Below are 144,179 nucleotides of genomic sequence, written 5' to 3' on the forward strand. Positions count from 1 at the left end.
TTTATTCAGCAACAATACGGATCACAGTAGAGCCGCAGAAGACATCTTCAAAGGCTAAGAAGAAGCCTTAATAATGGATTTCTTTAAATTAAGGCTTTGAAAGCCCATATTATCCCTGAAAATTAGAAAAAGACTGAGGATTTTGACTCATACTCCTTGTCCTCTCTTACAGCTGTGTGAAAGTAGCGAGGGATTTGACGCGTGCTGTCCTCGTTTTCAGCAAATGATGCAGCTGCGTACACAAAGGATGAAGTTGAAATGATCAATGCAAAGTAACAGGAGACAATGGTGCTTGCATATCATTCAGAACACAATTGAAGCACATGTGCACCCACATGGACACTATATGTATACGTCTGCAGGCGCATAAACAGGAGATGACACTCTTAAGCGGTTTCTCGTTTAGCCCAGGTTGTCCACTAAATAAGACCACGTGTTAGTACTTTGTAGCACATGATTAGAATTGAACGATGCTGCAACTCATGTCCTAATGTATTGCCAATGGTAGACTGTTCATATAAACAGACAAAATAATACGCTGTTAATATACACACATGTGTTCACAGGTGAGTCAGACGTGCATTATGTGTGTGGTTTTCACAAGAGTAGAGTGAAAAACCTGGATGAAAGGACCACTCTAAACTCTTTTGCTAATGCTAATAGCCTGCTCCCTTTGTTACCTCTCTCATCTGCAAGAATGTCAAGGCTAATCTGTGTAATTCCTAATGATGGCAGCGTGATGATAAACACTGTGTGCTGTGTTCTCCCTTTAGTGTGTGGAGATGGCAGTGGAGGCAGCTGCGCTACAGTGGGTGCTTATCAGATATCTGGCTGGTGCAGACTCTGAAAACAGGGCAGCAATTTTTTTCTCTCTAACTAATTTTCTCCTATATTGCACAAGTGCTTCATAGTATCTGTTTTTTCAGCATTTAAAATAAGTCCACGCCAACATTATCCCATTTCCTGTGCCTTTGTTAAAGGCGACATAGAATGCTTGTATCACACATATATGTTAGTTATGGAGGTCTACTTACATATATTAACTTGTTTTCATGGTTAAAAACCTCCTAATCGCTGCAAACGAGCCGATCAAAATATCTCCTCACTGACGCTCTCGTCAGCCGCGCTGTTTCAGACCAAAACCACACCCCCAGAATGTGGACTGTGTTGTGATTGGCCAGCCAACGAGAGCTTTCCCACTGTCCTGTGATTGGCCAGGTACCTGGAAGTAACGTAATAGATAGTCCAGCTCTCAGATACACAGCTCCCCCTCTGGCACGGTGGATGCGCTGCATCTCAGCAGCTACAACGAGAGTCGTTCTTCTTCTTCTGCGGTTGAATGTACGCAACCGGATGTGCCCGGACTAGTGCCTGCACCGGGAGGCGCTACGGTGGTGAGAGGAGCGGTGAGGATTTCTGATGACGACATCAAATTAAGGAAGTGCCGATCCGCTTCGCAGAGCCCAGGAAAACAATACAACACTATTTTCTCAGCAGTGGCTGAACTGTTTGTTCTGAAACTTTAGGGTTTCATAAACGAGGTAATGACGCAGATACACACACAAACACAGCGTTAATTGGAGCTTCCGGTCTATGTGGGCTTTAATATTGTATTTGTCATGCAGTAAAGAGTATAGTGGTGTACCTACATTGTAGCCTGAAACTTGTCAAATCAAGTCCAAATAGTTTGGGGTTTTTTTCACCCAAAAAAAAAAAAACAACCATGTTAACAGGGTAACCTAGTGCCTTCTAAAGGGAAGGGGGGTTTCAGAAAACTGGATTTTCTCAGCTTGATAATCATTAATAATTACAGTTAGAGTTACACAGGAGTCAAGTGCTGCTAATCAACAGCCTGTTTTGATCCTAAGTTCATTTAGTTTGTCACGCTAATTCAGTTAATTATAACTGATTCAAGTGGTGTCATTGCTAGTTTCCAACTGGCGCAGTTGTCATTTCATGCCCCATGTCGCGTAGGTAGCAAATTGCACTTGCGCTCATCAGTGCGCCCATGGGTGTGTTCATCTTATAATGAGGTGTGGTCAAGCGCAGCGGGGCGGCAGAAAGCTGCCATTGACCAACAAGTGTTTTTTCATGTGTATTTAAGCAGCACATTGGATGCACCAACATCGGTGGGTTTCACGATCCACATACGCTGTGCTTGTGTCACACACGGGAACATGCTTCGGCGCTCCTCCTCTTCCTCATCCGTTTAATGCATTTTGAAAGTTAGTGCATTTCTTTATCCCTTTTATGTGCTGTCTAATGGAGTTGTTGATGGGACAGAGGATCCGTAAACAGTGGAGGCAGTGGGTCCACTGGCCAAGGACCACATACTCATCAGTATGGGGTGTGCTGGCTGCTCGGACTGTAAACCCCTCCTGTGAGTTAAAAGCACACAGAAAGAAAGAGGCACATCCTTCACAGGACTCTTACTAGTGAACTCGGCTAGTGGTCGGCTTAATTGACGGTCAACCCAAAACTGGAGTTGGACACGCCCTAATGTACTTCCGCCACACACTTTAGACCGTTGCACTTTGGATCGTCTAAATAGGGCCCATAGAGATTGCCTTGCTGTTTACTGCATATGGTCATAAAAACACACTCTGAATGATACCAGTGGGCTGTCAAGCACCACAGCAAAGCTTTTCCAAGTAGCCAACCTCCTCCACAGTGGCATCCCATTGCTCGGTGATGCAACAGTGGCAAAAGTGAATGCCACATGATGGACTTGCACTCTGAAACAAGCGAAGGCCTGTTTGCATTTATACATGTTGAAAGTATCCACTCTGTTGGAAGTAGAAAGGCACCAAAAGCGTCATCTTATCCTGTGAGAGTATGCTCAAAATATTTTCCAAATCCCTGGCAACTAACCAGCATAACTCAGGCATGACTCATCTTGTAAAAGCTCCTTAAGCAATATTTTTTATTTACTTCATCTTGTAACCTTTTTAGATTAGAAAAAACACTGGCTAGCACTGTTGCCTCACAGCATGAGGGTTGCCGATTTGAATTCCTGGTTTGACCGAGGGCCTTTCTGTGTGGGGTTTGCATGTTCTCCTCATGTTTGCACACTTGTCCCTCCACGTTGACATAATACCGCTCATCCTCCCTCACCTGCACTCACGCATTTTATAGGGACAAGGTGGAGCTAAGGTGGAGCTCTCGAAGTAAAGTTACTGGTGGGGTGGCAACATTCGCGGTGAAATGCGCATGCTGCCGTCATAATGCGCAGGGAATTCAACATTGCGTGTTTTATCGCCTATACTTACACTAAGGGGGACCACGAAAAAAAGGACTGAGTATTCTTTTTCCACACTTTGGCGACTGGTAGGGCCTCCAGAGTCCCAAATATAAGTATTAAAATGATTAAAAAGTTGATTTTGCATAATATGTCCCCTTTAAGTTTCTACATTTTAAGGCATGAACTGCAACCAATGGGTTCCAGACATTCACCATTTACATAAATGCAATGGGGGATTGTCTTGCTCATACATGTTATCATGTATCATGAATCTCCAGAGGGTCAAGGCTAGGGGTGGCACAAAGAGGCAAGACAGTCACCCTTGGATTGGCTCACTTGGATATTATCCAGTAATTTTACTTGGGAGCTGATGGGCGATGATCGAGATCGTTTCCTGAGTGACTTTTGTAGACATTTTGCATTCTCATATAAATGCAAGAGCAGAAGAGTCAGTTCTCGGGTCTAGAAGTTCCTTTCTACAAATGAATGTCTCATATGTGAAGTGACGTGTGACATGTCTGGCCTCTCTCATGGACTGTTGGTATATTAGGCTGCAGAGGCCATGAAGTCAATGCCCCCTATCAAGACCTTATTACAGACTCAACCATGCTTGCTGCAGCAGATGAGGACTAATCCAGTTATACCAACTGCCTGTGAGTAGAGGCAATCTGCATGGCCGGACAGGCTTAAAAGGAGCAGGTAGCATTTAATACCCAGGCCACACAAACATTACAAACATGCCTGCTTTTTATGGCTACACTATGCTGCCACATTAAGATCCAAGGACTGGCCATTTACAGCCCCAGCGGACTGAGCTGTTGGAAGAATGGGACAATGTAGGTTTTGCTTGGTAAATGGCAATCATGACTCAGCATTGGCAGTGTGTGTGTGTGTGTACTTGTCAACCTATCCAGCCTAACAGTTGACCTTGGCATCGCTACACATCACCAACAGGGGACCTCCATAACAACAGTGGATATTTTTCAGGTCCCCTGTTGGTCATGGTTTAAATCATGCTAAAATGATGTCTCAGGCTCTTTGGTGATGTATTATTATTATTATTATTATTATAACTATTAACATTATTATTATTATTATTATTATCATTATTGCCAAGAGGTGTGTGTGTGTGTGGCCCACCATCACCTTGGTTGGCTTGAGTGCCAACGAAAACACAGCAAGCGTACATTTTTACACACCAAAATCCAAGGTTATCAAAGATGTTGGGGACAATATGGTTACTCATGCTCGACTGAAAGGGACCCATGGTGACTCTCATTTCTAGTGTTCATCTCCTTATGTGTAATTGTTAAAAGGACAAGCTATTGCTAAAGTCACACAAGCTGGGCCTGTATTAGCCTGACAGTGTTACCACGATGCAAATTGATACCCACTATTGCAGATGATATGTGCTTGTGGGAAGGCGAAGTATCCTGGAGGAATACATAGAGTGGGGTGGTGGCTGCAGGGAGAAGTCGGAACAAAAAAAAAAAATGAAAATGGCCTCACGTCATGCCCTCCTTTTAGTGTGACAGATGGACATGCAGTCGATGAGGTGCAGGGATAGAAACGATGATAACTGGGAGATGTGACTGCTCTGTGCATGTTTTAGATACATGTGCTCATTAGCGTGCGCGCACACACACAAACGTGTCTGCACGCATACATAAACAAGTTCATCTGAGCACCGATATTAGGGGCTGTGAACGTGTAATGAAAGAATATTGATTTAAGAATTTACTCTGCTGAAATTGTTGCATCTACCAACCTGCCCATTAATATCATTATTTCTGATGAGCTGCGTGGCGGAATGCTGTTAGCCTTAATCTCTGGGGAATTCACCTGCCCGATCATTATTCATTAGATATGATCCAGTAATATTGTATATGCTACTATTCCTTCAGTGGGGGTGTTGATTGTGACCATTGTTCTATAGACAGGCTCAGGTTAAAGCCTTTAGAGAACACTCACAGACAAAGTTGACAACAAAGAACACATTAAGTAAGTCTCAACTTCTTTCTTTAAATAGGTGAGACCTTTTAAAGTGCAAACAGTGTCAAATGTGAAACAGCAATTCCTTTGAAAATCCATTCACGTACAGCCAACAGTTTCATTAATACATGCCTTATTTTCACAGTAACACAAAACAACAGAATACTGCTCACAGGACAAGAGGCCATTTTACTTGAGGGACTTTCCAGTATGAGAAAATGCCATCCTTGCTTATAATTTTGCTACAACAATAAAAATCAGTTATTTGCTGGTCTAAGTCATCCCTTGCCATTGCCAGTAGCTACAGCACAGTTGCTGTTTTGGAGCAATAAAGAAGAACTGATTCTCATGAAAGTAATAAATGGTTGACCAACTTACCATGGCCTGATTAAGCATTTTTTATTAGTATCAGAGGTTGGTTTCTGACGATCTATTTATTTTTTACAAATTTGGATTGAGTCGTTAAGAGTGCTGCATTGGTTGTGAATTACCTCTATTTCTAATTAAGCTCTCTGGGCCCTCTGTAGCCTTTCACTGATAGGAACAACTCCATATTTCATTCTGCAAATCCACCAAAGTAGAATTGTATGATTGACAGTTTCTAGGGAAAAAAAGTCCTTTACGGGAACTCCACATGCCCCTGATGGTTGTGTGGGGAATGTCCCAGCATGCCAACTAAAGTGGAGAACCCATTTTTGTTTGTTTAGAAGATGTCAGAATGTTCTTGCTGTGTGTGTGCGTTTGGAAAAGAAACATTATTAGACATTATGACTTGAAAGCCGATGGAAAGAGGCTGTCTTTTATCACACAGGGATCACTTTTACATATGTTAACAACATCACCCTTTTGAGGTAAGAAAAAGCATAGTAGGGCCCCTTATTATTAACATTTCTATACAGAAACTGTCAAATTCTGCAAGGCACTGTTTTAACTAAAACCTCCTCCTCTTCCTTTATTTCACTCAAGTGAGAAGATATAAAAAAAATTAAAAAAAATTGTATCCAGGGCAGATATTTCTGAAACACCTCCAGGGGAGCATCATCATCAGTGAATCATCTCCTCGGGTTTATTTAGCTGTAATGGCGTGAAGTGAAATTCAATTTAGTGATGTACCAACTCTCCCTTAGCTTGTCTTGAAGGGATTTTCTGGTAACAGATAGAATCAGTTACAAGATGGGACTGGAAAAAGTATTCCCACCAGAGCCTAAATCTGTCTTAATTACACATTTAAGTAGTGAAGAATAAGGATGAAGACAAACTAGTCCTCTTGCCTTCAGTCTTATGTGTTCAATTTATTAACATGTTAATCTGTATATAATTAAAATATATTTACCAGATTTGGTTATTTTTTTTATAAATTTAACCAGGCAAACTACAAAAATGAACATGTGAAACACGGAAATGACAGAGATAAAGTCTTAAGACTGAATAGAAAACAAATAGAACATGGCATGTAAACAAATCAACGTGTTTTCTATGGATGAAATACGTTTTAAAGCTGTCTGATTACAGGAGAAAAAAAAAGAAAGATTAAGCTGACACCCTCTGGTTTTGCTATATTCAGATTATCATTAGTTAAATGGTCATAGCGCTCAATCACATGTCTGTCAGATGTGCGATTATAATTACTTTGATAAGAAAAAGAAATCGCCCTAATAATGTCTGACTTGTGAGACACGGCAGACAGGATAGTACTTTCAACCCCAAACCCTGTCTTTATTCACAGGAGCAAGGAGGTGAACATAATCATGACTTGAACCACCTCTGGTCTGTGGTGTAACAGCTGTAAGGGCTTTCTACAGTCACGATTCACAGAAGCAAGGAGCCATATTACCTTGTGTGCCATTGCACTGTGCATGTGTGTGTCTGTGCCTGCAACCAAAGGGAAAAATATCACAAAATGTATAAAAAAAAAACTCAGATATATCTCCGTACCTGAAGATTCTCTTTACCTTGTGGATTAAAACAGTCAAACACGTGCGCTTGTAGATACACATCTTTAATTCATCATGGTGAAGATCTGATTTCATCCCTCTCATCCCTTCGAGATGGAAAAAATAATCACTAAAGGTCTTTGTACTTTTAATTAAGAAGATTCCTGGCAGAGATGTGCATGAAGTGTAGGATCGACATGGAAATAAATAAGTCTGTTATCTCCAGTGCCTGAAATGAAACAAACACAACACAGAGAAGTATATCTAACAATGACAGATTACGATAGGTGTAAGTGCAGTCAGATATTCTTTGCACCTTCTATTCTCTCTACATCTTCTAAACATTGTTGTGTGACCTCATATCATTTTCCAATCAGAAAAGGATTTTAAAAAATGATTATTATTATAAACTGCAGCCCATGTCCTGTTCCTTTGGACTAGAGAACCCAGGGGAAACCCACACACACACACACAAGGAGAACATGCATACTCCATACAGAAAGGCCCTTGTTCCAACTGGGGCTCAAACCCTTGTCCTCTTGCTGCAAAGGCAAGAGTGCTGTGTTGATGGGATGTTGTGGCTCATCAGGGTTAAATGAAAGATAATTCACAACACAAGACAGAGGTAATCCCTTCATCTTGTGCAGCCATTTTATAATCTGCCCAAACTCTTCTTGGTGGATCAAAGTGAGGATCTAACATCATCATTCCTGAAAGAATAAGCAAACAGAGACTCATTGAAACTGACGGGGACGCTCGTAGCCTGTTGAGAGACTTTCAGTATAAAAATGTTGCAGTGCTGTAGAAAAATTGGGATTCCTGTTTTTCACCTGTAGTGTTAAGGGTTTTTTTTTTTAACCCATAAAAATACATGGCATTTCCCATTAATTGGAATTTAAAATACACACAACATTATTACATGCTTAACTGGTTTTAACCCTTAGTGCTCACACAGCATGCCACAGGTGCGCCCGTGGGAATAACACACAACTCCTTATATGGACGTCCTGGCAGTGTGTGTTTTCTGATAGCCTCTCTATCTACTGTACGTTTTAACATAGTTATGGAAAAAGCAGCTGAAATGCTCTGTGTTCTAAGGGTTTATGTTGGTTTTCGTATATGATTTTTTTTTTTTTCAGCTTGAAGGAGTCAGGAGTTGCAGAGGCTTATTGTGCACATATTCTGAAATATTTGTGTCTTGTGTTCCTTACTCTTATTTCAAAATCAACTTGGCAGATTGCTTTCCTCAACGCTGCTCCACTCCATTATATGCAGCAAAAGTGTCAAAAATGAAGAGCTAATGGTGCAGAATAAAGATCACTCATCATCATGTTTATCTTGGCCCATGTAAAGTCCTTGTGGTTCCTGTAATGTCATATGTGATCGGTTGTCCGTCATCAAAATCATCTAAATGTGCTTTAATACAGCCTTGCACTGGATGTGAAAAACAAAAAAAAAGATTTTAACTCAGCAGAACTTAATGAATAACCAAATGATTTTCAATCATTTTGTTAGTTTCATAATATGATATTGTCATTGAATCATACTGTCTAACATAGAATTCAATAAAATTGAATTTGTAGGGATGTCTTGCTGTTTCAAGATGTGCAGGACCACAGAGACAACGTGAGTCTGGGAGAAAATGTAGTGAGGGCATGGAGGCGCTGCAGTTTGTGATGATGCGCTCGCTTGGCCTTGCTCCAGTGTTTATCAAAATCAAAAAGCAGTAGAAGCCTGAAGACTTGCAAGTGGGAAACGGTCACATATGATTTGATTTTATTACTTTTTTTTTTTCTTTTTTTTGCAGATTTCCAACATGAAGATGCAAAATTCACCTTCAGCAAACAGCATGTCACCGTTGATGATTGGGTCAAGGGCTTCAGAAACAGAATTGTTGTTGTCAAGTGGAGTCAACACCTCTCACATATACGTTCCTCCAATATTTCTTAGAATTCTCCAGTCTGCTTTCATCACCATCCCCCTCCGTATGCTCTATCTGTCATCAGTGGCTCTGTCTTTGTTTTCATTTAGGTCTAACCACTATATTATAATTATAATTATTCTATATAATTACCATGTGTCACCCTGCAGACAGAGATGTTTTGCACATCTTTTACTCTGTATATATTAATGCGGCACACGTGTTAACGCGTGAAAGGGTCACGCGTTGATTTTCACTCACGGCAACAGGTAGAAACGATCCACTCTGTTTCAAATAAAAATAAACAGAAACGCGTTTGCACACAGTTGTGCTCCCGTCTGCACTCTGCTTAGATTCAGGCAGTTTAAAATCAATTCAACTGCATCAGGATTGAAACTGACAGTATTGATTTAAATCACTGAATCATTACACCACTAAAAAGGTGCCAACTACAATAAAAAAGCTACTTGACTGAAGGAATAGCCCGTGGTTTCTGCTTTAAGAGAATAATGTTTAAGCTGTCAAACAAAGAGGTTCTCCAACCTGCGATAAATTGCAATGAGAGGTGTTCCTCATATTTTCTCCCCGTGTAATTTTCTTTAATGCATCACATTACTGCGCCTCCACTGAGTTCTTCTTCTTCTTCTCTTACACGAGTGAAATTTTAATTTTTTTTTTTTGCACCACCTTCCAACATCAAACCCTGCAAATTCAGTTCAGTTTTATGTGTATATTACGGCCGACTTTCAACCTCAAGCAGCCAGTCTGTTTGGCCTACACGAGTGTTTTTCTCCATTTTAAATCATTAAACTTGACATTTGTTTACTCTGCCGCTTTCGGCAATTTATACGATTCCAGCATTGCTACAAAATGACCCTAACCCATCTAAAGTGAAGACTTTAAGTTCGCTGCCCTTTAGCATGCCACACAGTCAACAAACCGAGCCTTTTTTCAAAATCAGCGGCTCCTCGGAGTTGCGCCGCATTTATCTGGCATTAAAACTGAGCGATTCCACAACAAAAGGTGCTTTGTTAACACTTGACTTTTGGACGAGAACGCCGTGCTGTCAGAAGCATTAAGATGTACACGCACAGCGATCCTCTCCCACTGCAATCGTGAAATACTTTTGGCAAGAGTGCAGAAACACAGGCGGAGGCGAAAAGGCACGGCTCACTGGCGTATGATGATGCTTGTACGTTCGCTATGAAATCAGAACCATAAATTAAGAATCCTTTTAAGTCAGTATGCAGCAGCAGCTTATTTTTTTATTTTTTTTAGGTTGCTCTTTCTTCTAAATTGCTCTCAGATCCTCAACCAGTACGTCATTTTTCTCCCCAGCGAATAAGAAACACATTTCTCTCCCCCCCCCGACTGCCTTTATCTGCCTTCTCTGTGTCTTCCTCCCCCTCTTTCGCACCTTGATCTAAAAGTTTAAGTGGATGGTGTGTGTGTGCGTGTGTCCTCGTGCATGGATGTGTGTTACAACCTCTCCCCCACTGTGACAAAGTGGTGTGACAGGCCGAGTCACATGGTGGACACGAGGTGGATGGGAGCTCGTCGACACAAGATAGAGCCTGTCAATCTCCGGGGCTTCGCGGCGTTCCTTCCCATCTGCTGCTTGATGTGTGGCCTGCAAACAAGGCGGCGAGCACATACACGCGGAAAAAAAAATCTGCCTCAACCCCGCATCACCTCCGACTTGTTTTTCTTAGCCCTCAGGCCTCCTTGTGCAAGAATTGGAGGTCTGAGTCGGCTGTCGCCCCAGACACACACACACACACAGCCGACACTGTCTGTGCAGCGTGTACTTCTTCACCCTGTTTTCCTTCACCTAAGTGATCATTCTAACCTGACAACAAGCAACAAACAAGCCCTCTGGACAGAAACGGACCATCTGGGGGGGGGGGGTTCCGTGGTATCAAATTGTGGGAGCCGAGTAAGTTAAGGCAGTGGAGAAAAAAAAGGAAAATCAAAAATGCTCAGCGTTTGAGATCATTCAGCAGCAGCATTATGTGAATAATAACCTGAGGATTGCACACTGGGGTCAGATCTAATATACAATTTACTGCATGCATAACATCATATTATATCACTGTAAGTCCCTACTTTTTGAAATTAATTTCAACCCGCTACCAAGAAGAATCATAAAGGTTCTAACCCAGCCAAAGAAACTGCCTGAAGTTATATTTTATTTCTTCTCTTTATTTTTCATTCTCTTCATATTCCCTGATCAGAGACACATGTTGATCATATTCTTTAGCAAGCATTACAAATGTGTACACGCAGCACGCTCTTTAGGGCAAGAAAAAATAAACACAGAAGTATGTGTGTCAAAGATGGCAAAGAAAAAAAGACGAGGAAAAAATTGTTCTGAAATCTATGAAGCACTGTTGGCTTACTGCAACAACACCCAGATTCATCAGGTCCAACTGACGGCCTTTCTTTATGGAGTTTGACTGCTGGGAGTGGCTCTCGGGAAACCCCGCGACCCTCATGTGAAGGGTAAAGCGGTAGACAATGAATGACTGAGTGCAGTCTATGAATCTGATGTAAATAACATCTTCACAACTATCTTTCCACTGATCAACCCTGAATGAACATACTCACACAAATAAACACGTTTTCAGGCTAGAGAATATTTCACCCTCACATACAGTCGCTACATGCAGGTGTTGTCATTGACGGGGGGGGGCGGGGTTTGCGTATGAGCCGCAATTCTCGTAAAGTCTAGTCTCGTGAGACTCCACTTTGAGGAAGATGGACCGAAAGCATTTTGCGTTTCCATGGTTTTGGAATGGCGATCTCGATTGTCGCTCCCGCTGAGGCAGCGGGTGAACTGAAGTCATCTGACATCTTAAGTGAACTGGTCATGTGACCCCCATACGGTGATGGGAAAATGGGAAAAAAGTGTTTCCATTACACTTTTGAGATAAACTTTTAGAGTGTAAAAATGTTTTAGCGATATTTGAGAGGTTTTCCATGTTATTCCTGTTAAACTTTGGTTTTTGCACATTTCTAGGGGTAATGGAAACCCAGCTATAGATAAACAGCTGAACACACGTTCACATAGTCTCTTGATATATTATGTGGGAAACCTCTAGAGCCATGGTTCCCAACCTGGGGTCCAAGCCCCCAGAGATCACATGGGGGGGGCCCATAGCTTTGACTGCTCTGAGTTTGTGAGGTTAAAATAATTATATTTGTGCATCACAATCAGACACTCTACTGAAGTCAGTGTCACCCAAATAAAAAAAAAAAAACACAAGGAAGGGGGGCTTCAAGGAAAAATGTGCTGTAGAGGGCACATCAGCGATATGAGATAAGAAAAACTGAGATGAGATTTGCATGTCGTAACAAGTAAACATGGTGATGATGACGCTTGATTTGTTTTCATCGTCTGCGATATCTCATACTTATTTCCACTTCTTTGAGCAGGTGTGTTTGTCGTTGCACGGCGGCAATGATCAATAAATCTGGTTTAAGCATCTGAAATGTAATAAAATGTAAATGTAATAATAATCAATATTTTTCCACATTACCTGACATCAATTGAGAAAATAATCCTTAGCTGAAGCCCCATCAAGGATAAGGATAAATGTCATAAAAATAAATCTGACTGAGCCACCTTCTTTCAAATTTCATTCAGTCGCTTGCAAAACGTTCCAAAGCTGAGAGTTAATCTCAGTAAGTGATGATTTGACTGTGCGTGTTCAAAAGGAAAAGTTTCAAATGTACCTTCCATTACTCACCATTTTATTCTGCACCTTTTATGTGGTCAACCCTTTTTTCACAGCTGCTTGTACAAAGTCTCTGACTGAAACGTTCAAACTTATCTTCCGCTGAACTGTGGCTTGTGGACCTGTGCTCATAGTGTCAACTGTTGGAGTTCTCTTCTTTCTATAATACTATCTGCCTTATATCTGCCTAACCATGTGGAGCGACTTGATTTTATTTGAATCTTCTGATCAACTGTTGTTTAATGTGATGCTGAAAGTGAAACCAAGGGTTTTTGAAGTGCAGGTTAACTCGCTAAGAAGAGGCGATTGACTTGCCAGCTGGAGTTCATCTTTCTCAACAGTCACGTTTGATGCCAAACACAAAAAAATGTGTTTTGTCTTTCCCACACGAAAGACAAGAATAATGCTGCTTCAGTGTTTCACTTTTTCACTGCCTATTTTCGGGTTCACCGTTGTCCTGACTCATCGTTGTCTTTGTTTGCTTGCGTGAATCCAAATTGTCCTCTGGTTGGTCCCGTTTTGACGGATGTGGATGCCTCATCCATGGACCATTTAGATTAGATGACTGTTTGTGCAACTCAGCACGTTAAAATCAGTGGAGAGAAGTTCAAGAGGGAACATCAAATGTAGGCGATTGATGATGGTACGCGATGAGCGAATAAATACATCTTCTGCCGCTTTATCCACCACATGAGGCTCGCTGATGCCAATCCCAGCTGACATAGGGCAAAAGGCAGGGTGCCCCTTGGATAGGTTGCTAGTCCATCGCATGGCCACACATAGAGACGAACAACCATCCACTCTCACACTCACACCTACGATCAATTGAGAGTGTCCAATTTGCCCAATCCCCAAATCTGCATGTTTTTGGAGAGCGGGAGGAAACCAGAGAAGTGCAGTCGTAGGAATAGTACTGAACTTAAGTCGTGGAACAGGAAATTAGAATCTTTTATACCTTTAGAAGTTTTCAAATTGCTGCCATTGCCAGTGAAAGTCGAAGTCGATTTGTCAACAAGGAGAGTCTCTTGAACTCGGATGATTGCGTCATCACCATTATGGGCAAACATCAGATGTAAGTGGGAGTTAATGGAGTTTTCTTAACCAGAAAAGGTGAAACTTTTTTAAATTTGTGAAACAAATGAATACACCTGCCTACCACGGCAATGCCATAATAGTAATAAGATGCCAGTTTATTATGGGTATAGGTCCCAGGGTCAAAATGTGAGTTTAAAGAGGAAAGTCTGTCTTCTCTGCATAATTAAAAGGTCAAAAACTACAGCCAGTGACATTTAAGTCAACACAGTTAATGATGCAGTCGCTTTGTAAGTTTCATTTTGATTAAGATCAAGATGTGACCACACACACACACACACACACACACACACACAAACAGTTGAAATAAGAGTCTAAATAAGCAGGCTTGTTAAAAGCATCTGTGGCGTGTTTTCAAAGTGCTTCACTCAGGTGCAAACTGCTCTCCTTCAGTGAGTCTTTACAACTGCGGGAACAGGGAGGTGGGACGTCAGAGCGCAGTTTATGTCGACACTTAGTCTTCATTCATTAAGTCTGTGAGCGTACTGTGAATGTCGGTCACTTTGCTTTAATTGTCTGTGTAATTGGGACAAATAAGGCAATCGTGAGTTGCGAGACTCACGAGTATGAGCACACCATTACAAGGCCATTTAATATTCACGGTGAAAAAACAAAAAAAAAAAAAAAAACAGACAAGGACAATAAGAGGTGAAAGAAAGGAAAGAAAAGGAATGAGAGAAACATTAAACCTGAAGGGAGGCAGAATCAGGAATAAAAGCTTCTCCTGGCAATTGACAATAGAAGAATTTGAAGACTGAAAGTGTTTCTTGGGTGTGAGTGTACCTGCTGACACCAAACACACAGACTCTCCTTCATACCAATCAACAGAGACACCCACCCACACAGAACAACCCTCCTGTCCTCACCCTCCATCTCATCACCCCCCCCCCCCCCCCCCCTCCACCATCACTCTCTTTAGACTGTCTCCTTAGAACTGGAAAATGGAGGAATCATTCTCCCGAACAGTCACATTGCACACCCACTGTCAAATGGGAGCCGCTGCCTAAAGTAGGTTAAAATTGCATCTGAAAAAATCATGATCTTCAATTAAGGAAAGGTATCGACACTGTCTTTGTGATACCGCTGGTGTAAGATGTGAATCCATGGTTTTGTTTTTATGACGTAAGGTTTGTAAGCCCTCAACTTTACAACATCTCATCAGTTTAGCCGTGACAGAGGAAGAGCACTGATTTTTAATAACACAATTACGTACATATCACGTCTCACATCTCCATTTCCTCCAGTGTTACACAGAACAATATTGAAATACTTCTCAGAATACTACTATTAGTTGTAAAACTAGGTTGAAAAATGAAATCTTTTTTTATTTTATTTCACATAATGTTTAAATATACCAGACTTTTAGGATGTTTTGGCTTATCAGGGGTTAAACCAGCAAACCAGGCTTCAAGGCGCAGAAAGAAATGTGATTCAAGATTTCAAACTGTGCAGGGTGGCATTGAACCTCTCAGTGTACAGCCTGCATGCCGCAATTTATTAGAAGAAGAAGAAGAAGAAGAAGGGGAATTGGTGACATAACCGAGAGTTGTCCAGGCTTGACCGTCTCATTTCTCACAGTGCCTGACTTCAGTCTCTCTCTCTCTCTGTCTCTCTCTCTCTCTGTCTCTCTCTCTCTCTGTCTCCCTCTCTCTCTGTCTCCCTCTCTCTCTCTCTCTCTCCCTCTCTCTCTCAGGTACTGTGTCCAATCAGATCACTTTGCCACAGGTGCGCCCAATCAAGTCCCAGACACCTGTCAAGGATCGTTAAGGCAAGCAGGTGCACCTGGGCAAAGGGTTTGAACACTATAGTATTCAAGTTTAAAATCACACCGTCACACAAACACGAAAACACACTGTTTTATGGGTCAAATTGATATGAAATTTGGATGAAACCTACAACATAATAGAGGAAAACAGTCTGAATTGTTTCTAGTGTGTGCTTTTAAACTATATTTTTTGTGTTAGTCTGAATAAGATTGGACTTTTAAAATACATGTTAATTTAATAAATCAGACTAACACAGGCAGATAACGAGGTTGGGAGTTGACTTACTATTGTCTGTTTTGCGTTACTCAGTTATTTATAGAATTAAAATATATTTATTTCCTTCAAACACAGCAAGGTGTTGACAAGTGTCAACACAATCTTTCTGGGAAAAAAAGATCTTACCAACATGCCATTAATGTTCCTAACTGACCCTTCAAATCTGGGTTTTGTATGGGGTTAGCTTTGCCAAATGCATCAACTGTCACTGGATAAATAGCTGTGAGTGCTTGATTTGATTTAAATTGCATGTTTTATGCTGGATTTTGAGTTTGCTTTTCACTGCTTCATCTTTTTTAGCAGATTCACAGTCACAGTCAACTGCACATTTCCCCTGAAAGTGTCCAGTTCCCTCTCCTGCAGGTTCAGGTTGGCTCTTACCATTTTCCCCCCAATAATCTTTGACTCCCTTAAATTTTCTGTCTGTGCCCTCATCTCCTCCACCCTGTGTTCCTCTCCAGAGGGCTGGTGACAGCTGTAAAACCTTGTATCAAGGCGCTGACCTACAGTGTGCTTCCCTATCCTCCCCCGCCTCTTCCCAGTCATTCATCCCACCATGATTCTCCTCTTCAATACTTTGCTGAAGTGTGAACCCCCAGCCCCCCCACCCTCGGCCCCACAGGCCTGCTTTGCTCCTGCAACATAGCTATCTGCTGCTGATGTTGTAGAGCTGATAACAGTCTCTTTTATCTATCGCTTAGCAGCACAAAGGCACCTGGGCATTGATCAAATGCCAGCAGACTGATGGCTGCTCAACAGGCTGCTTTTTACATCCACGACACTATCTAGGGGACAGAGGGAGGGAGGGAGGGATGGGAGGGAGGGATGAGGAGGATTCAACTCGAGCTGAAAATACAATGTCCAAACTGACAGCCTGCTTCAATGGTAATAGAGAGAAAATAGCCCCAAAATCTTGCAGCTTTTGAGAGCTCTCTGCAGTATAAGCAGGGTATGACAAGGGATTGGCTGACTTATATGGTAACAACTGCTGCCAGTAACACCTATGGCAGTAGAAAGCTGTCAATTTTCGGGCTATATATCGAGAGTGCGGCTTTAAAAAAGACAAAATGATAGATGAGTTGCAAAAAAAACAAGCAACGCATTACTGTCCTCCATTATTCTTTGATTTTCTACTCAGTCGTACATTGTTCAAATGAATTCATGACTCCCAGAGGATGAAATTATAAGCTGTCATTTTGATTTTTAAGTGAAATGCACAAACAACTCTTGGAGATGAAGGAGGGTCCTGGTAACTGATTCCCTTCACTTTTGACTCAAACACATGAGATCAATTAAAAAAAAGGCTGTTATATGGTAGGCAAATACTCAGACAGTAGTAATAGCTGGGGCAATAAGGGACTCTAGGGAGAGTGGTTGTCCGGGGTGCATCATGGTGAGACTGAGTCCATAGAGATCTGAAGTGCAACATGCAGGAGGTTCTTTGTCCTTGAGGAGCTTCGAGGGTGCAACCGCACCAGCCTCCAGAAGGGGTGGCAGGCGAAGGCGGACTTTGCGTCACAAGAGTTTGAGCGAGGCAGATTCCAGGCACAAGAGAAAATCAGGGTCAGAGCAATATCCAAGATAATCACGCAACAAGCCGAGGAGAAAAAAAAAAAAGGAGTCAGCTGTCGTCGTACCGCTGTGAGATCAACAACAATCTAGCAAAGACTGAGGAGACAGATTGGGCTTTTGAACAGCAGGGAAAGGCAGTGGCAATCAGTGGTGATCAGGAACAGGTGAGTAGGTGAGTTGGAGGCAACACCAAAAGTGGAATGCACATGCGCACACACACACACACACATGCATGAACACACACATTCTAAACTGGTAACAACCTGGTTTATGATGAAATACCTGCAACATGAGTTTTGTGTGCATCTGAACCTTATGATTAGTCCTAGCAGATGTTACCATGTTATAGGTGGTACACATTCTACTAACATCATCATCTGTAAGCACATACTGCTGTTGATATGTTCAAGCTCACTAAGATCTCCATTACAGCGATTAAAAACCGAGATACAGTTAAAAGTTCATGAAATTTACCGTACGCCCATCTGTCAAAGGGAAAATGAACCTTTTATAGATCATTCATAAAAAGAAGAATGAACAAAACACACAATCATATAGTAAGTTGTACAGGTACAACAGTAAAAAACACTTCTTATCTTACTATTTTAAATGTTTCACCAAACTATCAAACACATCCATATATTGTCATCTCTAAACCAAAAGAGAAAATACATATATTTGTGTCACCCCATGGAGAAACAAACAAAAGCTTGTGGCAGAGCAGCAGAGAGCAGTTCTACCTGCTCCCCCAATAACCTTTGAAAGAAACTGATTGCATGACATTTTAAAGAAAGACTTTCATTAGTGGCTGACCTACAAAGCCTCTACTAATTATGCTAAGTGCTGATTCTGAGAACTGCACAAACCATTATGAAAACATATATACTGTAGGGTTCGTATTCAACAGGATTTGTTTGTTTGCCTCTGTGCCCTCCAATGATTTTCCTTTCATGAGGAAAAAAAACACATTTTGCTCAATCACCGTTGGACGCGCGCATGGACCCAAAAAGCTGAAATTGAGAAACTCTCCGTTTCAACACGGGGTTTACACAATCTTTCCATCGCCAGAGCATCGCGGGAGTTCAAGAAAAAAGTCCCTTTCATGTTATTAAACCCATCTCTGACGTCTTGATACTGCAGCGTTATCTTGTCGAGGTAATCTTTTTTCACAGCTCTTAAGATTATTAGACGGAGTTGCCCGTGCATTCATGTGTGTTATATTCTGTAAGCACACTATCGGAAGCCTGTTGAGAGGGATGCCAGGTTGCTGTGGAACGAGGCCCTTCTGGGATTTCGATGGAATTGTAAACTTTTGTGAAACCACATGTCACTTCTCTGAACAAAGCCAGAGATGTGGGAGATCCCGGCAGCATGTCTCGGCTAAGAATAGAGACACATAATGACATTTTAATTTTGTGCTGCTAAAAGACCCGCAGCTTCCCTTCCGCTCATTTTTGTATGAACTGCCAAACCCCGAACAATCACAGCAGAACAGCGGAACAGTAGGTGTCGAAACAGCTGAAAACGAGAGTGGCATTGCTGTCTCTGGAAACCATGACACGTTTTATTTTGAGGCTAATGCTTAATTATGACTTGTGCATTTAATTATGTTGAGGCGAATGTATTGCATTTACAATTGTACTTTTTATGAATGAGGGAGACGCCTGCTTCAATTATTCTAAAGATTTTCTGACATGGTTAAGTCATCGGTGGGATTCTTCGCCCAAATCTCATCTCATTTCCTTCACGTTGTATGTAAAATATGTACAACGCTGACAACTAAACGGCTACTGCAGTCCCAGTCTCAAAACATTGAATAGTTAAGGCTGGCACAGAAATTTGAAACACTAAAACAAGGCAGTGCACTAATACTCCGCGTTACACTGTATCCATGCACATACACACACATAATTGTCTCGCCATCTGTTTTATTCCTATAAATATTGAACCTCTCAGGGAACTCGCAGACTTAATGCATATTTCAATATCTTTAATACTGTGTATAATAAGTAAAATATGCATAACCGAGGTTTTGGAATGTTCTAGATTCAGAATGTTTTATGTTTGAGAGTTGAGAGGGATGAAATTGATCTTTATTGTTTAAATTGTGTCTAAACTAGGCTTTAACATTGTTCTCAGTGAAGCCGGTATTTCAATTTAACATGTTTCCGTATATCATGGCCATTGTAGGACTTCATAAAATACATTCCTCACATAATGCACAGTTAGGTGCATTTCAGTCTCTTCTTCAATAATTCCCTTGAGAACATGTGCCATCATACACACACTATTTCTGCCTCTGCTCTATTGCTGTGCTACAACACATCAATACTTTCCTAACTTTCTCTCCTTCCTCTGTCCAACACTTACCCAGCATTTATATTTACACACATCATGCAAAAAGAACAGTCCGACATCATTTTTGTATCAAACCACGTCAATGTGCGCGTAAGTACGGGGTCAGCAGGTTTGAAGAAGGCTGAAAAAAATGATCCAATTCATCTGGTACTGTCTCAACACTCCTCCCTAACACTCCCTCCTTATCGCTCGTCTCCTTTCAACTCATATCAGTCCACCTTTATATTCCCCTTTCCCCAGGTTTCTTCAAAAGTGACAATGGCCCTCGTTTGTCATGCAATCGACACCACTGTAAATCTGAACCCCACGGAGAGGACTGGGAAAACTTGTCTGGGCTGATTTATGAAAACTCTCTAAGTATTGATACAAGTGCAGAATCCAGTGTGACAGGTGGTCCTGTGACATTTGTCAGTGTCAGGCCGTGGCTACAGTCTGGATGTGGTTCTTCCGTGTCAGAGAAATAGGTCGTCTTTTGTGAGGCAAGAGCTGAGCCTTTCTCTAATGCGATGCTCAATATTGCCATGCGCCTGTAAAGGCAACAGGAACAAGGTTTTTTCGGTGGTGATGATATTGATGTGAGCTGGGTGCTAACAGCACATGGATGCCTCCCACTCACTAACTCGTCTCCCTCTGACTTTTTTTTCGAAAAACGAAACATAAAAACATAAGATGTGTACCCACTTGCCTCCCATGAGTATTCAGCTATCAGTGCTAATTCCAGAATATTGTGGCCACTTCAAACCGCTGCTGCTCCCCCCCTGTTACAAGTGGCTCTCACAGCCCTTGCATAGAAATTCAAGGAGGATTTTCTGGGGTTTTTTTTTGAGTATCACACAGGTGCACAGACAAAGGGCAATTATTGCAACCTTTCTTTTTCAAAAAGCCATACTGCAACGTGGGTTGTGGAAATAAGCTGTGTGTTTTTTTCTGCACTCCAAAACAGCGAATGCAAATCAAAGCATCCAAAGCACAAAGCCCTTTGACACTCCAGTTCAAGTCCACATCTTATTTTCTGGGTACAATACCCTCGAGAGGTATATATAGTTTAACACTTGTCCAGGAATAAATAAATGTTGTGAGCATTTATTTCCCACTGCACAGATCATATGAAAAGCTCTTTCCAGGATTCACCACATTACTCTGGGTTAACACTTTTCTTTTGATTCTTTCTATTGAAATTGATTTTTTGTTTGTGAGCGCGTGAGGACGCTTGAAAACCCTTACACGTGAATCAAACACGATTTAAAACTGTGCTACTGTCTATTGGCAAACCGATGCATTCTTAACTATTCATGTAACCTATTCCAGAATCCATTTTAGGATACAGTGGGAAATAATTTGTCGTCTCAACCTCACATTTGGGTCACAGGACATTAAAGATGTCAAAAATGAAGCAATAAAAAGGCAAATGCATTCAATACAGTACATAATGCATGTAATTGTGATGCACGACCTTCAGACTTAACAACTCCAGTACATTTTAATTACATTTAATGCCCAATTGCTATAGATCACGCTTCTAATTGATTTTATTTATCTATATATTCGATTGTGTTGTCTGTATTGTTGTATGTATGTTGTTTGGAAGCAAATACATTTCCCCTCTAGGGGATCAATAAAGTTTATCTTATCTAATCGAATGTTGTTTGATGCGCTCTCTGATCGCACACACGTCTCCTTAATTCAGCACATATAAAGCTGGAAAGTTGGCGAAACAAGTTTTGAACGTATTTCAAAACTTTTCAGTGGCAGATTTAAAAGCCAAATGATTTCCAAAAGAAAAGACGACATCAAAATACAGGCTTGCAACAATCGAATGCACTCCCAGGAATGGTGATAGGGAAGCGGTCCTTTCTGAATCAAATGTGGTTCAGTAAACAGCCGTCTAATTAGGGCATGTTTTTAGATGTTTCCCTGCTCCGACACACCGGATTCAAACGGTCAGCTCATCAACAAGCTCTGCAAAAGCCTGATAACGACCCAGTCATTTGAATCGGGTTCGTTGGAGCAGGGAAACATCTAAAACAAGCGGGTCCCGAGGACCAGGACTGAGACACACTGCTCTAAGAGATGGTGCTGAAATGCTTATGAACACAGGCTGTATTGGTCAGATGAACACAGGTGAAATCGGGGCAGGAGCTAAAACAGGACAAGAAACATTTACAGTGACACAGTGAGTACTTGTGAGACTGTAAACTGTTGAATGTGGATTTTGTGGCAGGTCTACAAGACTTCAAGTCTGTTCCATCGCTGTTCCAGTCCCTTATAAAAGCAGACATCTGTCTGATGGAGCCCTGTGATATATCAGCAGTATCTCAACTTCCTTCTGCTTTTGATATAAAAGTAAAGGGGGGAAATACAGTTATTAATAGAGCATAGCTTGAGTTCAAAGGAAATCTATGGCGCGTACATATGGTGTGTTTAACATTTAGGAGGCAAGTACGTTTGCACACGTGCCAACATACGAGAGCCACATCGTGTGTTTTAGCGTCTGTGCCGTAACTTCTGAGGCAAAACCCTCTATGAAACATAAAAGTGAGGAAGGAAATATTCAGCACTCGCCGTCAGCCACTGTGTTGTCTTTTGTTCTTGTATTCTTTTTATTATTTTGTGTACAACTGCCGTTTTGCTGCACGTTCTGCCGCCAAACAAACACACAAGACAACAAGACAACAAGACAACAATTGCTATGATCAGATGCAAGACAAGGGTCAGGCTGTCATCCTGCACTGCCATACAGTCATTTGTGATATGCGAAGGCAACTGTAAGTATTCCAGACGTGCATGGGGAAAGGGAGGCGAGATCAGAGGGTCCCTTAAACTGCCGTCGCACATGACATGTCACTAGTTCTTACACAGTGGACCTTCAAACACTGAATGAATTCCAAGTTTAGCCATGCACACCATAGACTTTTGGCTCAAATGAAGGGGAAAGAAAAGTCTCTCTGATCCAAAGTCGTCTCTGAAAAACTTTGAAAACTGGGGGGAAATTATTGCGCAGCTGTGCCGCTGATGCTTGTTTGCATTTAAAAATGGACTCCGCTCTCCCTGGACTCGTTGTAGGCGGCAGAATAAAATATAAAAGGGATTGCGACACTTGTATCAGATGAATAACTCATCTGAATCTGCCTGCTGATTTGAACAATGCCGTATACCAGACACCCCAAAACAGGGTTGGGTGTGCTGCTGGGCCGGGGGATGTTACGCTTCGCAATCAGTCCCCAGCAGCACGTAGAGCACTGCTGTAATTAAGGAGTAGCGTCCCCCATGAATCCCATCCATGAAGCAGGACTTTAATTCCTGACTAATTGAGGCAACATGGGGAGGGCGGAGGGAGGGACAAGGAATCGGAGTCTGTTGCCGGGCAGACCGACCACTGGGTTAGATGATTAGCTGAGGTGTAACAAAGGTAACTAGGAAACTTGAACCTCGCCTGCACAGCCAGACACACCTGCCCACCTCTCCTTGCTCCCCCCCCCCCCTGCTCTCCGAAGGAAACCTGGCCCGAGCGGAGGCAAACTTTTCTGTTTTTAGCTCCACTTTTGACGGCAGCTGTTTTCCCTGCTGGTGGGAAGCGGGTGGGAGAAGTTGGGGGAGAGCTGTTTGATTGATTTGCTTCATTTGGATTTGCGTCTATTGCAGATGTGAATGATAGAGGTTGATACAAATTCAGAGAGAACAAAAGGGGTATATTTAGAGAACACTCCGGGCTGCTACAGGTGCTGAGTGTAATAAAGGAAATCATTTGTAAAATTGGATTTATTTATCATGTTGATTTCTTTGCGTGTCAGGTTCTTTTTATTGTTATGTTTGTTATATTTTCCCAGTGTCAGCTGCCTGTAAACAAACGGCTGAAAGTTAGCTGAGGTGCGCGGTCAAACCCATACTTAAGGTTACAGATGTTTTTTGTGTGTAATGAAGCCATTCGACGATTGTGGCTGCATGTAATGCCTCCTTCACTTTCATGTGTGTGTACTGCATCAGAGGCACGGGGGTAAAAGGCATCGAGGAAGTAGCTGTAAGGCTGATTGTCACCAGAAATCTGTCAGACTATTTTCTCTCTCACACCATCTCTGTGTCTGCTGCATATACATACACTGTGTGGAATGTTGTAAAGCCCTTAAGCTTTCTGTAAATGTGGTATATTTCTGTGGCTTTAAGAGGCACTGCAACCCAAATAACTAAAGTGAGACTGAGGTGGGAAGAGACACCAGACAGAGTTTAAGGCAGACACACTCAGTCATTTTACCAAGGAAGATAGTCGTGGTGCATTCATTCCGCTGAATGTTTGTGTGATTCGATCACATGATGATGTCAATGCAAAGACGTGAAATTTAGTACATCAGCTGTGCCAATCCAATGCAAAATTTGCATTTGCAAATGAACACACTTTACACTTTAGTTGCTTGAATTAGAAAAGCAAAGAGATTGTGTGGCGCCAAGGCCAACCACTATTGAGATTCCACCAACATGCCCCAAGTCGTGCTACCTGATCATTTTTTAAAAATATGTGTATATGTCACTTGATTTCAGACATTCTATGGATGTAGTTACAGTAGCTCTATCAGCTACTCGCATAAATGATCCAGCAACCCAAGTTACGCGATTTGCTTCGCCTTCAGTTAATGCACCATGAAAGGGATTTAGACAATTAACCCATGACGACGTGTCAGGGTGGAGCTTTTCAGTGATGGAGAGATTGTTTCAGCCCATCAGCTGCAGGCGATTTTAATGACCTGGGGAGATGAGACCCGAGCTATTTATCAGTCAGTGCGTTTACATGCATGTTAAAAGTCCGTTTTAGTTGTACTATGAAAATAATTTGGTTTTCTTAACGTCATGTAAACACATTAGTCTGACTAAAGTCGGACTAACATACCTGGATAATGCAATTCACGTTATGATTACTCCTGCATGTATGCGCTTAGTCGGAGTGGAGTCGGACTTTTGTACAAGGCCTTTGTTTTTACTCTCGTAACAGCGTCAATAAGATTGCAGACGTGTATAATGTGGAGGCTCCACTCAGGGTGACTGGAAATGCAATGGGAGGTCAGGTAACAGGTAGCGCTGCTAGCCAGATGTAGGAAATACGGTCATTAGGCATGAGGATGTCGACAAATACATTGTGTGTCTGAAAATAAAGTATCTGCTCTAGTGTGACCACTGCTGTGTCCTTGTTTGAAACACTAGCGTGGCTTTGATTTATTGAGGTTTGTAACCTTGGCCAATTACCTACAAACACACTCCCTTGCTGTTTTTCACATTGAAGAACACTTCACTCCCCCCCCCCTCACACTTTTGTTGCTTGCCTTGCACAAAAACTAGTAGTTAATCAGTAATAGTTCTGACCTCATTTCTTTTAGTCTGATGATGTTTCCCAGTGATTATTTGTAATTCAGCTTTGCCCTCGACATGCTTGGAGAGCACTTCATTTACTAAGGAAATCACCGGTGGTCCAAAAATCAAGCCTGGCTTGTTTTTGCCTATTCGTCTCCATATCGCATATCCGCAAGGGGCAAAAATGAAGGATCATCTAAGAGATTCTGCTGGCATCACAGACTAAAGAAAAATGGACCTGTTGTTCAGCTGTATTCCCACGTGGCCACGCAAAAACGCAGTTCATCAACAATCACGACCAACATATTGAACCGACGCCAGTCAAATTTAACTTTGTGTCTGTCAATACAAGAGTTATAATGTTTGACCGGGCAGTGGAGGTCAGAGAACATGCGATGCCTTTGTTTGGGCTTGAGTGAACAAGAAAACAAGGTCAAGTATTTGCACAAATCATGTATCTAAAGGTGTAAGACAGTATAATTTATGGTGATTTTTTTGTTCTTTTCTTCCACTGCTCCTTTGTTTATGTTGTTTGTAATTTGCATTCAAAATGTGGTTTCAAATGTAGAAGGCGAAGGAGGGCCTGTTGCAGAATTGCTGGGTAAGCATTGCCCCCTAGTGGTCAGACTCATAACTGATTAGAAATGTTTCATCTCACCTGTTCTTCCAGCGTGCGTGGGAGCTTATGGCACAGGCAGAAGAACATTTCAAATTAAGACTGTCGTGGTGTCCGTGTGTGTGTGTGTGTGTGTGTGTGTGTGTGTCCTCACACATGTACACTGTATATGGCACTATTTGAATAAATGGATGTCCAAGCGATGCATCTCCAGGGAGGAAGAGGAGGAGGAGGAGGAGGGTTGAAATTGATGAGCTTTCTGCTTTACATTGATTAATTCACGTACATACAGGCACTAAACAAATACAACATTGAGGGATGAGGGCAAGACACGGAAAAGCACAAGCCCTCTGCAGCTACTTGGACGCTGTTTACTCAAGGTCAGAGGGTTAACAGGCAGGTGGGCAATGCTGCAGCTGGTGCCTTCATGGCCCCGAGGACCCTTATCAGTTCATACTTTTCCGGGGGAAATGATGAGAAAGTAGCCGCTCAAAGGGAAGATGGATGAGAGAGACTTGCAGCAAACACACAGATCAATAATATTCATAGCCTCAAGGAGAAAATATGTTAAGTAAAAGCTTTTTACTCAATGGATGTGAGCAGGAGTGCTCAGAAAAAAAAAGCATGTGTGTGTGTGTGTGTGTAGGAGACAGCATAGTCTTGTATCAGCAAAAAGGAAGAAAATCGTCCAGCATCGATGAGACAAGACATGTCCTGTAATGCTGGTTAAAGGTGGACTACATTATGGTGCTTGATCCACACACAGGGACACAGTGCTGCTTCAGGTACACAGTGAAATGAAAAATCATCATCCAGGTGATGAAAAGCCTTCGGTTTTAAAGGCTTTTCTTTTAAACCGAATTTGAAGAGTCGCATTGACTAATTTCTAGGTAACACCAGACAAAACACAGAGCAGGTGGTGTTAGAAGTGATGTGGGTGCTCCAAAAGCTATTACAAACTTTATAGACTTGACAACGCATAAGCAAAAGGTGATGAGATACAAGGAGAGAGAAAGAGATGGAGAAGGAGCGGGAGAAATCAAGGGGGGGGGAGGATGTCTGTGGTGCTCAGAGGAAAGCAGAGCGAGGAAGGGAGTGAAGTGGATGATGATGTAAAAAAAAACAACCTATGGAAATGGATAGAGGAGAAAGGCTAAAGAGAGGCAGAGTGGGATTGTGGCTAAGGACCAGGGCAAGGATTCAGGGGAGCCGAAGAGGCTTAGCAGGGCGCAAGTGAGATATCCATGGGTCTTTACTCGACTCTTAAATCATCCAGCATGACAGAGGCACAAAGGCCTGGCTTGACGCAGAGCTGTCACTCGTCTTTGGAGCAGTTAATCACTGAGATCTGCAAGGGGTAGATCTCTTAATGTCGGAGATGTCTGGCAGCAACGAATGTGCCCCACACTGCGGCTCCCACACAGCCGCACACCTCTAAAGCCCGACTGCAGACACCTGCAATCGCCCTGCAGCAAATACCAGGCGCTCCCCTGTGCAGGCAGCCTCATTGTATGTATGTATTAGTGTGTGTGCCTGTGTGTGTGTGTGCATCTTTGGAACAGAGAAAGAAAGAACAAAAAGAGTGTGGGGGGGGAGAATAAGTACACAAATAAAGAAAAGTAAAAGTAAAGGGACTGGTGTGTGTGTGTGTGTGGCTTTTAGCTTTTTGTATGTGGGCACGTCCTCAGTGAACTCTGCCTGATACATAGGACTGACGGGAGAGGTGGTGCTGAAATATGACAGCTCTCACTTGTTCTGAGGCTTGCCCTCTAAGTAAGCCTGGCAAAAAATAGAGAGATCACTCAGTACACACACACACACACACACACACACACACACACGCACTTGTTTCAATGACTTCAGAGGACATTACCTTTACTACTGGCCTAATCCTGACCCTGTAACCTTAACCTTACGCTAACCCCATCCTAACATGTCCTCACTTTAAAAGGTGATCATTTACGATATGGGGACTTGCTTTTTGTTCCCCATAATGTGACTCTGTAAACAGATTTAGGTCCCCACAACATGAGCAATAACGGAACCACACACACACACACACACACAGAGACTCTGTTATGATTAAGCTGACTGTCAGTTGTGAGGGGTTCCTATCAAGGTTCAGTGCATGCCAAGCGCACACAAATGACCGTCTGAGGCGCGCGCTGTCTGACAGTTGGCTGCTGGAGGAATGTGTACTTTGACTTACAGCTGGCCCAACAACGAATGGCGCTTTGCTAACTGGAAAAAAAAAAAGAAAAAAAAGAGGGACCTCAAGAGCTTGCTGAAAACAGAGAGGAAATACTTGTATCGATCACCCCGAGTAAGTGAGGTATTACAAGACAAGCCTAATTTGGAGGAAACAGACCAGGACCATCAACTTTGGTTTGATTGTGCATTATGAGCCCTTTTTCTTATTTTGCATTAGACCTGGTGTCTTAGAGATTCATTAGGAATTTTAAAATTTATACTGTGTCTAAATGAGCATAAAACAAAATTAAAAATATAATGTCGATCGATCGATCTAGAATTGACCAACATCAACGTTTTAATGAAGGGATTATCGTCTGAATACAGACACAGACACAATCCTGCTGGTGGTATTGTGATGATAACCCATGTGGGTGACATCGCTCAGTATCTGCTCTTTGTTTGTGTCTCAATCTCTTCATTTGCTCAGCGTTGACGTGGCTCCCCATGCCAAGATAATCAAAACATGTTATGAACCGATATGGACTGGAGGAATCCAGTCCCGTCTGGAACTGGGAGCAGGATGCTGCAGAAATAGAAACTCTTACATCAGCTCGGCAGTAAAATGAATGCCCCCAATGAAAAGTAGGCATCATTCATATGTATTGTACAAGCCACCACCCTCCCTCTCTCTCCCTCTCTCTCTCGGTCTCTCTCTGTATTTAATACACACACAACCAGCAGACAGGAACATGCATTCAAGAAGGCACATGCATGCACCCACACTATTTTCACAAGCAACGCTCTCACCCACATGTCACACGCAGAGGACGTACACCTTCACACCAAGCACGACGCCCCTTGGACATGTCCTATGTGTCCGTTAGCTGAGTCGACATATTCGTGTGAATGAGCGTGGGCCCCAGCTTGTGGTGTCTGGCTCACAGCGTGCCAGTAAACAGCATGCAGCCAAGACGATGTGGGGACTCAAGGCTTCGTGATTCATGCAGACGGGTTGATTAAAGAGCAATATCAGCCCCCGCAGTGTGAGAGAGGCAAGGATAATCATCCTCAGAAAACAAAATATACTATTAAAGCAGCATAAGTCTCAGCACGCTTCAACTTTATCAAAGTTTCAAGGTGGCAAAAAGTTACCTCATGTCATGGGTTGACATAGCCAGCAGACACAGACCACTAAGTTTTGAACTGGGTGGAAAAATAATTGTGTTCACAGGGAGTTTTAAACTGTTAATAATGCCCAGCAAAACATGTGTAATGTGAAGTAAACTGCGGTCCCTCTCAGCTCAGCGTCTTTAAGGTTAATGGTTTTCGTGTCACAGCGGTCTAAAGTTGAACTATACTCCCAGCGGTTGTAAGCCTCCACTGACCAGTGCATTTTTCGACACATTTATTCCAGAATAAAAATTTTAAGGAGTTTCAGAGTTCAGCAATCTTTGTGAGGCCACCTTGAGCCACCCAAATCTGAACAATTACTGTGACTCTGACATGTGTTAGCGTATCAGGAGTCTAACCAAATTCGGATCTGTCCACCCATGGCTTTAAATGAACATTTGTACCAAATTTAAAGAAATTCCCAGACGTTCTTGAGATGTATCGTTCATAAGGATGGGGGCGAACAACCTGAACGCAACAAGAATCCCTTTTCCCAACTCCCAAGAAAACCACCAGCAAGAAGTACAACAAAAGATTATTAAAAACAAGCACAACATGTCTGCTCACAGTCTGGCTATGAGTGGTTGAAGGAAGTTTCCTGCAGCTGAGATGATCAGGCCTCTTATTCTGGAACCTCATGTGAAGGACCAATCAGCTCCCAGGATCCACCTGGACACATGTCATTCAATCACGCATGCACACCTGCAACCTATCTCACACTCACATGCAGACACACACACACAGAAAAAGAAGCTACAACCCTGGAGTTGTAACACCTTTAGCTGAAAAAAAAACAAGCTGTAAAGAAAAACATTAAAAACAGACAAAGTGGATTAGGAGCTAAGCATCAGCACGTTAGTAAATGTTTATTTAGTGGAACTGGTGGAGACCAAAATGGTGCTTAAAGAAACAAGATGATAATGGACTGATCTGCTGGACAAGTAATGAATAGTGAATTCATCTGGAGGTTTCTCATCACATGCTACTAAGAAGAACTAGAAACATTACTACAGATAAATCTCTGTGGTTCTGTCACAGATTGGACCCAGTCTCATAATCCACCACCATTAGAATATTTATTCCTTTTTGTCCCATCCTCTCCCCAGCCCCTCAGACAGCCTCTGTTCCTATGGCTAGCAGGTGAGAATAAAGAAGACAAATAGCTCATCAAGTTGTATTACCATATCAAAATAGGAGCAATAAAAGTGACCACTTAATTAAACGTTTTACATACATACACACATGGGTGTTTCACAATGAATGGAATGCGCAGGGCGGGAAAAGAAATGTGTCATCGATTCAGCAGCAGCAACAAAGACGAGCAGAGGACACGCAAAGGTGAAGAAGAAATTCTTACTGATGCCTCGTACAACGTAAATGTAAAATGTCATGTGGATTCAAGGGCAACTGACACGATCTAATGGTATATCCAGGGACATAACAAGAAGTCAACATGTCACAGGTCCACCGTACATCAGACAAAACTGGAAATTATATATATTAGGAACCATAATAACTTAAATAAAGGCGTGCAAAACCAGACACCTTTAAACATAGAACATACACTATAAGCAAGCTGAAAACACTATTGTCCTTTCCTCTTCTCATGATGGCTTGGAGCTCCAGAGGTTTGAAAACTTATACATATATATATATATATATATATACATATACATATACATATATATATATATATATATATATATATATACATATACACATATATATATATATATATACATATACATATATATATATACATATACATATATATATATATATATATATACATAAGATATGTATTACATCACACACGTCTTCATATGCTCTGTGATTTGTCTCTTCAGTTTTGATGTAAGCGATGACAATGGTCATCAGTGATTTAATGACACTGCTTTGGCAGACGAGCGTTAGCAGCCATATTGTCATCTTTAAAATGGAGTCCACAGATTGTCACTTAATTTTTTTTGTTTTTTTTTTCAAAAATCCATTAGTCAAGTACTCCAGGAAGAAAACACATGCTGTTGGGCACAGTCCTGTGTCTTATTAGTTATCACGCCATGGATGGACCTCTGTTGTGTTGTTTCAATTCCACAGATTCCAATGTACAGTATATGAGAGCGTTATGGCCTCTTATTAGAGCAGGACTTGCAGCACTGCTGTCCATAGAACCTGTGATTGCAGATGCCGTGCTGGGGAACCAGGTGGCACCAGCTGAAATGGTCCACACAGTGTCCATCTGCAGGTTACAGGGCAGAAAAATGCATTTATTTTTTGACTGTTCAGCCAAATAGATGTTAGAAAGTAATGCGGAATTGTAAATTCCATTGAAGCAAAAGGCATTACTGTCTTTGTTCAATGAGGGTAAAGAGAGCCATAGATATTTAGCAAATGAACTCGGACCACTGCCAAAAGACCACAGCCTCAGGAGTACTGCCCGGTGAGCGAGCACCCAACGTTTATAATGATGCAAATGAGAGAACAGATGCAAAATGTAAACATATAAGTAATTGGAATGTTTAACCTCCCTCTGGATAAATTAGATGAATGAAAACTTCATTGTATAATTTCGGTTGTCTCGGGTAAATGGAAAGAAGACGGAATGAAAGCTCAACCCACTGCAGGCAAATTAAACTTGATGAATTTGCCCTCTTTCCCCTGAGGAATGTACCTTTCAGTGTGGGTCCAGCAGCTGGGATCCAGCCAGGACGTTGTGCCGGAGCAGGAGGAGCGGCTGGGCAGAAGTGTGTGTTGCATGCCCTGGAGGTTACAGGCCTCTGGTGGGGCAGGCAGCCAGCAGCGGGGCGACCTTGCCGGAGACATTGGATGGACCGAGTCTGAACTCCTCCACCGCAGGACACGGAGCACTGAGACAGAGGCCAGAGAGGAAAATCGGTGAGACAAAAACAAAAAAGGAAGGGGACAATGAGAGGGAGAGAAAGAGTGTGGAGACAAAAATGAGCAGGGAGATAAAAAACACTGATGGGCATGGAGGGAAGAGAGTTGTCATAAAAGGAGCAGAGGAGCAGAACAGGTGGAGGAAAAAGTCCATACAGACAAAGAAGTGATGAATAAAACAAACATCCCATCCAGCGTGTATTTGCCCTCCATTGAGCTGTCATGATACATGTATCTCTCTCACTGTCCCTGGCGGAAACGAACAAGGATCACAAGTGCCAGATCAAGCGGAATGAGACAGTGTGCTATATGAGGTTGCCCTTAAGACTTACTGCATTTTAGATGAAATAACGTATAAACTACGCAATCTGCCCCAAAGGGTTTCCTAACAGAATAGAGAATGTGATACCTGGGAACAGAAACTTTGAAATGATAATCAGGTTTGGGTCATTTCCTCCCTAAGTCACCAAATAAATGCCTTTGGTGAGAGAAAGCATTTACTCGCGAGGCACCGCCTCTTTGTGAAGAACTGGCTGCTGATTGGAAGAACTGTTGCAAGATACGAGAAAGGTTTCTTCTTCCAACACTCTTTAACGTTGCTGTAATTTGTTATCGCTCATTGGAAAGCACAAACATTCAGTGGAATAAAATGAGACAACAAGACAACAATTCCCATGATCCCACACTGGTTTCTGACACCGTACAACTAGGCCTTTTGTTATTGTTTAGATTTAGAGACCCACAATTATGTTCATTACCACACAGCATGTGGGGCAGAAGCTTGGAACTGAGAGGCTTTCAGATGGAGTCAATTACACATCATCAGACTGAAACTCTGTCATGTCAACCAATTGTTTGGATGAAAGCACAAAACAAATGTACCTGCTGCCAGGGAGAGGAGTACCAGCCTGAAACCACAGCACTGGAGGTTGTTCTGCCAGGGACGACCCACGGATGCTCTGCGCATGGACCCCGGTTACAGCCCTGCTGCAGATCCACTAAAGGTTTGGCCGTGTTCCTGCACCTCCGTACCGGGAACTCCACATACCTGTGCAGAGGAAGACAGGTTGCCTGCTCAACACGACTCCAATTGTGAAAGCACTGAGATACGGATGCTGGGATACACGACACAATCAAATCTATTAACGTGTGAGGGGACGTCTCGGTGAGCCGCTGAAGGCACATACCCTCCCTGTGAGTCTCTCTCCCCGCAGCGAAGCTCTCTCTTCTGGATGCCTGAGCCACAGGACCTGGAGCACTGAGGAAAGAATGCAAGCGGGGGATGAATTGACAAAATGAACTCTCTGCCTTTGTGTGTGTGTGTGTGTGTTTGTGTGTGTGGCAGCAGACACCACAAGGTCACTTAGTTGTAGAAAAAGAGCCAAAACCTAATTTTGCGCTGTCCTCCAAGAATAATGTAGACAATTGAGCAGATAAAAAATAAGAAACTACTTCCTCAGAGCTCCTACAATGACTGGTTGTCTGGTACAAAGAGACATTTCAAAACCAAAGAGGTATTCGACTGATACGTTTTACAGGATTCAAGAAAAACATCCAAAAAATACGATAATTTCCAACACATTTTTAACACCAGCAGTTATTCTGTCAATTACTTTCTCGTTCAGTCAATTACATGTTTGGTCCAGACATGTTGATTGCTGTTCCACAAACCTCCAAACAATGACATTTCCAAAAGTCAAGTTTGTTTTCCTCAAACTGAGATGTCAAAGAGAAGCAAATAAACCAGAAAATATTTAAGAAACTAAAATTTAAAGTGATCGATTGAGTTTGCAATTCATTTCACAATCAATAACTAATCAGAGGTACTATACACATACACACACAGCATATACATGAATAGTTATTGAATGAAAAAGTGTGTTTTTCTTTACTTACTATTTATAATCCTCCTCTACTTACACAGCCTAGTTTGTCAACACAACATGCATCAGAAAAAACGATTTCTTTTAACACATCGTGTGTGCTTTAGGGTGAATATCTTTGCTCAAAATGACTAAACTGGAAAAAAACTCATTTGACTTCTGATGCTCCCGCTCACTGAGTCTCATGTGTCTCTGTTCCTACCTCTCCCCAGGGAGTGGGCATCCACTGTAGCCTTTCATTTTTGGGGCAACGCTGCAGGACACAGGTCTCCTGGGCTTTGGGTCTGTGGTGCTGTCTGCACATGCTGTCAGGCACAACCACTGCTTTGGCTCCGGGATCGGTGCTGCGGCAGAACACGCTGCGCTTCCTCAGTCCACGGCCACAGGTCTTGGAGCACTGAGAGGAGACGGAGATGGAAATACGGCGTGGAGTAAAAAGTGAGAAAAAAAAAACCACGAGGAGCTTAGTGATTCAGTAAGCAAAGGTTAAAAGGTCATGCACACGTCAACTCAGCCTGACACTGGACTTAACGATCGCTTTAGCCTTCAGCTTTGACCACGTTGAAGTACTAGCCTGTATTAACAAAGGTTAAATCCTCTGGCATTGTCAGTGCATTTGTCAGTGCATTTCCACCACGTAGTGGACCAGCAAATAGAAGGTCACCAGTTTGAATACAGCCCATTACGACCAAACATTATATACAATAAACCCATATCTCATAAATGAAAGTGACCCCGACCCTATAAAGTCTCCATCAACAGGAGACACTGTCGAGGTAAACTCCATATGAACCACAGAGGGACGGACAACAGAGTCACACTGCTCCGCTGGGACTGACTGATGACCTCAGCCGTCGCTGCTGTTTATGCAGCATCGCCACGTTCATTTATTAGACATAAGACACGCGTCTGTGCGTATCCACTTAGAGACACGCAATTGTCCCTTTGTCAGTGAAAGGTCCTGGAGGTATTTTTCAACACGACTGGCCTTGTGTCTGCATGACCACCACATGAACTCTTTGCTGTGATACAAACCAGGCCAATGAGAGCGTCCCTGAAGGATGACGGCTGAGTGTCCAGACTATAGGATGTGCTATGGGATGTCAGTTTAATAAGGTTAATAAAGTGTACAGGAATGTGAGCAAATCAACGTGTGTTCACGTGACACAGTATGATTCCATAGGGGAAATGTGTCAGAAACTTACGTACAATAATTGGTTAACAACCAACAGATAAAAATGACACGTTTTAATGCGGCAAAATTGAGAAATCAGAGTCTGATTGCAAACCACACAATACTTCTAACTTGTGATCACTTTTGTGTGACTGTTCATTCAGATTTAATGGCAGGAATTTAAATTTAAACAACTTTGTACAAGAAGGACAGAGGGGAAAAGGACAAAAATCTATGTAACCTAAATGAAAATAGAAGATTGCTTTCAATCACAAGCAGACAGTACAGGCCAGAGTAAAATGTTCCTTCAAAGTGGCATTAATTAATTAACTTTTCCCTACATGTCCAACAGAGGGCAGCAGAGTGCTTGTTTTAGCTTGATTGACTCATCCGACAGCTTGCACAGTGAACTTGAGGGTACCTGTGTCTCCTCTCAAATGTGTATGACTGTGTTTTAGCCTCATGGACGACATGAAACTGAAGTAGAATGATGTAATGGAGAAAAACAAAAGATTGGACAAATTAACTGTTGCCACGATTAAAACCTGTATTTTTGTCCTAAATTCTTGTGCTCGTCTTTGGTTGCCAAGTCAGTGTTGTTAACTGTGCCATACCGTCTACTGTACAAGGTCAACACATTTAAGTGGTGCTCAAAACTCAAGGGCTGCATTTGTGACTGACAACTTCATTAACCTGCTTAAAAACACAAGTCAGTTATTTCAGCTTCCTCACTGTGAATACGTGCTGTTGTTTTGATGACATTTAACTCTATATGTTTGGTTTGTGGACAAAAAACAAGTTTAAAATTACATTTTGAATCTGCATTTCCCTTTTTGTGACATTTTATGAACCAAACATCATAATCAATAGCAGCAACTTTGTATTATGGTGTTGAAGTAAATTATATACACTATAATAACAAAGACATGATCAGAACAAGGGCCTTTCTGCATGGAGATTGCATGTTCCGTGTGAGTGAATGGTTGTTTCTCTCTATATGTAACCCTAACCCTAACCCTAACCCCTGTGATGTCCAGGACGTACCCCGCCTTTCACGCTATGTCAGCTAGGATTGGCACAAGCACCCACCGCGACCCTCATGTTGAGGATAAAGCGGTAGAAGATGAGTGAGTGATGATGGACTGAGCGATACTATGTTCACAGTTTTCGAAGTCTTCCACAAACCCACCTGTGACCAAGATCCCGTGCTCCACTCGGGCGGACACGCCTGGGTTTGGCAGGGCTGGACCTGAGCAGGAGAAATGACAGGACAGAGGGAGTGCGCCGCCACCTCCTCCCTCTGGTAAGTGACCTTCCTCAGGCAGCGCAATGTCCTCGTCTGTTGGCCTCCTCCACACGAGCGACTGCAGGGCCCCCAGTCTCCAGTTGCCCAGCTGTGCAGAGACAAAGAGAGCAGGTGACTGAGGAGGGGAACATGCGTGGTATGCGTCACATAATATTAATCATAAAAAGTGCATATGTAAATGACTGAAGGAAAGTCTAATAGATACATGCATTTTAAATAGAGCAATAGAGTAAACTATGATCTCAGGATACCAGTCATGACTGAGCTCTAATCAGGAGAGTCAACCACAGGTCCCAGCTCTCATCTGCTGCAGTTATTTTGGGCCAAAACAAACACACACACACACACACACACAAAAACAACACAATTTCACCCTAAATTGCTAGTGAGTGCTATCAGACCAGATGTTAACATGCCATGTATTATTAAGTGGTTGCAGGCTGCAAATAGAGAACTTTTCCTGTTTTTTCTTTGAAGTTGTGACAAATTCAAACTTGGACCCGCAAAGTGGTAGATAATGAGAAAATATACAGTATCTATGTGCAGCAAACACACACACACACTGTATATGAGTGCTATTCACATCTGAAACTAAACATGGAAACAATACTGTACATACAGCTCTCCATTACAGTCACCCCAGATCTACAGAGCCATCAGTGATATTCAACATACAATAACATCACATACATCTCCTCTTGTCTTCTCTCGTCTCCTCTCCTCTCCTCTCATCTCCTCTCAAGTGTCTTTGAAATGAAGCTTTGCTGCTGATGAAAGCCTACTTCTGCCTTGAAAATAGCTTGTCTAGGCACCGCCACTGAACGTGGGGAGATTACAGCAAATGAGAGGTCTGACAACCACAGGCTGAGAAGAGGGACATGGAGAGATGGGCAGATGGCTCTGTCCAATTCTGAGACGACACGCTACCACAAAGACCATTCCTCCACACCGCCCGACCTGCTTCTGGGGGAGGAAAAATGCTTTCATTTTAATTCAAATGCCACAGATAAATGAGGCAGCAGGACTGAACTGCAATTTGGAAATGGGAAAGACGTGAACCATTGGGGCCTGTAAGTATTGGTTTTGGATTTTTGGCTAGTGGTCTGTTTGCTTTTTTTTCCCCTCTGTTTTTCCTTGGCTTATAAATAACAATATATCATTGGGGGGGAAAGTGGCTCAAGTGCCACTTTGCTTCACTGCAAACCACCACTGACCCAACTGTAATTTGTATCTCTAAAATCTTTCAATGGTGACATATTTTGAGGTAGAATAGGGCAATACTGCAGGGGAGGTTCTGAAATGAACGCCCATGCATTTTTTTTAGAACTTGTATGGCTAGAGACCAGTTCCGACCAATGAATAAATATGTGTTCTTACCCTAATACTGAGTTTGCTCAGAGACCAACATTTCTTAAGGTATTCTGCATGATTATACACCAAAATGACCACCTCTACTTAGCAGGTTGTTATACCCGTATTCAGCAGAACTCCATGGAAGTACTTATTGCACTCCGACTTACATACATTTTCATATTTATGTGGTTTGGTGTACTTGGACATTTCCCATCTGGACTCAGTTTTTTCTTGAATACACACCACTGCACTTTACTTCAGTAAGGTCATTCAATGGTCCCTTCAGCCTTTTTTACTTTACAGTGTACTTATTCCATGATGTTGCATAGGTTTTTGCTGAGCAGCTACTGAAGTCAAACTACTGCAAGTGAAACTGGGCCTCGTTTCCGCGTTCTACCGAATATAATATATATAGTTTTGACTTGGAAATACAAGAGCAACTTCGAGAAGGTTTCGGTGCAAACACATAGGTGAGAATATACATGAAGCTCAATAATGTGTCATCCAACTGTTAACTCAGCTGTTAAATCCAAATGCATATGAGGGGTTTTCTTAGTTTATTTTTACTGGCAAAAATAAAGTGAACAATTTGATTTGCAATCAATTTTGTGCATGATGTTAAGTGCATCCCTATTCATATACTAAATGTAGGACTTCTTGTTAAAGGAATTCACAGTAACATTAAACTGTCTTTCACAAGCCAAGACAGGCTCACTGAGCAGCGTACAACTGAACAACCACAACTAACCACAGAAACAATTACAAGTATCATTGATGAAGAACACACAGGTGCACAATACATGTATCAATGAATTCAAGCAGCAGCAGCCAGAATTGGCCCTTTCCTGTATTCTATCCTCAAAATCAAACTCAGAATGTCACCTATATTTGGAAATGTTAATTTAACACATGCAAAACCATATGTTTTTATATATCTGTATTGCTTCAACGTATAAATATTACATTACATGTAATACAATACAATTACAAATATATAATGCTTTGACTGTGGCTTTGCTCTTAGTAGAAGTCCTGTTCAAACAAAGAAAAAAGATGTACCTGCAAGTTGGCCCTTTACACTATTCTACCTCTTATATGCTTTAAAAGCACCGTCTCTGGCCAGAATTGTGCACACACATCATTTGTCTCCCTTTATCTGCTCATCTTATCTGGAACAGGTACAACTGTCTATCTTTGGTGCTGGGTCTTCACAGAGAAATCCTCGCTCTCTGGAAAGTAAGTCCACAGATGGCCTCTGCCATAAAAGAGAACAGAATACCTGTGCACAACAGAGACAGAACTACAGAGGAGGAGAAGAGTGGTACTGGGAACTGTGTACAGGGGGCTGGAGAGCGGACAGAGCAAGGTAGGACATAAAAGTCTATATGAGTGTATCTCTTCCTGACTGCAAGCTGAGCTGGAAGATTGAACTAAGGCCTTAAAAATTCTCCTTGCATTCCTGGTTTATGTTCAGAAAGTACAGTAGTGCCATGCCACGGTGTGGAATCGTTTCCTCTGTTCAAATGGGGTAGATGGTAGTTAGGGTATGGGGGGGGGGGGGGGGGGGGGGGGGGCTGTTTGGCTGCCTCTGCATGGCTAGACTGGCTGGTCCCTGTGGGAATCTCGGCGTCTCCGCACAATAAAACATGGATAGGCCTGTCAGCACCTGAGATAGAACACCACGGAGATTAGGAGGCATTTTCACGTTACCCCCTCCCGCGAGACTACACACATATACAAAGCACACATTCATCCTGCCTCGCTCTCATTTGTTTCTCCTCTCTGCTGTGCTCTTGCATATGTATCCATACATCCAGGAGGGTCTCATTAGCGCTTTCATGCCGCTCCATTGTCTTCCTGTGCAGTGCCCTTAATTTGGTAAGCACACGTTAACCAGCTGAGAAATGGTGTCGGCTACGGTTTAATAAACAACGCATTATTTTCCTGGATCTTGCTGATGATCTTATTTATCTGGACTATACCATTTCCCTCACCCCAAGAAAGGAGAGGGGGCTCAGGGCTTGCAACAAGACTGTATAGCAAAAAATGCTTAAAATAAGGGTCAGGAAATGCCCTCTCAGGTTGTGGGAAACTTGGCCGGAAACGGTTGGAGGTGTAAGTGATAGCTGTCTGGCTTGTTTATCACAAGTCTGGCTTGGTCTGGACTTGTTGCAACATGGTTGGTGGTGGTCAAAATGATGACAACTTCAACTTTTTACTGCACGGTTAAAAAGCATTTGTGTATGTGTGTGTGTGTGTGTACTCTCACTGAACCGAAGTCACGATGTGAATCAAGCTAAAATCAAGCTGAAATACAGCTGATTTTCTCCTGTATTTACTTCATGACAAAACAGTTGTGTCTTGTTTTGTCAGACAGTACCATTTACATGGGGTCAGGGGCCCTGGGCCCAAGGTCAAGGGAGGGTCTCATGAAGTGTGTTTAGAAAAATACATAGTTATAAAAACTTTATGTGGCCTTCCCTTCCTTTTTCTTAACCAGTCAAGAACATTTTTATTAAATATTCAGTTTTTTGTATTATAGGGTAAGAGGGTAAGGGTATAGGGATGTAGGTTTCAGAAATATTAAGATCAACTCTAACCATCACTAACCCAACTAGAGCCTTAAAATTCCCCTGGTATTCAACAAGACCATTTCGTCTCAGCATTAATCTGTGTCTCGCCTGATCTTGGCACAATCAGACAAGCTGCAGTGCTGGTGTGAACCCTCTTGCTGCAGTGTGAGTACAAATCTGTCAGCACTAAAATGAAGACACAGCTGGAAGAAGAAGAAGAAACAAAACAGCAATGCAAAAATGAAGAACTACTTAAAGAGCACAGTGGACGGGGAGAGTTTTTTTTCTCCTAAAAAGTAAAAGAGGAAAGAAAAATGAGAAGTTTGAAAAATGCGAGGAGCAAACGAGAAAGTAGCGAGTAGTGGCTGACCACAGGCTAACTGTAGACAGCTCATGAAAAATGCAAACATACAGCAGCACTTACTAGGCAGGGCAAGGCTGCGTGTTGCAGAGATGGGACCCAAGTGTCGGTCTGGAGAGGGGATTACACATGGTGGAGTTGACCTGCACTTTCTGGTCCTGCAGACAGATAGCCTTGGCGGAGATACGTCCTGGTGGAAAAAGCATGATAAAATACAGCATGAAAGATAGTAGTTCATCTATTTCAGTCACGTGACGTGACGGTAAACATCTGCGTTAAGTCAGTCTGCACACCGGCTAATTGCGGTCTTAACAAGAGTTGGAACACACGTGTAAATGGAATAGAAAATGTAGAGTTTACTTGCAACATTACATTTATGGCCAGGCAAAATTATCTGAGAGCCTTGTTAAGTACAATAACTGTAATATTATTATATCTAATGCATATACCTACTCAAGTCGGTGGAGAGAATAAAATATGCCCAGCAAAATGAATTGGATACTGTATGTATGAGAGAATCTGCAATGTGTGCTATCATTTAATCCATTGTAGATTGAGAAAATATGTTACAGGGAGACAACTCAAAGTCACTTAATGGATCAAAGTAGTGGTATAATACAGAACTGGGTGGAGGCATGCTTTGGAAATATGCTGTCATTATGTAACTTTGTTTATGCATATGTTTACTTTGTCAGAGATACCAGTGATTGATATATTCATGTGCTTTATGTTAACACTTGGCTCGGAACGTGCGGGAGAGCATGAGATAGTGTAATGCATCGCAAGATAATGCTGACGTCTGATAATGACTCACACACCCAGATGGAGTCTGTTTGTTTTTGTTTTTCAAAGCTCTTCAAAAGCACTACCTGGACCACACTGCGGCAGATTGGGAATACATGGAATATGAAAACAAACACAAACAAGACAAATGCAAAAAACACACACATGGGATCAGTATGCATTTGCCTAGGATGCACAAGAACGTTAACGTTTCTGCCTTCATGTGAAAGACATAATCTCATGGTAAAAGTCTGAGGCTACAGGATGTTTCATTATCCATCGGAAATCATTTATAATATGCACAGTCCAGAGTAAAAAGCATGCCTTCAAGGAAAATACTGGGGGTCCTAATAATGTTTGCTGTTCCTAATTAAGGCTATGATAGGATGACCATTGTATTAGGGAGGGTTTAGCTACAGCTCTATTAATGTACAACACATTTACCCACACAGGTCGTCATGTATTTGCCAACATTTAAACACAGTCTCACCTCCAGCACACGGAGCGGAGCAGTCCGAGCGCACCACACCCCAGCTGTAGTCGGGCTTCCTCTCAGTGCGAGGAAGAGTGTACTGCCACGCGACGCCCGGGTTCTTTCCCTGCAGGAGGATCTGTCAGAGGAGGACACTGGCAGTCAGACAGGCAGCACGTGCGTGAATAGTTTGTCTTTTAAGCTCGATGTATCCGGGGGGGGGAGCTTCACGTCAGGTCTTTAACATCCACTAATGCCATTTGTCAAATCAGCGTTACTCTTCTATCCAAATTACCAGTCTACAGTACACACTACATCAGTTAATCACAGACGTCTCCACCCCATAAACAGCATGATCCATACCCTCTCTCTAAGCACTCCATGAATCTATATACAGTAGGTCCACATTCTGCAAACAGTTAAGGTACATTGGTACACAAATGGTTTCTTATGGACTCCCCTCCAGAAAATAATGTGACTATCATTTACAATATACAACCTAATTCAGCCATTAAGTTCCCACTGAGCTGTTAGATCCACTACCCAGAAGGCTTTGGAAACATTAAGGGAGAGCTTTGTTCTCTCTCTGCTGGTGGGTGACTCTGAGTTGGCTTTTTTATGTGCAGGAGGCTTATTTGGATATTCAAGTGGAGCAGAGACAAACGGATGACTGACAGCAGACATGCCCATTATCGGAGAAGCATCAGGCTATCATTAAAACAACCCTGTAAAAAAATCCACTGCTGTGGTGGGGATTTCTCACGTGTGCATATTTGAATGTGTCATTTTTAAAACGATTTCAAAACACTGCGTACAGCCACGTCTCTCACAGCTCACAATGATCAGGTTAGATGGTTATAAATCCTCAATCCAACTGGCAAATTATATTCAGACTCGACTGTCAACATCTATTGAATCGCCTGACAAAAATACCTGTCTATCAGTTTCTGCATAACAACTGGACACCAGGACTTAATACTTATTTATTGCATATAAACAGCATTCAGCATTTTTGTCATAACCCCTTTAATAAAGGTCCCACAAACCCTTGAAGTCTTTCAAATAGCTAATCTCTACGTAAACCGTGATCTTAAATACACCCAAGGCAGACACTGGTGTTCAAACAATCATTTCAGACAAGTCCAACCCCGTCTCCTTTCAATTTCTTCAGTCTGAGATAGCTGCAGCCAACACGTGTCCCTTCTATGGTAGCTGAGCCACAACAATTAGGAACAGCAAGACTAAGACTAATACGCTAACTCACCATTCTGCAAAAACCATGATCCCACAACCTACAATCCCAAATACCAAACGGTGATGTCATGCACTTTGCAGACAGTAAATCACAGTGGCCTTCTCCTGCTCCTGCTTCTTTGCAGTGGAAACTTACACCAGCACCAAAAAACTCTCGTCATATCACAAAATATAAAGATCTAACAACGCTCTGTAACCAGTTAAGAAATGAGCTAGAAAGTGAAGACTTGTTTGAAAACGAGTGCAGCAGTAATATGTCACCAGGCAAACACAAAACCTGCTTTCTCTTTGCAAGGAACATTAATCAATAAACTGTTTTGGTGATTCACAGTGTGAGAATCCATATCGCCTGGTCAGAGCTCGAGTGGCAAAATAACAGTGGCAAGTGGCGCTTAAGCATTTTGTCGCCGTCGTCTAATCCCATTTCAAAATGTTCCTCAGTGTTCGTCGTGCAGAAAACCCTCCTGGGTAATGTTACAGACCTAGGCAGCCAAGGGTTCAGTCAAAGACACTTAACGTCAAGGAAGTGACTTTTTATAGCGAAAATGTTATACGGCAAGATTCGGTGGAAATAAAAAACTCTTAACACACTTAACCTCCAACCAGGCACCTACTGGATAACACCATCTCACTGAAGATGAGAAACCAGCAATTGAGACTGTTAATTCCTCAGGATAATGTTTGCCGAGTTATTTTTGCACCCTGGTGGCTACTTCTGTCCTACTTTCTGGGCCAAACCAGAGGACTGCATCAAATTTTATGTACAATCTATGGTTAAGCAATTGAACGTGTTGAATTTTCTTTTTGCTTCCGTCCACTGGTAGCTGCAGACATTTAAGTATTTAAAGCGTTCCCCAAGTGGTGGTTGTCAACTCAAAGGTCTGACAAATCCCAGCTGTTGGCTTTGTAATATTTGCGTGTATATTTATATTAAACACAGGAGGGCAGTGTCTTAGTTTTCACAACTATTTCATCGCAACTAATCACTTCACTGACACAGGTATCAGGCAGTGGGCCCACAATGCGTTTTGCCCTTTACTGGCAAGACCTTGACTTACATGGATGCCAATAAGGGGAATAATTGTGTCCACTGAGAGCTCAAAAAACAGCACTATTTTGTATCTGGTCCCTCCTCCTGCTCTTGTTAAATGTTCCACTTCCCACCTCCTCCTTACCAGCAGAGCAGCTGTGCACATGTGAACAACTTGTCACAGTTTACACTCACACTCCTCAAAGTTTGTTTTCCTTTGAGGGTTTCAAGCTGAGTAAGGGTCTGGGAGTGATCAGTGCGTGTACCCTCCCCCCTTGCACGCTCTCCGTCTGTGACAGATCCAGTTAAGTAGAATGTGTGAAACAGGTGACGAGAAGTTCAAATAAAAGAGAAAACAAGAAAAAAAACAACAACAGTTTGTTTGTCTCTTCTCATTTGCAGTTGAAATCCCAGTGTCCTGGCCTTAACTGCTTTGTCCAAACATAATTCTTAATCTTTTAATCTCAGGCTCTTCCCATTTCTCTCTCTCCCCCCTTTCCATGAACCTATTTCTCCTTTCTGTAATTACAAGACAGTTAGAGATTATAGGCTGTGTCATCTGCAGATCAGCAGTGTGCTACATCTGAGTTCTCCTCTGGACAGATTACGTATGACTTGGACGCACAGACAAGCACAAGGAGCAATGTGAGATTCATCAGAGTCTGTTCTTTAAAGGACAATTTGTCCCAATTGAAACTGGGGATTTATGCCCATGGTGTGGGGCCAATATTTATATTGTTTCTGATAGCATTCAAACATAAAATTTGATTCAATCTGGGAACACAGTAGCGTCATTTCAACTGAAATGGAGCGAAAAAACTTGTGGTCAAGCAACCAGACAGTTTGTTTAAGCAATGAAATATTTGAAAGCCCAACAGAAAGCAAGTTGTTGTTTATAAGTCATAAGTCGTTTTCTAACTTATTTTGAGAGACTACATGACTGTAATCTGATAACATTTGACACAGAGTAATGCAGTTCCATTACTGTAAACAACAATAACAGTGAAAGCAACAGCAAAGCTTATTGGGGACCAATATTTAGCCAATAAGCTTCACAAAAAAACAAAACCTAAACATTAAATTATAGTTACAAATGTGCATCTCTGCAAGCATTCATCTTGAATGGTCTGTTCAAATACCATCTCAAACAGTAACTCTGCCAGACTTCCCAAAAAACAGATGTGTCTTTACTAAAATAGCAACAAAAACAGTTCCTGATGGTTGAACAAATCACCAGCCATACACTTCAGATATATCACATTGGTTCTCCTCCTGGATCTACAGGTCAATCATTCCCACAAGCACAGAATTTAAGTAGCATGAGGAAAACAAAAGTGATGTCTCCTTCACTTGCTTTTTTTTTTACTTCTTTTGCTACAGCTTGGAGTCAGAGTTCAAAAGGAAATAAATGCTTTTGCTGACACTTTTATGTGGGAAGAATCCAACCCGCTCTCCTCCCTAGAGCGTCATATACTGCCACTCTGTCACGTACCTAACTGCTGTCTATGCTTTGTTTCCTAGCTGTGTATTAGGTGTTGCGTTTCCAGCAGATCTACTCTCAATTAAAAAAAACAAAAATGGTCCCAGCAACCGTACAACGTAAAAGAGAGGACATCCCACGATGACCTGCTCAAACTCCCAAAAGCTCCAGTTTCTAATGCCTCCCACATCACCCGCCCATCACTACAACATGCCTGACGTAACCCAGCACCCAACACAATTAATCCCCACAGAAGCACTGCAGACAGCTACACACACCCCTGTTCTCCCACCACACAAAACCCTTTTTTCATCTAAGCCGCATCACGTTCAGACATTTTAAAAGAGAGAGAGAGAGTGAGAGTGAGAGAGAGAGCGATAGAGAGACCCTGTCACTGTCAATTGCTACAGATGGACATCACCCAGCAGCCACGGCTTACTTCAAACACTAGTGTCTCATTAGTAGGTCCAGCGGCATACAGGCTCTCCGGCTTGTTGAAAGAGCGCTCGTAGTCGAACACAGCTCCACCAAAATGGAACTTTCCTGGCCAGTCCACAGTCCAGTCCCCTGTCAGGTAGTACTTCTTTTTGAGGGAGCGCACGGCCAAGTAGCTGGTGGAGACCTCCATTTCCTGAATGTGAATGCTCTGTGCCCCAGCTGGGACTGTTACCATTGAGTAATAATCTACGGGGGGAAAAAAACAGACAGGTGGAATGTCAAGCACACATGAAGTGAATCAGTCCATGAAACGTGAGTCTGTGAATGGGTGTTATTTTGTCCTTGTTGGTCTGCTTTAGATCTCTCTTTCTCATGTCAGTGTATGTGACATACAAAGAACAGACTCACTACGGATAGAGATGAAGACAAGGATTACCATTAGCCCTGTGTTGTAAGGTGTATTGGCCCTTGAAGAACTTGCACGTGGAATTGTCTCCCTTACAGACTCCACAGGCATCCACAGAGGCCTTGGAGCCAAGAGTCTGGTCACAGCCGACTGCCTACGAAAGCACAAACAACAACCATCAACTTCAGCAGTGCTGTGATGTAAAGAATGGATGCAGTATAGAGGTGTGAGCCTTTTCTAATGAAACAACTTGAGATGTATAGAGAGGAAGAATAAACTAATACTGTAACAACAGTATTAGTTTATTCCCATCTGTATTGACGTCTCGTGTGCAGGTCATACAGCAGACCTGGAGTGCAAGGACATGGGGGGAGGCGGCATTACCCATAATTTTAGATGGAACATGATAAAAGGGCATGGCTAAATAGAAAAGGATCATAAGAATACCATCTGTAATTATACTTTGCACATTTGCTCATGCATAATTCATGCACATATTCCTTGTTTCCCTGAATGCATCCTCTCCATGAACTCCATGAAGGACTCTGGGTATGGCCAACAACATCACTGATTTTAACAACTTGACAGGTGTCAGCAGTGTAAACCAATTACATACATCTCTTTTTTTTTGAGCTGGTAATAAGTTCACATACCTAAAATGTTACAGTTGTTACAATTACAGCTGTAAACTGAACAGAGGGTCAAAGGTGAACACAATCATTTTGTTCTTTCACTTATTTACTATTGCTTACCCAAAGAGAGATATAAAAATAGATGCTGTGTCAAAATAATTCATAATTAAGAGGAATTAACAACAGTTAAATATCTGCACTTGATTAACCATCATGACAATGGGAAAACATGGCTTTAGAAGGTTTTGTGCATCTGTGGTATTCAGTTAATGTGTAGAAACATGTTTTGCAGCAGTGACAGCTTCTCCACAAACTCTGTCCACCTGGATTGAAGCAGTAGATGTCATTATTTCAGGAGATCCTCTTATGCTCCGCCATATTGGATTCAAATGTCTTAGCAGCCTTTCATTCAGAGAGTCAGCATTTTCTTAGTTGTACATTTGAGGCTGACCTGAGGTCAGCCAGAGCCAACCTGTCCCGTGGCATCAAACAATCCAAACATCAACACACATGCAAGATCACCTGCCACTCTAGTGACAGTATAGATGCACAGGGTGTCTGGAAGGGGATTCAGACCATCATGAGTTAGTTATCAGACCACACCACAGACTTCTGACAGCAACACCACTCTGCTAAACAACCTCAATGACCTATTTTCACGTTTCGATGCACACAACATGTCTGCTCAGAAGAACCCACCACAGACTTTGTGTCTGTGTCCAGCCAGCGTGAAGAGAGCACTCTGTAAGACAACATACCAGGAAGACTGTGCAGGAGCTCAAACAGGTCCTCACGCACATCTTCAACATCTCTCTGATTCAGGCTGTTGTTCCCACATACTTTAAAGCCTCCACCATTTGTATATCGATCAAATCGCTCCATCAATCATGCAATCTCTTCTGCACGCCATCCAGCCCTCACCAACCTGGACCAGAGAGGATCATATGTGAGAATGCTGTTCATAGATTTCAGTTCAGTGTTTAACAAAACGATCCCTCAGCAACTAATCAGGAAACTGACTGGGCTTGGACTCAACACTGCAATCGCTGCTGGACTTCCTCACAGAGAGGCAACAAGCACACAAGGACGGAGCAAAACATCCCACACCATCACGCTGAGCACAGGGGCCCCTCAGGGATGTGTGTTCAGCCCCCTACTCTTCACCCTGGTAACCCATGACTGGACACCTCATTAAGTTTGTGGATGACACAACTTAAGTGGGTCTTGTCAACAACAATGACAAGACCAACTATAGGAGAGAGGTGAACCTGATAGCCTTGCTGGTACAACATCTGCCCAACGTGGAAAAAATGAAGGAGATGGTAATTGACTTCAACCCACCCAGCACCCCCCACTAACCATCGGCTCTACTCCCTCCTCAAACTGGGAGTGATGGCCCCAGCACCCATCATGTCCACCTTCTGTTGAGGCACAATTGAGAGTATCTTGACTAGCTGCATTACTCCATGGTATGGAGGCTGCTCCGCCCACAACAGGAAGACCCTGCAGCAGACCCTTGATTGCAGCCAGCAGGATCATTGTTCCCTTCCCTGTTTCTGTCACTGAGAATTACCCCAACAGCATGATGCTCCATCCACCATGGAATTGGATGGATGGATGAGACAAAGTTAGACATAATTAGAGTTAGAGTTTTGGCCTTCCTGAGCTAAGGACCAAAGGAGAACAGATGAGAATAGGTTACCTGTTTAAGCTTAAAACTACTTCATAATACACAGCAGCTTGTGTACCTCACACACGCCATCAATGCAGACATCTCCATTTTGATCAGAGCAGGTGGTGCCATCTTTGACCTTGCTGGACATGGCAAAGAAGAAGTCAAAGTCCTCCGCGATGCAGTACAGCTTGCAGATGTCTTCATCTGCTCAGAGAACACACAAGTGTACACACACACACACACAGTAACAATGAAGATGTTAGACTTAACAGACGTACAAATCCTGCAGATGAAGTCAAGTTCTGCTGTGACATGTTGCTTGTGAAGTTCCAGTAGCTGCTGTACTTAAAGCTGTTACACAAAGTATCTACTGCTCCTGCTGATAGTGAATTGTAAAAGACAGGAGCCGACTATGAATGCACCCAGGGGTATTCACGTGAGGCAACAGGTTTATTCTGTACTTCAGATCAGTTATCACAGACAAGTCTCTGCAGCCATCTTTGATTTAAATAAATGACGGTGAAGGTGACTTGGCTCAAGGTCCCAGAAGGCAGTTTAGAATCTGTTCCTTTCTAAATCACCTCCCATTCATCAACAGATTAAACAGGCCTGGGACAAAAGCCAAAGACACTGCTCGCCCTGATTTAACTCAATCTCTCTCCCTCGCGCTGTGTAAAAAAGCTAGCCCGCAGGCTTCTTCTTAAATCCATTCCCACTGTGTCAGATGGTGCAGGTTGCTACAAGTCTCCTGTGCACATTACACAGAATGATATTTTCCTCCAGCTTTTTGGCCCTAATCACTGCACAGTAAATAGAGGTTGACATTACAAAAGCACTTTATAAAAAGAGATATGAAGAACTAGACGAGTAGAGCAGGATGTAGAATATATATATGGTCAATAAAGAAAGCAAATATCTATTCTCTGTTTATCCAGTAGTGCTCTGTAAAAAAAATAATTAAAGATTTTTCTTTAGAATAAACCGTGGGTCAGCTTCATAATCCTTGGGAGGTACTGCAATTTAAATTTAGTCATAAAATAATCTATAATATTTTCTCTCAAACAGGGACAAAGGAAAATAAATCCACAACACCATTGGAGCAAACCATACATTACATGCAGCATAAGATTGACCAGACTCAGAATTTTAACTGAAGACCTTACCATCCACCTTGGTGTAGGGCTTCCATTTGTAGTACCAGCCCCTGAAGGGCTTGCTGTTGTACTCAGCACACTGTTGGGCCCTAAAGTCCACAGAGTTGGGAGGACACTGCTGTGTGTTACACAGCTGGTTGAGCCGACTCGATCCTGAGCAAAATTTACCATTGTTCTGCGGCCTGAGTGAAAGACAAGACAGAGGAGAAGAAGAAGAATACACATTTTAAATATCCTATGTCTTATTTAGGGATCAGAGTATCAATAAGTCATGAAACGTCATCACAACCCTGACTGTTTTATCCAAAGGAACACCATGCTATCTTGAAGAAGACCTGAAAGTAGTTACTGAGACCATAAAACCCTGAGGAAAATGTCTGTATTGGCTTCACTTTGTGGAACTGTGGATATTGTCCATTATTTATATTCAATCTACATCTTTGACCAATGAAAAATGGCAGTTACAACCTGGTGTCCTCAGTCATTGCCTTGGCAAATTTAGGATATCTTTATGCACTGCCAAGAAATTTCCTGTGAAACCACAAACAGTTGTTTTTGTGCAGATTCACCACACAAAGTAGTACCTTTGAGCAGAGCCAACGCTTTCCCCTTGTTTCAACTCGCTAATCTAAGCTGTTGGTTGCAGCTTTCACTCTTGACACAAAAGGAAATATGCATATATCCAACTGTCAAACTATTCCTTTAAGCTTCATCATAGATATTTTACATTAATATTCTCAAACCATGCATTAAAATTATACCATGTTATCTGTGAGTATATGATTGAATTGTAAAATACAGTTTAAGGTTTTGGAGGAAAAAAAAAGAAGCATTTAAACTCAAAAGTGCTGTCTTTCAAAGAAAACCCTGAATGCCATATCAGGTGTTACTGTATGCTATGCCACACAACAAATCTTCAACCACAGAAATAAATTAAGGAGAGCTTAAAAAGATAAAGGAGCTTTAACAAGCCATCAAACTGATGATCGCCATCAACACTTGATAGAACAAAAGAAGCAGTGTGAGTGTTGACATTTTTGTAAATATCAGGACGCCGTGTCAGATTTCAGTATTATAAACTCATACCAGGAACTACCAGCACAGTAAATTGAGTTGCCACAGTCAGTCAGAAAGACACACACAAAGGCTGATGATCCATGCCGATCAAACATATCTACTAAAAACCCTTCACTTTGTTTGACAGTGTAATGAAACACAAGGAACTGAAAAAAGTGTCTTATAGTTAACACAAAGAACCAGAGTCACAGTCATTTTGAAATGCTGTTGCAGTGTTTTTCATTTCATTCAAAATGCATGTTGCTTCCCTGCATTTTACGTTATGTCTGTTCCTCCCCTCAATTCAGACCTGGACTCAGTCACAAAGTCACTAAGCTGCCAAGAATGATGTAGCCTCACTTAAGGTGTCTGTGTGTGTATATGTCTGTGTAAATCTGCTTTTGAAAACTGATCTTGCTTCCTTGGTGAGGGGGATAGGGTGGGGGATTTCATAGTCCTGATCCATCACGGTACAGTTCAGTTTGATACAGTACAGAACAGTACTTTTACTTGACTTGGCGGGCGTTTGCCGTATCATTTTACTCTGGTAGCCCAAGGGAAGGGTGTCAAGTAATGGAACAGTTGGGGACGGTTATTTTGGTACTATTCCTAATGGAAATGCAGACAAATCTGTACCGTACTGTACCAAACCGAACCATTCCACTCGGTCCAGTCCATATGGAAACATGTTTCCATATGGAAGGCAGGCCAGTGAGGGACTCTACTGTACACGTCTGTTAAGGCTTTCTTATCAGAGGAGGATGGAAAGGCAAATCATGGATGTCCAAATTTCACAATACTCTTGGTTCCTCTTCCTTTTCTCTTCTACGTTGTTGTTCTCCTCTCCCTGGATTAGTCAGCCTCATTGCAATTGTAAATCTACTTTCAGCAACAAGCAAGACCAGATGCGACAACTTTTCAGGTTTGCGTTTCATTTTCCAGACCCAACACAGCCTTCAGGACCCTTAAGGAGGTCCCAAGAGCCTGGTAAATCAGCCCAGCAAAAGAAACTAAGACTGAACTCCTGTAGGTCACAATGATCACAGTGTCTAGTCTTGTCTTCTTTGGTCACCTTGGTGCTCCATCCCTGTCTGTCTATAGAATCCCTATATAGTTCCATCTAACCCCTGTAAAATACCTTCCCTCAAGTCCACCAAGAAATTCCACTAAAACGGGGTTGATCTAAGCACCATCATCCCCTCATTATAGACCCCAACACTCTTTAAAATGACACAATGTCGGATTTCAACCTTTTTGGTTCAACCTTTATTTTGCTTATAGATTATCAATTTACAACAGGGTGAATGGCACCCCTGTTAAAACCTGTGCCCGTCTGCATTGGCACTTTGTATCTTCTGGTTTTGACATAAAAAGAACTATAACATTCTAATTTATGGCATATGTCACAAATCTGACACCGAGTTGCAGCTGTTTAACAACTGCAACTCTCTCCACCTTCATGTGGTGGAGAGAAAAAGGAAACAGAGCAACAGCTTGGGCATTTAAAAAGGGTGCAGAGTCTGGAATTGAATGTAATAGCTGTCAATACACTACTGTGATTTGCACCTGGATCAACACATAACATCATGAGATACACATATACATTGGTTGACCTGAAAAAAAAGGTGGTTGAAGGGTTTAGCTTTCTTTAAATCAAGTGTGTGACAAAACATATTTCCTACAAAACTGGGTCAAGATCATGAACCTAATCTCCCAGACATGTTGGGAAGGATTAGGTTGACTGCGTTTGATCTGGCAGGTGGTCTACGGGGAATGGAGAAAGAAGAGGTGGAGGAAGGGGAGAGCAGAGGACTCGTATTCTGTCTCGCAGCAACGCCTCATAGCTGGCTGATCCTATGAACATTTTTTACAAGACTAAGCAAGAGATACATAAAATATTAAAAGAGAAGACCTGCTGAGTGGAGAATACTGGGTTAGAGGTGAAAAGAGGCCATACTCTCTCTAAAACAAATCATTTCATATGAGTAAACATACTGTGTCAGTATGCATACATACTGCACGTTTCCTTAGATGTGACACCTGAGCATGTACAAATTGTTGGAGGATGAAGATGACATTAGACTTGAGCTGTGAGATTCAGGATAATCCATCTTGTTCAGATTAAGCATGGAGAGGCCCTGCCAAAATAATCGCAGAGATTATATGGAACAAACACACTCTGAATGTCATGAGTCAGAGACTAAAACATGACTCCGCTCTACACTGTGCTGCTGGAATGACTGTGTAAGGGTAATTCTTGGTGAAGGGGTGTGTTGTGTTGGCAGGATGGTGTTGTGAAGAGTTGTCACACTTATTTAGCCAGATTGTATTGTTTTTGCATTTGATTTCCTGGGAATCTGACAACTGTTGACATATTTGTATGTACTTTTGATAATGATATCATAACATGGCCTTGTTGGATTTAATATTTCACTCTTACCATTTTCATCTCCCATTCTAGCAGTGGACCCACAAGTCAGTGTTTGGCTGGGTCTACCCATTTTTCCTTGGTAGCTACTTCAAAATGCTCTTTAGTGCCACGGGAATGATAAATGAACCTGACAGATACCCTGGTTTAAAGGGCTCTGTCGCCCTTTCTGGTCCGCCAGTCACGGTGTATAATGTGTATCATATGAGGGCCGGTCTGTCTCTGAAAACGTCTTTGATCCCTCCGCAAGGATTAGGAGACAAGTCGGCTGTGACGAACTGCACAGCCACATCAGTATCTGCCCAGTTGTTAAGTAAGCAGGGATGAAACAAGTAAGGAGTAAGGAAAGAAGTGTGTTGGAAGTCTGGGATTTTCTGAATGGACTCAAAGACACAATTGTCTGAGGAAAATGTGCATTTGAGACAAAATGAAAGAGACCCTTCACTGAATAAGTGGTAGAAGATGAATGGATGAATGAATGAATGAATGAATGAATGAATGAATGAATGAATGAATGAATGAATGAATGAGCCATGAAATAACTGATATACTGACACAGTTGAAGCCATAGCTGAAATTCCAGACAGATTACAATCAAGCTGTTATTTCAAGGTTAAATAACTTGTATTCGACTGTCAGCTGTGGAGGTTGTGAAGATGTAAGGTGATGGTATGAAGTCATTTTGAACATCAAGTCACCTTGGCTAAAAGTCACAACACAAGGACTGTAGTTTAATTTAAGAGAGACTGTGTCCTTACTGCACTTAAACACACACACGGGATCGGATTTGACAAGCCTCTATGATCGATCTCGTTATGACTCATTTCTAAATGATGGCATTCATTAAAAGTTCAAACCAACCAGCAGATTTCTCTGTGATGGAGTTTGATATAATCATTGTCCATGATCATTGACTTGACACTTGATGTGGCACGTGTGCGTCAAAACTATTAAGTCAGTGCTTTACGAGACATTACGTTCAATGGGCAGCTCGTGAGCAACACAACAAGAAAAAAACACGCGAGTTGATATGCAGGATTTTATGCAAATGTTCTTGTTGATCTCTCCCACTAGGACAAATAAACACAGTTAATTGTTTCCGCCATATCCTCTTCATGAGAGGAGTTTAAACCCTTGGCAGCAAATAAATGAATTCAAACACTGCATATGTTGCATATATTTTCAATTTTTTCAAGACCTTACTAAGAGTGGCTGTCGTCTATGAATTGCATGAAAAAATGTCAATCAACATTATGAAATAAATCTGTTCTCGGAATGTATCACATTTCAGAAAACGCACTGCATTAAAGTTTAAGGACGAGGGCTGGAGGGGCCGGCCAACAAAGATTATTTGATCGCGTCATAGCAACAGAGCAACAATAAATTTATTCTGTATTGCGTGGGTGGAAAACTCAAGTGTTTTAGGGGGAATAGCAACAAGAGGCTTTATGTCTGCTAGAAAACACGACTTTGAAATACGAGCATATAGGCTGTATATTACGTTATTATATTATAGATATGATAGATGTGGGTATGAATGCACTGATGGCACAACACTAAAATACTTTTTATAGTACATTATTATTTTGTTTTATATTTAATGTTCTTAATCATATATATGTAAAAAAAATGTCCTAATCAAGCTGTTATATTCTTTTCTTTTCTATGCTAAGCTCTCACCTGTGTGTAATGGCAAAGACAGAGGCCTTTAGTGACAAACGTACATGCTCTGTGAAATCTGGGTCTGCAGAACTACGTAGAATCATGTGTGTGTGTGTGTGTGTGAGTAAGCAGCAGTAGTGTACTGTCTTGGAAGCTTTTAGAGCAAAGAGACAGCTATTAGGTTAGATTTTCCTTGTCTGGAGCAGCGATAGTCCGTCTGTCTGGACTGTCAGCTTGACGGATGAGAGCCCTTATCGTGCGCATGTGCGTTTGTGCATGTACAGTGTATGTGTGCATGTCTCTGCTGACAGCTACCTGGCAGACTGCAGACTTTCAGGTGTTCGGAAAAGGAAAGATTTTGGGATAGGAGGCCTTTAAAAATTGGTTTCTGGCCCAAACCGCAACTGAGATTTTCATATTAGAAGCAGCCCCATGACAACATGAATCACTTTGTCATCTGCTTGGCTAATACATCTATCTAAAGGCATTAAAAATGAGGTATTGAATCCAATTAAAAAGACTTTGCAAGTTAATGCTAATGCGTGTACCTTGGGCTGGTGCAGGAGCGTTCCCTGTACATGACCCCGCCTCCACATGTTCTGGAGCAGTCAGACCACTGGGACCAGGCTGACCACTGGCCATGGACCGCCCGAGGACCATGCTCCCCATATTTAACACACTGACCCCGGCGACACCACTGCAGAAAAGAGAGGAAGGGAATGAAACAAGAGAACGAGAAGCTATTTTTTGTCAGAACTTGTGCTTTGGCCGCGGTGTCTTCCCTCAGTTTCGTTGTTTGGACAAATGCCCGGTGCTACACCTGGACACACAAACATCCGTGATGCAGCCAAAAAACATGTGCACGCAGAGTTCACCACACCCCTGCTGGGCCGAGCCAAACCCTGCCCTCACACACATCTCATCCCTCTCTTTCTAAATATCTGATTTCAATATGGGGGAAAAATACAGTCATTATGTTTCCAAGTACGCAAATGAAATGCTTATGCAGGTACAGAGCAATGTACTAGTGTGATCCTGAAAGTGTGAGCACTGCCAGTATTCATTGATTTTTAGTCATTGTCTGTTCATTGTCCTCTGAGTGTCCAAATAAAATAATCTCATGTGAGGGGTCTTCTCTGCTAGCTACTGAGATACTAATATTTAAATGATGACTGCACTTGTTGCCTGTATTTGTAGCTACTATCAGTTATAAAAGCTTCATCACTGGAATGTCAGATGTCATTTTTATTACGTTTAAAATCAGTACATCGTTGAAGCTACTGAGGCCTTTCCTCACCATGTCTGGACCACAGCCGGTGCCCTCTGCAGCAGGCATGAACTTGGTCTCACACCGGTGTCCCGTGCGATGACACCACAGCGACTTACAGATGTCCTGTCGAATAACACACACACACACAAGCACACAGGATGATACAGCTATAAAAAAAGAAGGGGTTCTACAATCGTCATTTGTTTCCGAAGAAAGACACCGCCACCGTATGATTTCCAGCTACAGTACTGCAGTTTATACAACGTCTCGTGCTATTTCTGGGTCAAAGACCAGAAATGTGCAGAACACCAAGTCTCACTCCAGCCTGACGAAGCGTATACATGCAGGAGCACTTATATGTTAGTCCGACGAAGACTAGCTTGATTTTAGTTGGATTAAAGTGTTTACGTGACATTAAGAAAACCAAATTATTGTCTGAGTTGGACTAAAATCGGATGATTTTAACATGCATGTAAACACACTGAGTGGGGCAGCCTGCCCAACAGGAACTGGCGACGGGAGAGAAACCAGAATGATGGAGACAGCTCCACTCTGTGTGTCTGTTAAGACTTTAAGACTTTGTCTTCACCAATCATTTGACTTTAACATGAGCCCGGGAGAGGGATATTGTGAGAGAAAGGCAGCCCCACATCCATTGTTAATCAGTGTGTAGTTTTATATACCACCTGCCAATTAGCCCTCAGGTCTAAGTAGAAACTCAGGAAATGTTGATGTTGTATTTGACCCTCTGTTAGGGAAACACAGCAGGGCTTTAGTGAAGTTTTGACTCGCCAAGGCAATGTCGTGTGTGTTAAGCCGTCCTATACACCATTTGGCCGAGTCCATTTCTCAGCAATTACAACCCTGCTCCAAGAAAGCTGGTGGCATTTACATGTGAATCGACGTCACTGAATGCACTAAACATAAAGGGCTTATATGCAAAGACCATAAGGATTGAGAGGGGAACATGGGGGGTCCTAAATTCACTGAATGCATTTTAATGCAGAGCCAAATGTGTGTGTGTGTGTTAGCGATCACGCTAATTCATTCAGTGCCAATTGAGAAAGGCATCATTAGTGCTGTAAAGAATAAAACTCTGGCCCCTATATGATCAAGTGCTCTATTCTTTTAGTGGAGCCTCTCAGGCCGAGACACATGCATAACAGGTTATTTACATGTTAAACCACAGTTATTCATTACAGCTAAGATGTGGTTCTACACGAGACAGGGTTGGTTTAACGATCTACTGCAGGAAAGGATAACACCTTTGCTCTTGTTTCTTATAATGTTCTTTGTTCTTGTAACTTGCTTTGCTGCCATCTTGGCTTTAACCTACTTTGTTACTACTGTGTAACTGTGCGCCAACTAATTTTTCAAATTACTTTACTTAGATTTATTTATTATTGTTATTATTATTGTTGTTGTTGACATTGCATTTTTGCTCATTTACAACACTGACACTGATGTTATAGATGGTTCCATTGTTTGATTTGAAATAAACATTTTGAAACACGCAGAAGATATACTACTACGTTAGCACTGGAAGATTTTGGCACGTCCATATGTAATGTATGTCTACATTTATTTATTTAGCAAATAAGAAATAAATACTACATACTAGATACGATAGTAGTTTTAAAGTGAATATATAAAAAAAAAAACAACAGTATCTCACCTTGACAAAATCAAGACCGCACAGTTTGGCCTTTGAACCAAACTGCCACTTGCACTGCGTGTCTGCATCGTACAGCTGCCCGGGAAGCTGTTCGGGGTACTTGTACTGACCAATTTGCTTGGGCTCGTCCACCAGACAGGATGCCTGGGCTGTTCTGGTGAGCACAGCACACCCCCCATGTCAGTCAAAAGAAACAAAGAGGGGCAAAAAAACCAAAACAGAATCGGATACTGTATGTGTATCAGGCCTACCCAAGGAAGCGGCTGAGGTACTGTCGACTGCAGGTGGACCAAGAGAAGACGCCATTGTTTCCAGCCAGAGTGGGAGACATTATGTTGCCTTCTGTCTTGCGACAAGGGTTTCCCTCACCATCGTGGATCATCCCAAAACTGGGGAGGAATGAAGAGAAGCAGATGACTTCAAGACCAAGTTCACAAATAGCAAGATACATATCGCCAAAAGCTTTTCAGTGACTCATTGTTTTCTTGGAACAGTTTCCCCCGATGATGATCAAAGCCAATGTCATTGACCCCCATTCAGTTCTCATATTAACATCTGTCACACATGTGTCTTCATATCCAATCACACACAGTAAATCACATTCCCCAGGATTTTTGATCATCTCCTCAGCTGACATCCTCTGACTCATTTCACAATGTGTTTTTGTTTTTTTTTCACTTTTCAGAGATCATATGTTGAGTTATTAGAAGTCAATGCCACACTAATAACAATGATGAACAGATCATTTCTTTATTCTAATGTTTATGTAATAGCAGTTTATACAGTGCATTGATTCACTCAGCTCCTCCAAGCTAATATCCCTCCTTCGCTTCCCCTGTCTTTTGTTCTAATACACACGCTTACACACTTGGACAACACACACATCTGTACAGTTTGACTTGTTCTTACCTTTGTCTTCAGAAACAGAAATGAATCTGTGTATATTTGAATCCAGTGTGGGGACATAAGATCTGATCACAGGATGCATATTAATGCCAGGTGTGAACATTCGTAGTTAGCACCTGTTAATAAAGTTGTGTCTTACATGAACTCGTGCAAGACGTCACACATGCTTTAATTAAATCTCTTTGTTAACTTGTCAGATCTGGATTCTCATGTTTGTTGCTCCACATTTTATTTACCACCATGTTGCTTCTACTAAGACATAATTATCGAACGGAACACCTTTGTTGTTCGTCTTCAGAGCATTCTACACTTGAAACGGATGTGTTTTCTAACCACATCATGAAATCCGCAGACTCCTTCTGTAGTTCTGCATGAACACACACACAGATCTGCGGCGCCTCGGGCAGTTTGGAAGAAGAAGTCGTGCCCTAATGGAATGCCTGTACTTCTGCATGTATTTGTTTCGTCAACTCAGACCATGTTCATGTTATTTTATATTGATTCATTACAGCCACTTACAGCACTGAGTGCAGTTGTATCTGTTTTACATCATTGGTGCAATTTCTCTCAACGTTTTTGTCGGCGTCGTGAAAGTCTCAATGAAATTTTTCACTCAACGTACTTGTGTCCAGACTCATGAGCGATGGTGAAAGCCAAGCCCAGTCCTGTGTCCTCATTGATGGTGCAACTCCTGTACTTACTGCACATGCCACTGATGGGGGCAAAACCTGCATGGACAAACGGAGAAGGAGAAGAGAATAAGGTGCCAGGAGAATGAATAACTTATTATTTGACACACCACAACGCAAATTGCATGCGTAATTGCAATATTGCGCAATTCTCTTGTCTCTTTCTCTTTGTTGTCAGTGAGCACATTTCTTTCGCTGAAACCTCTGACAGATCTGACAAGCATCAAACCTCTGTCTCGTACTTGCATGCATGGAGGGGAATTTCACACCCGCTGCAAAGCTGATGCCTGATTAGTTTATTGGGCTGTGGCTTATGGTGGACCTGACAACACCGGCAGATAGATAAGTGACGTTACTGAAACTGACTAGTCGATGAAAGTATCTAGGCAATAGTTTTTCTCAGTGGATCAAAGAAATAGGTACATGTACAGGGTGAATGTCAATATGTGGTAGATGTGTGTGTGTGTGTGTGTGTGATTTTAAGAGCCAGATGTTAAACTTAAACACAACTGGCAGAACAAAAAATGTTATTACTGTCAGAGCCAATTCCTCCTTGACCTCCGTCTCCCCCCAGTTTTATGTTGTCTTTGTCAAACATTTCAGCAGCTATCGGAATTAAGTGCTCCCCTCAATTTACTTGCATTAAGTTTAGTTTAGTTGGATCCACATTAGCCATAACAATGAGCAGTTTCTCTTCCTGAACCCCACACTTAACAGAAAAATAACTGCAGAATAGACAATAAAAAGAAAAAGAAAAAAAAGAGTCCTGTCACTGTTTCACTCAGGATGACATGATGATGTCATAGAGTGCAAACAGATACAAAAATGGTGAAAAAAAACAAAATATATAAATTTAAAAGTAAAATATCACGCCAGGTCTGTAAGAGTTTAGATTATAGTCAACAGATAGATTTAGACTACTTGTAATATGAACCTTTGCAGTTGTTTCTCGTGCTGATTCGATAGACAACCATGGCAGGACACTATTTAATGACCACTCAGATATGCATCACTGCCAAAGGATGAGGTCACTACATGAGCAACGGTCTTACCCAGGGTGTCGCAGGGCTCGTTCTTCCAGGAGCAGATGTCTAGTCCGGTGAGGAGAACGGCGTGATCATGCCGCTTACCGCCTTTGCCCACTAGTCCCGACTGCCACTGACAGAAACTGTTAAGGGACTGGTCAGCATGGTGATTTATGGTCAAGCCCAGCTGGAGGTGGAGGGAGAGAAAAGAGAGATACAGCAAATGAATAACTCAGTGAATTCCCAATCGACAAATACAAAAAAAAAAAGAAACCTTTTGTAAAGTTGTAGTGTAATTGACTCACGGGGTCTTGTTCCAGAAGTAACAAGCTGACCACCACAATGTTGATGTCTGTCCCAATAGTACCATCTTTAAAAAGACTGGAAACCTGCAAAATAGCATGTGCCGGTCATGATTATGATGTCTGACTCCAGAATAAGGGTCATGTGATCAGAGAGGAACTAAATTAGCTCCTCTTCAGTTGTTTATTACATGCGACATCACACAAGTAAATTAGAGACATTTATTAGACTTAGGCTGCTTTAGAGCAGTGGACTGCTCTAACACGACCCTGCTCCAACACACCTGATTGAAATAAATGGTCATTATCAGGCTTTAGGGGACCAGGATTGAGAAACCCTGCTCGAGACTAACTAAATACTACAGATTTCCCTATCATGCACATTCTTCCTCCACCCTCCTCCTCTGACACCCTCACCATGTTCATGACGGTGAGGACATAGGTGGTGACGTTGTCCCTGCCGTGTTTCTCCAACATCTTCCTGTCTGCCACCACCAGGGTCTCCACATTCAGACCACCCACTCTGTTGGAAATGATGGGCGATCTCTTTGCCCTTCCTGGCCCTTCCACCTCAGGTATCGCAAACTCATCCGGCATGATGAAGCGGTCCTCAGAGGGGGGCTTGGGAGTGTCTACAGGCGTAAAAAAAGGGGAAGGACGGAAGGGCGGAGAGACAGACAATATGAGGTACAGAGGCACAGAGAGGGAGAGAGAGACAGAGGAACAACTTGGCAGTGAGGGTCAAATGAATGAACTGTGGAGGTTTTGGTGCTGAAAAGACAGGAAATTCACTCCCCACACTGCTTCCTACCTCTCACCACTAGGAAAGATAAGGCCGTAACCTTGGCAGACGGTTGAGTAGCCTCGGGCTGGTTCAGCCCTCTCACAAAGGCCTCATATACATTTATGATAAATACATTATGCAGTCAAACAACAAGATAAATAAAGATGATGGACATGTGAGCCGAAACGATTACATTTGGGGAGTTGACATTTTCTATGTTTGACATACAGTACAATGATGTTTTGTGACCCCCAACCATGGATTCTAAAATGAAAAACAATCCTTATCTTTATCTTTATTGCCCATGCAGGCCACACTAATGCAGATCCATACTTTGTAAGACAACATTTTTCCAGAATATTTGGGCCCTTAGATCTAACGATCAGGGTAAAAACACTGCAGTTTTAAATGAACTTTAGGTTTTAAGTTGGGGGGTAAATGTGTAATTTCGGCATTTTGCCCTCATAAAGCTTGACTGTGTTTGTTTCGAGTTAAATGGATTATTGTTGAATACATAACTTCATAATACATACAACAGTGATCTCAGTGTCTTGTTTGTACGTAGAGCTTCTATGACAGGTGCATGTAACAGTAAAGTGGGAAAATGAGAAGGTTCCCTTACATACTTTGCTTGCGGGGTCCGCAGAAGTGTTTTCTCGGCAGCTTTCCACGTTGGTAGTCGTTGTGTTGGTACCGCCGCCGCTGCTGCTGCTGCTGCTGCTGCTGATGTTGAAGGTATGATTTGTCAGGTGTGGAAGAACTGCTGCTGGATGGGCTGCGAGATCTCCTCTGGACAATGTGTTCCGCTGAGCGTTTGTAAACAACATGTGGGTGGTGACCACTGGGGGCGCTGTAGTTATGCTGTCTGGCCAAATGTTGGGGTAATGGGGCAATCAAATACTCCTCCTGAGACACACGGATCAGACCTGACTGGAAAACACACACACAAAGCATTGACAATCAGTCTAAACTACTGATTTCTCGACCGATGTTTCGTATCTCAGTTGCCGTTGAAAAGATGTAGTCTATTTAGTAAATGTTTAAACAGCACATTCTCGTCTTGACAGTGTTCAAGTGCAGCTGAAGCAGCCTTTGGTTGAGGCAACAATTCTCTCTGCTCTAACCACACGTTTCACTTGAGGTCCACCCACATTATCCCCACCTAAACTTAGCAGCTACACTGTATCCTAATATTTGGCAGATGTGCAGAGTGCAAACAGCTGTTGAAAGGAGGAGATGTCTTATTTAGCTGAAAGACAGAAAGGCATAAAATTGCCATTTTTAATGGAGAGCTCTCTTTTGTTTTTCATTGGTTATACCAAATCCGAATCATGAGTTCAATACAGTTTAAGGCTTTTCACCAAAACATTTACTCAAAGCAAAAGAAAAAGAGAAGAATGACATAAGCATGTGAACACTTACAGAATTTACTGATTTAATCTCATTGGACGTTGCACTCTACAGAAAAACGGCAGCATTTGAGAAATTTTAGACACATAATGACAAGGATTGACTTGACCAGTCTTCAACAACACAAACCTTGTGTGGTCTATGTATAATTTAACTGACTAGATCAAACTAACTTTAAACACAAGAATAAGAAGATGACAATGACAACAACCATAGTGACAACGAATGCAAGAGTGGTGGAGCTCTTACATCAAAAAAGGGTATACAATCAATGGGTAGTGTTTTGAGATTTTTTTCTTTGCAAAAATACCCTTTAAACACCAATTCAATGTGGATAAAAAGATGAAACGATAGAAAACGTTTGCAGATTCACCAAAACATGTTTTTGTGTGTACAGGCCCTGAGCAAGTGAACCTTAAACATTCCGTCTGGGCAGAGAATTCTACCTAATTCACTCCACAACTCAGCAAATGTACACAAAATAGCTGTGCAATCATGCTCTCTCTCTCTCTCTCTCCCCATCTCTCTCTCTCTCTCTCTCTCTCTCTATTACTCACACACACACACACATACAGATAAACACACTCGAGGCCAAAGATCAGTGGGTCAGTGGGTGTATATGTCTGTGATAAAAATCAGTGCATGTGCAGAGGGTGTGTATGTATGCGTGTGTGTGTGTGTGTGTGGTAGAGAGCTCCTCTTGAACTGACCCCATTCCCCTAGACTAGCAGGTGGCAAAATAAACAGAGACAGGACAAAAGAAAAGCCATGGAGTGAAAGGCTCTTGTTGTCAAAACAGTGCCTGGATACATGGCAGACTGCCATCATCAGCCCCATCCATCCCTCTATCCATCCATCCCTTCATCCTTCACCTGTCCATAAATCCTTCAATCGGTGCGCCATGCTTTACGAGAATTTTTGCAGGAAGCTACTCATCCAACTTCATTACTTTGACAACACTTCTGGGCCACATGATGCAGTGGTTGGACGTTTGGTTCTTCCGAGTCAACGGTTTGAACTCGAGCACATCAATATCTGTCAAAAAAAGAAAACCTTGAACGAGATCGTTCACAGCTACAGTATCTGCACCCGCGCCATCGCTCTGAAAGAATCGACCTGTGAGGACCAGGTGAAAAAAAACTTTGACCCCAGGCCGTTAATAAAGAAGAACAGAAGAAAACATCCTTGGTGAAAAAAAATGCAGCTCAACAAAAATGGACTGGAATTCAAAACGGAGGTCATAGCAGGCGTTTCCTGTCAGCACACACTGATCCCGTTTGCCCATCGTTTCATCCGTCTTTGTGTCTGGTATTTACAACAACCTTAACCTGCAAAAACATAAGACCTCATCACACATTCCCCTTTTAAACAAGAGAGGCAACCAATATTACTATTATCACTATGTGACGTTTGAAGATTTCATAAATTGCCAGTTACCTCCCCCCCTTCCATCCATCGCCCTTGCATTATCACACTGGCCTTATTATGTCAACGTGAAAATCTGCTTTCTTAAAATGACAGCATGCTGAATGTGCAACACATATTCTATAATAAGGTTTCAGATTAAGGTGGATTTAACTCACCACGAGTGATGTCCCGACAGTCTGAAGTGAGTTCATTCATTTATAAATAACATGTCTCTCTCTCTCTCCTCTGACTGCATCACCACAACTACCACTTTCATTTCCAGCAGTTAACAGATGGAAGTACCTGATGATAATGCCAGGAAATGAATGACATTTTCAGAGATGGTAGTCTCTGCATGCACGTGTACAGTGGTTGGTCTATAGTCTCTTTTTTATTTACAGTGGTCCATAGTCTCTATTTTTTGTTACATGGCATCAAATTTGAACAGACCTCTCGTATATAGCTCTCTTATGGCGCTTTTCCACCAGCACGACTCAACTCACCTCGGCACGGCACAACGCGGCATGGTTATTTTGCTTTTCCATTAGTTATAGTACCTGATATTTATTTTAGTAGCTGCTCATACGAGGTTCCGAGCAAGCTGAGCCGACACTATGTCTGGTCAGAGTGTCGTCACAGGAAGCGGAATGAGCAAAGGGTCCAACACAAGAATCAAAGCGGACAATCTGTGCTCTGATCATGGAGGAAGTACTGAACAAATCCTTTTAATGAACTGATTCTAATGATTCAGTGCACTGAAAACAACTGCTTTACAAGTAACTACTCACTAGTTTGTGTGTGTCGTGTATAGAATGAAGTCACGGCCGTTTAATGCAGCCGTCGGTGATGATTACGGTACTTTATTGTAATGGAAACACAACCAAACAGTGTAGAGTCGAGGCGAGGCGAGGCGGTACTATGTACTGGAAAAGTGCCATTAGTGCTAAGGTAAACCTGTCTTGAAGTTGTAAAATAAACAATATATTCCCATCAAACTACCGGTCAGTATGTTCTATCACTGTGGTTCTGTGACACAGGTGCTGCCTGTATCTTCATTTCATTTTCCCAAGACAAATGAAAAGAAGAGTAAACAGCAAAATGTCTGGAAAGGATTTTATTTTAACAGAAACCCTTCTCGACTCTAAACCCTTGACCACTCAAGCCACCACTACTCTTGGCTGAACTGGGCACAGTTTTGATTTGGGTAAACCAAAGACCTTCTTTCACTCTTGTTGCCATCAGTATTTTCAGCTGGATTCTTGGTTTCCTCATTTGCCAGATACGTGTTGACCTTAGTGGACTGTGGTACAAGGACAGGAAGGGGTTGAAAGCAGAGAGGCGTTCTTGGTAGAAGAGTGATTCTCAGAGATCAGAGTCGAACACATCACACTATGGCACTGTGAGAATTCAGGTATTTTCTTTCTTTCTTTAGATCACATAGGCCAATTCCAATCAAATGATTGTGCACTAAAATCACTGTTTGTAGAGACAAGTATAGTAGCACATGTCATATTGCTGCGTATAGTGGTGATGATATATACGTATTATAATACATATACATATACATCAAGCTCTGTCATGTAGTGAAAGTGCTGGCCTTTCCATTTAAAGCATCAAAGACAAGTGGTCCGATGGAGCTTCAAAGGGTTCTACAAGGCATCTGTGAACAGGTGACGATGCAGCAGACCTGTAGTTATCTCTGTACATTAACACCTGAAAGACTCAGCTTGATTGAAGGGAGGGAAGCACTCACCACTTTACTTTTCACCCAGGTTTACATGCAGGCTCACATTTCTCGGACTTTCTCTCACTCCTCTATCCTTGCAGACAGATTACAGGCCGAGTCGGGGCCACTTCCAGCCCCGTCCAACGCTATTACTATTTTCAGCTTGAGAATAACACAACTCTCTCATGACTTTCCTTTTCCTTGGATAAAATGAAAACAACTCACTCCAACAAAAAAGCTCTGTGTGTCTGGCAACATACTGATTTATGTGAGGGGAGAAGGCATCATTAGCTTGTCACTCTATACACTGTAGCTTCTTTTAAGGCTTCCCACCATTATATTATAAGGCAAATGAGTAAGTGCTTACATGCTGTTAAAGACTAGGGCCAAGTGGTGAGAAGCCCCAAGCCGGTGATTATTGCACTGTAAAGCACATCTGCACTCCAGCTCAGCCGAACATCATGTGAGCACAGTGTGTGATGTGCAGGGAAAAAAATCGTTCAAGAGCAGGAGGAGGCCCTTCAGGCATCTGACTTCTTCAATAGAATCCCAGTGTTGCATTTCTGCCTTCTTCAGGGTGCTGCCTCTTCCTTTAAAGGTCCACTGTGTAACATTGAGGAGGGTTTATGGTCAGGAACTAAATATACAACCCTAAGGTATGTTTATAATAGTGTATAATCGCTTTAAAATAAACAATTACTTTCCTTTAGTAGCCAAACTTGCTTTACAGAGGCCACCATCTTGGGCCACCATGCCTACAGCAGCCTGAGTGGACAAACTGGAACTTCCATAGTACTTTTACGCACTAAATGTGTGCTTATGTGGCGTTTTAAAACATGGCTAAAACTGCACAAAAAAAGGGGGAAATTCATGACTAATTTCTAGGGATGCACCGATATGACTATTTCCACCGATACCGATATCCGATATTAATATTGCTGCTATGGCCGATAACCGATATTTACCGATATCGATATATGTTTTTTAAAAAAAGTTTCTGAGATGATAAAAGTTTGTACAGAATGAAAATCATGCAAGCTGAATTTTTGAATGTCTTTCTTTATTTTCAAAACATGTTTTACCTCCAAATAACAAGGTCACATAAGACACAAGTAACCAACTACAAGTAAAGGTTTTTAGAAACCTTTACCACTTGTAGCAAGTGTGTAACTAAATTAAAGTACAGTTTAACTCCCTCAACTCACTAAACTCCTGTGAGAAAGTTTGGATCATAAATTACAAACATGAACATAAATAAAAATAATACCCTGCCAAAGTTACTGTAACCGAGATAAGGGCGTCTATACTGGGTACGTAAATAAAGTCAACAACCCTTCCTCCCGGCAACAACAACCGCGCCACTTCCCTTCACAATAAAACTACACAACAGATATGAGAAACAATACCTGACAAGCTCTACTAAGAGCTGCCATAATTAAAAAAAACATGTTAAAATACTTTATCAAACTTGCCAGTATTCATGGCAACCAGATATTTATTCAATTGCAAAACATCGGAAAAGTAGCGCCGACTTGGCAGGTTGTTGCAGGGTTCAATATGCGCTATCAACCGTCGGAACCCTCGGCTGGTCGTCAAGAGCAATCATTTCCATTACCTTGATCGTTATTGCCCTGGCCACTGTCTTCCTTTGGTCGAGTCCCAGCTGCGCTGCTTTCTTTTTGTCTGCTGCCTAATGTTACTAGCGTTAGCTTCCTGCCGTTGTTTGTGTACTTCTGGGTGGCGGTTTTTCAAATGACATGATCAAATTTGTGGTATTGAATGACTTGACGCGGAACCCTCCTCGCATTACCTCGACTTTGCAAGTGTTGCATAATGCTTTTCGCGTATCTTCTATTGACACCCTGAAAAATCGCCCACACCGCTGACATTCTCTCTCCTCCACACACACACACACACACACACACACACCTTGTGCTGCGCTTGCATCACTGACGCTGTCCCCTTCCCGACACACATACACAAACAGCATTTAGACGGGTATAAACATCGGTTGTTAAAATCGGCGCAGTTTTACTCATTGCACCGATGCCGATATGTTAAAAAATGACGAACATCGGCCGATACCAATATTAATGCCGATATATCGTGCATCCCTACTAATTTCCCATGTGCAATCTAGTTTGTATTTTACCTCTGGTGAGTCATATTTGACATCACAAACAAGCCAGAAACATCCAATGTGGTGCAAATAATGCGAAAGTATAAAGTCCCACGGAAACAAAAGACAGTGTTACATTGTCTCTAACATCTAAGAGCAGATTCAGTGCTAACTCTATCCATTCCCACTGCTGACAAAAGCCAAACATTTTTTTAGAGTGGAAAAGAGGATAGAGAAACACAGTTCAGATTGCTGAACTGCAGCAAAGTCATTTACAATCACCCCATTGGTGATACCATGTCTAGATAACCCTCATCATGTACGACTGATGATGCTCACAGTGTGTCAATAGCCCAGGGTTTTCTTCCTTGTTTGTCCTCACTAATTGTCTTTGAACAACCTAGTGACACCCTGTGAATGTGTCTGGGGAACACAGCAGAGGTGGGCACACACACACACACACACACACACACACACACACACAAAGAGAAAAAGTGATGGTGCTGGATGAGTCCTTTGTCATTTGGGGCCTATGGGCACAGTTCTACTCGTTATCCAGTGTAGACACAGCAGGAAACAGAAGGGCAACTCCCACACCAGTTCATACACATGGAAATGTTGTTCTTCAAAGTGTCGTTAACTGTACTCTAACTGGGTTACGGTGCTACTCTGACACTTTCACTGACTTACAAATGCGGCGCTACTGTGATGCAAATGACAACAACGTAAGACAAAACTTAGAAACCTATTCAAAAATGTTTTGAAGATGTGCAAGTTGGTGACTTCTTCTTCCAGCAACCAAACTCTATAAAATGGAAGTATAAAACGGAAAGGTATATATACATATATATACATATATATATATAGGCCTATATCTCTACTGTAGCTTATCATATCCAGTGATACTACTTTGTTACTTACAAATGAAGTAAACAAAAATGTATATGTATACCTGTATCTGACCAAACACTACAGTTTTGCCATTCACACATTCTCACAGTGCATCTACAGTATGTGCAGCGCGTTTTTCTCTCACATTACCCATAACCCACTGTCAGCACAGCCATGAGGGGCAGGTTGGGGTTAAGTGTAAGGGACACATGTAGACTAGCAGAGTCATGAGATCAAACGTGCGACCTTCCAGGTGAAAGGTGACCCGGTGTACCACTGATCCACTAAACTCCAATAGCATTTGCAGGAAAACATCATACATCAGTGCAACAGTCTTTACATATACCATAATCAGGTGGCCCAAGTGGTCACTCCCTGCAATCACAGCTACTGTGGCAACTCCTAATCAAATTATATACAGTACCACTGGAAATAAATGTACCTTGACAACAGTGTGCCACCCTTTTGTAAAAAAAAAAAAAAAACAGCCTGTCCTGAAATGTACGTCAAATTGTCACTCCTTATAGCCCTGTACTGTTTCACCACAGCACCAGTGAATGTAATGCAGCGGTGACAATAGTAGGTCAGATTTGATGTATGGGCTCTGTTTGTAGAAGTTGCAGCATCCACTTGAAGACTTGAACACCAACCATTTGTCTTATGTGAGAGAGAGAGACCTTGCACAGACTAAAAAGGACATAAAAGCGCACGCACACACACACACACACAAAACCATCCCACACCCATGCTGAGAACCTGACCCCCTCTCCTGCTGGCATCTAACGGTGGGCACTACATCACTGTCAGCGTCCAGACCACCAGGGAACTGCTCCGGGCCACTCTCCTCTTGTAGCGCCAAGCTCTGAGCTCCTCTGTGGCCCAGCCCAGTCCCTGAATTATGGCCAAGCCAGAGCAGCACATTGTAGAGGGACGTTGTTCCAATTTGTTGGCCTTTACAGAAAATGGACAGGTACAAATGACTTGAGTGGTGCCTGGAAATCGGTCATTCAAATGTCATTTTTACTTTGCAGAAGCCTGAGGGATTTGAAGCACACTGGCAAACATGCACACATCATGTGTTGCCTCCATTCCCAGCCCGACAGATGAGTAATCATATTCTGTCTCTAAGCTCCACGAGGGCTCTAATGGGATTACAACATCTACATATGTTAAATATTCAAACAGAGCTTTTGAGCACTTAAATGTATGCCTTTTGGCCAAATTGTTTTTATTTTCCAGATGTAGTTTACAGACATAAGAACGTCATCGCAATATCCTATACATGAATTCTGTTAGAACTGACTTTGTTGTTCCTGAAATACATGTTTAACTTTCACACGGAGAAAGGGATCAAAAGATCCTTTGATGCCAGAAAGAAAAACATTTGAGAAGGATGTCAAATGAGCCAAATGAGCCAACAAGTACCGGAGTACTGGAGATCACACATATGTGATCACGTTGTAAATCCATCACATTGTGATATGTCCTTCTACCTCAAAGCCCTCCAGAGGCTACAGTGCATCCCGCATTCAAAGAAGGGGAAGGCTCGGGAAAGGGCAAATGCTTTTTTCACACCGCGTGGAGCCCGAGCCTGTTGGAGACAGACAGAGGTCATAGGTCGGGCTCCTGTCGTACAACAGTCACCAGTGGTTGCCACAACATGCGTCACCGTGTCAGCAACGGCCATCAGACAGCAGGTTTGATCTAAGCTGACAGAGAGAAGACGGCGGGGGTGCTGCGACAGAGAATAAAGGAGGGGTGTATTGACACTTTCTTTAGTGTTGTTCATTTCACAAGTGGCTGTGCAAACACACTTAGGCTATAAAATGAGATGCTTACACCACAAGTCCATCTCCTGTGCTTATCTGCAGCCAAACCATAGTAGATAGAAGATGACAAAGAGATAAAATGGACAAATATACTGGAGAAATTTAAATGCAAAGAAAATAGGACCACAAAAATGAAACACACTTTGAAAACTGCTTTTCAGATAAAAAAAAACAAAAAAACATCCATACTAACATAAAGGTATATTTAAGATCTAACGATAGTGGATGTTCCCATTCTCTTCTGGAAATATAAAAAGGGAAGCAGTTCAAATGCAATGCATCAAATGTGAGATTTTCGGTTTCAGGACGTTATGATAATGGATGGACACTCCCCCAATCCACTGTTGGAAAGGAGGTGGGCTGGGTTCCAAAGTTATTCTACAATTGTGGCTCCTTTGCAGTTCAATTTGCATAAAAACCACATTTGCTCTCACAACTGGATGCCACATACTGGAAAGTTACGACATGACGCCGTTTGACAGTCAGTGAAGCAACCTAAAGACAGCGCCACACAAGGAGAAAGGTGATCCCTTTAAATCGAACCCATTGGTTTATCTGAACCTGCATGCTCAGTTGCCATAGAACCCAACCTGTCTATGACCTGGCCTGCTGGGGCATGGGAGAGGTCACAGTAAAGGTCAAGGTCAGCTCTGTCACAACCTGACACTGGGGGGCATCCAGCTTAAATGGTTTTTATACTGAAGCAGTAAAGATGACGGACACAAGCAATGCATTATAAGCAGCTATGCTGATCAACAAAATACTAAACTAGAGAAAGCACTCAGAGAGACTGGGGAGTATATCTACTTTTTTAGATATGCTGCTCACAGACATCCATAGCCAAAAACATATTATTAATGAATATTTAGACTTATCCACACTAACTAATAACAAAATAACAAGCCTATGACCTTTGCAGGGGCTTAAATCCACATATGTAAATCTCTATAATATATTTAGGGATGAAACTGATCAATTCAATCAACTGTTGTCACTGTTTTGGTAGTGTACATTATGCATTTCTCTGTTGTCTATGCAGCTCGTCGATGACTAAATTGTCCAGCTGCTAAGAAAAGTGTCATATTTATGACACAGTAAGTATTTTTCTCACAGGGACCGACTCGGGTCTGCCCTAATCACCCCAGAGAAGAATCCTGTCCTGGGGAGGGGGCTGGAGGACAGAGGTGAACAGTAAATCACTCCTCTTTTTCCTGCATTCACTTGAGTGGAGAGCAGCTCTGAACTTGCACTACACACAGTGGTAAGAACCTGTAAGAGTCCGGGTCGGAACCCTACAACCAGCCACCCCCCTACCACCACCACCACTCCCCATATGCCAGAGCAGACGGGATCGGGGTCAACCAGCAGTGCGACCTCAGATGAGAAACACTCAAAAGAAGAAAGTAAGAGGGCCCTCCCCTGGTTTCTTTCCCTCCTCTTACACATCAGAGAGCATTACATCTGAAATGACATCCTTTCATCTCTCATGCAAAAGCCAAAGAGAGACAACTTAATTTCACTCGTACACATGAGTGCGGTGCTTTGTGAGGACGCGGAGAGAATAATTAAAAAACAGCGAGTATTGCCATGTTCAATTAATGAGGATTTGCAAACGGAAAATCCCTCTTTGGCAATCATCTATCCATCCGGCCCCTGTTCTTAATTCCATCTCACAATATCCTTCATTAAAACAGCGGAATCCCACTTCCATCTGCTTGGTCTGGGCCAGGATGAATGTCTAAAACAGGCTGAGCTTGGTTTGGCCCAGTAGCTGGTGTTGACACCTCTACACTATTAACAAGCAGGGTCAAGTCCAAAAACCCTATTTCAGGGACATTCTTTTCCCCTTTCTCCTTTTTCCTTCTCTCTGTTGAAAGGGGACAATGACATGAAGTATGAGAAGGCAATTTTTCTTTTTTTTGCTCTCACCTCATTTTTTTCTCCAAAGCTCTTCGACATAAACTGAGTCCATCTCTCCAACTCTCTATAAAGAGACCGTCCAGCCTCCCTGGGAGCTTCCACCCAAGATAATGAATTCACATTATTCTTGCACCGCACTCTACACTCCCAGCCGAGCCCAGCGCGGCTCACTTGTCACTCATTGCTTCACCTTCGTTGCTTTTCTCTACTTTACTTAGATTTCCACCTCTTTATTTCCTTCTTTTTTTTCCCTAATGACTTCTTCCTCTTTTGCATCGCTTTAATCCCAGTTTAATCTCTTGCTCGAGCCTGTCACTGCATCAAGCTGTCTTGAATGCCTTGTTCCTCATTTGAACTTAATCCAAAATATTCCGGGCACGGGGCCAGATGAAAAGCAGGGGTTAACTGCTTTCATTGTTTTAAGCCTTGCATAGGTCTAAAAACACACACAGATGGATGCACTGGAAAAGAAGAAGAGACAGACAGGAGGTGAAAGGCATATAGAATTTACCTTTCATGCACTTATCATTTTGTCCTAGATTATTCACTAACTTTCATTTCTGCTGCTAATCTGTCAGAAATATAATGACATGGGACGTGACTATTTAAACTTCCTGAGTGAATATACAACCAACAAAGACCCCAAAATCCCCACTTGGAATAGAAAGAAAGAAAAGAAATAACAAAGCACAAGCTGAAGAGGAGAGGAGTAAAAAATAGATCAAAGCCCAAATCGAGGCCCATTGAAATGCAATCATGCCCCACTCACGTTCTGCAGTCACAGACCAGAATAGTGGCGTTTTATTGTGGGTGGGAGCAAGCCTAATGAAAGGGACAATGCCAAGATTTGCAGTGCCAGCCAGGCAGCTCAGACTTCACCCTGGCTTTAATTGCTGAGAACAAGAGAAGGTGTAGAAGGAGGGCAAACAGAGGACAAAAGAGCAGGGCAAGCAAGGAAGGAGGAGGTAAGAGACTGGATGATAAATGGAAGTATAACTTCTATGGAGTGTAGTGTGTCCATCTGCTCCAGGCTGTGGGATGAGTCAAGGAATGTGTGTGTGCTGGTAGCTAGGGGTCCAGGCACCCCATAAACCACTCATGTAAACAGGTGACCTTATAATTACAGTCTTTGGGCTTTAAAGGGGGAAATATATGCATCGTGAATGTAAGGATGTAAATTAAACACAAATGGGGGATGACAAGAGCAGCTCCGGATCCTGACCACAAATCCTGTGATTTGGTTTTGCTCAGGAGTTAAAATCAAATCAGCAGAAACCAACCAAGCCAATCAAAACCGTGCTTCCATCATGGAACAGTTCGGTTGCGCTTCGACTGAGAACGGTACCTTTTCTGCTCGGTTTGTCTCAACAAGACGTCAAGCTTTGTATGAGAATAGACAGCGGGCGATGAAGAATCACCGGAGTGACACTTTTCTGTCACCCAATCAGCTGACTGTCACGGGTCTACCTCCTACCTGTCATGTACCTTACCATGACTCTGGTACCGCAAGGGACGGGAACTGAAAAAATGGGACCGTTTGGGGCTGTTTTTTTGATACTATTCCTAATGGAAATGCAAAATCATCTTGGACTGTCCGAGTTTAACAGAGTTTTTTATCAGCAGCAATACAAGACGGGGTGGGACGCGCCATTTTCTTCTTTGACTTGAACAAAGGACGGATTGTGTTTTTCTTCCTTTTCCTCCATCTCATGTTGTTTCCATGTTTTTTGTGACATCACATTTCACACAGGGGTGAAAAAACCACCACGTGGCAGACTAACCAAAGGCCGTTGGGATGGTGTCCATTCACCCAGGTTCCACAATCTCATGTTTACTTGTTCAGTTAAGCGTGAAAGAGGTTTTCGGGGATCTGAAAAAACCTTTTGTACTTTAGTCGAAAAGCTGTTTCACTTATATAACATATTTTACATACGTACTCATAGGGGAGAAATCTAAATATTCTTCCTTTGACCTGTTCCAGCGGCAGGTTTTATCTTCCATATCAATATCTAGATGTCCTCAAATGTCTCCTGTCTGCCTGGAAAAATGAAATGTTGCCTTGAGGCAAATACTTACAGACAGCAGCACCAGCCCTGGTCACTGCCACTGTGGAAATATTGGACTGGACCTTTAGTTTTCCTCCTGGGACACACTTTATGGTCCAGGCAGAAAGTAGATATGTCTGAGATTACCACTATAAAATGAAACTCACTTTTGGAGATAGATAAAATGAAAAAAATAAACATTTCAAAAGTTCTGAGGGGTTTTTGTAGAGAACACCTGTCACGGGATCATGAAGTAACTTGGAGTGCTTAAATCACTGCTAGGTTAAATCCGTCCTTACTCAAGCTTTGTAAGAAAGGTGGGGTTGAAGTTACGATTTTCTTCTTACTCTCTAAAGGAACCATTGGTACATATTCCTATAATCTGGATTATTTCCTTGAATATTAATTCCTGCAGAGCAACAGTGGGTGTGGTGACTGAGGTGGAAATAGAAATGACTTAAAAAATGCATAATGTCATGCATTCTCACGGCAAGGCAAAATATTTGTGAACCAATTCCAGATTCAAACTTCAAACTTTTTCCTTTGTTGTCCATATCCACAAATACATAATAGTCTCCTGCGATTGTTCCTTCCATGCTGATCATCAGTAAGTCAGGGGTGTTTGTGTTGTATACAGTTATGTAAAATGATAGCCTTTCTCCTTGCACTGCGATATCAGCATAGTGATGCCTCTGCTCTCCTCAGTTTACCCCATTCACTCTCTTCTTTCACTCCTCCCAGTGTTCAAAGAGGTTCGGGACAAAGCGCTAGAAACTGATGCTTATACTCATGAGTATGATGTCATGTTACAGTTCAGCCAAACTTTTGGCAAGGCCTGACGTGATGACTGAGCACCTTTATTTGAAAAATCATAAAATAACAAGAAACTTGCAGACACTCACCAGTCCGGAGCACGTCGAGATGGCGGCTGTGGAGCCTGACAAGTTGCGGATAAATCCCTGATACAGGCAGTTATGAAAACCTGCATCCCCCATCACTGTGGTGATGCCATTCACGCCGAGACTCTGCACTGTGAAACCCGGGCCAACCACGGAGGATGAATGCAGGTCTAGGTGCATGTTCTGCCCAAAGGCAGATAACTGGAAGTGCAGAGAAGAAGAGGAGAGAGACCTCTTGCTGCGATGGTTGTGCCTGGTCACATCATGGGACAGGTATCCGCCGTCAGAGTCCACCTCCACTGGTGTTACGAACTCGTAGTCTGAGGAGAAGACGGGCGGAAAACAAGTCATCACCAACAAACATGTCAATGTCAATGATACTTCCAATAACTCACTGGTGTTCTTAAGTCTGAATTAGTAATAACAGTATGTCCAGTACATTTGACCAAGGAGGATTTATTGTAGTAATATCCCCTAATATGAACACAAACCACACAAAGAATCAGTCAGGATGTGTCCATGCACAGTTAAGTTGAGCTATCTTGTCCCAGCTTCCAACCATGGTAACTCCATGAGGTAGCCTGACTTTTAAAAATTAAATTTTGTACAATTTCAGCCAGACTAACTTGTTAAAATGTATTCTGCTTTTAGTCAGACTGAACCAAAACTAGTGTTGTTTTTATGTCATGTAAACATACTGAGTGTGTTAACCCCTTCGTATCTTCGCAAGGGGTTTCTGCCAATTTCTGTCAAAATTTCCGAAAAATTGGACAAATGTGGTATCCGGGCAAAAATGTATTTCTACCCTGCCTCTGATTTGTATACCCTGATATTTATTCTGAAATCAAACCAGTCATCCTTCCTCTTATCTAAACCCAACCAGGCAGCTCTTCAAACCCCTTAGAGACAATTTAGTGACTCCAAATTTGGGCCACCAAATTTAGGTTGTCCTTAATTTATATTGTAGACAACAAAAAGTAATGGTGATAGACAGTCAGACGGATAGATCACAACCTCAAATGCATCACAGATGGATTTTAACAGAAACTACTGTGCCAATTTACCTACATGCATGTAAGATATGGGTCAGCATTTCAAAAAAACACTGAAACTATTTTTTTTTTCAGTTGTAAAAGAGGAGCTATAACATTTCCATAAGTTTTGTCTTACATTTTCCTGACTTCTTTTTTTTAAAGGATATGACTTCTTCTACATTCAGAAAATAACCTTGTAGGATGCATTCTGCACAACCTGAGAGAGAAGCCCATTTGCCTTTGTCTCTAAGTAAATCAGAGTATGTAAATCACCTCAACTTGTTTCCTTGGTTTCTACAGGACAAAGCAGACAAGAATGAATCCCTGCATGCAACCAATGGTCTTGTCTCAACAGCCACCGTTTCCAGAGTCACTAAATTGTTTTTAAAATGACCTTAACAAGGGTCCCAAACATTTGTATCACATTAGCTTTAGACTGACAGTGTAATGTTCCTGAGGGGATTATCTTATCTTGTCTTAATATGGTCTCCCAATATCTGATATCTGAGCCCACACTGTCATGTCTGCAAACACTGCAGACGCATCCACACATGTCAAAAGGCAAAAAAAAAAAAACTCACCATGATTTAGTCCACTGTCACTGGAAGAATAGCTGGCCGAAACGGCGTGGGAGGTGTGTGAGCAGTAAATGTGCAGAGTCTGCAAGAAAAGAAAAAGTTAATGGACAGGTAGCAACAGGTTGCAGGATATAAAAGTGGAAGCCTCATAAAAGTTGATAAAAAATGAGTTGTCCTCCTAATTTGAGATGACATTTATCTTTGACATTTAAAACACTCATAATGCATAAAATAAACACACATGTTTAGGTTGCATTTGCAGAATTGAAGTGTATGTGTGTGTGTGCACTTAAATGCCACATGCCTTGATGATATTCCAGCAGAGGAGGGTGGAGAGTGAGGTGACTGAGGTGCAGCCGACCAGCGGGATGGGTAAAGTCCACATCAGAAGAAAAAGGCAATCCATGATGATGATGATGATGATGATGGCACGCATGCAAGCTCATACCTCCCACAGTTACCTCCTGAGTGCGCACAGAAGTAGCAATAACCTGCGGTAACGCACAACGCAGTGTGCACGCATTGTTTGTTTTGCAGGTTCAGGTGAAGTCGGCAGGTTGCAGGAGCCGGTGATACGCACAGACACGGAGTGCACTCATGAGTGTGTGTGTGTGTGCGTCTGCGTGTGTGTGTGTGTGTGTGACGGTGTGTGTGAGGAGGAGCAGCGGTGGTGGGTGGCGGTGGCGTCGGGGAGTGATCTGAGCTCACTCAGCCCGGCTCTGTGTGCGTCTGCGAGAGAGACAGAAAGAGAGAGGTAGAGAGACAGAGAGAGAGAGGGCCGCGGGATGGATGGATACAAGTCAGCGGACAGCAGCCAATCAGCGCGCAGCATCATTTAGCACGCGCAGATAAATGAGCTGTAGTGATTCTTGGCATCGGCGGAGCTCTGCTGCTGCCTTTAAGAGCTGCTCGTAATTTTTTTTACTTTCAAACTTCAGTGAGTAGCAATGACTTTGCTTTCTATTTTTAAAAGTGATTTATCACTGCTGCCGCAGATTTACATGCACGCGACTCTTTTGCTTAATAAAAGTGCAGAAAATCATCACAATAATCATTAATATTAGGCCATTTTTCTGGTTCAAACCAGAGGTAGAAAGCAATTAATTACATTTACATTGAGTAGGTTTTTTGTGTACTTGTACCCCAACCCTAACCTTGTTAAAAAAGTAACTAAGCTACTTTTTTACTTGAACTTGAGTACATTTTTAGACCAGTTTTACCTGCACTTGGTGAGTTAAAAGTTAAACGTGGACGGAGCATCACTTAACATAGCTTTCTCCACCATTATCCGCTTGTAAACTCTTCTTCGGCCAGGTAACTTCCACCCAAGTTTCTCTCAGTCATTTGAGCAGCGCCGCCATGAGGAGACATGAGGTAACGACGCCCGGTGAGTGAAATTGGCAGGCACTTCTGTGGTGTAATGTTTTCTGTATTCATGATTCCACCAGCAGCAGTGTTACAGTACTAGTCAATTAAAGTAGGCAAAATGGAATTACGTTCATGTGCATTCTTGTATAAAGTACTAAAAAGGAATACTTATACTAGTAAAAGTATCTTACCAGAAAATGACTTTGATAGGCCGAAGTCATTTTCTTATAATATTACTTAAGTAAAAGTCTTAAAGTACAAGCCAATCGATGTACTTAAGTATCAGAAGTAATTCTCTGATATAAAATGTACTTAAGTTTTAGAAGTAAAAGTATTAAAGTGAGTGATGAGTTAGGATTGAGCCGCGGTAGCGCGAGTTGTCTTTCAACTGGAAGGTTGAGGGTTCAATTCCTGGCTCTGCTAGTCTATGTGTCCTTGAGCATGTTGCAGTGTGTGAATGGGTATGAAAGATGTGCGAATGGCAAAACTGTAGTAATGATAGTCATCAAGATTAGAAAAGCTCTATATAAATACAGACCATTACCAACTCTTCTTCTTTTGATTTTTTGAATGAGTCACAAAGATAGTTAGAGGAAATGTAGTGGAGTAAAAGTAAAAATAGCAAGAAATAACAACAAATGAACTACAATGTGTTACAGTACAACACCGTTGCGTTTGGTTCACATGATGAAATCTGTCATTCTAAAGCGACACGTTGTGCACACTTCACCGGCTCGTATTGTTGGAGCATGTGTGTAATCTTAATTGTTGTGAACAGGTGGTCCTGCAGACGCCCTTGCTCAGTCCGCTGCCTGGAGAACACCTGGACAGGTTGGTGGAATGCACTGACTGACACATAGCTGAAGTTCACCGCCCCGCTCACCACACTGATATTCACACTCCACTGAGCATAATACTGCTTCTCACAGCTCACGTTCAGCTCTTCTGCCACTGCACTGTGTGGCATGAATAAAACCTCACCTTAATAAGCCCACAATATTCCAGTGGCTCCCAAAAATGACTACTTAATCATGTATTTAGAGCATGTTACCAGACCTAATATCACAGCAAAGAGGACCCTATAAACAGGCTGTCCTATTTGTCATTTCCTCGGAAATAGATCTCAATCTCCTTGAACACTTTGTTATTTCAATCGGGAGAAAATAACGAGATTATGTGACTTTGGAAAATAGTACATTTAGTTGGTGTTTAGGCTCGGCAGGAAGTAGAACACCATGGAGTTGGTTCTAAGCATTAGGCCCACCCTATTTCAAGGGGCCTTGTGGCCTAGGTTCCCAGTGTCTAGGAGCCTTGGCATTGGCGATAAGGAGCCGAGCCAAAATGTTGGAACGTCTCATGTAGAGCTCCCGGTTTAACGGTTGATGAAGACGACCAGGAATCCTGACGGGTCACTGTCAGTCGTCTGTCATACAAGATTGGCTCACATGCCGACAGCCTTAAGTACAGGTCTGAACGCTCCAAATGTGGGGATGCAGTGGTGCAGTGTCACATATAAACACTGATGGTCAAATTATTTCTTTTTTCTAAATGTTTAAGCCATGTGTCATGTTACAACAGCATGGTTTGATGAACAGGCATCATCACGCCGCTCTCTTTCACCCTCACAGCAGACAGCAGACAGATGTGTACAGATGTGACACATTAACATGTGACGTGTGTCAGGGTGCATTTAAATACGTGACGAGGGAGGCACACCCAAAACCATGTGGTCACAGGAGAAGCATCAAGGATGCATTGTAAAAACGTAAAAAACTTAAAAAATTGTAAAATAATGAGCCTGTAAAAATGGCACTTCCTCTTTATTGCACATGCAGTAAATCCATAAAGTAGGCCAGGAAAATGGAAATATATCACTTGAGTGTACTGGAGTGTGCCGTTAAGTAGGGATATGTGAGCCCTTTGAAGGCTCGATTAGAAGATTTATTTAACCTCAAAATAGTTTCACTCTCTCCTGATAAAAGATGTCCCATTCCAGAATGAAGCTCTTCATGGGAACAGACTCCTTTATGACGATACTCCACCTCAATGGCTCATTACAGTGTCTGCTTGTCATTAAGTTGTGAGATGCAATTTTGGTGGCCCTTTACTCGGCTTCAGTGTTAGTGTTAGTGTCAGATGATTTGAGGTTGCTGGGAAATTTCCTGCACAGAACATTGGAGGGTAATTGCACTGTCATCTGCACAGTTTGATGTGGAGTTAGTGAGGAAACGCGACCACAGTGTCGCCGCAGATAGGCGGCGAAGCTCCTGCAGTTGTTGTGTAAGCTTACGTAGGTTTGACACTCTGACTGACTACCTGATTACCCTGCTTTGCTTTGGCCCACCTGTGTGTTTCCATGTCTGGAGCCGAGCCGAGACATAAAGTACAACGTAAAGATCGTTAAGTGGAAAGACTTGTGGCCTGTGAGGCAGATGCCATTATTGCCCTTTGTTTCTGGCCCATTTCTCCCACCATTTTGATCACAGCGCTGTAGTTTGATTTGACAGTGGAGGCTGCAGATGTTTTTAAATCTCAACACTCAGTTACACCACAGCACATTGCACCGTGCCACTGTGTTGACAGATGATGTGCTTATTTACGGTATGGTAAACCATCTGTCTAAAGTCCTTAGCAGGCTCCCATTCTTTTTTTTTCCCCCCTCTCTAATGGTCTCTTTCCGTCAGTTGTGTTGCTGAGCCACCGCGGCCTGTCAGGTCAGTCTGTTGTTTGTGTCCCAAAAGCAATACAACATATCTAGTTGCAGCTGGAAATATAAGCAGTTTGGGTTGTTTGGCCACAGATGGAAATAGACTGTAAGACCACGCTGAGATGAGACATTTCCCCCGTGCCGTCTGTCGTGGGAACACAACATAAGAGGAACCAGCAGATAGAGACCCTTTAATGAGCTGATAAAACCTCAGTACTACAGTAGTACACTGCAGGGATGTACATAGGCAGACATCCTGTACTGGAACTCACAGCAAACACAGTGTGCATGGCACGAGAACACATGCACGCTGCGGTTCTTAAAGTCTTTGTCATTATGGTGAACATACTCTGCATGACCCGGTGCTACCTCACTTTAAACACCACATCTTTGTCTAATCTTGGATTTTGTAAATCCCAATCTTCTCCGAGTGTAAGTATTTAAAAACAAATTCAGTAATGTCAGCCTCTGTCTTCCATCTGTCACCAATGGTGCCCAAAGGATGACTCTTGAGAATCCTGATGTTCCTCTCATTTTGCGTCTATTGCCACTGGCCTGTTCTCACTTATCCTGTCAAATGTCTCAACATCTGCTCCATGGATTGATACAAAATCTTGTACAGATGTTCATGGTTCCCATACGATTAATCCAGATGACTCTCGAGATTCCCTGACTTTTCTTCTTTTGCCAAAATGAGCTAAATATCAAAATCCCCTTGCCTAGTGTCATGTTTGAATGTCAACAAAGTGATGTTCACAGTCAAGTGGGTTTTTTTTCTGCTGACATATCACTCCTATAGTTGGTTTCCCACAGGGACGGTCTCTTCTCATGTTGTTTGGTGGTTTTCTGTTTCCCAATCTAAGCCTGGTTGATATGAAATGGGACAATATGGATGATGGGGTTTTTTTTTGTTTATTTATTTCTCATTTTGAGATGATTCAGGCGTTTTTTTATCCATTAGAGGTTTTCCAAGCTCCAAAAAAACTTTACTTTGTCCTGTGAGTGAGTTCTTGTTGGGCTCGGCCCTACTGGCATCTCACTACCACTTGTACAAAACACTGGGCCACAAAGTCACCCATGAAGTCCCGGCTGAGTAGACACATTCCCTTTGTAATCAGATGCGATTTCTATTTACAGAACAGTCAAACACTTAAATTCTTAAGAAGATCAAGCTGTTACCTCCGGAATATGTCCGTGATTTCTCCCCCTTTTAACTTTGCTTTGTTTGTTTGTTTTATTTGTCATGTGGCACCACTTTTTCCAGTGTGGGATCCAGATTGAACAACTGCAGAGTCAGTCCTCTCCTCCTCGTCCATGTGTCAGATCATATAATTTCCCTTCTGCTTCTATCTGTGGGATATACAGTATTTGGGTGAATTTCTGTCTATTTTGCCAGGATTGTTTTTGGCTGCGTCAGCCATCGTTGCAAGCATCTGTTTGCCTACATAGTCTATGCATTTGTTTAAAAAACTAAATCAATTCTACACCATATATGTCTGGCATCCACACTGACCCAGTGTTTTTGAGCCTTAAACGAGAGTAAACTGACGTTTTCATTTAAAAACCCGCAGGTTGAACTTTAACAGGAGAACTTTGATTAACTTTGACTTGCATTTGCTTCCTGAGTTAGTCTCAGTGGCAACACCTCGACTATAACCAGTGTTGCTCAACCCTGGGCCCACGGACCCACTGCCCTGCATGAAGTTTCCTAGCTCCATCACACATGAACCAAGTAAATGGTTCGTTATCAGGCTTCTGCAGAGCTTGATGACGAGCTGACGAGCAAGGAAACATCTAAAACAACTGTTACCAGGTACTATTTTTAGTACCTGCTCCCGCGTGGTTCCAAAAGCGTGCTGAGTAGGTATTATGCGAGGATTGGTCAGACTGCTGGCCACTGACTGGTCAGAGTGCCGTCACAAGAAGAGACGTCCGACACACAAATCAAGCGGAACAGTGCCGAACTGTAGATCAGTTAAAACTAGTTAACAATCCTAAAAACGTGGGTTAATCTCCAACAACTACCAGGGAAATCTCTATATTTAACAGAGGAATCTGCACTCGTTTGTGTGTGTGTGTGTTGCGTATAAAACAAAGTCACCGCAGTTAAACACAGCCATGCAGTGATCACTCTGCACACGTTGAGTAGCTACTTTTTTTGTAGTGGAGATGCAACCTAAACCGTGCCATGGAAATATGCCATAATAAAAACCTTGCTCTCGTAATCACAATTATTATACGTTTTCCGCTGTGTTCGTATGGTTGCAGATAACTTCTGATTTGGACACAACAGTTCATATCATAGCAGTATGGATGACACCGTTAGATCAAAATAGATCTAACTGTGTATGTATAAGGATTAAAAAATATAGTTTATTGTTGTAGATGATGCATAGTGTTGGAAAAGTATTAACAGATGTAGTCTAGCTGAAGAAACCCCAGTCTATGATCAATGTGAATGCATGCAGGAACTATCCTTTAAATCTCTCTCTTAGTGTGTGTGCGTGTGTGTGTGTGTGTGTGTTTCCAGTCATTGTCATTCATAGCCTCATCTTTTTCTGGCAGTTCATCTGGCATATCTCTTTCTCTCTCCGTCTCTCCCCCACCAGCATCAAATATTCAAAGATGTGCAGTGCTATAGTATAGTTCACAGATGGTTCACCTCAAATTCTCTATATTCTCTGTAATATCAGTCATCTACTGAGTTGGAGCGGAAACTACAGTCTATTATAGTTCTACAGTGAGTATTTTTTACTTGAGATTACATTCTTATGAGGATAAACTTCATGCTGTGATTGGCTCGCTGTGTGAAGGTCAGACGCAAGCCAAAGACTATACTTTTCCAGTTTTTCCAGTCTTGAAGCGAATATAGATTCTAATAAATATTCACCATTTGAAGCTGTTTAGGTCACGTGTGATCATTTTTGTTTTTTAATGTAATTAGACAACACGTTGTACAAAGCACTTCTTTTCCAGTTGCAAACAATTGCTTCTGTTACCTCTATCTGAAGTCAGTGATCCATTTTAGAAATTCCCTAATTCCCACTCATCACTGCAAATCATTTGTGTTGTGCAAGAATGGAAACCTTGTCAAAAAGAGTTGCTGGGGCCGTAGTTCAGGCAGTGAATAGTATTCTCCTCCTGTAACCCCGCAGTTTTTATGATCAGTGTTTTAATTTGGCAGTAGTTTGATCATTTTTTGTTTCTCACGTTGTGTTTGTTTGTGCATTTGAATCTGCAGCGTTTGTGAAAATGCAGCTTGTTTCTCTTTCTGCACGTGTTCTGGGTCGTTGCAGTGTGTTTGCCCCTGTTGGTTCCCTCGATCTGAAAGTCAGTGATCCTTTATTTTCGAAATTCCCTAATTCCCACTCATCACAGCAAATCATTTATGTGTTGTGCAAGAATGGAATAAAATGAATAACTGTGGTCATAGTCCAGGCAGCAAATAGTATTTGACCATTTTTTAGGACATTTTTATGGAGATATTTCAATAAAAGCCCTAAAACAATACACTGAACCAGCTCATTTCATTTGTGCCCTACTCTTCTGTTGTTGGGTTTCACATAATGAGACCATAATGACAGAAAAGTTGCATTTATTGAAACCCTGTATTTAAGAGCTGAAACATCTGAAGAATATTTACAAAAAAGGAAATGACAGCTATAATCATCTCACACCTCACACCTTGCCACTGGGAAGAAAAGTTGGATAACCACATATCAAAAAGCTGTGTGTGTGTTTGTTTGTGTGTGGTGGGATTCCCCTACTTTCACTTTGAAGTCAAGGGGATCATTACATGAAAAGGGAGATGTCATCAGTTGTCAGCCAGGTGCCAGGAGTCAGAGCAGAGCCAGAGAGACCATTTCCTGTTCCATTTGCACCTGGGATTTCTGCCTTTGATTACGTCAAGTGGGCCCGTGCCAGTGAAGGTGCTAACTGCCCAATATTGATGTGTTTGTGTGTGTGTTTCATTCTTTGTTGCCAGGCAGAATGAAACCCCGCTGTCCCTGTGGCTTTTAAATGATACCACTCTGTGCTTTAAGTTCTTTGTGAAATATACATATTACTGTTAAACACGTTACATTGTAAAGCAAATAAAGCATGAATCTGCCTACATGTGCACACACACACACACACACACACACAGAAAGCACATAAATTGTAAGCAGCAAACCTGAAGGAGAATAGGGGCTGTTATTTGTCTTATTATTATTTGTATACTCCATGTTATTTAGTACTGGATGTCAGTTACATTATCATGTCTGCTGGAACTGCTTAACTATATGTGACCACTGGTTCAGTCTTGTGGATGCACACGTCTTGAATGGTGTGGACCTGATAAAGTTTGTTGGCACTGGAGTTAGAGCATTTCTCCGGCTGTACGAATGCCACATTTTAACAGTTGCAGCAGCGTTCTCCACAAAGTGGTTATTTCTTATGCCTGTTCTACAACGGTCTGTTTAAACTGCTGCCTTCTGAAAGGCACTACCAGGAACCTAGTCTAGGAACATAGTCTTCCAGGTTCCATTATCCAAGTGCCATAAAAAAAGCTGATATTTATGGTGGCCGGCAGTGGCAAACACACTGCAATGGCCCAAAACACACTGTCGGCCACAGTCGGTGTTTATGTCAAGCTGCATCTTTTATCTTTTTTTAACCTCAAGGAGTTTCACTTGTCTTGCTGTGCAATTACAAAACAGGCATTTGATTTGATTGATTGACGGATTGAAGATAATGTAATATTCCATGTCCTGAGTGATCCTTCTTCCTGCACTTAAACACTGATGCATCCCTTTGCATTTTATATGTGTGGTCTGTATGGAATAATCATAATAAGAACTGAGTATGAGCACAGAATAAATAAATAAACATGTACGAAAAAATAGTAATAGTTTTTGAATGGTCCTTCTGTTCCAGTGTTAACCAAACACCCTTGTGTGACTGTGTCCATTTATCTCATCTCATAAAGCACTTTGTAACTCTGTTTTGACAGGTTTTCACTTGGTAAAGGTTTATGTACTCAAAGTAAGAAGAGTAAATCAATGGACTGTCAAGTGATGTAAACATTGCTGTTAACTGTTAACTTTGTTCAGAATCAGTGAGGTCTATCACCATGAAAACACACGTGTTTGATTTGTGGTCTGATTTACAGGGGTGTAATAAATCTGAACTAAAAAGGACACAAAACACAAAACAATGGCTGTAATGTGTTCACTTTAGATAGTGAAGGAAAGGTTGGTGGGTTTTTTGATGGGCATGTATGAAATAAAGTGGCAGAACTGGGATATATTTATAGATGTTTTTGTAGAATGTTGACCGCAGAGAAAACATGTTGTTGCCCTATAAGGGTAGGTCCAAAGGAAAAATTGGCACTTTTTCCCAATGCATTCCTTAAGTCTATATAATGAGTTCATCGTTTAAAATTATTTTTCTGTTCTTTGATTACAGAATTTGCTCAACATTATGTTTACATCCCTCAGTTACATGGATGAGATCGAGAGCTCAAGATTTGGTGTTTGGTTCCCATTAGATACAGTCTGGTTAGGGTTAGTCTTGTGTATTCTCGGTTGGAAATTGGTTTCTCAGTTGGTTGTGCAATTGTCATGTTGATGAACACCAAATATGAAAATATTTGAGCTCAGCCACAAATCCGCACCTGACTGATTCACTGTTTATATAAGATGTTTATTATATGCTGTCTTAAGTACTGTAATAAATCAATGCGATTTTAGATACCAGCATGTGTCCACATCTGCCTCCACAAGTGCAGTCAAGATATGACTCCAAAGTGCATCCGCCCATCTGTCGAGTCAGTGATGAGGAGGATGATGGTAAGGCTGAAAGGTATGAACTCATGTCACAGAAAGAGAAAATCCAAGCAGCTGTCAACCACTCCCCCCCTTTACTCTCCAATGAAAATAGGATGCCCATTAAAAAAAAAACCTTATTGGACAAAAATATAAACAAGGGAGGCTGTACTGTATGGGTAAGCCTTTGATACCTTAATGCTCATCAAGAATAGGGCAAGCCTGAGCTAGAGCTAGGGGGAGGCAGATTTGGTGGAAAGAAGCAGCAGCTGCAGACTCACGGAGGAGGGTTTGTCCCACAGAGATTTTGGACATTTGACTGTTTATCCATCAAAAAAAACCATTAATGGCATGTCTGTGTACCTGTGCTTGTATCCGTCGCAATAAAAACGTTTAAACTTAAGCTTTTGACTGTGTGTGCATGAATGAAAGAGAGAGAGTGTTTGATTGCAAGGGCACATACGATATACCACGTAAGCGGAGCAGCATTACCTCATCCCATTTCCTGCTGGATTTGCAGGTAAAGAATAACAGGGGGCATTTGTTTTGTGTCACACGGCGCCCTGGCGGCTGCAGATACCTGCTTAATGGCTTTACACAGACAAAGAGTTGCAGGCGTCAGATGTCAGGTGATAAAAAGAGCTAATGTTTGGCAAAACCTCCTTGTCGGGACTTTTCCATTCATATCTAGGGCTTTTTGGGTGCTCTGGGGAGGACCGCTCACCATTTATTTCTTTTAATTTTTTCCCCAGTTATTGGGTTGAGAAACATGCAAAGCGAGCGCTGATAGCCGAAGCCTGCCAGCTCGAGAAAAGCACAGTTTAAGTGTGAATATTGCCTACTCCAGCGGTAGAAAGTAAGTGTTCACACATAAAAACTCACTTCTGTCAAAGAGGAACTGTAATCAAGGTTTTGGAAATTCACTGGACAGACCTTGGACCCAAATGTACAAGTCCAAGGTAGTGGGTCAGGTAAACCAACGTCCTTTAATATAAAAATGGACATAGTAGTCCAGGTTCCTCCTGAAGTCAAATGGGAAGTGAATATATATTGCATGGCAAGGGGGTGACTGCTGGTTGCAAAAATAATTCAGTTTGAATGGAAGTCTATGGGGAAACTATAATGTCAGTATACAATCCTGAAGAGTTAATGATCTCAGTCACTAGTTTCAGGTCTACTTCAATAGGACATGATGTCAAGTCTGGGTCTGGATGCAGGAGACACTTCTGAACATCAGGCAGTGGCTGTTTTCAGGACACTTCAGGATTCACTTGCTGTGTTTCCTTGCTGCGTTCTCACATGAGTCCAAAAACAAAGTCTGATGCTAAACACAGAAAAGCACAAGGGGAATTAGAGAGGCTAGAGCAAAGAAGAGGAGATGAACTGGCAACAAGATGTGGAGAAGAGACAACGAATGTGTGGTATATAGCACAGCACAACCATGTTCCCAAGTATTATAACTCTGTCAGCACATCTCGCAAACATAGTGAATGATCAGCCTAATATCCATACATGTAGGGTATCCAAAAGAAAAAGCTATTTAATGCTATAATACAGTGACATAAAAATGACGATGATCCATCATCTAAAACAGAGAGAGAGAGAGTAACTCAATGAGTCACTGGAGAGATGATGGTATAATGATGTACAGCCAGGCTCCTCAGACGTGCACCGTTTACCTTTTTGGTATAAACACAATGTGACAACTGGCATCACTCATCCCTCTCCACCTGCCAATGTCCCTCCTGGCTGCCCTCCCACTCGCCCAACACATCACAACCAGTCTCAGTGTGTTGGCTCACCATCAGCGGGGGAACAGTCGTTTAGCCCTGCATTGTTAGATCTCCCGTTGTCAGTCCTGATGTTACCCCAGCCTCCTCCTTCAGGAGGTTGTGCTGTCATGCCAGGACAATATGGGTTAATGGGTGCTTACCATGGCTGTAATTTATGCAGTAAATCAGTGATGTTTCCTGCTGAGACCAGAAAAAAATCAGTTCTGAACTTTGGGATTTAAAAGCACTGACAAAATATTTTACAATCTAAATCCCCACTAATTAGTGGGGCTACAGAGTCTGATACTGTATTTTTGCACATAGTCTTTAGATTATGTGAACAAACACAGGCGACATCTGTCTTTGGTTCTCCATATCGAGAGAACATTCTGAAATCTTTTCTTGTGCTCTCTGATCTGTTGCACACTCTCAAATGAATAGCTGACTTGGTTCAATAGTGCATCTTAAAGTTCTGTGAAGTTGTATATAAAAAGGTTACTCATTACTCTGAATGTTGACATGTCTTAGAACTTGAGGAAACCAGAGTACCGGAGGAGATGCATGCAGTCAAGGGGAAACATGCAAACGGCATGCGAGGGCCCCAACTTCAACGGCAACCAATGGGACACTGTGCCACAAACATATGGTGTTTAGTAGAATGAGTTTGTCTCTGCAAAAGTTCTCTGTCAAATCCACATGACAAATGCCACGCATATAGGAAATACACTTAGAAGTCTTATGGCGTATTTCCACCGGCTCTGCACTATTCGCCTCGGCATGGCACGACACGGCACGATTAGGTTGCATCTCCACTACAAAAAAAGTACCTACTTAACGTGGGTGAAGTCATCACTGCACGGTTGAGTGAAACTGCGGTGGCTTCGTTTTATACGCGACACACACACACACACAAGTGACTAGTGACTTTACACCAGATATATTTGATGTTGTGGCGAAATGGTGGCTAAATTTAGAATCGCCTACTTCCTGTTGGGTCAAGTTTCGAGGCGATCGGTCAATGTATGGCAAAGTTATAGAGCACTTCCTGTTTCATGGTCGAAATTCACCAAAATACTGATGGTTGCCGTGGCCACGCCCTTTTGAATCTGCAAAACCTTTCTACAACCTTTTGCCTTTGATTTGTCTAGTACAAATTGTATTGTACATTTTATGTAGGTACGACAACATTTGATTACAGTGTTGTCGATTAGATTCAAGATTATAGTCTTGGACTATAACATCTAAATAATTGATGAATTAGTTATTTATTCATTCAATACCTACCACTTGGGGGGGCCTGGACATAGGGTGAAAGTTGATGTACGCCCTGGACAGGTCACCTGTCCCTCACATGGCAAACATACAAACAGCCATTCACTCTCACACACCTACGGTCAATTAAGTGAGTGCTCTGCAGCAACAACGATAGCCACTGTTCCACCCGCTAGCCGGTCTGTTTTTCATCCATCCATCTTCTACCGCTTTATCCTGCTGTGCCAATCTCAGCTGACATAGGGCGATAGGCGGGGTCACACCCTGGACAGTATGACAGTCCATCACAGGGCCACATAGAGACAAACAACCACTCACTCTCACAATCACACCAATGGTCAATCTACTGTGTCCAATTGACCTAAGTCCCCATATTGCATGTTTTTGGACTGCACTGTATCTGACTGCATGAAAAAATGCAATCAAAAGTTCATCACAAAAAAAGCTAGTGATGCTGCAAATGTGATGTTGTTGTGTCAGCCAGACGAGAAGCTGTGCACAAAGCTCAGCCTAGGTCTGTGCAAGTGGTCAGCAGCCACAACCTCTTTCCTCCCCCAGAGAGCAACAGACAGACAGACAGACAGACAGACACAGAGATGGATGGATGACCCAAAATTACAGCTCAGCTGGCATTTTAAGGATAAACATCTCTTGTAAAAATACACCAAGTGGTCAGGGGCAGAAAAACCAGCAGGTTCAACAGGGTGCAGCAGGGGGAAGGCACATCGGCTTGCTGCATTTAGATCCCGTCTTTCCAGGGATAATCTCATCCTCTGACTTGGATCTCAATTTGTGGCTTCTCTGATGGACCGAGAGTGGAAGGGTCACCCTTTGATGTATTTATAAATATGTTGCTTGTTTGTTAAATGCACCACAAAATAGAAGGGGCACGGAGAGCACAGGAGAACTCTGAACCACAGAGAGGTCATTTATTTTATGTAAAATGGCGACTCGTTGGCAACACGATCACAACTTTAGAATTGAAGAGTGAAGTTGTGTATTAGGGGACAATCTTTGTAAAAAAAAATAAAAAAGTATTTGGGTGGAACTAGCTCAGCAGCATTATATCTCAGTGCATCATGAAAACTTCCCAAAAACCTGTTTTACGTTCAGTCCTGGCACAATTCAAGGGAGAAAATCTGGCCTCCACCGCTGGACAGTGGGCAAAAACTAACCTCAGACACCCATCCTGCAGGGGGACTGCAATTTATTTTTCAGTGAAAAGAAAAACACTAAAAGGAAATACAGAGAGACCGGAGAAAGAAAAAAAGAGAGAAAGAGAGAGACAAGAGGACAAAAGATGGACAAAATGATGAAGTGACCTGAAGAGAGGTGAGATCACTTCAAATGGGATTACAGTCTTACACACACACACACACACACACACACACACACACACACACACACACATAGACACACACTCACTGACCCTACTCAACCTACACAACATGGAGCAGGATATTGCTGCACCATTCAGTCTTTTCACTGTGTGGTCTCAAGCCTGCTGACTTAACAAAAGCTAAAGCTCAAGGATTTTGAGGGCTGGCAACCATAGTAAGCTCTTTTGAAGCCAGTTACAAAGCAAAGTGAACTGAGATTAGAAATAACAAACAACTTTTTCTCCATTTCTCAAATAAAACGAGGTAAGTAAAACCTTCCAACAGGTGCACATACAAGTGGAGTTGATGTTATTTACAGACAGAATTGTCTGACATCCTCTGCTCGGATGAGTCAAGCAACAAAAGGTTTTCATGGACACCTCTATGGTGTAAGGAAGCCGTTTTCATTGTGGGCATATTGTGGGCATTTCACCTGCAGGCAATGCATTTAAGGACTTTGTAATTGTGTCCATGAGACAATGAGATGTGTTCTTAACAAGTTAAAACCAATAGTGAAGTGGAAGTGTGTTGTGTCACATGGATGAGATTGCAAATTTGGAAGATACAGTGACATATGAAGCTTGTGTGACAGAACAGTGCATGTGACTCAAGCTTGGCGATGACATCAAAGCAGCCGTGGTGCAGTGCTGACTTGTGCAGGTTCACAAAGCACTGAGGCTTGAGTGGCAAGGAAACAAAGTGCCGCCTGTTAGCTGACCAACTGCAGTGTAAACAATGCAGGCTGGTATGGTTTCCATTTGGCTGTGAATGAGGGAATCCAAACGGAAAGATTACAGTGCTGACTCAGCCATGTGCTGACTTTCCATCAACATTGGTTGAATATAATGTCGTGAATGTGACAACGTTTTTTTTTTAAATACCCGTTTCTGGCACACCTTTTTTCAATCCGTCATCAAACGATGTTCACACAAATAGGAGCCACATTATCCTCCACTCTGACAGAGATTTAACGTACAGCATGTTTCCCTGCTTGATAAGCAGTAAGTAAAGGTCCCTGGTATACTTCTGTGTGGTATCTCACTTCACCATCGGGTGGCAGTACAAGTCTAGTCGCAGGGAATAGGACACATTCCTACCAAAGAAGAAGAGGACGATGCTACAGTTCCCTCAGACACGTCTGGTCAACTAGTTTGTAGGTCACCAGATAAATAAAAGTTTATTTTCACTCACATTGGTTGTAGCTGTCTGAGATGCACAGTTAACACTTTTTAATACCTTTTTTTTTTTTTTATTTTACAATCCCATTTATAAAGAGAAAAAGCACAACTACAGCCCACGGAAAACATTCTCAGTGCATGAGTAATGTGAGAACTGAATAAAAGTTCGACACCAATGTCATCAAATCTCATTGGCCCACACTAGTGTGAAGGTTATTCTACACTAGAACGGACAATGCTGATCTTCTACTCTACTGATAATCTGAATATGTGGCAGTGTTTGGATTTAAGGTCTGTCAGTTCATTTTTTATGAAAATCAGCAAACCACATCCATCCATGTGCATGCATGATATATATGCAATATAAAAATAATAATAATATTGCACATAATAATAGTATAGTATCAAATGAGACCATATTTTAGTAGTCTCATTTGAACAATATTCTACTAATTAAATCAGCAGTACAAAACCATTGGTTGTTAATTTTCTGCCTCTGTCATCACAAACATTATTGCTATGTCCTTCATCTGAATAGAGGCTCTGTCAAAACAATAGACCTGACTGAAGGAGCCTTTGTGTGTATACACCAGCAGGGCTGGTGGCATTTATCCCATCAAGCTGCTGAACGACGGCTTTTTTTAGCAGTAGAATTCACTTTGGAAAATTGTTGCGAGTGCCTCTTCATGTTTTCAGTCTCGGGTACAAAGTTGCTGTTGCTTCAAATAAAGCAAATCACTTCTTGTGTGTGCAGCTCAGAAATGTCACCTGGTGACGCATGAGCTGAACCCTGCTGTACTGAGAAATACAAAGATAGTCATGTGGAGCTTTTGTAAACTCATGTGACATTGGTTTGGATGTGATGGACATTTGTTTATATTTAGATGTCTGGTCATAATGATGTATTATGGTCAATTATTTACCTATGTGTTGACACATCTACACAACCAGGTAAGAACTACCACGAGAGAAAACATGACCACAACACTAGCCTGAAAAAAGCAAATGCAGCCACTGCCTGACACAGATGTCCAGCTAAATATTACACTGCTAAGAACCAGTTTTTGGTTGTTTGTCAGATACATCAAGTATATTTCTCATTAAAAATTAAATGTCAAGGTTTAAATAAGTAAAAGAGAGTGTGTCCTTGTTGTGCGTGTGCTGCAGAGCACATCTGAGAGTCATGTTTTAGAACAAGAGAAATGCGTCTCTTTCTCATCCGTAAATCACTGCACTGCTTTGAGCCAGGGCAGCTGTAAAAGCATACTTAACAGATGAGTTCTCAATTAAGACTCCACAGCCTGTTCACTCCCTGTTTGAAACCAGCAGTGAGACACCAGAAGACACGTGAACTTTAAAACACCACCCCAAATCATCCTGTTGACCCTTTTCATCGGGCTATTACTTTGCCTTTCGCCCTCCCAAGTCAACGCAAAGTACACACACGTAAAATGTGACTCGTTTTCAGTCCGATTTAAAGGGGAATTCGGCAGATGTTTGTTGGGTCATTGTTGAAGCAAAACGCTGAGTATTTAGGGATTTACTACATTGTGGGAGGTTTTTTATCTCTGCTGTGGTTTGGGCTGAAAGTGATTTAATATCAGTATCAAAGATACAGAGAACTGAGGCTCATTCATACACACTACAGCCAAGTCAGATAAAGAAAGCAGAGGTCTCTTGATAATCTTTCATAGGGCTGACTAATGAAGGTAATCTAGCCATCAGTGTGACAATGCCACATTATTCCTGTTGCTATAAGAGCTTGTGACCAGAGGCAACGAAAAGAAGATATAATCTAGCTGTGAGTACACTGTAATTTTATATTCTTTATCACCATATGAATAGTGTGAACACAATTATGATGCAGCTTGAAGCTACTGTTGTCACAAGTTTTATGCTTGTATTTTCTGCAAACAAATGGCTCACAGCTGTGAAACTGATTCTTTGATAACATTTAATCTTGTTTTATATATTGCATATATACCTGTATTGTCCCTTTAGTCCTTAAACATTGTACAGAAGCTGCTGCTGCGACCACAACAAAAAAGCAATTCCCTCTAATTGGACTACAAGTGTCTGCCTCTGATCTGCTTTCAGCTTGTTGAAAGCATAACAAAAATATATTCTTCATGTTGAGAGAGTCTTGTCATCTGTCCAAAAAATGTACCGACCTTAACTTATCCATGATTTGTGGCCGGTGTCTTATTCTTTTTTGTACCAGCTTCTTTTATTATTCCAGTATTAGCGCATGAACAGAGGCCAACTCTAGTCCTAGTATGCTTGACTCCCAATCTGGTTGTTTCAGTTAAGACTGAAGAGATTTGAAATTTGATTTAGTACAGTTTCAGTCAGACTCTTATTTTCACATGTATTTTTTTAAAAATGCAAGTGAATGAGTGAAATACCTCAGTCAAACTGGTCTAGTGTGTTTGCCCAGTGACGTCTTACTATTGTCAATGGTCTGACATTAGCTTTAAGAACAGCCTCTCTGTGTCCCATTACACTTTATCCAATCAGGAAGCAGAACTCCAAAAAGAGGCGGTCCTTTCTGTGAGTTAGGTTAGGCTAAGCAAAGGTTAGGCTGTTTGAGCTTAAATGAGTAAGGTATGGCAAAGTTTGGCAACTGAGATATTTGATGTTAAAGGTGGGGTGGGAGATTATTTTCCGGAGCATTTTTTACTGTATTTTGTTCAAATCCTCTTCACACCCAGATTGTAACCAATTAATGAATGCATTGTCACAGAAATAAACATAATTCTATGGACAGTCTATGGACACCATCCAATCATAATGAACAGTCCGACTTAAATAATTGGATCGTGATGCATCATTCAAAGTGCCATCAGTCACCCCTCCCCCCCATGCACGTACACCTCTTCATGCACTAATCACACATGCTCAGAAGACAATGCTAGGGTGTATGCTGGCTTGCTAAATCCAACTAAAGTAATGACACAAAAGGAGCCAACAACAGGTGTTGGTCGGTTTTTGGGAAAGCTACTGCCAAGAAAAAGGCTGATGCAGAGTGAGCCAAGACCAGAGTGAACATCGGTGCTGCGTTTGAACGGTGGTGACAGAGAGGGCCTGCAAAGTGATGCCATGGTGGCTCTGTTTATACTGGACAGGTGGGTTCACTTTATGTCTCTGTGATCTTTTTAGAGTATTTGTTGTTTTTCGGCATCACGTCCCAAGTATCCAAAAAAGTTTGTGTCACGAAAAAGAACTTAATGTTACAGATGCTGCGCAGTGCTCGTGAATCTGTGCTCTGGATGCGTAGCTTCATAGGGAAGTCTGAAGAAAGGGGCTTGTACGATTGAATTCAAAATGCAGCCTGCTTACACAGTTTTTCCAGGATCTCCAATCCTACCTTTAATACAAAAATATATTCAGCTCATGTACATTAAAAGTAATTTGACCTTTTATGCTGTTCTAGCAGCAACAAGTGAACCAATGATGGCATCAGTTTCTCCCAGCAAGCTGTGATCAATAGGAACACCTGGCCTATAATAGCTTCTGAGTGAGAGACAAATCGTGGCTTTTCATGGACTGTGATTTGCGTTGCTGTCCACAAAGAAGCGCAGAACTGGTTACGGTAAATAAAGACAAAAAGAGCAACCAGCAGGAACATGAGCTCATCCTCTGACAAACCCCACCCACCTCGCATTGGTGTGGCGGGGAGCCTCAGAGTGGTGACACAGCTCTCCTAGTCATCTGTTACAATAGAGGCCTAACTCATTTCATCGGATCTCACCGACTGCTTTCATCTGCTGCCAGGGCCATAGGAAGCCAGAGTGTGTGTGTGTGTGTGTGTGTGTGTGTGTGTGTGTGTGTGTGTGTGTGTGTGCGTGTGTGTGTGTGTGTGTGTGTGTGTGTGTGTGCGCGCAGAAAGGAAAGGGTCTCTTGTCTCTCAATTTTCCGCCCTGATTGGACTGAATGAGTGGTCATTCTGTTGCTCATGACATCATCTCAGTTCTGATATTTGTTTACATGCCCAAGTTGCACGTGGCATCAAACTATTTGGGCTTTAACCTTATTTATATTGTAAATATTTATTTTTAATGCATTATAGTAAATCTTACAAAAAAAAAAAGAAAAGACATCTTCTGCTTCGCAGGAGTTGTGGCTACCAGTAGGCCACTGTCATGGCAACATATGGACTGAGAAGCAGACAGAATTACAACAATAACATTAATAATGATGGTAGACCTAAGACCATTCTGTGGAAAGAAATGAATCATGACTTCTATAAATAAAAGGAGAAAAAGAAAAGAGAAAGGCCATGGAGTTTAGACAGTTGGTTGCAAAATTAAATCCTCTACACTTTAACGGCAAAAAAATAAATTGTTGCATTTAAAAAATAAGCAGAAATACCACAAATACTATACTGCAAAATGTGATACAGTTCAATGAAAACATCCTGAAACTATTGATCATATGTAGAGAGGCTGCAATGACTGGTATGATCACACCAGTGAGGAATCTCCATGTTTGTTTATCTTGTTGCTCTCTTTTCTACATCAGTGTAATTACACCTTCCACCTGAGTGTTTATCTCAGTTTGCTCAGTTCATACTCTCCACATGTTTGTGTAACTTACAGTATAAGCTCAGTTTTCAAGCTTTATTTACATGTATGTGTGATAACGCGCACTAATACGTCACATCTAACGCAACAAAGAATTCTCTCTCGAATCAGCGCTCTTTTTGACTAAGCTGCAGCCTTCAGCACCTCTTATTAAATTACTGTATACATGAAGGCATGCTAGGACTCGATGGTGTGTGTGCGTGCGTGTGTGTGTGCGTGTGTAGCAGCATTTGCGATTTTTTCCTTACAATTTCATTGTAAACAGGGATGGAGTTTAAAAAGGCCAGACCTCCCCCTTATAGCTCTTCAAATCACTGTGAAAATTATGACTCAGTCATCGCTCAGGGTAATGACTGTTTACACTCAGTTTTACAGCCTGGTTTTATTTTTTTAATGATCAATCTGTTCAGTAGGAGGATTGATGCCCAGACTCGTATCCCTTGCTCTGGGTCTTTTGCTAATTTCCTCCAGCGAGGAACTGCTATGATAATGAGGCTTTGCGAGTCCCTGGCCTTTAAAACCTGGAACAGATATTCTATGTAAAAGTTGTTCTTAGGGTGGAGAGCAGCACGGTGAGAGGTCACATGGATTGAGGCTGATCTCGCAAACACAGCCGCTCACATCCTCCCACACACCAACACACCAACACACCAACAGTCAAACCATGCAATCTTCATCATCCCAATTCTTATTTCTATCTTTGCTACGACAATCATTAACTTGTTGAATTAAGGCAGTGTTTCTCAATCCAGGTCCCAGAATGTTCCCCTAACGTTACTTTGTCACAACCTTCATACAACCTTTAGAGAATGTTCTCCTAACATTACTTTGTCACAACCTTCATACAACCTTTAGAGAATGTTCTCTTTTGGTTCCCAGAATGTTCCCCTAAGGTTACTTTGTCACAACCTTCATACAACCTTTAGAGAATGTTCCCCTAACATTACTTTGTTACAACCTTCATACAACCTTTATAGAACCTTCCACTAAGGTTACTTTGTCACAACCTTCATACAACCCTTAGAGAACATTCTCCTTTGGCTCCCAGAATGTTCCCCTAACGTTACATTGTCACAACCTTCATACACCCTTTATAGAACCTTCTCCTTTGGTTCCCAGAATGTTCCCCTAACGCTACTTTGTCACAACCTTCATACAACCTTTATAGAACGTTCCCCTAATGTTACTTTGTCACAACCTTCATACAACCTTTATAGAACATTCTCCTTTGGTTCCCAGAACGTCTCCTAACGTTACTTTGTTACTACCTTCATACAACCTTTATAGAACATTCTCTTCTGGTTCCCAGAACGTTACCCTAATGTTACTTTCATCCTCACAAAGATAGAACACACACATACACACAGATACAGTGTGGAAGAGCATCCAGTTTTATAGCTTTCCAAGCATTAGAGCAAACGCAGGAGTAACATCTAAGAAATATTGGTAAAAACGACCTGTTGCAACATTTTAATTGCAGAGGGATTCTCACTTTTAATGGAGGCTGAGACTTGAATTGAAGCTTTCTGGCAGCATGTATATAATAAATAATGGGAAGCCTGCTGTGTTTCAAGAATAAGAAACGTGATCTGAGAAACCATCAAATTTAAGTGTGAAATCCCCCTCGTCTGATCCAAGTGTCTGCATCAAAAGACACCACACATGCACTCGCATACATGCGTGCGCACACACACACGTTTTGAAGAGAATTGAACCAAACAAAAGACATCCATTGTCTGACAATTCTCCTCTCGAATTACAAATAAGACACAACACAGTGCCAGAACGTCAAGCTAAAAAAACCAGTGCGACTCTTTCTGTGTCCTGGTTGACATTGAAACATCAAAAAAGAAGATGAGCATTAACGTCAGAGAGTGTTTCATATGTCTTTGACACATTCTGTAAGATTTCTCCTCTAAAAAAAGACTGGACAGAACAAAGGGCCAACCAGATCCATTTCTAGGTTCCGCCTGCAGGTCATTGAGGACATGATGAGTTTAACATTTTGTCATCACGTTGGCCACCATCATGTGTGACATAATGTATCATCCTGGAGAAAGCGTACTTGATTATGCACTTAGGCCCAGAAAGAAAACATAGTCACTCTCCATTACACAGTCACTTTGAAAATATTCTTCAATTATCACATTATTAACTATTACGTCAGTATCTAATCTAAAAAAAATTACACGTAATAATTGTGCTAAAATTGGAAGTCAAACGTGCTTTCCTTTGTAGTGAAACATCCCGTAATACATTTCTACATCACTGCAGAAGGTGAGAAGTTAAACCACTGGAGATCCCGTTTATAAATATGTTCAGCAGCTGTGAGACTCTTCTTTAAAAAGCCAGCAAGTGAAATGATCATATTTTCTTGGCCTACATGTGTGCAGTCAGTCAGCTGACTGCCCTAATCCTAACCCAGGTCAGCTCTTACAACAATTGCTGTTACTTAGCTAATAACATTTTATCAAATTAAAACTTTTTATTAGCCTGTTTATAGAAACACATAAATACTGCTCTCTCAGTCTCGTCACACCCACTTCATTAGAAACACCTGCTTGTTATAGAATTAGCCAATCACATGGCAGCCACTCAACGCCTTTAGCTGATCCACTGGGATCTTTACACACAGCCATCTCTCGCCTTTACAGAGAACGGCTGAAAATGCCTCAATGATGCCAGAGGTCAGTGGAGAATGGTCTGACTGGTTTGAAATGAAAAGGGAACAGTAACACAAAAAGCTACTTGTTACAACCAAGATATTCTGAACACACAAGACCTTGACGTAGAAGACGAGCCAACACTTTATTATTGTCCAGTATCCCTAATAAATACTTAATTACATCTATGTTTTGTTAGCAGGAGATTTTCAGGGTTAGATGCATTCAAAACAAGAAACATTTCTGGATCCCACTTTCTCCATGAACATGTTCAGCTTTATTATAACTCAAATGTATTCTGGACAAGAGAGCACTTTGCACTCTCCACACAATTTAAGGAAAATAACCAGACTAAAATCAGCTTATGTATGGGTAAAGATCTTGCAGATAAGCTGCCGTTCACTGATAAACTGTACATTATCTATTTGATTTGTTTGTTTTACTTCTGGTTTTTTTCAAAGTGGTCAAATATTTGCAGTGAACAAGCACCTGTGCAGCCAATGGTCTTTTATACGTTGCATCCCTGATGCCTAAAGGCCACACTTGTTGGCAAACAGCGCTTTGTAAGCCAACAAAAGTGCACAGAAAAGAAACAGTGTGTACAAATCATGCTGTTATTAGAGCTTAAGTATACAAGCTTTTGTTACACTCAAAAGAATGAACTAGCCCCAAGCAGTTTTTGGGGTGTACAGAGACGGGAATTTAATACCGTAAATGTTCAGGCAGAGAGATGCATAGTGGCTCATTATCTCGTTAAAGTATTGACAGAGACTCCCAGAAATAAAGCAGATTTTCTTCACGTCCAGATTTGATCCAGATTGGCTTTGAAAGAATGGACAGAAAAACATTTTGAGCAAGGTTTGAACTGATTTGATTCTTCTCACACCGAGCAACCTCATTGTCAGCACTATGATATGACTAACTGTTGAACAGAAATTGTTCATTTTAAAGGATTATTTTAATTTGAATGGAGTTGTTGAGTTTAGTTTCTCAAGTCAGGGTTTCTCAATCCTGGTCCTGGGGACCCACTGCCCTGCAGGTTTTAGAAGTTTCCTTGCTCCAACACAGGTGATTGAAATAAATGGGTCATTGTCAGTCTTCTGCGGTGTTTGCAGATGAGCAGGGAAACATCTAAAAACATGCAGGGCAGTGAGTCCCCAGGACCAAGATTGAGAAACATTGCGATAAAAAAAAAATGTGGGACAGGATTATACAATTTATAGTTCCATGTTTTCATTCTTTTTTATCAGGGGATTTATGCCCATGTTAATAAATGACAATAAAATGTGAATGTAGAGACAGCAGACAGTAAAACCTAACTGTGTGTGTGTTTGCCTTTTCATTTTGTAGCTGTCTATCCCCATCTTGTGGCTTCCTTTGGTACTGCGAACCAACCATGAGTCACGAAGCATAAATAAGGAAATGCAAACTACATGATGCTTCAATGACCTTTCCAGATCCATCTCCATGGGCAGTGTCAGAGGTCAGGTCAGCTGTAGAATGGACACATAATACATGAAAGATTCATTCCCTTGTTAGGTATGTCAGGTATTTAGATGGGTTTGTTTTCCATTCTCGGTGATTTAAAATTAGAGCAATGGGAGAATACGCAGGTCAAAGAGGAAAGAAATCAAAGGTCTGAGCTGTAAAACCTGTGAAATATTCATGTGTTTGGGCATGAGAGAAAATATTGTGTTTTCAGTGTTTACAGTATTTAGTAGTATTTTAATTTAAAGGATCTTATTTTGTATTCAAATTTTGTGCTTCATGTCCCTTTTTTTTAATTTCTCCTGCTGTTACTTTTACCACTGTTTCTAATGTTTCATCTTAACCAGCATCTTTACATCCACTTAGAAATAATGATAATACAAATTAGGAATATAGGAAAGTACTTCTACTACTATAATAATGACTCTTATAGCACCCTTCAGTGTATAGAAGGCCTTGAACAGCAGTGGAGGAAAGCAAACAAATGAAGTAATCCTTGCACAGAAAGCACAACCAGGACTATCTTGTTTCCTCCTGCTAGTAATTCAGCATGTTAGTGCTTCTTTTTCCCAATTTTCTTCTTTATCATCAGGGGCGTTTCTAGCTTTGTGGGGGCCCTATGCACGATGTTGTGTGGTGGCCCTATAGTTTGATACACAAAGATGCCACAATCTATTACACTTCACAAGCAAAACTGGTCGCAGTCATGATAACCTCTTGTATAAATATTAAACATCTTAAAGTTGAGCCACTCAAGCAAGTTACACGGATTAAAGAAAAGATAATACAAGGAAAAAAAACTATCCTCTATATGTCAGTAAATAAAACACTGCAATTGTGTTCTAAATCTGAACTTCACACACCACAGGATGTTGGACATGAGTGACCTTCACATCCTCGTTTACTTTCATTTCTCATTTCTTTCAAAATGTGCCATCAAACCTGCATCAGCTTTGTGTCAAAACCATTCTTACATTTCTATATTCTACTTCTCCATTGTCCTCCGCTCTGTCATCGTCCACTGCCACCTCCTCATATCTTTGTCTCTCAATGTGTAGAAAGCATTAAACCCAACTTGGTTTCAGCCCTGGACACAGGGAAGGTAAAATCCTCTCTGGGAAACGTGCACACTAAAAAGTATACAGCGCTGGTTTGTCCTTATTAATCTGACCTTCAGTTTCCCAGACACAGACAGACAGAGAGTGTGTGAGTAGCACAATCTATTAACCCTGCTGTCACACACTCTTTTATATACTTTTATATTCAGCAATCATTAGTGCATGCACACCTACTCTCCTTCTCTGGTTATATAAATATTTCTGTGCACACACACACACGCACACACACACACCCTGTCATAAGCAGGCCATGTCAACAAGTGTTGCTATGAAGCCAATCAGAGGAGAGAACGACAAAATGCCACGATTAGTTCAGATTTGCAAACTTTGTGTGTACATGTTAAAAGTCCAGTTAGCAACATGAACACTAGCACAAGTGTGGCTACTTCTGACACCATTATACAACTCACATATTTGTAAGCAAACAAGATTATGTCACGAGGAGAAACCATTTGTACCAAGACAAAAACAAAGCAAAATGTGGCATTTTAAGACACCCTACTCACAGTTTGCATTCACAAAAGTCAAAAGTGTGCAGAAAAATAGCTATGTTTACAAAAATATCCACTTACATTATGTACTGGGCCTCAGAGACAGGATGAAGTCTTTAATGCCAAAAGATCCGTCCATACGAATCAGTCCAGAATCAAAAAGGAATCTATATATATATATATATAGTATATAATATATCCACAAGCAAATGGAGAAAAAATCCTCAGTAAACAGGTTGGAGGTCAGACACACATCCTTAAACATGAGGGACAAGAAGAGCAAACCAAACAAAGGGAAACACAAGCACTAAATACTACAGGGCTGGTAAGTAATTAGACACAGGTGCAAGTGATTAGAGCAGGTGAGTGTAATCAAGCAGGGGCTGGAGGAAGAGGTGAGTTTTCAAAACAGGAAATGACAACAAACGTGAGAGGACAAACAACAAAGCAACTTCAAACTTAAGATGTAACATTTAGCCAAGTTTAATTTAATGTAATTTAATCCTCAAAGTCTGGTACAAACATGACTCTTTGTGTTGATTCGGCACCATCATTCAGTCACAATTTCATCAGTACAGAGTCAGTTAGTAAACATCACATGGCATGACGTTAGCATGCTAATTAAGAATGAACTCTCACAGAAACAGCTAGTGACATAAATAACAAATAGCAGGTTCTCAGAGTCACATTACAGGGCAAACACAATCACACACACGTACCAACAATCTCAAACTGTAAATACGACGGTGTGAACATTTAAAAAGGGGGAAAATAAAAGCAAGAAACAAAGGGAAGTGACAACACAGCAGGTCAGTTTTACTGGAGTAAAACGAAACACTTTCTTTCTGTTTCTCTCTGTGAGCAAACCAACACATGTCATCCGTTTTTGTGTACTCTAGTTCATGTGTATGTTATCACCAGTGAGCTGAACACATTACAACTCATGTCAGCTTATCATCACCTAAATCACACACTTCTGGACATGTGTCCAAACCCTGCTGCATTCAGTGACACAATGATTGACATTGTTTATTGTCACTGTAATAACCATCACTATCATCAGAGCATGTTACTAAGCTCAAAACATCTGTAATAGACTGGTGTGTTTAAGTGACCTGCTTATAATGAAGCACTGAGAGGAATTAACAGGAGCTTGCTTTGGAGTGTGATTCTGTTTGTTGTTTTTGTTTCTCGGCCTGCGTGTTTGGGAATTGCTGCAGGAGCGGTTGTTCTACATACCTTTGGTAATGTGTCATTTTTAATCAGCCTCTTTACAGAAAATGGGTGGCGAGCTTGAAAGTGGCACCTTGTTTCAATGAAGCACTGGATTGATGTCGTCTGTGGAAGTGCACCATGTGTGTTTGCGCTGCATATGATGCCACCGTCGGCCTTGACTGCTGTAATGTTAACTGCACTTTAACGCCCCCTCCCATCACAACACATTAGAACGTTTGTCATTTAGCTGAAATAATTACCAAAGCACAGGTTTTAACACACACCTTATCATTGATATCATCACATTACGACAACATCTGTTCACTTAATGCCTTAGTAATGATGAAAATGACAGCGTGAGTAAAACAGTCAGCTCTGCGCTGCCATGGTCAGAGCTGATTTACTGGTCACAAACCGTGTAGTCGCAGCTCGGCAGAGTGAACTGGTGTCTGCATGCTGTACGTTAGTTTAATCACGACTAATGACAGAGGACATATGGCCGAGCGAGGTCTGTGTTTGTGTGTTTGTGTGTTTGTGCTTGGGCTTGATGCCAGAGATGTTAATAGATGTGTGTCACCTTGGCTCTGCTGATGACAGACACAGAGTTATGGGTTACTGGGCCATAGCTTTGTTTCAGTGGAGCCACTGCCTTAGAACAGCTTCTCTATCCTGGTCCACGTTTTAGATGTTAGATTTTTACTTGCTTCAACACACCTGATTCATATGGTATCATTCATATGGAATGTAAGACATTCCGAGGGGCACATATTTTAAGCTACAACTTGAGCTGCTGTGGCGACTATGGTTGCACCAGCTATCAATAACTGCAACAACATAGAGGTCGAAACTGTAATAATAACCTATTATTTGTGTAACTTTAACATGCCACTCAGCCTTTAGCCAGACATTATCACTGAAAGCAAGGGTTCATCCCTCTGGGTTCCATGAATGTCTGTGCAAATGTTATCAGTATCAGTGTCATGCAACACAGGCACTGCACCAGCAGCGCTGATATGTATCAAAGGGGGCAAAAAGGATTTTTCTGAAAGGAGATCAACCACCTGATTGATGTATACAGGATATATGATGACAACCACCCGTGGATCAGCTGTATCGTCCCTGGTGGTATTCTTCCTGCAGACTAAACACATTATTATGGTGTTTTATCAACAGCTACTTGCTATTGTCACTTAGGAGGTGTGATAGAGATGCAGACTTTCTCCCATGCCAGAATCTATACTTTATCAGTGTGTCATCTGCAATCATGCTTCCTACATGTATCTCTGATGTTACTGTTACAGGGAAAAGTCTCAGAGGGTTACATTATTTCATCTTTTCTGCACATGATGATTCCAATGCACAATATATTCATTTTTCCCTAAAGGAGATTCATGCATCTCTGTGTTTAACAACACACTTTAGTAGTTGAGATAGCACTGTTGTAATACATACCTCAGGGTTTCTCAGCCCTGGTCCCACTGCCCTGCATGTTTTAGATGTTTCGCTGCTCCAACACACCTGATTGAATTTGTCAGCTCATCAGCAGGCACTGCAGAAGCTTGATAACGACCCGTTTATTTGAATCAGGTGTGTTGGAGCAGCGAAACATCTAAAACATGCAGGGCAGTGGGACCCCAGGACCAGGATTGAGAAACCCTGACATACAGAATGCAGCACAAAATGTCCTAAAAGAAAATTAATGTGAGAAGTAATGGTTTCACACATCTGCATCTTATTTATCCAACATTGTAATAAGTCAGGACCTCTTATTTTACAAGTTAGCTGATAGTCTCAAGGCATCGAAGCATACTATTATAATAAAAACACTTAAAACTTAAAAGACTTAAAACCGTGACTCTGTATGCCACTGTTATTCAAGTTATTCTCAATGCCTGTTTGTCCTCCATCGTCAGTGAACAATAACATGTCATCATAATCTTCTTTTGATGAGTGGACCAGTGCTCTCTGCTGGACAACTTGGTCATTACTTGAAACTGTTGCCAAAGAGTTGTCACTGGATGTGATTGAGAAATAGTGGTGCAATGTTTTAAGGAGGTAACTCTAGACCTCTGTGTATTGCTTAAATATGGTCATAATAATCATTTCTGTTATCATTCTTGTTGCAATGTCAGGGTTGAACTTACACTGTACCTCTGTCTGTCTGAGATGAGTTGCAGGTGTGCATGGTTGATTGATTTATATGTTTGAGTGTTTAGTTAGATCGTGGGAACGAACTTGTCCTTCATAAAAGATTCAAGTATAAGAGGCCAAATTCTCCCAACTATTGTAAAATCTCCTTTAAATTATTTAAGCCATTTAAGAATTGTGTTGTGTTGTTATCCATCTTTGTAATTTGGGTGTCCGTTTACAGCTCGCTTGCTTAGTTATTGTATTTTTTCACAGGAATGTTGATGTCTTTGTGACATGACATTACACTTTGTCTAAATTAGCTGTGATAAACCTTTTAACTGCAATAGCTTAGTTTGGGACTTTGCTGCGCTCATATTTGTTGTTTTTGTTTATGTTGCCATGGCTGCGACTTTCTACTGGTGTGAGCCTTTTGGTGTGTGGTTGTTGCACCCCACTATGTGTTGCATGACTATATTGCTGTTTTGATGTTGAAACATAATGATTCAAGTTTGGTTTTGTCATGGTCTCATGGTAGGAGCCCTTTTTCCAACCCTGTCAAGCACTGTCTGGAGGTCACAACTGTGCTGGGTCTTGGCTCTGAAGTAGATCAGTGTTTTTCAACCTTTTTTAATGCTACGGCACATTTTTGACATTTAAAGAAATCCCATATGTGCTATGCATGAGAGCCGAGCTGCTCTATCAGTGCAGAAAACCTAAACATCTCCTCGTTCCAGATACTAGGACACTATCTGAAAGAATTTCCTCTCTTGATGTTTTCTTTTTTCCTTGCAGGTAAAGCCCACATAAATCAGGTAATACTCATCTTTTCATCTGCTGTTTTCATCATTAAAGTGAAGATGGTGGATAGCTGTTGTGCCCCTGCCAAAACAGTCAGAGACAACAGACTACAGGAGAGCATTGTACTGAATCGCTGCTATGAAACGTGCTCCCAGTTGATCAGATCGACCTTAAGTTTTGTGAGAAAAGCCTTTAGACATTGATGATACCATCTTGTGAAAACTGTGGGTTTCTGTCACACGGGTTTGCTGTATGCAATGATGGTCCCTTTATTCGGAAAACGACACCGAACAAGCTTTTAAAGAAATGGTAATGATTAAACCCATATTTATTTTAACTTGTAAAAGTAAAAATGCTGTAAAAGTACTCACAAAATGTGACATGTAACCACACTGATACATTTCCTTTCCTGTGACTATTTCAAAAATAAAAGTCTAGGTGGGTTTTACGCGTTAAATGCTATAGATGTGAAGGTGCGAAATTGACTTTGGTCTATTTGCAGTAGCAATATCAGATTTTAAACCAATTTTTGTGAAAATAATATATTTAGATGTTCTCTCTTGGCTAAAAACATGATATTTTGATGTAACTTTTGAGATGAGTTGAGCATCAATCAACCTGTGAGGTCATCGCGGGCCGGATAGAACTGGTCCCAAGGCCTTAGGTTGCCTATGTGTGCTTTACTTGGAGCAGTACACTCCACTGACACTGATCACTTTAATGGGAAGCACAGCACAAATCTCTTGATTAAAAACATCACCAGGACACTGATCACTTTCAAAACACCACTGCAAGAATATGTTCCATTATTATAGTGCTGAACCTGACAACATGGGCACCAAAGAGCAGGCACAAAATGTCCTTAGAATATGAAAATGAACCTGAATTCCATTCCTTGAACTCTGCTGCATCCTAGTGGATTGATGAGGCATAAACTCTTAAAATGTCAGGATGGGAAAAAAAGGTCAGTGTTACTTTTTTTTTAAATGTTTAATGCATCCGAATGCTATTTAAAGAACAACAAAAGGTTACTACTTTCATTAGTGAGGGAAAAGTAAAAATGTTTAGTGTAAATTGAAAATTGTAAAAGAACCAGTGTCATATAGATAGTACATCCCTGATGATATCAGCAGGGCTTCTCTACTCAAACTATACATTTTATTGGTAAAATTAACAGAATGTACCATTTACGAATCCCAACAGTTGTGCAGCGACACAAAAGTAAGAAATAAATACAAGAAACACTTTTTGAAAGCTCTTACTCTATGATGCGATAAAAAAAATCCGGAGGATTTGTCTTAGTGAGGAAGAGATTTATTCAGCGAGGCAAAAATCCTTTCACCAGCGTGCATCTTCTCCTCTGGCTCTCGCCTACCTCTCTCTCTCTCTTCATCTTACAGTCAGTCAGAACTGTTGCAGGCAGCAAACACAGGAATTTGAGATGCAGATTGATCCAGGGTTCAGGCAACATAAGTGGGTGTAACCGTTGGGATCTGACAAAAATGCCAAATGCACCCCTCAGGGCTGTGGCAGTCATGCGCCAATCTGCTGCAGCCTCAGCCAAGAGACAAGGGACTGTTGCTTTATGTGAAGTGATTACATAATCTGTATTTGATAGTCTCATACACAGATATACTCAGTATGTAAAAACTGTATGGATGCTGCTGGTTTTTGAACGGTGAAGCACAGGAAGTAGCTCGTCTGGTTGCAAAAACAACTCCATTAGAATGGAATGGAGTGAAAATGAGCTTCTCACTTGATTCATGACGTCAATAAGCATTTTCCTGAGGAGTTAATGGACTAAATCACTATTTTCAGGTCTTCTTCAATAGAACATGATGTCAACGATTGTAGATTATGATCCCATTTAGAGGAAAATAAACAATACAGTGCGGCACAAATGAGTGAACACCAGAGTGAATGACAGCTGGTGGCATCTGGTAACTGGTAATTGACTTTAAAATGGGAGTATATTTTTGCCTCATCCATTTTTTTTTATTATTTATAGCAGTGGACGTTCCGGTGCATATTTACACAATCCCAAATAGAGCGAACAGTAAAATCCCACATGTTTAAATGGTTTTCAAAATGACTTTATTCTAATATGTTTGAGTTAAAATAGAATTATTTTAAATAATAGCCATTAAACAGCGAAAAAAAGACAAACACACTCACAGTAAACACGGATGGGGAGAATTATCACAGTGATGATAATCAGAAAGGCACACTTTAAAAAAAAGGTGCAACTTTCTACTTAAGATTGACAGTAGTATTTTCTGTTGCTGACATTTAAAAAAAAACAAAATGATTTTCTGTCTCAAGAATTCAGACACACAGTAGTCATTGTCATGCAGAGACCTGTTGTGGAAAACAAGCCTCTCAGAAACCTATAACAGAGAAACAATCACGGTGGTTATGGCAAACAGCAGCTATTGTCATGCAGCAGACGTTAGAAGATACAGCTTTTCCTCTAAGAAAAAACTCACCTCACAAAAACAGGTCTGTCATTTCTATGTATAATATATACTATAACTGAATAAAAAATAATCCAGATTTTGCAATTTGAGCAGTGCTTCTCAGATGTTCTGAAAATGGATCCATACATTTATTGTTACTTGTTTAAAATGACCATATATGAAATAACGTTACTGAATACAGTCACTCTGTCTGTCACAGTCTGAACAGTTACCTGTGAGCCTGGTTCATTTATCCGAGTTAACAGTGACATTATTTCTTAATTACTAACGGCCACAATACATTGAACAGTTGAAATTCAAGTCACAAGATTTGTTTTTCCTTACTTTGTTAAGATTTAGATATCAGTCAGTATGCTGCTACAGCCACAGCCAGTTTCCTTTAGCTTTACGTCCCTTTTTTTTTTTAATCTTTCGACTATAATCCAGGCTGTGTCCACGTTTTCAAGCCAAATTTTCCATAACTGTTACATTTGAAAGCACAACACAGTTGGAAGACTGAAGCACGTACGAAAAGTAAAAGTTCTGCTGAGATAACCAGTAGATGTGCAGTGTAACTTAAACATGCCACTCTGTGATATCCAGATAGAAATAAAAATCAGCAGTACACTAATAAAAGCTTCATTTTAATGTGCTATGTGGTCGGAATGCAGACTTCTAACAAAAAAAAACCAAGACATTGTGCAGCAATTAAATAAAACTATGGTGATGCAATAACTGAAGCAGGATTTAGGGGTGTATTTTGCTTCACACTAACCTACTACAGCTGAAACCTCTGCTTACGGCTTCTGCTGCCGCGGAAGCAGACGCGAGTTTAAATCTAAGCTACCAGGAGTAGGTTATTTATGAATACATGTGATGGATACTCTGTAGTCCATTAGTGGACTGTTTTGATGACCACACAGCACTGGGAGTGGGATCACGGTTCAGTCTAACTAACAGAGCACGGGTCATCCTTGCAGAGTTTGACGTCCCCTTGCAGTAGCAGGATCATGACAGCCTTGGTCAGATAGCTGGAGGTGCCTTTCTTTCCCACTGGAGGCGTGTTGTAGAAAGCCTCGATCTTAACCTGGGACACAGACAACTGAGGCCAAGATGAAGAAGCGTCAGTAAATATCATGTCTCCATAAGAATTTGTGCTAATTATGAACTATTACACAAGTTTAAACTTGAATTGTGGTCTGTCAGCATACAGTAGAAATCCATGTTTGCGTAGACTCACACTGAATGATGCATAAAACAAAAATTTATTTGTCTTGACTTTGTTAAACTATTCCATGTATGTTTTCTGTCTATTGTATATGAGTTCATAGGAAGAAAAAACACATGCTATGTATTGTCACGGTTGCCTTGAACCACCAAAAACAAAATAGTTCATCTTGAGTCCAAGTGAATGTTCAGAATATTTCAACAGTACCTAACACATAATGTATTATGTGTGTATTCCATATAATGAAGTTCTATTACACATTAATAGAATAGAACAGATAAAAAAAGAAATGTGATGATATACTAAGTTAACATGAGAGGCTTGAGGGAAAACATGTACCTGGTCCTCTTTCACAGTGCTGTGATCCCTCTGGAAATCAATGAATGCATCCTTCACTAAAGCGTCCAGATCCACTTTGTCGCTGAACTCCAGCTCCGGGTTTCTCTCGAGCACCAAGGACACCACCATCAGCAACTGCCCAAATGGCAGAGACACAGCAGGTTTTCAAAAACTCGAATAAACGAAATATCAATATACTTTTTAAAAGGGTCTAAACCTCACGTCATAAAGATTAATGCAAAAATATTAATTAATGCGTCCGTTTTTACCTCGACAATGATTTGCCTGTACTCAGGCAGGACAATCTTCTTCAGCGTTTCCTCCACCAGCAGGGAGAAGTTCATCTCATACATGGTCATGTCAGACAGCGTGGGTTGCTACAGAGAAACAGGGAAATAAAAAAAAAAAAGTGGTTGGTGCATTTGAACTAATGTTTTTATTCTTTACTCCCTCAGAACGTTCCCATTAGAGGTGATTAAGTACTGCACTGAAGTGAAGTGGAGTCAGGTACCTGCGGGAGGTAAGTCCCAGCCACCAGAATACCGTTGGGAGTCCTCTCCAGCATCTGCCACACACGATCATAAAAGCCCAGAGGGGTCCTGTTTAGAGAGCCATCGATCTGACGCCTGTTCAGCCAAGACCTTAGGTGAAACAAGGGTGAAAGTGTTGAAGCAATTATTTGAGATGGGAACGATAAAGGTGATGGCTATTGTGCCCGAGGAAATTGTGTTTGATTAGATGAGATAAGATAAAAAACTTTAATAATTCCCATGGGGAAATTGCATTGTGGCAGCAGAAGACCAAACGACACGGACGTAGACGAGGCAGCACTGAAGATAAAATAATAGAATCTAAAACAGGTTATACGAGTAAAAGCACTGAGGTAAAGACGGGGGTGTCTTCAAAGAAGGTTTGCGAGATAAAAGGGATGAGAAAACATTCTTGGTCGGGAGAACATGAGCACCTGCTGTTGTGCTGCGGCTGCAGAACGTCTAGCAGGAGCTGTTTGATGTCACTGGGGGAGAGTTGGTAGATGTCCTGGGGTGGCATGTCTCCTGCCCGGATCTTTAGCTCATGTTTCATTGCCTGGACAATCCATCTGGAGACACACACACACACACTCACACTTACTTCCATTCCATCACTAACATGTTAATACTGATGATGGAATTGATTAGATTTTTTTGGGGGGTCATAAATGAGACATGTTTTAAATGCTACATCTAACCTCAACACACCTTCCAACATGGTGTTCTGGACTTTGCTGCATTTTAAAATTAAAAACCAAACTGAGATGCAGGATTTCATTGACATGGACACAGATATCTGCAGGGGTCCAGCTTGTTTCACTAAAAAAGAGCCTACACCCAAACTGCCCCGAAAACCTGACTTTTCCCTACCCAACTCTGATCTTGAGCATGCCGCTGAACAGCTCTGGGGTGTTGGAGATAATCCATCCAATATGAATGACCAGCTCCTGCTGAAGGACAGCCTCCCGCTCTCCGCCGTGAGGGGAGCACCTGCTGTAGATGATGCCTTGAATCACCCCGGGTGACAGAGGGTTGGAGATCACCTCCTCCTCATGGCCAAATATGCCAAGGGTCACCTGGTAATATTAGATATTAGCACAGGCGCACACACACCGGGGGGGGGAAGAGCATAAAGAAAGAACCCACATATAGTTAGAGAGCAGTGTTCCATCGTGTATATGCATACATTTCCATGTGCAAACAGTGCTTCCTCCAAGGTAAATATCTTTGTTCTGTTTTTAAAAAACTGGCCTCCTTTCCCAGTGACACATAAAAGTGAGCGGGGGGGGAATTCAAGATTACTCTTTTGTGTTTTGGTCCATCTCATGAAAATTACACTTCAGCAGTCGGCGGCTGATGAGAGGACACACTTTTATTCCAGAACCTGATGGAATCCAGCACTTTAGACTTGCCATTCATCTTTACATCTAACTTGAAGCGTTAGAGCAAAAGGAAGCCTGGATCTAAACATAAGGTTTGGAGATGACCAGCTTTGAATGTGGGATTTCCGTATTAAAGACAAATTTCATCCAAACTTGAGTCAGAAATGAGTGAAATTGGGAGACATTGTATTTCTTCTAGTCAGGCTGTTATTGTAAGCAGAGGTATAGAGCAGTCTCCAATTTTAAATCAGGCTTTCCAATCATGTTGAAAGGATCATTCCCTCTGGTAGGCAATCTATATGCAGATTCACACCTTGAGCTACTTCAACATAATGAAATGCCCAAAACTGTTCCGGAGGATAAAAACGAGGCAAGATAACTGACACTCGTGAGAGGAGGCTAATCTCTGAATAACACTTGACAGGATATGATGCGCCCAAACTCATCCAGCGCCAATTTTGAGGAGGGGGGGAGTGGCATCAGACAAAGTCCAAAGTCCAGCATCACAATAAATCAATCGGCTCATGGAGTTTGTCTAGACACACGGACACAGTGCATATTAGGATTCTACTGTGGTCATGCTGCTAGCTTCACTTCAACTAGAGCTCAGTTACACAAACACAAAAACACACACATATACACTGGAGGTGATCTATGATCAGCATTATGAGCATGCAGTAATTCCCATAGGATGACAGCATGAGGAGTAGCTCATTGTGTATATATATATATATATATATATATATATATATAGATAGATAGATAGATAGATGTCCAATTGCCTTTTTTAAAAAACTTAGTGAACATTAAAATTATTATCCTGACATGCCATTTCCCCCAAACATAACACAAATGTATTATAGATTTTACAAAAAGGGGCAGTTGCCACCCCCTGCTGTCTCCGTGTTGACTTACCTGCTTGCCATGCACTAAAACACTAGTAATACTGGGGGCAAGGCTGTCCACTAGCTTAGTTAACAGACTGGCAGCAAGACGGACAACAGACCTAGTGGGTGAAAAGACACAAGAACAGTTTTTTGACATTATGGCAGAAAACGACTAACAGCTCCGACTTTGACATTTGTCGTTGATGAGAGTGAGGAGCCAATTCCTCAAATTTACTGCTGCATTAATAGAGTCACTGGATAACACTGGAATGAAAGAGACTTTCAATTTATATTCACTTTAATTGAGGAATATTTAAAAATATATATAAAAAAATGGTAATTAAATGATTAAAAAAAAAGTATTTATCTGCTAGATGCTTTGCCTTTTTATTATACTGCAAATTAACAAAATCATCCAAAACACTCTGAAAAGGGAAAACAAAATCTATTAAATGGATGATTTTTTTCATAATTCCCATTTTAATGAATGAATTCCATTTTGCTCTTCAACAGCCAAATGAAAGCTTTGACTTTGCACCAAAACATTTTAATGTTCACTAATTTTGGTAATTCATTATCCACACGAGTCGCTTTCAAACGGCCTCCTCGTGCCTGCACTAATCCTATGAGGGAGAAGCAGCACACATTAACAGTGGTTACCTTCATGTGGAAGCCCACAGCAAGGGGTCAACCATAGACACACACACAGAGTGGAAGCCATCCTCACAGAAGCAGTGATCAAATAAAGGTGATTTCAGTAATGGGGTCATGAATATAATCAACAGCAAAACAACTTCCTCTTATATTATCCTGAGAAAAACACTTATTTGTGTGTGCGTGTGTGTGTGGTTATTCAGTGCTTAAGCCTGTGGAAATACCGGGGCACATCTTGAGCATTAAGGAATGAAACGGCAACAAAAGCTTTAATGTTTAGAAGGCATGATGTGGTGTCAATCCTCTGATGCTTTGTTGGGGAACCTATTTCAAGCTTCACTTCCTGCCTCATGTTAGGTAAATGAGAAAGTAAATTGAACGGAGTATTGATACCATTTCCCGACAAGCTGGAAATTCCCCTGCAGGGCCCCTCCCCCCCATCCCCCCTCTACGGCATACTACATTTTCTTTAATGCAAAAAGATCCTATTAATTAGTCAAACAACATACAGTAGATGTTTTCATGTTGACCAATCTGATTCAACCTATGGACACACAGAGAACACTGACGACACAGGGGGGAACAAACGCTCACATACAAAGTTGGAACAGCCTTTTACACGATTAGGGGCCATTCTTTGTGAGTCAGGCTGGCAACATACCACAGACAAAAGGGAAACATGGCAGCTCTGTGCTCAAACATCGAAGGAGAAATTTTTTTTTTTCTCTTCACTGGAACACTGGGGACATTGGATATTTAATTTCATGTCCACCATGTTGTATGGGAATCTTTTTTACAGTATAGCCTATAATGAACAAACCACATGCCTGTTTCTTCTACACAATTGTAAAAGGGGTAACGGTTGAACGGTTTAAAGCAACACTAAGCAACTTATATACTTATATTTTTCAATAAAAATCAATCTGGTCTACATGTGAGATCAATCAAAGAGTATACCATCAAAAACATGTCGCTTTATATATGATAATGGGATTCAAATGTTAAGTGTTGTGGGGAGGCTTGTGGAGTGCAGGCATAATGGACCGCCATTATGAGTGGAGGAGGGAAAGGAAGGAATAATGAGAAATGTGTGGTCTATTTCAGTCATTCCAAGAAAAAAGGGTCAGGGATGGGATTTATTTGGTCTGTGGTCTGTTTGGACCTGATCTTGAAACTTTGATTGGTGGCTTCACTAAAATAACAGCTTTAAATAAAATAAACTTCGATTGATATCATTGACTTATGATTGGGAGAATGCTGCCTTCTTCATTCCCAGTCTGCAACATCAGATTCAACAGTAATATCAGCACATCAAGAAAAACCGACATAGTGTTGCTTTAAGTCCACCATTTTCAGTTCACTTCCATACAGTTACGCTGCTTCTAATATACATTTAACAATGTTTGTTTGTTTTGTTATTACAGACTTTGGTGGTAAACGTTTCCATCTAAGCACATGATGGGTCAGATGTGGGGGACCTGTAAATATGAATGGAATACTATCCAAGAGCCGAACCCTTTTTTGTCTGGGAGTACACAGCCAGCCTCTGAGCATGAGGCCCTAGCCTGTTTGATGGTTAATGGAGAGGGAGAGAGAGCGTGAGAGGGGGAGAGAGCGATAGCAGACACCGATGACAAGCTCCTTTGGTGCTTTACTAGCTTGGTCTCACTGACTTGGACAAACCCATGACTGTGTAAGAGTTCAGCCAATCTATGATGCTCGACTCTTTGGATTAACCAGACGGTGGTGGATTTAGCCCTATAGCTAACTGAGAGCCTTAAAGCTTAGCTCAGCAAGATGCTAAGATACTAATCTTCTTCTAAAAAGCAAAATATAAGACTAGCATTGGCTAAATTAAAAGATTAGCCTGAACAAGTATAGCCCAGTTATCTTGTAATAATAAGTTTATATATACTGTACTATACTAGTATAGTTTTTTTGCTACTTACAGGCCTCAGTTTTGATTTCACATAAGTGAATAAATACACAAGAAAAGTGGATTCTTTTTTGGTCAAACTCTGGTTAAGAGAAAAATCTAATTAGGATTGGTTGAACCTTAAACAGCTCTAATGGCAGCCAACCATCTAAATAGGAGAATTCATGCAGAGTCCACAGTTCACTATTGCCTGAACGTTACCTGTTTCCCATGCACCAGAATGGATGTGATGTGAGGAGCTATAGAGCTGGCACACTTCTTGATAATGGCAGCAGCGTGGCGCACTGCCAGCCTATAGTTTAGCCACATTAAACAAGAGTTATTTTTAAAAAAAAAAAAAGGGTTCACAAGAGAAAAGATATTGTGAGGAATGTGGGAAAAACAGGCATTAATAATTCACTACGTTAAATAATATTTTGTAAGGTGGGCCCAAACTAAAAATATATGAAGCAAAACATCTATTGCAATTTCCTGTTAATTTAGAAGTTAAATCTAAAATATTCAAAAGAGCGATGACTAATAACAAATTTCCCCTTTAGAGTTTATCTTTTTAGATCTACACTACATGTATTTATGTATGTGTGTGTGTGTATGTGTAAATTTGTGAGATTATCAGACCAAAGTTTTCTGCTGCCAGCTCTTCTGTAGATTCTCTCCAGTTCATCCGTCAGGTTCTCTGGAATCACAAACATGGTTAGATGCACATTTTGTCTGCACTACCGAGCTACACTACACAGTCAAATCCCTGACTTAATTCTTGAAAGAATAACCCATACTTAATAAAGAAATATTGGGGTTGTTAATTACAAAGCTGCTACCCTGTGGCACTTCTGACTTGAATTTATTTGCATTTAATTAAGAAATTCCCTTAATTTAATAAAGTCTCAGTGAGTGCACACATTTTTTAGTTGTACTGTATATGTACTCACCATCTTTAGAAATGAAATCAGGCCCCTCTCTCCTGAGAAGGATGCTTGCGAGCTGAGCCTGACTGGCCAAACAGTTACAGTCCTGCACAGTGACACATACAATCAAACGTCACAAAATACACAAAGACGTGCATTTTGAGCATAATTACATATCGACGTAACCAAAAACAAACTAACAAGCCACAGTGATGATGATTCTTATTCTTATTATTATAGCATTTGGTCTGATAACAATACTGGTACTAATGTTGAACACTTAGATAAATCAATAACAAACTCATTTGACAGGAAAACCAAGACCAAGAAGAAGTCAGCCATGACACGCATCAGTGAGCGTATAGGAGATGATGAGTGCGTTCAGTTCATCTTTGCCACAAATAACAAGACAGAACTTTCACAAGGAGAGTTAAAAGGAAACCTGAGTTTGTGTTCATTATTTTAAATATTTTATTGAGACAAAGGAATGTTTTGTAGAATTCATTTTCATGTTTAAATAGTTAAAAAAAAAAAATGAACAGAAGAAGAATCTGACTGTTTCTAAAAAAAAAATAACACACTTTTCAGTCTTGTTAATGCTGAATTCAACTAATCACCTGGAATATTACCTCTAAATAAAGGAAATGTGGCCAATAAAAACACAACAGTCATCCTGTAAATGTTACTATATACATTCTCCCTCTTTAATTTACTCTACTGACCCTGCGATTGACTGCGACCTGTCCATATGGGACCCTCGTGTGGAGGATAAAGCGCCAGACGATGAATGAATGAACGAACGACTCACCTTGAACTTCTGCATGATCTCATTGGTGGGCTTGTGCAGCCACTCCTCCACGCTGATCTCTGGCTGCTGCTCCAGGTCAGAGGCATTGGGCGTACTTGTTTGCCTCTTCACCTTGGAGTGTTTAGGCAGCTCCAGCTCTTCAAAGCTCTTAAACTCTGAGATCCTATGCACACACATGGACACATCACTCTACATGTAGAGCACGCAGCATACAGTAGCTCCATTATGCAGTAGCTGCTCTTCCCATTTGAAATGGAAAACCAGAATATTTATTTTTTTAGACATTTTGTTATTTTAAGCTAAACTGATATTTGGTCCTCGATAAAATGAAATTAAGTTTCCATGTCGGACCTCTGGCAAATTAAATATGAAAGCTGAAGAAATCTCTTACTCTGCCTCATTAACGCGCAGGAAGTCCAACTGCTCCACGACTGCTCCAGCTATCAGCGTCTAAAAGGTTTAAGAGAAAAATACACATTGTTGTGACCTTAGTGATGGACTGCAATAGAATGTATGAGATATTTAATACAGTAATACACACATGGATATGTTTTGATGTGAGTATTTAAAAGCACGGCCGTGTAGGAGTAAAGAGCACAGTTCCGTGTAACTTGCCCCTGTGGTCTACACGTGAGATTAGCCATTCCACCTGAAGTCAAATCCGCAACAAGAATAAGAAGCATAAGGAAGGGGAGCAATGCTGCTCCCCATAACAATGACATGATGATGAGGAGAAGGCGAAGTGTTTCCAAGCAGTGGGAGTAAGCTGTGAAGTGAATGGCAAATAGGCAAATTGAAAGAACATCTTTAAAAAAAGGGAAAGCGTATGTGGAAGTCTCTGCTGAACACCACAGACGCTCTGTGAGAGAAGTTAGGGTTGGAAAACCTGTCATGAGTTTTGACAAAGCAGACGCCTGAAATGGAATGGAAATGTATTTATTTCTAATGTGGGGGAAAAAAAAGGGGGAACAAAGAAATGGATAATCTCTCAGTTCTTAGTTTACATGTTCGAAAAGGAGTGGGAAGAAGTACGACTTAGTTATTTATTCCCACCCCTTCTCCCGAAGACATTCGTAAATATTTAATCATCATTGACTGTTGCTAAATGTCCTACTTAAACCAACACGGTCGGCCATGAAAACTGACTGTTAACTGTTGGTTTATTGTCAATTCATTAACACTGCTGTGTATCACAGTGAGGTAATGGTAATGATACACAATAACCTTCTTGTATTTTATTTTGGGATAACTGATATGATACATGGTGGTATATAGATATATACCTAATTATCATTATTATCATTCCTCTTCTATATTAAATGTCAGTTGTCTACAGTATCTGGGGCTATTGAGCTAAGTATTTTTATCTCTCCCCATGTTGCCATAGCAACAAATGACTCAGTAAGTGGAAGTAATTATGCTAAATCTTTCTGCCAGTTGGACTAAATGTGAAATGCACCATGTCACTTCTAGCTAGAAGTTGGAGGTTTCAACACAGCACAGACTGATACAGTATCTGCCATCAACTTCTTATTAGTTAAAAAAGAAAAGACAAACAGTTGTTAATGTATAGCAGAAATGTTAAAGTTATCCCTGGGTTTTTACCCCCCCCCCCAACACAAGCTTCATTTAACAGTCTCTTTATCAAAAACAAAGGCAAAGCAGAAAGAGATTGCCTTAAAAATGGAATCTGACAGAGCAGGTTCAAAACAAAGAGAGCCACTTTCACCGGTGCTGAAATAAGGAGGGACTTTTCTTTCTTTTTTTACCAAGGGAAAATATGAAGCTCTGAAAAACAATTTGTTGGAACATTTGTAATATCAGGCCAATGTTTATTTCAGAGACAGCTGTAATATCCGCTGTCACTGAGCCAACACCAGAGAGCAGGTGGCATATTTTCCCGACAGCCACTTCACCGTGAGCAAACATTAAAAACAGTTGAAACAATAGGAAAACTGATCCACTTGAATAGATTTGAATGATCTCAAGCCACAGATCCTCCCAGTCAAATGTATGACTGACCAATAAATGCATGTCAAGTGTTAATAAAATACTGGTTCTTCATATGAACTACTATAGCTGAAAGGTGATCGACATAAACCACATAAACTGAAACCACTGGTGCACTGAGATAATGTAATATTGTAATATGAAGTATAATATAAGAATGTTTTAGAATGCTTTTAAAGTAGGAATGCCATTAATCAATATATTCATATTGATTTACAAAACAAAATGAAATAGATTTATAAAATCCATTATACCGGTGGAAGTGAATGGATACTCATATGAAAATGAGCCAATAGTGATCAACTTAGTGAACTCACCTAAATTATTGTTATTGCACTGAGGAATGCTATTAATCTTATGTAAAAACCACTAAGAATAAAATCTGTTGTCTCAGGGTTGTTGTAAAGGGTTTTCTTCGGATTTGTAAACAATTTTAGAGATTGCTTTGTTGTCATCATTTTAATAATGTTATATAGAGTGTCATGCTGTCATTTTTGGAAACCTTTATAAGGATTACAGAGTGGTCACATGTCAAATAATCATTTAAGGACACTTGCGTCCCTAATATGAAAACTGCTTCAGAATGACAAGATTAAATTCATCGATACAAATAAGGTTCATTTCATCAACTGAATACACAAACCTGAAGTCTGTCGACGTGGACTTTCACCCCACCGATGTTGCCTTTCTTGAAAGACGCCAGCATGTCCAAGATTGGGTTGAAGCGGCTCCCCCTGGGGACAGAGATGTTGAAATATTTTATGTTATATTGTTTTATCCTCCAAATGAGGGTCACATGGTGCCAATCCCAGCTGACATAGGGCGACAGTCCATCACAGGGCTAACGCATAGAGACAAACAACCATCCACACAACAGCCAATTTAGAGTGTCCAATTTGCCTAATCCCAAAATCTGCAGGTTTTTCGGACTGTGGGAGGAAACCGGAGAATCCGGAGAAAACCCACGCACACACGGGGGAGAACAAACTCAAGATTACTGTGTGTTTTTCATTTGTCTTTCATTTTTGTTGTTAACTTTTATACTCGTACACCTGACACTGGCAACACATAATAACAGCTTGAACCTATAAATGTAACAGCACACATCAACCAAAGCCTCACTGCTTTGTTCAGTCTGCTGTCACCATCTGTACAGGTCATCATCTCGATCAATAGAAAACTAATGACTATCGAATTTCTTCCGTAAGGGGCCACCGACTCATTCGAGATGCTGCGGTGTGGCTGCGTGGTTACTTGGATATTGGTCCATGCTGCTGTCCACCAGCCAAGCTACAGGGATACAAATGAGGGACTATCTCCTAATCAGCAAACACATACAGTCTCGCCGTCCTGCTATAAAAATAAGTAGTGCACACTGAAGAGAACAGAGTGAAAGTGAGAGGAATATTGGATTAAAAGAATGAACTAAATTGCACCGTGACTGTTGGGACATTTTAGCGAGCTTTAGCCAGTTTCAGACAGAAAAAGAGATTAAGGATGATATATGGAGAGATAGAAGACGGCATAATGTTGTACAAAGCGATCGTAGGACAGGCAAACAGAAAAACTGCTGATAAACAGCTCTTAGGGAATGTGTTTATTACTTGATGTTATCCTCGCGGATGAGAACCAGGAAGAGAGGACGTCCCTGCATTTTCCAGCACTGTTTGATGAACTGCAGGGCATTCTGCAAACACACACACACACACACACACACACACACACACACACACACACACACACACACACACACACACACACAGGAACCAAACAAGTGCGATTAGTAAAGTGCAGTGTCCTCACTCGGCAAGCCAAGATCAACTTAAGTTTCTGATCTAAAAGAAATGGAAATACAAAATGAACGTCTACAGTATGATAAGGAAATGCAGCTGGAAAATGAGGGCAGGATTAAAATATCAGAATTTGTTCTTGACTGAATTTGAAAACATTCAACTTTAAAACACTTTTGAAATAATATTATAGTTCTGTATACACTGAAATGCACAAACTCCCCACTCCCCACTTGACTCACACTAGTTTGCATACTGAGTGCACAGATGTACAGAGGACACCATAGCGACAGCTCTCCACACAACACTAACCCATGTTGAACATTAGTGATGCAAGGCTGCTCTTCATAGACTTCAGCGCTGCCTTTAATACAATCGTCCCCGGCAAACTGGTCACTTTATTACGGGACTTTTTTCTCCATCTGTTACTGGATCAGACTTTTATCTCCGATTGCTCTCTGGAGCTCCGGGGGCTGTCAGTGTGGTGCAAAGAGAACAACCCCATCCTGAACATGGAGTTGACTATTGACTTCCTGATCCTGATCAATAGAGACTCTATGAAGAGGGTCTCGGGCTTCAGGTTCCTGGATGTGCACTTGGATAAAAATCTATTGTGAAATGCAATTAGTACGGTGCCGGTAAAACGGGGATAACAGCACCTCCATTTACTTATCTATCGTTGCAGTAAGATCAGGAGATACAGATTAGGTCCTGTATAAATTGGCTGACTGTACGGCTTCAGTATGGCTTGATGTTTTGGGAACACATAGAGTACTGTACAAATGCCAGCTTTAGTGTTTTTATGTCTGTCAATGTCTGTGATCATTGGCATTTGGATTGGAGTACTGTGACTGAAAGTTGGTCTTATATATTAGACCATTATTATAAATAAACCTGGTGTTTCACAGCAGATATTTGTCCACATGAAATAGTTGAACAAACAATGGTTTTAGGGTTCCACTCCACAGGTTTAAGAGAGCCAGGGTCGTGCCAGTGTTCAAGGGTAAGGGAAGTTCACAATAAATACTGTTTTTTGTTGTTTTATTTCTAATTTTGAAACTGCATGTTCAAATAGAGTGACTGAGAGATTAATACACTGAGCACGACATTCAAAATGTTTAGCAGAAATGCCATGGAACACGTTTGTGCAAGTCTGAAAGCTGAGAAGTTGTCAAAGTCAACATGTGGTTATTACGGTAATTTCACTCGCAAGCCCACAAATCAGTGTCGTTGCCACCAGAGAGGAGAGAGTTGGGAAAACACCTGTACACAGTCTCAATTTGCCCTGTTTTTGGACACTGAGACAAAAACTCAAACAAATGTTATTTTAAATGTGTTATACTGATCAAATTTAAAATTGAACAAGCACCATTTGGTGTTTGTGTACAACTACAATGTTTTTTCATCATTTTGAATTGTTAATAGACTATTTGAACATGCAGTAAATTGTAAATAACTGCCAGATACTAACAGGACATTTTGTGGCCCTTTTATGGTAAAAATAAGCGAAAAAGAAAAGTCCAGATGGACATTTTGAGGCTTAGGTGTTACAGGGTGAAAAAAGGATGGACTTGACTTACCATGATGTCATCAATCAGCAGCAGAACATCTTGGGACAAGTAAAAGTCACTTAGATCAAACACTATTGGGTAGCACACCACTGTTTTTCCAAGGATGCGATAAATCTGTAAGGAGGGACACACATGTGCGCACACACACACACAAAAATACATTAGAAGACAAATGGCTCACAAGTAGCCACATATACATTATTCTGGGCAGCGTATAAAACAAGTCATCAATCCTGAGATAAAAAAGGACACACAGAAGCTACACAGCCACTCCAGATAACACACACACACACACACATATATACTGTACGCACATCCATTCAAATCCTCCGCTCTCACGTACAGACTGTCACAGGGGCTGCAACGGACATAGAAGAAACAGACACACTGATGATGGTAATGTCCTCTGGCAGGCTGCCATCTTCCACATAAATGTTCCATTATAATATTGTCTTAGCGATGCACTGGGTGCCATGATTCATTTGTTTGGCAACGCCTTTGTGTGAGAAAAGCTGCTTTGGCTCAACTTATTTGTTCATGCTGCGACCTTCATTTGGGAATAACTGCAAATAACATCTGCCACAAAGTACTAGGTCACACACACACACACACACACACACACACACTTTACTATATGAACACACTCCCACAGCTACATACGATGCAGACACTGCACTTAGTCTTGGACCAAAATCCATTCAGCATTCAATGCCGCATTACTGTACGTGTGAGGAGGAGGGAAGTTCCTCATGTTGAATATATTCTGTCTTTGTGTGGGTTTTTTTTCGAGCTGCGGATAACTTTTTACTTCTGAGAGTGCTGGGGATATAAATGCAGATGAATTATGTGGGAGGTATGTTCATAAGGTCACCCATGACCTGTGCAGCAGGGCATCGTGCACTGGTTCGTACAGTATGCGTATGCATGCCAGTATGCGTATGCATGCCAGTATGCGCGTGTGTGTAGGTATGAGTGTGCATATTTAAATACCTTGCAGGTCCCAATGCAGCCCACTGGCCTATCTGGTCGCCCACTCAACTCCAGCTTTTTATTGGCGCCGAGGAAACGGTACGCCTACAGGAAGATACACACACACACACACACACAAACACATAAACACCTTACTGAAAGTCTTTGTGATTTAGGAGAAAATGATTATCTGTCATCACAGCATTTCTTACAGATTCAAATATTTGATTGGAAAAGTCATGCAGCACAGTTCCATGTCTTATCATGACGTGAGTGTGAGTTCATCGTGCGTCTGTCGCACTCAGACAGGTCTGTTGTTGCAATGCAGCTGAAATTACCTCCATATGGCAGAGGAACCACCTTGTGATATTATCCCTGTAATGTTATGAGACGTGGCGATAATGAAAGGTCCCTGCGCTGCCATCAGTGGCATGCTTAGTGGAGCCAAGTACACCCATGGGCACTGAGGTTGATAACAGTGTTGCACCGAGATGCAGAGGTCCATGAGAAGAGCTGAGTCCTCATTAAAATAAGTAAGAGACAGCATGCTGTTTGATAGTTTCCATAATAGCCACTTTGCATGGTGCACATATCTAAACACATCCATTTTAAAAATTAATAACTGCACAGTACGGGGGCCTTCAGTCTCACACAGAAGCCATCAGAAGCAAGTGTCTCTGTTTAAGCTGACAACAAATATACAAGTTGTGCAAGTCATGTATAAAAGGATCTCAAGCAGAGATGCTCTTGATTGAATTATGGGAAATGTTTAAGAGCTTGGCCCATACATCCATCTAACCATTATCTATACCACTTAAACTTTAAGGGCCATGGAAAGAGTTTGAGCCAGTTTGGCTCATATAGCAGAACAATAATCAGTATGCTGTGTCTGTTTGCTGCTTTGATTTTAAACAAATTCTTGCAATCGTTTTAGGGTTGTTGTTTTTTTGCAAGTTACCCGACTTAATGGACTTTATGAGTCAGAAGACCAGCGAAATCCCATGTATTAAACTATAGCATATATTTCTGGATAAAAAAGTGAAATACGTAATTCAAAAATAATACCAACAGAAACAGAACTTCCAGTCAATAAAATGCTCCAATTTGACTGATTGGTTGTCCTACTGTAGGTCAACAAGAGAAGTACTGTTATTTAAGCCAAACACTAAACACCAAAAGGGTTTAGCCAAAGAAGATGGGCTCACACTTGCTGAGGTTAACGCTCATATTTAATTTTGGGAAATTAATCCTGTGGGTTCAGTCAGAAAAAAATATGATAGGCCCACAAATTTGATTTCGTACAGGGCTGACTCAGCTCGAACCTATTTGACAGCAGTGTGATTTGTGAGGTCTATTTTTGGCACTAGTAATGCGACTGCATAATTACGTGAATAATAAAGGAAAAAATGTGAATAAAAATCATCAACTGTTTTTGCAGGTTCCACAGTGATTGTGTAGTAATTAAATACAAATGCTCCCTGCAGTGTGTCAAAACACAGAGGGGTAAAAAAACAAAAAAAACAAAACAGGGTCTTCTCCTGCAGCCATCTGTGAAATGGATTTAGAGATGGCACCAAGGAGCTTACGAAAGCCAAGTTTCCAGATAACTGCTTTGGTGCTTCAGAGAAAATCTTGCATTATCTTCTGTCAAAACACACTAATTCAAAGGCATAGAGAGAAAGAAAATGGACATTGATTTCACTGCTCTGCTTGCTTCAAGTCTAGTGGTGTGACATTTGCCACAAGTTATCATTCACTGTACAAGTGTGTGCTCTAATCTGTCTGACTTAAACCATAGCACTTACTCCTTAAGTGACAGTTTCTAAATTCTAAATTCTAACATCCTGCCATGAAACAGCATCAGCACACCCACACTCTCAAGTGGCACTGCAGGTAATCTGCCTATCAATCCCCCTGTGCCGCATTCTACCACCTCAAACTAACTGCAATACATGATGTCAGCCAAAAGGTGGTGCTCTGCTACTCCTGAACATTCACTGTGCCGTATGGCTTGCACTGAAAACAAGAAGGGAAGTTTTGGACAAAATAAAACAAATTATACTTGGGGGGGGGGAAGGGTAAAGAGTGTAGACTTTGGGTTAAAAAAAATAAATGTTAATTGGGAAGGGAGCAGCACTGCAATTCCCTGGCCCAAGATGAGACCTTGAGGAGAAAAGCCAGGGAGGTTGAAGGAACCTCTGCACCCAACACTTCCTGTGTGCAGCATACCAATGAAGAAGGACAACACACAGGCAGCCTATCAAAGCATCCTTTCATTCCCTCCCATTTCCACACTGCCCACTGCACAAGCAGCCTAACAGGTGGGAGGGTTCAGGGAGAGCCATATTTTTAAAAGCTGCATTTTACATTTCTGCAGGGGCCCCAAGGTGTGAGGGTGTACAACTGCCTATTACTTTCATACGTTTTTTTTTTTAATTCACCACAGTGAAACAATGGTGAAAATACGACTGCTGGTGTCACATCACAGATTTACTTCAACAGCTGTTGTGGTTCGCCGTGGTTCAACGTGTTGCTGAAATGCTTGATACTGATACTGTGCATGCCCTTCCACTTCCTCTTCATTTTTAATGATTGGTTTGCCTCATGAAATTAATTTAAAGGATGGCATTCCATTTTTCTTTTTTTTAATTTTTCATCCTCATATGTACCCTGGAAAAGCTGTGCTAATCGTATTCATCCCTCTGAGAAAGATGTATTCCCTGAACCTCAAGGGAAGCGAATATGAGGCTTATATTGTCACATCAAATGGATTTCTTTCCAAAGTTAGTGTTGTTTTATAGTATAAAATTCTCTTGGAAAGCATTTCCTTGCGAGCTATGGTAGAGGGACAGCATCTGAAGTTGGTTGCAGTTATATGAAATGTGCCACTGTGGTGGGATGTAGTGGTTGAATGTCATTATGATCAACAGTCATAACTGCCAAAAAATATTACAATACGAAACAGGTGTAAAATATTCCAATTTCCCTTAAAAGTCTTTTGAGACCTGCAGCCTTTGATCACTGCCTCTTTAGGGCCTCACATGGATGGCTCCTGGTGCTACTTGTCACAGATCCATGTGATGAAAGTAAAAAAGCACATCTTGCATATTGAAAAAAAAAGAAGAGCAAATGAAATGGAAAAACGGGGGAAGCTATTTTGGGCTAAGCAGTGATTTGCAAAGAGGATAAGCATTAGAGTGTGCAGGTGGGAATAACACATTTCAAAATGTAATTACCACTCTTTCATTGTCAGGTAGATGTTGTCAACACAATCAAATGCTGTCAATAGATTAGGGACAAGGTGAGGTGAGCAAACGCAGCCTGCAGCAATGGAGACGGCGGTGGCGACTCGGTCGAGGAAGAAAGACCGTCTGGGCTTCAGATTTAATATCCAGCAAAGACTCCGGCTCACAATTGCATAGCCATCCGAGCGGCAGAGCACCGCACAGAAGAAAGAGGCACATGGGGAAGGAGGGGAAAAAGTAACCAGTATGACATTTCATATGCAGATTATAGAGCTCAAGGGGAGACCTGTTAGGTGAAAACAGACATACTGCAGGTGGGGCAGGATGTCGTCCAAGAGGATATAGTAGAAGAGAGTTAGAGAAGTGAATGTCATGGGTATGTAGCAGCAGAGGGACAGAAGGCAGAAAGGCCTGGAGGAGATAGCCTGGAGCCTCGACAGATGACATGATAGGAGAAATTGTTTATAGAACAAGGTGTGGGAAACAAATGCCACGTAACAGGTATGACAGATGAGGAACAGAGGCTAGGGAGACGAGCAGAGTGTGACTGACAGATGTGGCAGGAGAGACACGAGCCTGGGAGATAGAGGACTTCAAATGGTATATACATGCAGATGAGGTGCTAGATCTGGAAAGAGGAGACTAAGGTTTGAGCGACGGAATCAACGGGACGTGAAACACTTGAAAGCAGAGGTGCAGTGCTTGGTGTCATATTTATGACGTTACAAGTGTAGAGTAATCTGCGTAAGATGAAAGAAGCAAAGTGAGCAGGATGAAAACAGCTGTAAGTGCTGGACTTGTTACTCACACAGTTCCATTAGATTGAGTTTACAACAGACCAAAGGAGCATCTGTACTGTTATATAATAATAATCTCTGATGTGGTGGCCAATGTTATGTTATCTCACTGGAATATTTAGATATATATCTCCAGAAGGACTGCTGCAATATTCCATCAAAGATCGACATTGGTGCATTCCAGGATTGAGAGTCGAAAGAAAGATCCAATTCCAAGTTGGTACAAACAAAAAAATACCATTCCACTAGGAATGTAGCTGCAGATCTTTGGGGACATGGATGTTGGAAAGTGTCTCTGAGATTAAGCTCCATGTTGAGTACACTTGTGATTTGTCAGCTGCACATTAATGGTACCACACTCCTGATGACCACAGCTTTGTGACATGCTGGGAGTAGCCATGAGAAGATGTCAAACCGTGGCTGCACGCCATTGACAACAATAATCAGGTTGTGACATTTAAACAACGATGGATTGGAATCTGGCACCAAAAGATTCCCAAGAAAACATTTCCCACACCATCAAACCACTACCAATACCAGCCTGGAGGACCTTTAACACAAGGCAGGCTGGGTCCTTGGGCTCATGCTGTTTTGAACCTTCATGCCTCAACAAGAACCCAGATTCATGGAATATAAATACAGAGGTGGAACCCAGCATGAGCTTCTGTTGCAGTGGTGTATCTGCCTCAAGGCTTGATGTGCTGTGCATTCTGAGAGGCTTTTTTGCTCTCCACAGTTGTAAAGATTGGTTATCTGTGTGTTACCCGAGTCTGTCAGCTCCAACCCGTCTGGTCATTCTTCTCTAACCTCACTCATAAACAGAGCCTTTACATTAGCAGCTTGTTGTCGCTAACTGGATTTTTTTTCCCTCCCAAAACTCTGATTAAACACTTCTGTTGTGCATAAATAATTTTGCAGTTTTAAAAAAATACTCCCACCAGTCTGCAATCATACCAGGATCAAAGTTATTGAGATCACATTTGTCCTCATTCTGATTTTTGATGTAAAACCAAACTGAAGCCCCTGACCTGTACTTGCATAAAATCATTCCAATTATGTACTGAACTGCTGCCAAAAGACATAAAAGGATAGTGGCATGAACGAGTCAGTGTACAGGTGTTCAGAAGGAACCTGGCCACTCTATTTTGTAGTGTTTTATAAGAAGAGCATGTATGATTCAAATCTGTATTCCATTATGCATGTTAAAGAATTAATTTATTAACTTACTATTTCATTTGCTTAAAGTTATACCAGACTACATTAAATATAGAATTTGATCTAAGTGTGATGAGAAGATTAGCTCATGGATCGAAAAAAGGCCAGAGCTTGGGAAAAGACGACAAAATGTAGATTGGCTGGTTCGTACATGAGTAACAAAACCCAGATTTACTTCTTTAGTTATTATTTTTCTTATGTTAGGCAGGATCATAACGCTTATTACAAATCTTCAATCTTCACTCTTCAAATCTTCAAGAACCACCAAGTACTGAAATCTATCGCAACTGCTTAAGCTGATCTTCGGATATTCAAGCCAGAGAAGCAACTGAAGTGACTGCAAGTTAAATATCTCATAGCTCAGCATTTGGAATATCTTTCATCACATACAGAGTCATCTGACATAACCTTCTGAGAGCAAATATAAAACCACTCAGCTCCTATGCTTCTTCAATTTGGCAAAGTGAAAACGGGACAACTCCACCATCGTGCTGATCAATCAACAGGAACAATCACTGTTCGACTAATCAATTACTTCAACCAATCCACGCACGGCCTTGCTGTGATTGATGGGACAATCAAGACGAAAATCTTAAGAGCGGAAAATCTTGGACTGACAAGAAGATGGACTGACTGAGCCAAGTTCTGCTCGGGTATTGATAGCTGAAATATAATCTGGCTGACAGTAGGATTGATTTGTGTAGTTGTTGCAGTAGTGGTGGTGGGGTGCCATCAATAGCCTGTCACCATTTCCCCCAAATATCCCTCTAGTCCTTCACAATAAACAGGAATCACTGAGAATCTCATGTTTACACTTAAGGATAAACCAGTGGTTCTCAATTATTATCTGTCATGCCCCCCCTAGAGGACAGACACGCCTGTCACGCCCCCCCCTGAATTGAAATACTATTGAGAACCTGATAATATTTATTTATTTATTTATCTGTATAAACCACCCACTATTTGAGAAGTACTGGGATAAACCAAGCAACAAGACATAGTGGCAAATAATTCTTTTCAAAATAGTCTTTAATCACTGTGGTTTCAACTGACCATTAACAAATCCCCATCCTTGCACAGAGGCTGGCTAATCATAGCTTAGCAACTGTTACTAGGCACAACGGACCGACCAAGCTTTCTACACATACTGAAGCCGTTTGCATGTCATGGAGCTATACACCCTTCCAAACAGATAAATGGATGGTTGAATTTTTCTTTCCTTAACAAAACTAACTATGAAGGTATGGATTTTATCTGTGTATTAAGCTACTAACATTAGCATGCCTGACTACTAATTATCTACAAAGTAGAATAACATATTCACCAGGTAAACTTAAAAAAAAAAATATGATGGACATTTGTCTTTCTGTTTCAAAGTGAGAGTGAGCAACAAAATGGATCTGTTGCATCCCCTGTATGTGTTAGAGCCAAAACAAATGGGTCATTAATAGTGTGTTTTTAGCAGCTAATTAGCATGGCTAGCACCACTGACATGGCATAATGCTGGGATACACACACTAATATACCATAGACTGCATTGATGCATTTCCAGTGTTAATGTGCTTTGAAATACATCCCAGGGCTGAAACTGGGACACATTTAGCATGTCCACCCAGATGTGAAGTTACAGCACTGCCAATCAGGGCTGTCGTTCATTGATAACCATGTCTGAAACTATTTCTTTGTAAACTCAATATTGTTTTGCCCTTTTTGTAATGCAAAAGCAACATTTCAATGTTACCTTGACCAGTTCCCTCTGAGGCCAGATCTGGATTGGCTCCACCTGCTGGGGAGTCTGGGTCTGAATGCCGTAGGTGTTCAGAAAAACCTGCAATCTGCACATGGAGAAAAAAAAAAAGATCTCATGACTTTTGTTGTTGTTGATATTATTCTGCCTCTGTTTAGTTTTTGTGAACATACTGCTGTCAAGCAATACTATCAGACGGCTGAACGACACAAATAAATACGTTAAATGTATTTATTTGTGTCGTTCAGCCGTCTGATAGTATTATTATGTCACACATTTCCCTTTATGTTTACAGTCATACTCCAACCTGTTCACACTGTCTTGCTTTGCTATCATAATTTTGCTGTTGCCTCAGTCTTTCTTGATATAAAACAAAGCTCTTCCTGATTGAAAATGTTGCTGGATGAAACAAGACCTACGGACCGCTATACTAGTAAGTGAAAGTGTTGTGTGGTACTAACAGGCTTAATCAGCACTGAGAGAACTCATTAGAAAATGATTTGAATGTAAATTACATTTGTTTACTTTAAACGTTACACACACAGCCACGCTGATTTAGCCTTTGTAAGTTAGCACCTGTATAAATAGTTGAAGCCCTATGATCCACTGTGTTGTTGTATAAATACATACACCTGTAAATATAAACCTCCTGTGGTGTGTAACAGTGTCGTAAGATTACTGCAGTGAGAGAGGTGCTGTAAGAAGAGCAGTAATTGAAGCTACAGGTTAACAGGCTTCAAAGTCGTTCGCCCCGGTTTAACACGCACACTCCCACACACTTACACATGTATCCAAGCATGCCTCCCACACAACTACACACACACACACGCACGCGCGCGCACACACACACACACACAGAGAAGCGCACAAGCACAATATGAGAAGTGACAGATGATGGTAGAGGTCATGCTCAGCTCCAGCTATAAAAGCTCTACACAATTACAACCCTCAGAGCTGAATAGGAGAGAGAGAGAGACAGAAAATAACCCCACTTTATGGCCCACAAAACATTGAGACACACACACACACACACACACACACTCCCAAACATGCATATACACATTACCTCTGACTCTCAGCGATGAGGGCCACGTGAATCACAACATCATTCTCGATGGGACCCTGCAAAAGAGACAGAGCAGAAAAAATGAATTATGTGAAGGAGCACATGCCTGCTGCCTGTTGCATCCGTGTGTCTATTACATTGGCAATGATTGTTCAATGCTAAATGGACATGTCAATAAAGCCAAACAAACCTCATTATTGCTACATCTACTCCAAAATAATGTAAATTACAATGGTGAGCACTGTTGCCTCACAGCAAAGAGGTTCTATGTACTGACTGTCCACGTTTCCTTCTTGTCTGTGTGGGATTCTTTCAGGTACAACTTCCTCCCACCACCAACCAGTTTATTTTGAGACTCTAAATAGAGTCTATAAGTGTGAATGTGAACTGCACTGTGATGGACTGGTGACCTTTGCAGAGTGTACTCCAAAAAACAACAAAGTTTCAAAGCTCTAGACTGGTAGCAAATGTTATAGGATTTAAAAAAGAACAAGAGATAGATATAATAAAAGGGGGGGGGGGGGGTTCTCCATGGTATAAAAAAAAATATATTGGATGACAGAGAGACCAATTAAAATTAGGAAATGAAATATTTCTGAATATTTTTGTGCATTTCATTCAGTCAAAGGCTTGAAATCATTTGGTGGACACTACTTCTTTGATGTGAAAAACCTAGGAGAGACACTAATGGTCCAAGAAAAGTCTAAATCTGAACAATCACTGTGGTAAGCAGCTGGCATGTATACAACATAAGAAAGATATCTGCTGACAACTTTCTATTCAAAACACCCTTTTATGATTCGTTTTTTTTTTTGCACCTAGAATAATGTAAGATCAATGGAAAAGGAACAAAAGTAAACTTTTTTATTGCTTTCATGGAAGACGAATGTCAACGTTACAATTCATAACAACATACGTAGCATTTGGCTGTGGTACAGCAGCATGTCACTCACGCTGCCTGCAATGCAGAGTGAGGAAAATGAAAAACAGGGACAGTATGGAGAAAAGGAAAAAAAAAAAAAAAAAGGTAGGAAAGACAGAACAGTCATTTGAGACATCAGATATGAGACATGAGAGACGACAGAATAAATCAAATGCAAATGAAGCACGGGTGTTGACCTTAGACGTTACGAATACATCAATCAGTTTTTGGATATGAGAATATAAATATCAGTGTCATCTTAATTGAAGGAAGACATGTTTGCATTTCTGTTGTTCTGCCTCATTTTTTCCCCCTGCTATGTTAATATGCCTGTATATCTAAAAGTGATCAGTTCCACAGATCCATCAGTTAGTCCTGTGTTTACAAATCTGATTAAGGCGAGTGCTAATATATCCATAAATATGACAGCAGTGTTGATATGGAGCTAAGGTGTGCGAAGGAAAAAGACGAGGGAGGCAACGGGAAGACAGCTGCCATAAAACACTGCAAAAGAAAGTGTGAGTGCAACTGTATTTCTTTCTTATCTGCTCTGCTACAATTTCATAAAAACCTCTTATTAATGATAGGTTTATGGATTTTATGTAATAAACATGCATTTCTTATCTCTTGCTTTTCACTGTCCAAGACGCATTGTCACTTTAATGTAGGCTACATTTAAATGTCTCCCTGTATGGCCATTAAAGAGAAAATGACCAGCAGCCTCTTATCTGGTCCTCATCATAGACATGCACGCATAGACTAGTGCTTGAATCTTTGAGGGGACACTCATTGACATAATACATTCATTGCTCCTCACCCCAACCTATTCCATTACAAATTCCTAAACCGCCAGGGGACAACACAGAATTAAGCACGCTCACGGAGATGTACATACACACAAACATAATCAGGAGTTAAGGTATATGCATCTGGACCTGTTAGATAAGAGGGAAAATGTCTCCAAATCAACTAAGGCAAGTAAAATGCCTGTATCTTAACTGCTTAAGATACAACCTGCGATACGACCTGGAGGACTGACAACTTTCACAGACACACAAAACACAAAAACACACTCATATTTGTTCTATATTCTACATCATGTTCAGTGTCACATGCATTCCCTGGCCCCTTAAACTTTAAGTGTCTCAAACTCCATTGACCCGGGTGCTACTGAGCGTCTACTCTGGCCAAGTGAAAGAACAACAACTTTAAATTATATGACAATATGCCGTCATTAATTTTTTAATCATTTCATTCATATTAAATGTAATTCATTGCCGCGTGTGAGCGTTTACGTCTTTTACTATTCCGTACGGCACTTAACTCCACTGTGGTTGTTTTAAAGTGCTTTACAAATAAAGTTGGATTGGATTAGAGAATTTCAAAATAAAAGTGTTTGTTTTGATATGTTTTATTTATGACGCATAATTAATCTATAAGTTAAAATAAACGTACAGAAATCAGATGTAACGATATATTTTGGAGGGCCAGGAGAAATTGATTGGAGGGCCGCATGTGGCCCACAGGCCATGAGTTTGAGACAAAAGTCATGTTAGGTAGCAGCAAAATCACCCTTACTGTTACAAAACGTCTTAACTCTGTAAGGACGAATAGTCACACTGGTTTGCCCAAGGACAGTAGTATGAGAGCGAGAGAGAGAGGAGACATTTTGTTTGGTTGATTTAGTTGTAGCCAACAACCTCATTATGATCAATCAGAGAGCAGAGAGAGAACACAGAGGATGGGGGGGGGGGGCGGGGGGGGTCTGAGTAGGAGAAAAGGCTGAGCACAAATCTTTCCTGATGAGTGTTGGAGCAAAGGCTCCTAAACTGCAATGCAACTCTCTCATTAGTGATGGTCTCTGAGCAGACAAAGAACTAATTTGGCAAAGGACAAGATATGGAAATGCATAAAGGAGACATGGGAGGTTATGTTCCCTCTCTCTCTCTCTCTCTCTCCTCTCCACGTACTACAGTTGTTCTTTGCTGACAGACTGAAGTGCGAGAGCCACGGGGAGGAAAATGAGATGAATCTTTAAATGTTTCTCTAAAGAACCTTTTAAGAAGAACTCTAAAAACATTAATGTAGCGTCAAAATGGTCACGCTACATTGATGTTGTTAGGGTTGTCAAGTCTGAGAGGGGAGTGCACAAGAAAAGATATGTTGTTTCCCTGCAGGGACGCTGCAATTGACTGCTAGTTAACAAATGAAATGGGGAAAAAAAGGGACAACGGGGTTAAAAAAAAAAACTGCAGAGGAAGAAGGCCAGGCTGGCATGGGGAGGACGAGGGGAGCCATAGTTATTAATTGCATCACTTCAACATGAAATATCTCTTGGAAAGCACTCAACATCACTGACTGATGGAGTCCAACAGTGGAGTGATTTCAAGAGCGAACTTTGCTGGTGAGTAATTCAGCTGTTGACAGCTAAAAAGCAGCTTGTTCTTGATCTAACAGCGGAGGTACAATAAGTTTGCTGTGACATCACCAACAATAAACTTTAGATGTACTATCCGAAAGACAAAACACAACTTTAAAACTAGTTCCTTTCATATACAGTAGATACACAGGGAAGATATTTGGAGTAATAGTAGTAGTATTTTTAAACTTCAAAATCAAAATGCAGGCTACACCACCTTTCCAATTTCTGCCATTTTTACCCACAGCACCAGCTAAAACCTCAACCATAATTAAATCTTTTGAGTTTGGCCCCTAATATTGTTCCAATTAATTGAAATGCAGATCATTTACTCATTCAACTGTACAACAAGGTTATTTATACCAAGACAAAGACCTTTAAATATGGACAAGAGAACAAGAGGAACCTGAAGTTCCTTCAGGTGACATACTCTGAGTCACACAAACGACTGCACCATAAGCTTCTATTCAATGACTTTATGTACAATCAACCATTAAACGTAAAAGACAAGACAAGTATTACAGAGGTCTATGCCAAAGGTATTTACTGTAAAATCATCTTTATGCTACAGCACATGAACATTTGTCTACGCTTAGAAACCGACAGCTCAGCAGTCCCACAGTCACAGGCTGGTGCTGAGAGAGACTGGACTGGGCCAGTTAAGACACATTTGTTTTCCTCTGATGATAAAGCGGTTGCTATTTTATCCTTCACCACTGTATGAGAAAGAGTGGAAAAAAAGAAAATGAACACAGCAACATAAAGGTATTGTGAGGAGTCACCACTTTATCCAAAGTCATTATTTAACACCTTGCTGCATCTGTGAAATATAGAACCAAACGCAAATGAAGGAGCAAGTGAACGCACGAGTAAACACAGAAAGACAAATGAATAAATATAGACGGTGACACGCGTCGCATGAGAATAAATGGACTCTTCCTCTCTGCACAATAATAGAGGAAGACGCACAGAAAACAGACTTGTTTCCAGTAGACCCCGACACAAGTGTGTAACATAAAGTATCAATTAGACGTGCTTTTAATGAGAGCAACAGCAGGTTTCCAGCTGCAGGGCAGACTGGTAGTGGTGTGTTTAGTGGAGGCTGAGGGCCTGGCCACTGCGCTCACTCCCTCAAGAGATATGGCCGCGCTACATTTGACAAAGTGAAAAGTAATTTTCCACAGAATTCTGCTGCGATTCCCTGCAGAACAGAAACGACTTTCCGCCCAAAATGAATAGCAGCCAGTCGTGACACGAGATGAGAAGTGTCTGATGCCCTTCTTTGCTTCCTTCCTCCATTCCAACTTCCACCCCTTCATTCTAACCTTCGCTTTTGCTCCCTTATCTGTCCTTCCCTCCAAATTTCCTTCTTTTATTTCCCCCCTCCCCTTTATTAATTATTCAGTCTCTCTCTTTCCCTTCCTGCGCTCTACCTTTCTACCCTTTTTTTGTCTTACTACCCATGCCTTCTGCCCTTTCTTCTCTTTCCTTTTTCACCTCTTTCTGTCTTTCCATTTTTTTTTCTGCACTGTTTTTTGTTTTTGTCAGTAAAAAAAAATAAATCAAAATTCAAAGAGTGTTATGATTTGAACCTCAAACATATTTGTGTCTGGAAATTAGGATACTGACAAAGCATAGATTCATCTGGACTACTTTACATTTGTGTGGTTTTGTTTTCTAGAAAAAAAAGAAAGAGAATAGCGTCTTTACATCCCGGAAAGGCGGAAAGAGCGATGAGCAAGTCGAAATTATTACGGTGGAAGTCGTGTGGGTGTTCATGGTTTGAGTAAATATCGATGTGAACCTATTTTCCTCTTTCAGCTCAATATTTAATCACTGCAATAAAAGTGCACAAAAAAAATAAACACGTTCCTTGACTGAATATATGCAACACTATATCAAGGTCAGATCCCTCGCGGCGCGCCGTTAGCTAAGTGCAGCACAAGGACGGCAGCCTCAAGCAAGCGTCACGTTACAAAGGAATAAAACATTCACAGGACTTTCATGAAGTTAAAAAGCAAGTAAGGGAATTTATCCACCACGTCCCCCACCCTCCCACAAAAAAAACTATAAGAATGAAATATAATCCCTTCTTTTCATGCCAGTGCACAGACGATAACTCTGGGCGCCGTATCTTCCCCAGGAAGTTGGTCACTGTGCAGCTCAGAGATTCATATTTTGATGAAGGTATTTCAAAGTGCCATGGGTTTAGCAAAAAAAAATGTCAGGTGTGGGGGGGTGCGGGGGGGAAACATGAAAGAAATGCTAAGTCCTTTTTTAATCCATGATATGGGTGAGGAAAATGCCTCGTGTACGCGTTTAAAGTCAGATCTTTTCAAAAAGGTCATCCGTTGGTAATAAAGACAGGACCATGACGAGAATCTGTCACAGTTTTAAATTGAACACAGTGAAATGAATGAGGAGGTGATGAGGCGGGAGTTTGATTTCGGGAAATGCTTTCACTCTGACAACATGGAGGGAAAAGAAACAAGGATGAAGAGATGGGGCACAGAGAGAGGGAGACGGATGGAGGCTGGAATCAGCTCAGCAGAGGAGAAGCAAGCAAAGAATTGGATTGCATGCCACTGGTGGGTGTAATTGTGGAGGTGCCCTGACCGAGATAGCGATACATTGTTCCCTGGACTCAGCTCAGGAATATGATCCTCTGCCACAATAAAGCAGTTGAAAAAAGAAAACCCCGCTGATGCAATAACATCTATTTTGTTAAAGAATAACCGTGTGACTGACTTTTTCGAATGTGATGAGCTCTGCTGTCTGACGTGTGCAAAAATGACGTTATAGTTAAAGGAAGGGATACAAATATATGGAGGCATATAAATATGAAAGCTTATGTCAAATAAATTAAATAAATTTTAAACAACTGAGCTGAATTCACGTCAGCAAAATGTAGTCACTTCACGATCTGGTTGTAAAAGGTTGAAACAAATGTTGAAAAGGGTTGATTTCAGGAACCCGGAACAACGGTCTGTTCAAGCTCAGACAAAAGAGGCAGAATATAGACTCATGAATCTCTGCTGGGAAAATAAATGACACTAAGTGGCATGAGCGACATCTTAACCCTAAAGCACCAAATTCATTGGCATGACATTTGCATCTCATTTGAATTGAATGCCCTTTATCTTTTATATTTATCTATGCCTCAAAATGGCTCAGATGTTATCAAAGTCAATTTTCAATATTTGTTAGCCGATTTTCCGCCCCCCAAAGTGATCACGGCCATTTTTCAGTATGAGAAGGAATGAAACATGGAAAAGCATTTCAGTCGTGCAGCCTTTAGATAACGATTTAAAAAAAAAATCAATACAAATAATAATTCATTGAAAAATCCACTGCCACAGCTGTCAGCTTTGTATTATATTTCAATATTTCAATGCATGCCATACGTGTAACTGGTTTCACCACAAATCCCTTCACTTAGTTTTTTTACGGTCATTTCTGTTGCCCATATTGTATGTTTTACAAGAAAATAGCAGTGTGAGATGCAAGTGAGGTCGAAAGTAATCCAATCTAAATGTCAACTGCAACACAACAATGACAACTGGAACACTGCGCGTGAGTTTTTTCAACCGTCGTCTCTGACGCTGTGCATCCTAGCAGTCTGCTTTCTTTATGCTCCGGAAACAGGAAGACGCTGTACACTGGAGCTGGCCAATAACACTGAAAGTCACAGACACATGAAGGGCCAAACCTCACACATGAGACACCACTGCACACACTACAGATTATAGTACAGGAGAAGGACGGCTGCATGAGAGCAATCTGAGGATGTGTTTGAGTACAGGTGGCATGTCAAGTTAATACACACAAAATGTGCCAGTATATCAGTGATATCCATTTCCCTGCAGCTTAAGGTCAGTAGCCATTTCTCTAGGGCTCTTACTGTCAAAGACCGCTGGGCTCGACATTTCCTGCCTGCCAGCAGGCCATTTGGCAAACAGCAGGATTTCAAACACTCTCAATCTGTGTATATATATATATATATATATATATATATATATGTGTGTGTGTGTGAAGATATAGCAGAACATTTTCAAAAATATGTGTACATTGGCATGAATACTGCGAGTGTAATCATGCACGCAGACACATCATTTTGCCAGGGGGTGCTCCTGGAAAAGCAGTGCTTATGAAAGAATAGCTTAAGGGAATTCAAATAAATGTGGGAAAGTCAGGTTTGCAGTTAAGAACAAGCGCCACAAGTTTCACAATGAGCGCCTACGGTTCCAATACTCAAGACGACACGTGGCGTCAGCACTTATGTGTGAGACACGTTGCTGGTTTATTTCTTTATTTCAATTCTTAGCTGAAGCAGCAGTAGAGCAGTTTACAAACAGAGGTAAAGAAGAGACAGAACCATAGCAGCAGCTATGAGTAACCTCACCGTTAATATCTGAAGGATGTTCCTGCGTGTAAGCACACAGACACACTGTGGATGGAGAGGAGAGGAGGGGGGGGGGTAGAGGATCTGATCAGCTCAGGTGGTTGATTAAGGCACGTTGTATCTCAGGGGAGGCAGACCGACTCCCACAGGGTGTTGGGAGGGTGCTGGTAGATTAAAAAACTAATGTGACATGATAATGCCAGCAGCTGTTGAAAAGCTACAGTATTCATGTTGCCACTGTTGGTGTGTCCTGTGTGTGGCGCAACATCCTGCAGTAGAGGGTGCACCAGCGCCCTCAGCAGCCAATTTCTCATGTCCATGTTATTTTACCTGGGGGCTGATGCTATGACAAGAGGGGGGGGGGGATTCAAGTTCCCTCTCTACCACCACCTGCACACAGATGGATCGTCATCTGCATTACAGACTTACACACACACACACAAGGTCTGCTGATATCTGACAAACAGTATCACAGAGCCACATATGGAGTTTTAAATGTCTTTGCCACTTATTCTTTAGACCAGATCTGAGCATCTTACGGCACGCGGGCCACATACGGCCTTTGGGCATCCCCGTCCGGTCCGTGGTATGTCAGTCATAAACACAACAAGTATTGAACAAGTATTTATGCTGCGCATGCAATACAACTGTATTGCTTTTATTTTGAAAAGCCTGACGTATGGACGCACATATCCGCATCTGTCTGCACAGCGACAGGTGACGCTAGCCAGTTACCTCTGGCCCCCTGGTCACTGCACTACACCACAGTAGTATAGTATAACAGTATTCATTATATAGTGTAGTAATTTGATATTTTTAATAGAGTTGATTAGTAATTGTGTTCATTGTGTGTTTGTATGCTGCCAAATTTACACCAAAACAATACAATTTACGGCTTTTTTAGATAAAAGAGAGACAATTAAATTCAAATTAATTCAAATTTGGCCCGGGCCCTGAACAATATTTTTTGTTTCTCATGTGGCTCCTTGGGGAAAATAATTGCCCACCCCTGCTTTAGACCCATTCAAATGGGAGTGTGTATGAAGGTGTGAGGGGGCTCCTGAGAACTGCTGCTTATGTATATGTCACAAAAAGAACAGTTCAACAAGAGTCCCCTTAAAATCTGTGACTGGCAGTGTGCAGGACACCATGGTCAAAAACACCATGAAAAGGCCACATTCTAGTGGTGCTGGGCTAGTAGAAGAGTTGGCTGGTTTGGTTCCTTATGCCTGAGGCCCCCAAAAGTCCCATGAGATGCCTCTATTTCATCTACATTAAGATACTTTTAAATGTGTCGAGAGGCAGAAATGGACAGAAACAAAATGTTTCATAATGTTGTTGTGTAACGTCGCTGTCTCTTCATCATTTCTCTTTTTTTTTGCCCTCCCGTTCGTTGTCATCTAGGCATAAGTAAATTAAATTCCTCAATTATATCAACAACTTCATCAGTGATAAGGATGATACAATGTAAACTGGCAACCGAAACCTTTTGCCAGAGCATGAGTCGAAAATAGTGTATGTATTGTATCGTATGTTATTTTTCCTCTGCACTAGCTAAGCGGGGGAGTCTCTTGACCCACGCTTTACCTCTCTGAATGACGACTGACGGCTCCTGCAGAGTGGACTGTATTGCAACTCTTCCATTAACCTTGTTTTCACAAAATGCCAGCTATTTACAGTGCTGTGCAAAACTCTTAGTGCACCACCAGCTTTTATGTCTGTCACATTCCGTTGGGATCGGCATTTGGATTGGAACGACGTGACTGAAACCGGGTCTTATGCACTAGCAAGCTGTCGAAACGTTTAACTGAGCATTGCTCAAGCAAGTTTTGAATAAACCTGGTGTCATAAACTTCACTTTTCTCATATTTGCTTGATGTGTTCGACACAACACTCCCGACCAGTTCTGACTCCAGGGCAAGCAATTTGATTAGACGAGAGACATTCCATATGTGCTGATAGTAAGTGTAACAGCACTGGGACTCTTGACGTGGTACCACTCAGCCGCACAGATGTGAATAATAATGAATAATTACATTGACTCTCAGGTGCTATCAATCAGTGTGTGCTTTTTTCACCGGTTACAATATTAGTAGAAACACGAGTCAAAGTAGTGGACTTAACCTGTGTAGCATGCAGGACATGCTCATTGTTTGTGTCGCTAGGCAACAGTCAAGTCAGTCCAGTTGTGGAAAACAAATTGTTTGGCGGAGCCATATAACTGGTTAAATAAAAATAAATCTTTTAATCTATTGTTGGTTCTGAGTTCCAAGAACAAAAAAGCGTTTGTAGAACTGTTGTTTGAAAGCAATATCGCACTCTCATGGGATCTTGCTTAAATTATAATGAGGGCTAAGGCAAAGGTTCCTTTTAGTGTTTGACAAGGACACAGCGGAGTGCTTTGTTTCTAACAAACACCAGTGCTATTCATGCACAAGTGCTGTGTGCGTGTGCTTTGGTGCTGTTCGTGGGTAAACTGTGTGTGGGCCATTGAATTCAAAGATGACAGAACGAGATTCAAATGAACAGATAGAGAAAAAGAGAAAGGCATGACATTGAAAGCAAGTGTGTGTGGCATTGGGTGCATAAGCCCGCAAAGGCATTTGTATAGCTACTCCATGCTTCTGAGATCCTTCAGTTGCCATGCGTGTTGTGTATTATTGCATGTTTGTCGGGCCACGCGGTGTTGTTTGATCCAACTCGCACTCATAGCCCTGAAAGCCTCTTATTTCTCATGCAAAAAAAAAATCTGCTCTATATTGTACCTACAGAATATGAGGAAAGCTGCAACTATCTTCAAAAAAATAACTATTATTAGAGCACAGATTAGAGCAGCACTACAGTGATGGATTTATTTCTAGTTTTTGCCGAGTCCGCATAAGTTGTGTAACAGCTTCATATTATATTTAACACGGTTGATGTAAATTAGGGTCGCAAAACATTCCTGTACATCACGGTGCACTATGCATTAAAGTTGCATAAACATCCCATTCACCAACCAAATCGCTACTTCCCTCCCTTGAAGTGATATTTGTTTGAGGCAAAAACCATATTCCCTTTCCTGCTGAGATGCACTCATGATGTAAATTTAATGCATCTCGTCAGTTGGCTCCTAAAGTGTGAGGCCACATTCCCGCATGTGCAGTGTGGAGACAATGTGTCGTGTAATCACAATTAAATTTAGCCTTGCCATATAAAAA

The 144,179-nt window shown here is 41.4% G+C and overlaps 2 protein-coding genes across 5 annotated transcripts in view; both read right to left on the reverse strand.

Annotated features, from left to right (window-relative positions):
• Nucleotides 1-30,995: 30,995 nt before the first annotated feature.
• adamts18 (ADAM metallopeptidase with thrombospondin type 1 motif, 18) lies at nt 30,996-78,467 on the reverse strand. Of its 2 annotated transcripts, XM_058629936.1 has the most exons (24): nt 78,037-78,467; nt 77,736-77,814; nt 76,124-76,440; nt 62,501-62,804; nt 61,508-61,722; nt 61,094-61,177; nt 60,816-60,975; nt 59,697-59,802; nt 58,420-58,557; nt 58,169-58,322; nt 56,521-56,616; nt 55,772-55,920; nt 50,087-50,259; nt 48,997-49,127; nt 46,647-46,770; nt 46,212-46,456; nt 42,027-42,147; nt 40,817-40,943; nt 36,350-36,554; nt 34,189-34,383; nt 33,291-33,361; nt 32,986-33,151; nt 31,877-32,072; nt 30,996-31,444 (listed from the first exon to the last, which is right to left on the reverse strand). In XM_058629936.1, exons 1-24 carry the CDS (start codon nt 78,166-78,168, stop codon nt 31,329-31,331), a joined length of 3,804 nt encoding a protein of 1,267 aa, XP_058485919.1. In that variant the 5' UTR covers nt 78,169-78,467; the 3' UTR covers nt 30,996-31,328. The 2 variants fall into 2 exon arrangements, with proteins under 2 accessions (XP_058485919.1, XP_058485920.1); XM_058629937.1 differs by lacking the exons at nt 76,124-76,440; nt 77,736-77,814; nt 78,037-78,467 and having other exon boundaries at nt 62,497-62,787.
• A 31,311-nt stretch (nt 78,468-109,778) lies between these two features.
• Nucleotides 109,779-144,179, reverse strand: part of phkb (phosphorylase kinase, beta) — a 72,748-nt gene continuing 38,347 nt past the window's right edge. For 2 of the 3 annotated variants that reach the window (XM_058628934.1, XM_058628936.1), the window contains 17 exons: nt 133,237-133,292; nt 132,165-132,258; nt 125,188-125,271; nt 124,207-124,311; nt 122,441-122,523; nt 121,480-121,570; nt 119,218-119,276; nt 118,827-118,989; nt 118,043-118,124; nt 117,732-117,789; nt 114,552-114,642; nt 113,125-113,330; nt 112,689-112,823; nt 112,236-112,365; nt 111,994-112,101; nt 111,725-111,859; nt 109,779-111,259 (listed from right to left, as the gene is read on the reverse strand). In XM_058628934.1, the coding sequence (XP_058484917.1) occupies nt 111,107-111,259; nt 111,725-111,859; nt 111,994-112,101; nt 112,236-112,365; nt 112,689-112,823; nt 113,125-113,330; nt 114,552-114,642; nt 117,732-117,789; nt 118,043-118,124; nt 118,827-118,989; nt 119,218-119,276; nt 121,480-121,570; nt 122,441-122,523; nt 124,207-124,311; nt 125,188-125,271; nt 132,165-132,258; nt 133,237-133,292 (1,833 nt within the window). In that variant the 3' untranslated portion in view covers nt 109,779-111,106. Of the gene's footprint in view, nt 111,260-111,724; nt 111,860-111,993; nt 112,102-112,235; nt 112,366-112,688; nt 112,824-113,124; nt 113,331-114,551; nt 114,643-117,314; nt 117,406-117,731; nt 117,790-118,042; nt 118,125-118,826; nt 118,990-119,217; nt 119,277-121,479; nt 121,571-122,440; nt 122,524-124,206; nt 124,312-125,187; nt 125,272-132,164; nt 132,259-133,236; nt 133,293-144,179 lie in introns of all 3 variants that reach the window. The other variant, XM_058628935.1, reaches the window with a different exon arrangement.

Source organism: Solea solea, chromosome 5 (assembly GCF_958295425.1).
Source record: "Solea solea chromosome 5, fSolSol10.1, whole genome shotgun sequence".
Lineage (NCBI taxonomy): Eukaryota > Metazoa > Chordata > Actinopteri > Pleuronectiformes > Soleidae > Solea > Solea solea.

What these genes read in the sequence shown, in the direction of transcription:
- adamts18 (XM_058629936.1), bottom strand. Translation starts at nt 78,168, where the DNA reads ATGCGTGCCATCATCATCATCATCATCATCATGGATTGCCTTTTTCTT. An exon ending in TGACAGTGGACTAAATCATG is followed by an intron (nt 76,441 to 77,735) that starts GTGAGTTTTTTT and finishes TCTTCTCCTCAG; the next exon opens with ACTACGAGTTCGTAACACCA. An exon ending in CTGCGGACCCCGCAAGCAAA is followed by an intron (nt 61,723 to 62,500) that starts GTATGTAAGGGA and finishes TTACGCCTGTAG; the next exon opens with ACACTCCCAAGCCCCCCTCT.